General features: G+C 40.5%; 4 protein-coding genes across 13 annotated transcripts in view; 2 read left to right on the top strand and 2 right to left on the bottom strand.

Annotated features, from left to right (window-relative positions):
* Positions 1–13047: 13047 nt before the first annotated feature.
* LOC112559240 (protein cycle-like) lies at positions 13048–83019 on the top strand. 7 transcript variants are annotated; one of them, XM_025230311.1, is made up of 18 exons: positions 13048–13311; positions 48900–49478; positions 64940–65081; positions 65330–65416; positions 65871–66028; positions 66356–66435; positions 67966–68058; positions 73741–73858; positions 74592–74771; positions 75428–75677; positions 76364–76470; positions 77235–77385; positions 78333–78418; positions 78916–79030; positions 79406–79460; positions 79705–79864; positions 80177–81121; positions 81279–83019. In XM_025230311.1, the coding sequence occupies exons 2-17, from the start codon at positions 49361–49363 to the stop codon at positions 80359–80361; spliced, it is 2085 nt and encodes a 694-aa protein (XP_025086096.1). In that variant the 5' UTR covers positions 13048–13311; positions 48900–49360; the 3' UTR covers positions 80362–81121; positions 81279–83019. The 7 variants fall into 7 exon arrangements, with proteins under 7 accessions (XP_025086096.1, XP_025086098.1, XP_025086097.1 ...); XM_025230313.1 differs by lacking the exon at positions 13048–13311 and adding an exon at positions 24314–24443; XM_025230312.1 differs by lacking the exon at positions 13048–13311 and adding an exon at positions 42244–42458.
* Positions 83020–86612: 3593 nt separating this feature from the next.
* LOC112559241 (branched-chain-amino-acid aminotransferase, cytosolic-like) lies at positions 86613–97810 on the bottom strand. Of its 2 annotated transcripts, XM_025230315.1 has the most exons (12): positions 97461–97810; positions 97144–97310; positions 96062–96142; positions 95509–95709; positions 93745–93855; positions 92382–92501; positions 91757–91917; positions 91120–91265; positions 90842–90927; positions 90504–90572; positions 89753–89896; positions 86613–89544 (listed from the first exon to the last, which is right to left on the bottom strand). In XM_025230315.1, the coding sequence occupies exons 2-12, from the start codon at positions 97162–97164 to the stop codon at positions 89458–89460; spliced, it is 1227 nt and encodes a 408-aa protein (XP_025086100.1). In that variant the 5' UTR covers positions 97165–97310; positions 97461–97810; the 3' UTR covers positions 86613–89457. The 2 variants fall into 2 exon arrangements, with proteins under 2 accessions (XP_025086100.1, XP_025086099.1); XM_025230314.1 differs by having other exon boundaries at positions 97144–97810.
* Positions 97811–102372: 4562 nt separating this feature from the next.
* On the bottom strand, positions 102373–108598 carry LOC112558917 (branched-chain-amino-acid aminotransferase, cytosolic-like). Its single transcript, XM_025229677.1, has 10 exons — positions 108578–108598; positions 107184–107261; positions 106136–106336; positions 105892–106002; positions 104399–104559; positions 103964–104109; positions 103567–103652; positions 103401–103464; positions 102694–102836; positions 102373–102435 (listed from the first exon to the last, which is right to left on the bottom strand). The coding sequence occupies exons 1-10, from the start codon at positions 108596–108598 to the stop codon at positions 102373–102375; spliced, it is 1074 nt and encodes a 357-aa protein (XP_025085462.1).
* Positions 108599–115172: 6574 nt separating this feature from the next.
* Positions 115173–130408, top strand: part of LOC112560811 (transcription factor SOX-6-like) — a 245536-nt gene continuing 230300 nt past the window's right edge. For 2 of the 3 annotated variants that reach the window (XM_025232872.1, XM_025232871.1), the window contains exons 1-2: positions 115174–115445; positions 126251–126755. The gene's annotated coding sequence lies outside the window, so the exon portion shown is untranslated. Of the gene's footprint in view, positions 115446–126250; positions 126756–130408 lie in introns of all 3 variants that reach the window. The other variant, XM_025232876.1, reaches the window with a different exon arrangement.

The following is a 130408-nucleotide window of genomic DNA, read 5'->3' as shown; positions in this document are numbered from 1 at the left end:
TGTGCGTGCTTTCTGTCCTTTAAGAATGTATTGATTGTCATTGTCTTCCAAAGAGCTGAACTTCACTACAGACGAAAGAATACGCCGATAACGACCTTAAGCAAAGACAGTTCATTGTCTACTATATAACCCAAGAAAATCTGACTACAGTTATACCCTTTGTATCTTCTTGATAGTGTCTGACTCCATTGCGCCGAGGAAGGTTAGTGCCAGATGTTCCTGAACTAATTCCGTTCATTTTTTTCTGAAATAAATGCTAGCTGTCTGCTAGATGCATGTCATTTCGTGGTTTTGGAGGCAGGCGGGCATTTTGAGCGTCTTTCCCTGATACACAGATACACGGAGCTTGTCAGTGACCCTCCCATTACCAATCGATCATAGAAGGATTGGAATGTAAGAAAAGCGTGTGTTAGGTAACATTTTGAAGTGTAAGAGAAAAGTGTTTTGGCTAACAGTTTAGAATGTAGAAGTGTGTGCTGACTTTGGAATGTAAATGAAGGGTAGATTGGAAAGATTTTAAAATTTAATGATGATGATGAGGAGGAAGAGGAGTAGGAGGAGGAAAAAAAAGATAATTAATCTTTAACATAGCGAATACAGTCTAACAAACCTCCTCAATCGTAAAATTCACGAAAGAATATAATCAGTGTCGTGTGCATGTATAATACAATCCTCTTTCACGCTCTTTACAAGACACCTGACAAACATATATGGCACGATTTCGCTATTCTTATGTTTCCTCTTGATTTATCATGGCAGTAATTGCCTAGGAACAGCCTCTGCACATTTGGGTGTTTTGTTATGAAACGTGAAAGCCTCGCAGCGAATGTTCGCCTTATTGAATGTACAAGAAGTATTTCTGGAGCATGATGGACGATATGATATTAATTTCTGGATCAAAAAGGATCAGAACAGTATTCTCATGTCAGTTTTTTTTTTTTGTTTTTGTTTTTACTTTATCTGCAGCTGATATAGTCAAGAAGCAAACATTGCGAAGTACAGATACAGTCCGTCAATAAGTGAGTTTGGATTCGTGACACGTAGGTAAAACTTGTACTGCAACGGCAAAGGTGCCCCTCGTTGTGAGAAAGAGATTGAGATTTAAAGAAAAACAAGAACACGTTCGTTTTTGAAGACATCAACCCTGAATCATGTTACGTTCCCGTCACTTAAATCTTAATCGCTTTGTCACAACGGGTACCCCTAGAGGGGTGCCTTTGCCGTTGCAGTACAAGTGTCATGTATCTCAAACTCTCTATTGACCAAGTATCAACACAACTTGAGAGTAAAAATAACACCAATGGACTAAGCTTAGTGTTTTCAATGCAAATTCATTAAATGCCAGGAACGAGTCATATAAAAGACTTTTTTTCAAAACGACGAACGTATCATGAAAGCGCACGAACACACGAACAAACACTTGCCATTTATACTACGTCATATCATCTTTATAATGTCCCCACCTCTACAATTATTTTAGGACGTTCAACGACAATCATTCAGTGTTACACTGCTACTTACTCAATTTGTCACACAGAAGATCGATTTTCAACTTCTCCGTCGACCGAAGGTTTAGCCTCGAGGGACTTAACCTTATCTATTGTCTTGCTCGCAACATGCACCAAATTCCCCAACATACAAATACTGATTCCATCTTCCTTATCCTAATTTGGAATCAGAGTTCCATCTGCCGAAGCTCTCCGTCTCTTTCAAGCTATTTTTACTCTGACAGCCATAAGCTGCGCCCGCACGCGCGAGCCCGCCCCTGCAGTAGCTCCGGGCTTAAGAGTTATTATCCGAGGAATATCTCTTAATACTCTTTTTTGTGTTCAGGCGTGACAACGGTATTTGGAATAATGTCGTTACTGTAAGAATCAATGGCAGGAACTTAATTCTCTCTCGGGACCGAACCCCTAACCGTGAAATCGCGTCTGTTACAGTCCCTACAGTAAGCCAGACAGACCAGAATCATCCTTACCTCTCCAAAACGACGTAAAACGACGTAAAAATGCACGTCGTGAGGTTAAATGGCGCCCTGCTTAAACAGACGGTTAACTTTTCTTTCAATGATTGCCCTCTGGTTGCTGTTGTTTAACATTGTATGCCCTCACTCATAAATATAAATTATTTCAGCTTATGAGAATGTATTTGTGGGAAAATACGTTCTTTCTACTTACTGTTCTTTCTGCTTTTGTTTTTCAAGATAGCATTTTTTCCCTCGCAAAGCCTTACCTCTGCAGCGACATGACATTAAAATGTCTGCCGAGTGTGGATTTGAATTTTTATTTTATTTTTGCACATACTTGAGTCTACTCGTTACATGAAAGTGTGTGTGTGAAGGGGGAAGAGTTCTAGATGATGGCCAAGAAATCAATGTAAAGCGTTGAAAAATTGGTTTTTTGTTTGTTTGGTTGGTTGGTTGGCTGGCTGACTGGCTGGCTATTAGGTCGGTTGATAGGTTAGCTGGTTGGGTGGTTGGGTGGTTGGTTTTAAAACTAAAAAGGTTCTGTCAATATTCATTACAAATTGGACTCGAATCTCTTCTCTGAAAAATAATATATGATCTTTCTCTAATTCTTGTTTTGTTCTTGTTTAAAATTTCAAAGAAGAGTGCACGCGTGTGTGTGTGAGAGAGAGAGAAATAGCGAACTTCAAAACAGTGTCAGAATAACCTGTGAAGAATTGAAAATAAAGAGCTTCAAATATATAATCTGCGCAGCCGTAAATTATTTTAATAAATATGATGCGATGATCAGAATACAATTGCCAGTGAAATGTCTTAAAGATTTTATGGCTCAGCGTAAGACACCACTTCTATCTCCCTCTGTCTATTTCGTATCTTACAGTCTGTTTTGTTCTACCTGTGTGCTTGATTGTGTGTTTGGTCAACATATTTAAGTAATGCTGGCGAAGCTGGCTGCTATTTATCGTTTTTTTTACTTCTATTTAATAAAAAAAATTTGTTCTATTACGAAAACTGCATTCATTGACCCCGAGTTTTCAAGAAATAAGCAAACAAATAACACTTAGTTATGTTACTCCTATGTTTCCATAACCTCTTTGTTGTTCGACCTTTGTGAGGGGATCTCACCTGGTAGATGTCACCACGCCTAGCTTCCTCCAATTACTATTCGTGAAGGTCAGTTAGTTTTAGACAAGAGAGGTTGACAAATGGACGAAAAAAGAATCTGAAACTACCATATGGCGAAGTAAACTTTCTGAGTTGCCCATGGTAAAGTGACTCCCAGACACAACAAGACTGAAAAATGTCAACAGACGTGGAAATTCTTTGTGCATAGCATGCCTGCTGTCTGCTGGAAAACCGGATTGCGAAATGGATTGTGTCGGCTGCTGCTATGATGCTTGGAGGCCGTAATCTGGAGTTTTCAATCAGAGCTTGGAGCCCTCAGCTTTGCTAATAGGATTTTAAAGTAAGCCTTGATGTAATCGTCAGCCTCTCCTTTTTTGTGTCATCGTCGTTGTGTAACCATTACCAAAGAAGGCAACTGAAATTGTCAGCTAAGGTTAAATAACAACTGTCATTATGAATCGACCCTTGTCGTGTATATGTTAGAAGGTGTCTAATTGTCGATGCATCTGAAGAAGCAAAGTCTGGATAGACACTGCGATGGTGGTTGTGGCGAAATATTGTTGTTTTGTAGTCCTACCATCGACTTTTTTTTTTTTTTGGGGGGGGGGAGGAATATGGGGGAGACATTTTACTTGTGCATCCTTCAGCGATTAAAATAGTAACAATAGTGGTGAGGAACGCTTCCGACTGGGATTCCGTATTCATGAAGAGAAGTCATTGCAAGGCCTAAAATGGGGAAATTTCACCAAGGCTTTATAAGGGTAAAGCAACACTCAGGGGATCTTGATACCCCTTTATAACATTAGCGATTATACCCTTGCTCTTGCTTCTCTATGACTACAGCTTACCCTAGCTTCCCTAAACACGGCCCCAAATATCATCTTTCCTCTTGTCGCCTTAACGATATTGTGAACATGGGGTTGGAACAAAATTATTTCCTTTTGGGCAGCTAGTGATCAGTTTTAGGTTACAAAGCTTAGTGTTAGAGCAGAAGTGAAAAAATAGTATCAATTACTGATTTCAGCAGAGTCACTTGAGATAAATGTGGCACTGTGCAAGACCCTTCATTCACCGAGAGTTTCAGCTCCGAGAAATCAGAGAACGCCGTGTTCTGGTCGTAATTATGGCTTGGTGAATCGTTTTGTAACGTGATTTAACGACAGGAGTAGAGGATCATCCAGTGTGTGGCCTGTGCTCAAATGTCAGCGCAGCCTACTCGACACACCAACGCTGACAATAGCTCCTCGGTCAGGAGGTAACCACACTTCCCGCAGTTCTTAACGGTTTGTGAGACTGCAGTGACGTACGCCAAACGGGCTCCTGCTGACGTAATGCGTTAATGTCAACCTGTGAACTTGACATTGAAAATAGAATGATGAGGGTAATGAGTTTATTTTTTTATCAAATGTCTATGGCTTTGCGATACTACATCGATAGGTTGCTATTTGAACGTCACAAGCACGCAGTTGCAAAATGCTCCCACTGACATGATCAGAGATAAGATAAGCTAGAACTAAAATGCTTTTATGAGTGGGCGAGGCTGAAACATTAGAGTATTTTCAAGACAGACAGAATCATCTCCATGGCTCGGTAAAAAGTGGCTGCTGTTGGTGATGGCGTAAGACTTGCCGGGGGAGGTGGGTTGGGGCACCTGCCACTGGTGGTGAAACCTTTATGATGTACTTGGATTCCTGAATGCTTGGCGCTGAAAAAGCAGCTGTTCTTTAAAGGGATGTTACGATGGTATTGGTGTGCGTTTATCACTCAGTTGTAGAGGAGAGACACAAAAAGAGAGAGAGAGAGAGAGAGAGAGAGAGAGAGAGAGAGAGAGAGAGAGAGAGAGAGAGAGAGAGAGAGGAGAGAGAGAGAGAGAGAGAGAGAGAGAGAGAGAGAGAGAGAGAGAGTAATAAAAAAAAAGAAAAAAAAACCAACCCAAAAACAAACAAACAAAACTGAGAAGAAGAGAAGAAATGGAAATTGAAGGGGATGAAGGAAATGGTAGAGGAATATGTAAACAGTTTACTAACAGGACTAAGAAAAAGCGTTCATATTTTGAGCAAAGAAATATATAAAATATAGAATATGCAAAATGCATTGTTATCTAACTTTACACAACAAAAAGAAAGGTATATATTTTTAATGTCATTTCCGCCTAATAATGAAACAGAATAGCATGTTTTTTCGCACTTTTTGATGAGAACAGCAAATTTTAAATTATTCCTTATTGCATTGTCTGCAGGCAATTTCGTGAAGCTATATGGGTCTCTATATTTTCAGAGTATGTGAGCTAATAGGATATATAGTACACAAGTTACATTGGGCTGATTTTTAATTGCTGAAGTGCTTTTCAACGAACTGGTCTTCTCTGAGTTGTCGAGTTTCCATAAGTTCCACAACAGGACCAAAGTGGTGTCCTTTTGTAGACAATTTGTTTAAATGTGTTTTGAATTTGCAATAAATGTATACTACTGCAAAGTCATAGAGTGTGCACATGTGCATGTGTGCGTTTGTGTGTAGGCACGTCAGCACGTTTATAATTTAATTTTTTAAGGGAGATTGTGCGCTTTGAATCCTGCTCACAACAATATACATTAATGAACTTTCTTGAATTTATTTCAACAAGTAAAACAAAGAGCAGTTAAGGTATTATTACAAAAAATGAAAGGCTAATTTATTTCTACTTATCTGGAATCAAAGGACGTCATGTCATATTTTTGAAATGTGAGACTGTTTGATATTATAGTTTATTTCGAAAAAACATTAAAAAGACTCGCCTACGTCTGAAAGTCTCATGTCACTAAATAATTGCGTTTAGAAACATGATACATATTAGTATGCATAATCTCTTGGGTACACTTCCTATGTATTACGCATTATAAATTTTTTATCACCCACCTATGCAAATAATTTAGTTCGCAGTTATATGTATTTTATAATCATCAACTACATCTTTCTAAGCACATCTGTTTAAACACTGTCATCGTGAAACTGGAGATCAAGCCATATAATTTCCAACCGGGGTATGAAAGAGGAGAAGACTTTTATGACAGAGGCCGCATTTTTGTCAAGTGGTTCCTCCATCGTCTCGACAAGGAAAGTTTGCTCTTCTTCGAGGAGAAAAAAAAAAAAAAAAAAAAAAAATACAGCGGCTTCCAAGAATCGACGCTCAGCTAACATTTGGATGCAATTAGACGTAAACCGGTCGTTTGAAGCCCGAAAGTTTGAGCGGGGACGATTGAGAAACCTAGTATCTTACTCTAAGCCCAATTTGTCTAGCCTTTCCCTTTAAGAGACAATGTCTGTAAGAAAATGAACAATAACCTCGTGCCAAACATATCGATTCTGAGGCTAACCCAAACATCCTGCTGCCCTCGCCCCCACCTCGCTGCGGGCTGGATACCCCTAAGGGGTATAATACTGTCTTCTCTAAACCTAGCAACGGAAACTACCGGCATGAAAGGTTCATTTGAAAGTCATGTGAGGTACAGTTTTCTTCTTTCTGTTAACTGGGTAAAACTTAGTCAAAGATACTTTTTCATCAAAAATAGGTGAATGCCCTACTTCTGTTCTATCAATACATGAGTCCACACATCACCATATTCAGAAAAAGGTCAACAACATAAAACATAATGACTGACCATGGATAAGTTTACGTTGCCAAGGCTTTAGCAAAGGATAGAACAAGATTCGTATCAGTAAGGTGTAACTGTACAGAAGGGATGTCACAAATTCGACCACTTTATGCGCATAGGGAGGTATGTAGGTGTGTATCTCGAAAACGGAAGGGAAATATCTAACATTTTGGGCAACAGTATCTTGCACTTAGCTTCCTCCGTGATTAGAAAAAGAATTGCAGCCATTAGACATTTAAGATTAGCTATTTCCTAAATGCTTGATTTTTAGTGTTTTATGTTCTCACGAAGAGAGTCTCATATATTTTTTACCTGTTGGATCAATAGGTTCTGTGCTTGGAATGGTATCTCGCAGTCAGCTTTATCTGTTCTCTGGAAAAAAATTGTTACCCTAGACTTTTAAGGAAGCAGGCATAATGACCACATATACCTGCTAACAGGAAGCAGGTTTTCACGATTGCCAGTACGCATGCGCTGTGCGGCTGACTACTGTCTTCACTCGCGTGCCTAAACGAGAGTGATCGACAGGGATTATGGGTGCGGCAGCAATGTTCTTTCTATCCCAGTTTTTCCTCATTTAGAATAAGCTTAGCCTTATTCCTCATATCCGGTAAATGAACTCTCTAAATTGTTTCGGGCCAGATGCTCAGCCTATGGTCACTTGCTGAAAACTCAATTGCCCACTGGCCAACATAGCATTAGGATCATTGCTGAACTTGCATAGGGAAGGACTATCATAAGAGCTTTTAATAACTTTTAATTATTCAGTAACAACCTGGAAAAAATACTAAATCACTGTACAAATTTAACCATTGCATATGTTTTCCACTTCATGTCTAAGGACGCAGATAAAAAAGCATCGTCTGCTGACCTTACGACCCTTGTGAATAAAGAATTACCATTGTAGTTTCTATTTTATCTTTGTTTTTTCTCTTATTAATTTCAAAACATGTCAGTAATATAATTATACAATAAAGATTTCCTTTCCTGTATAACCTGCATGCTGTTGCGTGTTTCTCATTGAGTTCTACGCTGTGTGTTAGACTGTCAGTTATTTTGTAGTCCTGTAAGCTCAGCACATGAAACTCACTTTTACAGGAGGAAATACGCTTTTTAAAATTAATCCTCCTCCTCCTCCTCATCATCATCATCATGTCCATTTTACGTAAATAAAAAGGTGTCCAAACACAGGGGCGCAACGAACTTCCTCCAGTCCACCCAGTCGTCGGGAAAGGGGTATCTGACTCTATGGAATGTTGGGAAGCTGGAGGGAGAGGACAATAGCGCCCCGAGAAAACCGGACCCAAGAAAAGTGAGGTCCTTAACCCAAATGTCAGTGGACAACCTTTACCTTCTACCATATTATATTGCTGTCCACTCATCGAGAATAAAATCTGTATGATACGCTGAAGCACTTAAACACCATATTTGGTTGTTTTGAAGATTAATAGATATTTGTATATTTTTTTCTAGTTATATGAATATTTAAGGTACATTGCAAAAAATGTTATACGTTTCTCAGTTCTTTTGTTCTGGAAAGGTCTACTTCTTGCGCAATGACTTGAAGTGTCTTTCTTTTCCCCCGTCCCTTTCTCTTTGTACTTCCCTCCCTCCCTGATGGCGATTTTACATTACTGCACCAGAAGTAAAGAAATCTTGCATAATTTAGTCTCTGAAATAGATGTTGCGAGTAGGTGGACATTCACTTAAGGTGAATAGTTTTTTGATAACGACGAGGGCGCGGCACTACAGACGATTTAATTCGCAGCACACTCAGTAGCATATGACGAGTGACAATCAATCAAGGGTCAGCAGCTGCCCGTTTACCTTTAACATTCAAAAGCCTTTAAGAAATAGTAGCAATGTTGAACCTCGTTACAGAAGAAAACAGAAGGAAAAAGATAAAAACGCCTTCCGTCGATTGCGAAATTGATGATGGAACAGAAAAAGAGAAATATCAAAGTGTCAAAATATTAGGTGAGATTGCTACTGCTGGAGGAAATCTTATCTAGACAACACTGGCCTCGAAAATGTCGAAGTTGAACTTGAGGGAGGGGGATGCGAAGAAATGTGTGGTTGTTGTTGCTGTCAGGGTCAAATGCTTGTAGCATCATCACCGCTCCTTCACGCCTCTGCCGAGGTTGTTTTTCGTTGGCAGATGTGCGTCGAAGTAAATGCTGGTGATGTTGGTGTTCATGTCTTCATGTATGTAAATGATTGCACAATAATTCGAATGGAATTGGAGTCTTAATGACAGATAACAGCAAGTGTCCCCGTGCACGTTCTCTCTCTCTCTCACACACACACGCGCGCATGCACACAAGAGACAAAAGGAAAAAGAGAAAAGAGAGGGAGGAAATCTGATACTTTGATAGTAAACTCGGATGTGTCTTCTGAGATTTGCTTTTTCTCAAGTAGATGCAATTAAAATAAATTCTACCCGAAGTTGTAACGTTTTTAACGAAAGAGTGTGTTGAATGTGTTTGCGAGCGCGTGTAACATCTGCATGTAAACCACGCTCGCCGCACTCTTTCACCTTTTTCAACAAAAAGGTCCGGCCAACGATTAACACATTTAATGTTTATGAAATTAACTAACGATGAGATGAGGATGAATCAAAATAAAATAACGCTACCCCCTCCAGCGTCAACCTCTTCCAAACGTTTCTCAGACGGTTGGCGCTGACGAAATCACTGACCAGCAGGTTGATCCACTGAATTTCTTCACGCAGTTCGTGAAGTTAACTGTGAAGTTAACTGTGAAGTCCACTGAATTTCTTCACGCAGTTCGTGAAGATAAAAGATAAAATCCGTATCGGCGAAGATATTATATTCCGCTTGGATTGATTACTGTACCACACTGGGTAATACTCCACACGATAATACTCCACTGGACGCACGTCGGCTATCCGTTGCTGGCAGTTAACCATATACTGTACACTCCCCACGGAGCTCTGTACACACCAACTGCTTGGTCTCGTCTGTTGCTAGAAACGTTAGATCCCCTAGGTTAACTCGTTCTTTTTCTCTTCCTGACCAATCAGGCACCCTTAGCGACCAGGTAACTAGGACGACCTCCTAACCGTCTTTCATGGAGACTCTCTCAACCAATCACGAGTACTCCATGGCTCTCCATAGCCTACCGTCGCCCTAGTTACACTGTCTCAGTTCATTTTACGTCATTCACTATATGACACAAAAGAATCGTCACGCAGAGCTACGTCAGCGCTCGCGCGACTGCTCTTCCCTGACCACAGGGAAAGTTAAGAATAAAAATGAATCTAACTAGATTCGACTCAATCGCGAATCGTTACACAAGTGCCGTTGAAAAAACAAACATCTCCTTTCGGAGACAGGGTTGGAGGAACAAATGCCCACACTTTCCTCGTTGATCTGCAGCAACAAGAGGTTTTATAATGCTAAGAATACAGAAAACGACTAACATTTGTGGCCTTGTGAGTATAAGTCATGTGACTGCATCTTACGTGTACAGCAATAGTAACTTGTTCGCTGAAGAACATAAGCAGCACAAACATCTCCATAGGCAAAAAGGAATGCTCTCATGAGGGTAAAGAGAGAATTTGCACCTGCTAAACACCCATATACCGTTAGACAAAAAGAAACATTGTCCCCTGCAACTGTGACATTTGTCAAGGGCTGTGTTGAATCATCTGAAGGCAGGTGAAACCAACGATGATGTGGAATATACCTTGATTTAAGACAAAAGCTAGTGTTAATTGGACGATCCATCTTGGACGATCCAGCTGGCCGTTAACTAAAGTGTCACTAAAAGTAGTGCAACTCGAAGTTATTGATGTCATCATCTAAAAATAGTACAACACATAGTCATTGGTGTCACCATCTAAAGATAGTACAACACATAATCACTGATGTCACCATCTAAAGATAGTACAACACATAATCACTGATGTCACCATTAAAGATAGTAGAACACAGTCATTAGTGTCACCATCTGCCTTGTCCCAAGCACGAATAGCAATACAACAGTACCATTTGACCCCGGTATCCTAAGTATCCTAAGCCCCAATCTCTTTTACCTAAGCAGGAGTCCAACCACCATTGGTAGGTGCTCCAACCCTCTCCCCTGCAAATGTTATGTTCAGCTGCAGTCACCTTTTACATGGCCATGGAGAACATGCTTGTCCTGTCTTCTTACATATCACTGGGTTATACCGAACTTTCATTACCATGTGTCACTGAGTGCTACAGCACTTCCACCTAACCACCAGACTGTGTCACTGAGGTGTGACACAGTCCTTCATTACCAACTCTATCATTGTGTTTAACAAAGTCCTTCATTATTACGAATCCTGCTTCACTGGGGTTATCTCGGTCCTTCATTACCAATTTTGTGTCACCGGATGCGGCCTTGCGCTAGTATATATGGCATAAGCAGTTATGATAAAATTCCTCCAGTGCTTTCGTCACCTATGAAATTATCTCCCTTGCCCACCAAGGAACGAGGTCAATAATGGTAGCCAAGGCGATTATGAAATTGAGCTTTAAGATGTGACAGGGTAATAAATCTGTACACTGCTAATTTTATTTGTTATTTTTCCGTAAAAAGCACATTTACATTTACAGATTTCAATAGCACTCGAGGTGTGACATCTCAAGTTCTCTGAGCGATTGCCACAGCTGAATTCGAGACCGCCGCCATGTCCAATCTCTGGAAACTGGTACTTTTAACCCATTGCCGAAATGCCAACGAAAATATCGATGTTCGTATGCTTTTGTTTAACGAGCAAGTTTGAAACATTGCTTGTGAATTTGATATTTAATATCTAGTAATAATACTCCGCTGTTCACAAGTTTGCACCTGGACTAACCTTTAGCAATCACAGCTACGGCGGTTAGTTATAGACCTGTGAACCTAACCAGCTACAGCTTTAGGCTTTTAGAATTTATATTCTGAAATATTTCAGCAAATGATTCATATGTTCAGAATGCTGGTCACTGAACAAGATATTTGACTGCCAAGTAAACGATTTCGTGAGACGCCTTTATGTGATGCCGGGTACTACAGTCGAACACTCAATGGGTTGTATTTTAACCACACACACACACGCACTAGCACACACACACACACACACACACACACACAGGCGCGCGCGCGCGCACACACACAAACAGACCAGAAATGGCGAGAGTTAATTGCTCCAAACATTAAATGCCTCCCATTCTGCAAACCAATGTGGAGTTATTGTCTGTATCAGTTATAAGATTCAAGACAGAGGCATAATCAACAACTGTTTAGTTTCCAGAGTAATAAGCAGCCATGCAAGGAGTGGTTCCTTCGTTTATTTCTTTCACGCTTCTGTCGTTGCTGTTATTTGTCGAGTGACTATAAATAACTCTTGTCTACACCCATTCAATATATGATTGTTGTTTACATATCGCAAGCCGTCAGCCATGATTTGTTCTTGTCTTGTCTGTCCATCTGGCTTTGACAACCATTATCAGAGAGAGAGAAAGAAGAAAGAGAAATAGGAGTAAGCGAGAATACAACTACAAATACGAGCAACAAATAATTTACTTGTTAACCCTTTGAACTCATTCAAATGGATTGGTACACAACATATTATAAGAAAGTTTATAATACACGCCACGGGATGAAGAATATGTTTTAATGTGGCGCAGACACCTACAAAATCTAAATCTTTATTTCTACCTAATATATAGTTGCATTCCTGCCAGTAACAATAATCATTTTCTTAAAACTTCTAATGAAACTGCGAACTAATCCATCTCCTAGGAGGGAGAGTAAGGGGAAAGGAATGGGAGAGGAGGCAGAAGAAGAAAAAACTTAATCACATGTTCAGTGAACTTTCTACAAGAACTTGATAAATATCAAGCATTAAAAATAACAGTTCGTCCAACTTTCACGGCCAGCCTTCATACCCTGACGTGGGCGTCGAAGTAGGGAGTGTCGGCATCTGCCTCGTCCTGAAGTTCATTAACTTTTTCCTGTTTTCCGCCCCCATAGTTATGCTCATATTGTCTTTCAATCTCTCTTGTCAAATAAATAGAAATAAGAACCCTAAGCGAAAATGTCAGCATACATATATCCATGTTTACGCCTATATTTTTACATATGTATAACGATAACGACTCCCTCTTCACCGTTGTTCTCAAAAACATAATGGTAAATATTACTTTGACCTTCGTTCCCTGCACATTACGTGAGCTCCCACAATAATTGCAGTCTCATATCGATTGTCAATTTTCCTTCTCTAGTATTTCTTGTGTCTGTCTCTTTATGACTTCAAGGTGGGAAGATGTGGGAAGGCGACGAAGACGATCATTAGGTGTCCATGACTCCACGCTCTTCCAGCGAGTGCACTGCCACCTGCGGTCGAGAGACGTACGAAAATAGACCGCAGTTTTTCAAGGGCACGTCTTTCGCAGGCGTCGTAGCCAATCGGCGCGCAGCTCTCGCCGGCAGCCTCGTGCACTGTCATGTGGCGAGTGGGCCATGACTCGGAGTTGCTGTGTGTGACAAGAGATGGGCCATGCCAGGACACATTTCTCGGCATCCAGGTGAAGTCTCATGGAATTAACTGCTTGGGTGAGTATCTTTCTTCCAGTTTACTTTTCCGATTTAGCCGCTAACCATTTTCCCCTTCAAAACTGTCTTACCAGCCGACAGGTTCTAACCTTGAACTTGGAAGGCATGGCACCTCTTATTCACGCCGAACAGTTTCAGCCGAGTAAGCGCGGAGTGCGTCCGTACGTACGAATGGGCGAGAGATTAGGTAACGATGTCCTTATAGGCGAGAGTGACGGATGACTTGCAGGCTTTAAAAAAGAAAAGAGTTTGAGTCCTGAGTTTTGACAGCTTGTGTGTCGTACTCTCTGTCAAGCACAAGTAGGATGTAATGTCGTGACGCGATGGTGTGGGAATTACCCTCGTTTGGTTTTTACCTATCTGGCGAGTGTTATTGACCTCCGAGTCGCACGGGGCGGCTTGCGTTTCGGTCCACCTTGAGTGCACGGCGAAAGTTCACGGTTAAGAACACGCTTTTTACGCCAGGGCGTGGTCGAGTGCTCGAAAAGAATAATAGAAAAACGACAGAACCAAAAGGGGTGGAATTATCAATTTATATGATTTAACATTTGACGCACACGTATTTTCTCTCCTTCTCTCAATTCGCTCTCTTTCTTCCCTCCCCCCTTACCTTCTTTATAATTCAATATAGTGTGTATATATATATATTTTGTCTTGCATAAGTGAATATCTATGCTTTAACCATCGTTCCTCAGGTACATCTTTCTTTCTCGTTGTGTTGTGTCTGTAGATATACAATGACAGTATTAACCATCATTTTTATAATTTTTTTTCTCTCTCTCTATATATATAGTACATATATATAGATACCTCCCCATACACGAATCATCTTTCTTCTAATAAATATCACCCTCTCTTTACCTGACACCATTAACCATCGTTTTCATAATTTTCTCGCCGTCTGTTCATCCCTCCTTACACAGGACAGCCATCGATCTCCGTATAATGTTTTTCGCTCTAATATATATGTATGTAACATACATGACATCATTAACCATTACTCAGGAAGGCGTCACCTTTTTACTTTTTTATGATACCCTTCAGCGACAGTAAATACGAAACCAAGAGGAGACTTTGCCCCGCAGCAACATAGATAAACCAGGGGTAAGATCTTATCTTCGTAGTCATAAAGCAGTTTCCACCCCAAATGGATATTGTTCTACCCATGGAAGCAGTGGCAAAGATGCCTTGGAGCCAAATTCATTAAGCGAGGGTGAGACGCTGCACAGGGGTAAAATGGGAAAATCAAGGGAAGACATCTTGTCTCCGTGGTCAGGATCGCGTTATGCTACTTACTATAAGGAATCTTTACAACAGATTCATAATTTACAGTCCCATGGACAAATCAGCAACCACGAGATCTGGATGTCATTTTATTGAGACAAGACGCTCTTTAACCTTACCTTCGTTTCATGAATACGGCCTCGGGGGTAAAAAAAAAAACCCCAATAACAACAAATACACAAATAAAGCAACTGTTATGGATAAAAAGCGGAAGTGGTTGTCCATATTAGATTGAGCGACGAAACATAAGTCCCATGCGCCTATGTCGTCGTCAATGGCTCGTTTTGTGTCCTAAATCTCCGGTGTCAACCTCTCCAAGGAACTGAGTCTTTGCAGTCCAAAATATTTCAAACAAAGCACTTTATTTACCGTTTATACAACAGTGTCCACTTGTATACACACTGGGAAATCGGCGACACACGCCGAAAACACAATCATCAGCGACACACGCTGAAACTCCTGCTACTGACAGCGACACACAAGAACTCTGACCACAGCGACACTCGCTGACTAAAGGCGACACACACCCGAACACAAGCTAGCGGCGACACACGCACGCAATAGCTTCCGTAATGCTGTACTGTTCACTCTGATTCCGACTTTCACAACACTCCACTCTCATCGCTAATATTTACAATGTACAAAGAGTTCTGGAAACATCCAGGTTTTACTAGTCACGCATGCGTCCTCCCGCACCGAAGATTACAGGTACCAACTACCAGAGCTCACTCACCTGTTAGAATGATCTAGGCAGGCTGGGTCACAGCCGTGCGGCCGATACTGGCAGGTCAGGCGGGGTCAGGATACCTCATCAAAGCGCCGGCAGCGCCGGGCGACACCTTGTACAGACCGCCACAATATTTAATTTGTAACAGCAACACCCGCGGGTACGGTCATCACTTTGCAACCACGGAGACAAGACGCTTCCCTTTGATTTCCCCGTTTTACCCCCGCGGCAACGACATACAATCGTTTCATATCTGCCCAATCTGGTGAGAAGTCAAGGGAGACATTTTTGAGGCACACGCCCGGGGTTGCCTCGAGCATGTACCCATTGTTGTAGGTGGGGTGCACTGTGCAGCATTATTAGCGCGGTTGTATTTTCACCGCACACACACTGTGCGTTGTCACTGCTGCAGCAAGACGTACGGCAAGGGGACGCCGACACATAGAATAACGTAAGCGATGAAGGAGGATGACCGCGAGTAGACCAGGATCGATGCCAGCACTTCCTGTCAGGGACGAGGCACTACTGCAGACTACTCACACTCCGCACCACGGCCACACAACAAATGCCTTCCACCCACCAAGATCAGTTGCTTAACTTTCCTTGATCTCCTGTCTTTCTTTTATTCTGTTCTTATAATCGCCCCGTTTGTTTTGTCTGAACTCCAGAGTAAGATCCGGGATGACTTTCAGTGTGTAGTGTTCAATCATTCTGTTGATATTTCTTTTTATTTGTAAATAGCCTGTCATTCAGCTCATTTTAACAGGGCAATATTCAGAGCGGATAAATGAATTAGTAACAAAAACTCAGGGTTTAAGGAGGCCTTAGCTGCTGAGCACTTGCTTTCTAGCCATTCTTTTGCAAGATGTAAATAGAACTAATATTTACTCCAAACACGCGAATGATGGTCACACACCGTGCGATGTTGTGAAGGCGCCACCTCCCGGTACGAACACTTGTCCCACGTTAGTACCATTATAAACCTACCCGAGACACTTGCCCTTAGTACATGTACCACCATAAGCTAACTCAAGAACACGCCAGTACACTACCCTGCTGATGGGACTATCATCCTTTAGAAGAAATCATCGCTTAACTGTTTTGTTGATAGCGTTGTCTGCCTCCACCGCCGCCGCTGCTGCTGCTGCTGATGATAACATAACGCGTAAGGCGCTAGACCTGAAAGAATGTATACGAATGTTCTTTTAGACACAGATTTTTTTCTCTTTTTGTTTGTTGTAGTCATCTACCCCTAGTTTAGACGAGTATGTTTTTAGTTGTGAAGAGTTCTGCAGTGCCTCCCTGTGCACCGAATAAACTCACGATGCAGCTGTCCAGCTGCCCTATACGCCACCTCACAGCACTGGGTTTGCGACTATTGCAGAACAAGTTCACAATCTCAAGGACAGGACACTAGCGACTTGAAGGTAGTGTGTGTATATATGTATACAAAATGAAACAGAAAGGGCCATATTACTCACTCGATGTCTTCATCGATGTCAGTAACAACAGACTGCGTGTTACTTTTATGGAAATTTAGCAGCAAAGTACTAATACTACTAACACCATTGCCATTTTATTTTTACTATCATTATTATGTTTTCCTGTTGTAAGACACTATCTTATGTTTACTTTCTAGTACGGTCATTCCAGCTCCATATGTAGATGATGATGATAAAAATGCAAAATTTGTAAAGCACATACTCATACTCCTAAGGAGCATGCTCCTAGTGCGAACACGAACGAAACATGGACAGCATACGAGGGACAGGAAAACAAACAAATAACACATGAACTATTAAAGAACTAACAACAGTACTAACGAAGAAAAAAGTCAAATACAGAAAACACAAAGAGGAACAAAATAACAAAAACAAGAACTGATAGTAACAGGATATTGCAAAAGGAAGGATGTGAAAAAGGACTAGCATTATGGGAAAGGTAGTTGGGAGTTGTGTTTGCGGAAGAAGTGCGTTTTCAGTGCACGTGTAAAGGATTCAGTAGTGGGTAGGTGGCGGATATTGACAGGGAGAGAGTTCCATTGTTTCCCTGACGGATGGCACTGATCTTGCATAACTCATAACAGGCAGACTGACAGACAGCTGTAACTTGTTTATCATAACAGGCAGACTGACAGACAGCTGTAACTTGTTTATCATAATAGGCAGACTGACAGACTGCTGTGACAGCAGGAGTCCTGTCTGAAGTGACACTGAATCCCAGGTTCCTGACGGAGGACGCAAAGGTGATGTTGGTGATAAATTATAGAGAGATGTCCCCTCGCCTGACAGGCTGAATAGGGCAGCTCTCTCTGTGTTTTTCTGTTTTGTTTACGATTTGGTTTAATTGCCATAAATTTGTACATCTTCATCTTCCTTTAGTTCCTCTGTGTGCTGGATTGTCTATGCTTTCTGCATTTCTTTTTATAGAATGGACAGATGAGATCGAAGATTTTGTCGACTAAAGGTCTCCGTATCCTGCCTCTTCCTTCACGGTCTGTGATTTGTACCATTCACTTCAACAATTGTGCACCCAAAAGTGCTTTGTAAACACATGTTTAATGATGTAATGGTTCTTCAGCTTTTTTACTTGGATGCCTTGATGAAACGATTGAAAAACAAATATGGACAGGGAAAACATCCATTGTCTTTCGTCGTTGATTCGGTGATCTCCCTTTTGCTACATGGTTGAAGATGACTGGTTTATTTTACAGGGTATTAGTCACGCTGATCTTCACCTGGCTTGATCTTCCTGCATTCTTCCTAAGAGAAACTGGCTATCCTGCTTCTTGTTCTTCTTTCTTTCTTCTAATATGAGCAAATTACACAAATAGCCGTTCACCAAAACAATGTCCTGCTATTTGTGTATAATTTCAGTTTCTTCATACCCCATCAAGATGTGAATGAATAAAATTACTTTCTTATGACACGGGCTTACCCCCAACAAGTTGCTCAGCCTCTCCTAATGGGTAACATAACCACATACCAAACTTTTTCAGTCTTAGCAGAGACACATTAAAATTAAGCTCAAAATTAGCAGAGTATGGATCAAAATAAGTAGTAGGAAAAGATTGACCTCAGTTGGTAGTCGTGACCTCGCACAAAGCTGATGCCAGAGCTTAGAGCATATTCTTATGTGTTGTCCAGTCCAAAATGCGGTCTTGTCTTCATTCCAAAGCCCAGGTCAGAATTGTAATTCTTGTACAAACCAATGTTTCGGTCATATTTTGGCTAGTAGCATCTTTTAATTGTAGCAAACCGATTCATTTTAATAAGAACTCATTTAAAAATAATTTTGTTCAGGAGTAGTCTCCCCTACTACGACCTCATTCTGTAGTGGCGTGCAAGCATTTAACACATACAGGGATGTCTTCGCGAGATAATCAGTCCTTGACTCTGCACCGGAGCTACAGGTCGAGCTCGAGGTAGACAAAAGGTGTGGCGCGAGGTTGGTTAATGACCTCATCGACTTCATTGCCGGATTGCGTTCGCCTGTAATTCTAATGGACTAAGTGAAAGTCACGGAGGTTGTGGAGAAGCTGACTTGACACCTGCACGCACTTCCACTCCTCCCTTCCTCCGGTGAACTGGGCAGCGGAAGTATTTTTTCCCAGGATTATATATGGGGCACTAAAAATCTCAGCCACTGAAAATTCATTTGGAGAAAGTAGGACAAGTAACATGCAGGATTATTTAGTGCAATTTTTTGGGGAGGGATTGGGCTGAGGTGAAGATGCTGTAGTGTAGGGCTAAGAGCTTGGTTTTTGTAGGTTCCGTAATATTTGTTATTTTAGTTATTTTTTAATAGGTATTTTGTTTTACTTGTTCGTTCTTCCATGTGTATGAGTTTGTGGCTACAATATTAAAGCGTTGAAGTTTTAGTTAAGGTTAGGTCTGGAATTAAGGCTTTTGTTAAAAGATCGATAACAAGGGGATGGGTATCACTTGTAGTATTCTTAGCTGCTACTCCTCCTTCTACTACTACTAATAAGTAGAGCGCATTTTTCCGTGTGGAGTCGAGCTCAGTACCCGAAAGACAACAAGAAATACGGTCAGTAGCAAGCGGACAGACACCGCAGACACCGTGGCAAGGACGAAGGAAGGAAGTGCGGAGTGAGCAGAAGAGTTCACAGGGTGAGAAGAGGATCTATCGTCTTTTAGCATGCGTCGTCACCCCAGCTCGAGTACTATGCGATAATTGAGTTCCGGGTGCATCTCCCACCCCCGTGTAATTACGGGGAGAACTCTATCTCTCACACTCAAATGTTGACAAATGAGAGCAATTATGGTCTTGGCCTAAGGACCGAAGTTAAGTGGCAGTCACAAAGACTACAACGAGGTCACACGCAACTCTCTCTCTCTCTCGTTTTCATACAGATGCACGCGAACAGCAGCGATTAGATACGTGTTATTGTATTCAACAAGCCAAATTTTGGAAAAGCATTGACAGCTTTTGTAAACTTTTCGGATACCGTTAAGCCATTGGTACAATCGCCCTAGAGATGGATCGTACGTCTTGCCTCCGTAGTTGTTCTGGAATCAAGTTCAAGTTCATCTTCAGCCTGTTCCGAGTGTAGGAGGCAGCTAGCGATCAAGGTAAGAAGACCTTTGCTGTGAGTGGGTGGATAGGTGGAGCACGCGGGAAGTTTTGTTACCGCCGTGCACGTCCACGTATTGTGTGCGTGGGTGCGTGCGTACACCTACACGCGCGACCTGGACACACTAGGACTTGTGATGATCAATCGATGCGACGCCGAGACTGGACTCCTTAAGGAGCCTGACAGGAACTGGATAGCCTATTGCCGCACAGCTTGTGGCTGGCTTGTAGGTTAATTGTGTTGTGAGACCCGCGCTGCTTGAGTTGAGCCCACACACTCGCACTTCTTGTTTCAGGATCAAATGGCTGCGCGTGTTTATTTATAATTTGTTTTGTTCTTCACGAGTGGCACATCGAGTGCTAAAGGCTGCACTACGAAGTGTTTTACTACCTGGATTATCTTGCAAAATGATGATTAAACAATAAACAGAGACAGGAAACAATGCCACAAACCATAAAAGTAAGCACCAGGTGGCTGTGAAACGGCTGCTCCCCTCCCTCCTTTACCTTAATGATGCTAGGGCTATGATTAACCTTAGATATTAACTAAGCGAAAAGGTAATCAAGTTTATTTCGTTTTCCTTGTACTATAACTACATCTTTTTCTGATATTGAGGTCACTGAATTTACCATGCAAAATACAAAGTTTTTTTCTCATTAATGCAAGATTGGTCTTTTTCAAATGAAGAATAATTGTTTTTATAGATTAAATGTTCACACACTGTGTCATCAGTCTATGTCAAAATCCATTGTAGTTATATGTGTGTGAGTGAGTGAGAGAGAGAGAGTAACCGTTTTCCTTCTGCTGCCACTGGTGCATCGTGGGGTGCTAAATAAGTCTGACATGAAGATCGATGTGTCTAAAAATACACCTGAGTGAGACGATTATGTCAGCCTGCATACGCAAAGAAATCTATTTTTGGAGCCCAGCGCCTGTTGCGCGAGTCGCACAATCGAGAATCGTTGAGCTGTTTATCAAAGTTTTTTTCCCCCTACAGTTGTTTACCAAAAGTGTAATTTTTTTCTGCTGTTGTTTATCAAAGTTGTTATTGTTCTTCGCACACAGATGGTGTTCCAGAAAAATAAGTGTATTTTTTAAAAAAATATTCTATTCGTAAATCACAGACAGCACCAAGATATTGCAGATATTGTCCATAATGATGGCTGAAAACTGTTCAGAGGTTTGTTGTTGCTCCATTCTGTTATTCTGTTTCTTATTTGTTTGCTTGGATTTTTTTAATTATTATTTAACGATATCTCTCAAATAGAAGCCTGATTTTTGCGCTAACGATATAACTGGAGCCTTTCATATGTGATAAATTATTTTGGAGAAACCGTTGTGGCGCCATTTGCAATTTACACTTTTTAATGTTTAAACAGAAACTCATATTCCTCAATGCTGGAATCAAACACACTTTTCGCTCGTGCAAACTCAGGATGGACGCGCGTTCACTGACATTAGAGGACCAGAATAACTCAGCACGACTGTGTGAAAATTTGCAGACCACTGATAGTGTGGACTGACCAACACATTTCATTTAAGGGACGCAAGAGAACTAGGCTTGAAGCAGAACAAGTCGCTGTTTGGTTGAGTCATATAAACGGTTTACTGCCACCTTGCCGGGATTTGAACCATGAAGATTGCCGTTCAGACTGACTTGGTAACAAACTAGCGGCTTACCGCTGCGCTACCAGGGCTCCTGATCTGGTAACTACTCCGCACTCTCTGATGCAAGAAGGTGGAGTTACTTTCAGTGAATTCCCCTTGCTCCTGCAACCACGACGGAACTGCCTTCTCTCTTTTTCTATGTTTACTTTGTCATAGTGAAGAAAACAGCACTGCTTACTACAGGTAAGCCTAGAAGACAAATGGCTTTTATTTCAAACCCGTCGGAAAAGAGGCTGGAGAAAATGAACAACGTGTAATGGCCTTAACATTTTCGGGAGGGCGACGACAAAAAGAGCAATCCCTGAAGGCCATGAGACGCGAGCACTGGCTAAAAGTCTGTTTATGTTTTGCTATTATTGATGGGTCACTGCAACACCACAGCCAAAGCAACAGACATGTATCATGTATCAGTGAGATGCATGTACACAACATTCCGAGGGTTTGACATGCTCAGTCCCTGGAAATTGAGTATGTTTTCTTTTTTTTTCCTTTTTATTTTTTATTGGTTGTCTTTCTTTGTGACGTGAGGTTTGGGATCCCTATCTTCATTTCATCTCACGTAAGATCTGTTTCAGGTGCAAAGAGAGTTGGGGACGCAACACAGCAAGTCATACACCCCTACCTCCATAGCAGTTGTATCAACAGAAAAGAAAGTTTCATGAAAGTACAAAAAACAAAAAAGGCCAGAGAGTTAAGTTTATGTTGCTTAATATAAAGCAGAGCAGCTGCAAGATGACGCAGATGTGGCAGCAGAGAGACTGGTAGTCGATGATCGAAGAAGTCCGTACAAAAAAAAAAAAAAAGCAGCATGGCGCAGGCACAGCAAAACAACTCAGAAGATAGGAAGTGACGTAACAGAAGTACGGGTGAACAGTAGACACGAAGCTTGATCTAGATCTACGAGCCAAGACAAGATGATGAAGAACGATCGCCCTGTATTCAGTTAGGCAAAGGGACATCACTCCAATTTGCGCGCGTGTGTGCACGCTTTTCGTGTGTGTGTGAGCCATTCCAACGCGTTAGTTCTGATACTTCGTGTCTATACAAAGGTCCATTAGCTGCCCTAGGAGACTGTAGATCAGTTAACAGTGCGTGCCTCGGGGCGGGGGACAGCAGCAGACAAGGGGCGGCAACCGCCAGCTGTTTGTAAGCAGGTGGAGGGAGGGAGAGAGGGTGGAGGTTAGGTGTGAGATTCCGGCTGAAACGCGAGAACAAAGGATCGGCTTCTAGCACTGCGCCTACTCTCGTGAACTGTTCTTGTCACGAAGGCGTTGCTTCACACAACACATATCAATAGTCTCACGAGAAGACTTGAAAGACTATGAATGGGCACAGCATAGTACTTCTTCAAATGGTGGATCAGTCATCTTCTTGAGATGCAGATTTCCGAGTACATTGCTGAAAGTGGTCGAAAACATTGACATCAAGATTGTACATGGATGTCAGGGGTACTGCATACAGTGGGGCAGCTGTGCATATCCTACGAATGACGTCACAGATTTACCCTCTTTATTGTGGAGTTGTGTTTCATATCTGCTTATATAGTGAGCACAATAATGCAGTGATTTGGAAAGAAAACCTCGTGCAGTTTTGTTATAAAGTCTGACTGTCTTGGGTCTGCTTCACAAGAACTCCCAGGGGCGGTGGTTATAAAGCAAGGGTAAGTCTTGGCCCTTAGGCGACCTGGGGAACTCGAGGACAAGCGTCTTGTATTTGAAATCGTGAAGCGGTTTCCAGATCCCGCAGATGTTGTTTTACCAATGGAATCGTAGTTATAAAGCGATGGAAAGGTGCCCTTGGGCAATATAATATGAAACAGTGCCCACGGGGTCTGGGCATCGCTTTTGAGTTTTGGTTTGACGCTTTTCCTTGATTTCCCTATTTTACTTTGGATATAGCAAACAGCTTTACCTCCAGAATAACGTGTTGTAGACACTTAATCTGCTGTCATTACAAAAGGTTTTAAGCTACAACAGCTTGTACTTGAAAACTTAGAAAGGGGTAGAAGAAAAGAAAATGGAATATGATTATGCTAGTCCTATACACATTTTAAAGAGCAAAACCCATTCGCTAAACACTTCCCTACTCCCAAGGGAGATCACCTGTTCCTCAATTTTTAGGACCCATTAAAATGTCGCAGGTTTTTTTTTTTTTTTTTTTTTTTTTTTTTGAGGCAGCATATACTGTATAAGTACAGCTGAAAGTCTGGATTTCGTGTCCTCCCTTCAGGCGTGCATTTTAACGTGAGGAGAGGCGATTGAGCGCGAGGTAAGCACGCAGACGTGTTTGATATCCTGCGGGAGCCAGTATCGAACCTCGAATAGTTGCTGGAATGTCCAAAGTAGGAACAAAATTTTCCACATGCCTTGGTGCGTAGACTATAGGTACATCTAGATGCAGCCTTTAGCAAATAGATCTTTCTCGAGAATCATGCATGCAGGTGACGTTCGCCTCAAGCGTTTGACCTCTTCCGGGTGTTATGTCGACTTATAGCTGCGTTTACTAATACCTTATTCCCCAAACAGTAACTAACATTATTTATTGGTGTTTAAATAATGCTGTGTAATGAGCAGGGTAGGTCTCGTATTGTTCCCTGTATGAATGATGTCTTGTGTCTGACGTCTTGTGTACGTCATTTTTTCCACGTCACTTGAAAGCAGAAAAACACGTCATATATCAGAAAAGCAGTTGCTCTCTAATGGCCAAAGCAACAGTCTTCTTCCGCCATGTTACAATGACTTTCCTCTGATCTTGTGCCTCTTCGACCCTATTCACCTACAAATCTCTTCATCCTCATTGTCATCTGCGGGGGCTCGTCGAGCGTTGTGTGTGCGTGATACGTCGTGCGTATGTAAGGTAAGTGTACGTTCGTCTTATTCTTCAACAAGGCTGATATTGGTTACACGACCTGCATGAAATCTCTCATACAAAGGAAGTCTGCACGTATTAGTTTAAGAAGCAGATTAAAGTTAACGTCAGTTCCTTTGCTATTATGAATGAAATGTTCACTGATTTCCGGAAACAAATCCCACGAGGGAATATCAGTAAGCATTCTGGCCACTACAGTTTTCTCTCATTGACTAGACTTCCCTTTTTTTAATGTTCACAGTCGACTGCAAAACAGTTTAAAAGTGTCTTAAGATTTTAAGAACAATAACTGATGGCACAACTACTCCCTTACCCTTGTTTTTTAACTTTAAAAGACCAGATAGACACTCAGATGCAGCATGTCTTCAAAATATAATGAATAAGAATCGTAAAAGAAAGTACTAGCATCAGTCTCATGTCAGCAACTCACTCTCTTTCTCAAGCCCACATATCTGTCCCCAAGAGAATTATAGAACCTTTCATCCATTATTCATTGATAGCAAAATGTCACTCACATTAAGAGTTTCTAATTCCACAAATAAAAAAAACGACTTGTACAGCAATATTTACTTGTGAATCAATAAATATATATAGTCCACTACTAATGGTGTTATAAATGGTGTTAGAAAATACCTTTATAGCTGTCGAGCATTGGTTGAGGTTGTTCAGAAAGCTGTCTGCTTTCTTTCAATTCTTCAAGAATGCTCTCGAAAGTCACCGTTACTTCCCCTCTCCCCTCTTTTTGGTATTATTCATTTGTTGCCTCGCTGCTTCTAAGCTATTCCTGCATTCCTCATACTTTCTTTTCAAATTAATAATTTCAAATAAGTATATATTTATTCAGAGCAGTGAAATCTGTATTATCCTTTTCTCCACACAAAGCTTCTTTTGTTTTCTGTGCTTTCCTACTTATAGTTCTGCCCCTTTTCTGTAAAGTAAATAATATTTATGTAGTACAAAATAAATCTTCACAATAACAAAGCTATAATTTTTTTTTTACTCTATTTTTTGTAATAAAGTATGGATGTCATTCTGAAAGATTTATGCATATTTTTTGAAATCACTTATAATTTTTGCTAGAAATAGTTTTATAACATCAAAACGTCTGCACAATATTTCTGAAACTAAAAAAAAATCCCCTACTTTGATCTTTTAATATAATCATTTAATGGCATTCAGTTACCTTTAACATCATCTGCCACGAAAAAAACTGATGGCGCTGCAGACTCTAAAGCAGCTTCAATGTGCCACTGCGGGATGTTGTGAAGTCTTCAAGTCTGAAGTTTGAAATGATTTAAACAGATTACTTCGGTCTTTGATGGTAAACAAAGTTGATTTTCAGGACCAATCCTTATTATAGCTCTTAGCCACAAATTCCTCCGTGATCGATCTGATGGTAACCTGAAAATGCCGACATAAATTTGCATGTAAAAACAATCACTTTAATTAAATACACATTTTAAGTAGGCTATATTCTTGAAACTACCAGTTATCATTAATTTAGTGCATGCTTACTCATTTAGCGTTTCGCACATAAATCATTCAATGCCTTATGGTGTTGTCAGCTTTTTCAGATCTCAGTGTCTTCATAATACGTTAATATTATATTTTATCATACTATCAATATTGCATCACGTATAGTAACAAAATATATAAATATGTTCCATCATATTTTTACAAATCTTCAAATGTAACTTGCATGTATCCTAAAGTGCTTCACACTGATCGATGGACGATGTTCCAAGAAATGTTTACAATTTCGCCTACAAAGTATCCTCCCCTACCCCCAAAGCGAAATTCATACCAGTAGTGCGTACTTACAAGTAAAAAGACTTGTTAGAATCTTTCGTCTGTCTTTTGGTGCAACCGTCTTCACAGCGTGGCTCACTGTTTCTACACGTGATAAAAAATGTTCGGGTAATGTTTATAAACACACACACACACACATGTTCTGCGCTGTTTTTGCCTGTAGCTGAAGCTCCCCGTGCTTTGCTGCCGAACTCGAGGAAATCTTCAGTTTAAAAATCATGGAAGTCATTGGTTGGGGAGTGAAGTGTTAGAGATCTCATTTTTCAGCCAGCTTTAGGTAAGGGCGGTGCATATCTCCTCTTTCTTGCTGCCTTACCTTCTCCAGCCGTCTATGGAGACAGGTAGGCATTCCGGACAGCTGGATCGACTTGGGGAAGTCCCTAACACAGTTGCGGTCAGAATAACACCATAAATCGCCAGCGATCGTGAGTTAAGGCTGTTAGGCTGATAAGGTTGCAGCTCGCAGTCTTGCTGAGAGCAGATAATGTGACCACCCACGGTCGATTAACGAGGAACTGCTCGTCGAAATCCCACTATGATGTCATCCCACTATTAGAGCCCACAATGATGTCGTCCTGCTGTAAGAGCCCACAACGATGTCCTCCCTCTATGACGACAGCCCACAATGATTCTAGCGCACTATTATGTCATCCCACTATGACATCTCACTATGATATCTCCCCACTATGACAGCCCAATATGATGTCCTATTTTTATATCAACTCACTATGACAGCCCATTACAACATCCCAGTAAGACATCCTACAATGACAGTTCTCTATGATGACATCCCATTATAAAGACAGTTCAATTGATGTCAGCCCACTATTACGTTTTCTGTTCTTTATGATTTTTGTTGGGAAGCTGGAAATAGAGGCTGGGTGGGTTTGCAGATATGGTCTTGCAACATAGCTGGTCAACTAACTCACTGTCAGAAATGTCAGGCACGTAGATAAACTGATAAGGAATTCATAAAACTTGTCTTTGAAGATGCAGATAAACTGGTTCATGGAAGGCAGACAGACAGGCAGAGAAAAGGATCATGTTTATCAGTGTGATTTTTTTTTTTATCTCGTCCATGATGCTAAACTGAAAAGTGGAGGCTCGCATTTTTTGTGATTATTGTTATTTTTTAATTGATGTGATTCCTGGCAAAGATGTACTTCTGTCTCCAGCAGTGCCCGTACGGTAGCGGCGCATACCTGTGGTTACTAGCCTTTTCGAAGACGTCGTGGAGAGACTGCTTGCTTAGGCCATACACAATAACAGAAGACTCATTTATCGACCGCTTTGCAACCAAATCGTAAAAATGTTCAGGTCGCTGATATCACGATGGCATTAGTTACCTAAATCAACACTTTTCGTTATGCTTATTTAAGACATATTTAACCAATAATTCCCATATATGCTAGAAAAATAAGTGTATTGTTAAAAAAAATAGTTCGAAGATGAAGTATGTTAGTGTAGGAATAGGGGGCGGGGGAGAAGAAAATTCCCACGATCTGAACAGAAGTGGTCGAAAAACTAGAAAAACATTCGCAGTTTCCGATTGAAGGGAGGCAATAACTTCTTGTTCATTTTGATTTCGCTGTAGCTTTTGTCTCCCATTGATAGCGGCATTCATATTCGTCGTTTCAAGGGAAGTAATATCTACTGTAGTCTTATAAACAGCTTTTAGATATACATTATCTCCCTTTGTCTTCTGTATACTGCGTGAGTGCGCGCGCATATAGAAGCACGTGGCTGCGGAGAGGAAGAAGAAAGAAATTAAATGTTCGTCTCCCTAAAAATTATCTTTATCAGTGGAGATGCCACCAGCTACTTGACATCTTGAACAAGTGCCCGCGCGGCTGTGTTAGACTCGTCTTATCAGGAGAGCTTTTCTAACTTTACGACTGTTCTGTGGAGTGTGCTCCAGTGGATCTTGAAGACCTCATGAAAGATTTGTTCCCCTTGTGTAACTAAGTGGTGGTTATCTCCCTTTTCTCGCAAATCGAGGAGTGGGCGTGCGAACATAAACGTGTTGATGGGCTCTTTTATTTATGGAGATACGAGTGAGCAGTTGCTGTAATACGGAAGTATTATTGTTGTTCGTGCAACCATTTTTGTGTTGGAGATATTCAGAGACGACCGCTCTAGACTTTTTACACACAGGCAACACTTGCGACCGAGTGCACTTAAGTTGATGCTAAATCTTCCTGCCAAAGCATGGCTGCAGGCTAGAAAGCTGACAGCTAAATGTTAGCCCTGACTGAGGTGCGCATAGCAGCTTCAGCTGAGCTGTAAAGCTGGCAGAAGAAAATGTAGCAGCCGGGCACAGAGACAAAAAAGGGTGTTCCTGCTTATTTGGTTTTAAAAAATGGTGTGTGTGGGGGGTGTCTTGCTAAATGGTTATTTACACGTTGATATTGTGTCACGAGTGTTTTGCTTTATAAACAAATATCTTGATGGGGAAAATATGATTGTGTCCGATAAGAAACAACAACTGTGCAGGTATTTTACCAGGTGACTTCATGCCACCAGGTCAGTGCTTCGAGATGTCATGACATCATTTCCAGATAATTGATCGTCTGCTCCAGCCGGATATTCTATCGATTCTCGCACATCCTTTGTACCATGTACGTCTCTCGTCTATGTTTGTCATCTTTTTGAATTATAGATGGGACGGAAAACTTATGATAAAGCCAAAGAAGTCTTAATCAGCAGCTGATAGTTTATATCATAAGAATTGACTGTCACCACCAAGTAAATCTGAAAAACAGCAACTAATTTTTTTTAGAAACAAAGAGAAAATGGTGAAATTGCCACTCCGAAGAAAGTGAAATGAAATGTGTTACCACAAAAGATCCCACACATGAGCAGTGCAGTAAAAAACAAAAAACAAACAACAACAAAAAAAAAAAACAACCAACCAACCACCACCCCAAGAAAATGCCGAAGTGCTTGATGTAGAGCAGTAGTCACCAGCCTTTTGGACACTGAGAGCTACGTCAAGGGTACTGAGCAATACGACAAACTATTTGATACAAACTTACTGAGTGACGGACAGGCCACATATCAACATACCCCGCGGGCGACACATACGGGCGACCAGGTGTCAGCGGGCACCATGTTGGCTACTTCAGATGTAGAGTAAGAAGAGTTGTATACAGGTATCAGTGAACAGTTTGACATGTTAGGGTACATAGTTCTGGGCAATAGGAAGCTACTGAATGTACTTGCACTTAACGCAAGAAAACTATCTGACTTTTCACTGCACGACACACTGAATTTTTATGCATTTATTTAAGGCTTACCTTATTAACTAAGCTGCCACCTTTTGATACCAAGGTTGTCCTGCTCCCAAAGCGGAGCAACTTATACATATCTGAAGTATGAAACTTGTCAGACAGCCTTTTCAGCGCTTTTTTTTGTACCGCTTTGTACAGGGAACTGTGGTGGCGGGTCAGAAATCATGACGTCATGAAATGGCTAATTAAGATATATATAAATATATATTTCAAGCTCTTCCAGTGGCTGAGGCTTTTACAACGTAAGCATATCCATTCATTATCCTGACGTCTGTGTTGTTGACCTTGACCTGTGTATGATAATGTTTGAAGCCGAGCAACGTTGATTCAGTCCATTTTTTCGCACCAAGGAATGTCGACGTTTTCTAGGGAAGCCACTAGTTACCTACCCTAAACGGCATCTTCCCAAGTACTAGCAAATCAGAATGCTCGTTAGTCCCTTGTAATTGTAAATTATTTTCCCAGTGTAATATGCATCCAATTTGATTGTCATTGTACTCAGTAACGTAACATAGACTGTAAGCATTAGGGCAAGTACATTAGGATCTACATCACTACTTGAACATTTGTTTACACATGAGTGGTAAGTAAATAAGGAAACTGACGTTAAAGGATCAAACGTAGTACCTCGCTCCATAGGAAGCATCGCCAGAGTAAGGAATGTTATGTTGACTTTACTTGAAAAGAAAAAGAAGGAAAAATTCTACAGACCCGAGCCAAGACCCTTTTACAGCCGCGGGTCCTGGTGCACCAGACCCTCCTGTCCCCCTCCTCTTTTCAGGCCGGCGACGGACTATTCAAACATACGTTAACAAAGTCGTCGTGGAAACTTTGACTTTACCCATGTTCTTTTGAAACTTTCTCATCCCTACGATCAATGCCTAGTTTAGCAGTAATACATATTAATTCATTTATTCGTACCTTGACTGGTATCAATCTTTAGGGGGAGCACATGTGATGTGATAACGCCCGCCAACCACACCTGTATTGGTAAAAGTGAGCAGGTCTTGCATAGGACCCGTCCACTCCTTCACGTTTGTAATCCCACAATTCTTACCGCGGCGTCGACCACCCTTCAAGATAGGTCGAAGGGCCGTCTACGACATTGTGTTGTGCCGGGTTACATGAAAAAACATACCACCTAACGCTGCTTAACTGTTGCAAGTAGTGTTTTACGAGTGTTGCAATTGTGCTTCGAACAAAGTCATTAGTTCTGTGTTCTTTGTACGAGATCCGGAGCAGTCTTCTTTCATAGGTTCTCTAATGTCCACATTTTACATCCGCATAGCAGGATCCGTACTACGAGGGACTTGTACAGACTATACTTCGTAGTAAACTTGATATTATGGCGCCAGACCTTCTCTAGCCTAGACATTGACGCTGTTACTTTCGCGATATTGATACAAATATCTGTCGTGGAGATGCCGTCTTTGGAGAGGGCGGCTCCAAAATACTTAAAACTTTTTTTCCTCTTTGAGCCGTACCCGGTTCATGTAAATCTCTGCTTTGCCGTTGTAGTTGACCATGACTTTGCTCTAGTCAGTGCTGGTCTCCATTCTATATGTGTGTCCAGTGTGTTTGTCAATCTGTTGTTACATTCCTTGTCACACACAAGAGGTTTGAAAGTTTAAATGCAGGTGTTTTCCGAACTAGCAAAGTAGACTGTCCCTCCCAAACTTCAACCTTTTTTCACCGCCAAATTTTAATAACTTGGTATGACACACAAAGGGGACAGTCTTTTGTCGAATAGTTCGCTGCTTTAAGAAAACTTACGGAAACTTACCTAACTCATCAAGTACTATTAAACTGGCTGGATATGCTCGTTCTTAGTCTAGAAACTTACTTATAATATCGGAATTGTAATTCTGTGGCAAGTTCTGAAGGGCTGAAGCCCAATATCTGACAACCATATCATATAACAGGGACAACAATCATACCTAACAAATATACATGGATATCAGCCGTAAGTGATTATATATGTATATAAAATTATTAGTAAAAACATCGCCCGATTTGCTAGGCCACATAATTTCTGAGAATGTAATGCTGTAATTGATTTTATGCCTTAACAGACTTTGACAGATCAAACACTACCTCAGCATTTTCTCTAGTAGACTTGAAGGCAGGTAGTTTATGTATTTTATCTTTTGAAAAAAACTCTATAATTTTAGGTTTCTTCAAATTAACAGGCTAGTGTCACGTAATATGCTGACCAAACATTGTGCTTCCTGTAGAGTTTTGAAGATTCCGGACATAATTATCACTGTCACCAGCATACACAAATAATTATATCTCGAATAGGCATTTAACATTATTATTGATATTTTTAAAGCCGGCAGTAACTTCTCTCAGGAAATATTGCAAAACTATCGATGTTCTCGGGTAAAACGATCTTTGAATTATTTAAAAATAAAGCAAAAAAGGCGATAGATTTTTCCCTCGCCGTATTTCTCTTTGGTAACATCGGAATTATTTCACCAATCCACCACTGTGTTGGAACTTCCCCAATATGCTAAATAAATTAACCAACACTTCTAGCATATTGCTGTCAACAGCTTTCATGAATTAATTTATGATGTGGAGGTAGTTCCAGCTAGAGAAATCAGTAACTGGTTTTTATGAATAGCATCATTTTCACAATCTTTATGAAAGCCACTATTTAAAATCAAGTATCTTTGTTTTGGCTATATTACCTGTGAGTCTCCAATTGTTATGAAGCTTTTCTAAACTAAAATTTTTGAGTTCGCGCCCGGGCAATCAGTAACAAAGGCAATGCCACAATATATATATATCCAGAGAGGGGTGGGTGCGTGGCTGGGTAGGGGAGAAGAAGAGAGAGAGGGATATAAAATTCAGTCTGGACAATGAGGGAGATCATTGTCTGACCTTATCAGTGTAATAGAAACCAGAAAGCTATATAAATCTCATGCAACGGAGATAAAAAATATTTAGGCGATGCGCTATAATTACATTTAGCTTACCTTCCCACACTTGTATGTGTTTTTACTTTTAAAAAATGTGCCAGCAGCTTCTTCAAAGGCTACTTAATTTGAACGCCTTTGTCTAGGAACTTTCCCGAAGTCTGCCAACAAAGATAAAAATAGTGACGTCATAACCTGTGGCCACTGATCTGAGCTGTCGTCTTCGATACTAACGCCGATGTAAATGACGAAATACTAAGTGAAAGGCTGGGAGTATCGAAGGGAGGAGAAGCGGCGTGGTCGAAAACTTGGAAGAACTCAGGGTCTTCCACTTCCGGCAATGGAATCTGCGCGCTCAGCAGTTGCTCGAGCCCCGAAACTCCTCTCTACCCCCTCTCCCCCGTTTCTGTACATTAACCCAACCGCGTCACGTGTTTTGCTGAAAAAGCGAAAGTTCATTTCTGTCAGCAACGATAGACCATACGCGAATCTATATCCCACCAAGACTGCTTTTATTTTCTTTTCTCTGGCGGTTAAGGGGTGGTGGTGGTGGTTATTGATAAAATGGATGACATTTACAATCGAACAGGCTTCTGAGATTTAAAAAATTGTGAACGAGGTGATATGAGATAGCAGGTGTCCTCTTTCCTGGTACAGTAAGAACACAGGATAGATGTTATTTCCTGGGGGATTGTTAAGGATACTGGTATTATGAAAGCAACCATCAGTAAAAGAGTGTCATAAACTTATCAGTACAGGAAGGCACATTATTCTCTTTTCTGCGCGCACACCCACAGCTACCTGTTTGCAGTTACTGCAGACAATCCGGAAGCCTCTTCACACCTCACTGGTCACGAATAGTTGCAAAAGACGAAGCGACAGTTGTTGATGAAAGGCCTCCAGGCGGGTAGGAAGTGATCACACGCACCGTTAAGTCTCAGCCTCAAATGCTGCCGTGTCCCAAGAACTGGCATGGTCAAGCTAAACTTACGGGTATGTTTAGTGACAGTCGCAGGTAGGAGATGTATTGAACTGCTCTGCCTTCCACGCTTTGATAACAGTGACGCAGACTGTCGAATAGAATTACTCTTTCTCATGTTCTGCTTTGTTCGATTCAACTTGTGTCACAAAAAAATGATGCATCTCATAATACTGATATGTTAACCTTATTGTATTTTGTCTCCATCATTAAATTTCTTGTCTTCTTATGGTCTTTACAACTCCAACACCCAGTTAAGTATTACTAAATATTCCCTGGGTCTTTTTTTGTAATATTTGGAGCTATGCAGTTACACGAGATATTCAGGGGAACTGGGGAAGACAGACAGAGGATGATTCGGGTGTAAGCAATGATATTTCTAAAAACTATGTTTCTACTAGTTTTCTTAAGGAAAATGAAAGAAATGTGAGTTTCAGAAAATAAATCTGTTTTAAAAGAGCTTTAAAGGGCAGAGAATTCGGGGGGGTGGGGTGGAGTGGAGGGATGAGTTGGCAGCTGGCTCCATAATGAAACAAACTTAACATGCTAGAGAGTGTGTAGAACTTTTTAAACATACTGTGGAGTGTTTGAGGCGTGGGTGGCTTTTTGCTTCCTTCTTATCCCCCTTTTTTTCGCCACCCGCGACCTGGACATATCTTCTTCAAGAAATAAATAGCTGCACGTATCTTCCCGTCAGTGGACCTGTTATTGATTTAAAGACATGATTCCATGCCAGGATGATTAATATGTTTCATCTCACGTTTTCTTTCCAATCGTTACATATCTGATTTCGTTAAAGTTTATCTTAGCATTTGTACAAGTGCACTATCTGGTGAGTGTGTGTGTGTGTGTAAAATATAGGCGAGCAAACGAGCAAGAGGGAGAATAAGAATTAGATCACAGCTGGATTGTGGCTGTTGTTTGTCCGCACAATATTCCCGTTTATTCCGTCTGCGTTTCTAATAGAAAACTGAGCGCCAGCTCTGGCGAGGGTCAATCAGAACTGCACACCCGACTTGCAACACTGATCGTGAGCTCCGCTCTGTCTCTTGTAAATTGTAGTTGATCATTTCTCCGAGTCCGTTTATATGCACCAAAGACACATCAGAAGTGCTCAGCCCCTCAGACAAACTTGTTTGGGTACTGGAATCATGGTGATGTTAAGAGGTGTTACATAAAACATTAGTGTCCTCTTGTCTCGTGAGAATGTGAGTGAGAGAGACACACACACAAGAGAGAGATCCACAGAAACATTCTGTCTGAAACATTCTCCCTTGGCCTATTTTTGTGCATTGCCATGTAAACAGTTCCAATCTGCCGACTGCCAGACCAAAAAAAAAAAAAAAAAAAACAGTCGATGTCGCCGATTTTCTCTGCCATGTGACGCGCGCACGTGCACCGTGTTGCGTCACGTGATCTGGTGACTTTCACAAGGACGAGGTGCTTGCGCGCAGAACAGTACACAGGATAATGAGATCTTGTTTAACTGTTGTCGCTTGAGTCTCTCCCCTCCACTTCGCCCTTCCTCTTGTGGGGACGGGGAAGTTGTCAAAAAAAGATTAACATCAAGGGGACTCCTTTTACAAAATCCTATTTAGGCGTATTTTTGTAGGTTTTTTTGGCGTGATTTGCACCTGAGGGACTTCACACTTCGGCTCAAGACTAGAGAGAAATTTCTGGAACCCACGCTTTATCCGAATGACGTAGTTTTCAAGGAAGCATTGGGTCTTCGGTCCAATTTAACGCAAGCACTTCATTGTAAGGTCGTAGACGGATGGGTGATGTGAACTTGGGTGAGAAGAATACGAGAGACAAGAAGAGACATGACATGACATCTTTCTCATTATGACATGGGAAAGATATAAGCATATTTACAATACAAAATAGCATGTTTAACAGCAGTCTACAGGCAAATATACATTTTTTTTATCATTTGAATCTAAGTATAATGGTCATCAGGCATTTTCTTTTTGGAAAAGGGGCGTGACTAAATATATATATAGGTATTTCATTATACTTCCATCAATATATACATACACATATCTAGAGATAATTGAAACATTACCTGTTGAATAGCACGGTATTTACACATCTAAACATTCACAAGCAAATCACTTATTCTAAAAGATAGGGTTTCTATAACATTCAGATTCAACAAATCAATATGCAAAATTTCAACTAACAGACATATACATGTCTACCCATATCCTTGTGATTTCATATAAATGCTATCTTATATTTACATTCGCCCTTTCCAACAAGAGAGAGAAAGAGGATTAGTCACAATTAAAACAAATGTAATATCGATTTAAAAAAATAAATGTCTTGGTTATCTTCTGACATCTTTTGCTCTTGTCTTAAGGTAAGATCAAGTGTCAGTCGCGGCCTTGAGGTCACGTGATCAGAGTTACCTTCATCAATATCAGCTTGAACAAAACACACACACACACGCTGCTGGCTTCGACTAGCTGACCATGCCATGGGTTTCCAATGCTGTCACTCGAAACCAGGCCGTGCAAATTAGCCAGAGTTTTGTTCTTTCTTGTAATACTGTCAAAATGTCACTGGTATGCAGCTGGGTTTCCTTTATTCCAGCCATTACAACAAAGGAGGATCTCGTAATAATTTACGCTGATGATATTTTTGAGATATGCTTAAAGAATATATTTTTTGTGCTGCGATATTAGGTTTTCATTATCTTTATAGCTTTCCATACCAGCGCTTTAAAATGTCTCTAAGGAGCCCAAAGAAGCTAGCTTCCCATCTTCGAGGATACTGTATCCCAACCTCCTTGCTACCTCCGAGATGACTGCAATGGATTTTCGTACCACGCCCGAGAGTCTTTTTTTTCCCCAGATCCCTGCCTTGTGACCCTGTCTCTTCATCCACAATACCCCTCTCTCACCATCGTTTTGACGTTTCTCCTGTTTATTACTGCACCACCTAGCAGAAGACGACAACACGAGTGCACAGCCCAATGGTGCACGTGAACTTTTAAAGAGGGCATGAACTTTTTAACCTGTGATATCTGGCTTCTCCACCGACCGTATTACCGCGGGATCGTCAGACAGCGAAAGATTTTAGAACAGGTAGTGAACATTGCATGCTGACACTAATGCTTTTACGCTTGTCGCCGAATGACATCAACTGCTGCGAAAAGCAGGAGAGAGCTCGTTCTGTGGGGTAAGCGGGGAGGAAAATGGGGGGGGGGGAGATATCGATTTTTTTTTATTTGCTTAGGTCTATTTTAAGTCGGCTGTTCATTTTTAGGCTCCCCCCATTTAGTCAACACTTGCATTTTATTTATTTTCTGAAAAATCATTTTTTTCGGTTCATGTTAAAGTCGAGATCAAATCCAACACTTTATCTGTCTTCTTTAAGCTCTAAGTAAAATTTATTTAGTCCGAGAAAAGTAAAATTTCTTAGAAATCTGCATCCTCTGGTTAGGACTGCTAGTTCTTGCCAAAATTAGGTAATTTGGTCCTGACTCGGGAGATGAGTAATTGTACTCTCCTTGACGAGAGACGAAGAAACTTTCCGAGAGACTTGTTCTCGTGCATAAAAACCTACTAGTGAAATTCTGTAAACAGCTCCTACTTTCACCTTAATACGCACGGAGATGATGATGACGACGACGACGACGACTATGATGATGATGATGAGAATAAAAAAACATGGGTAAAGATTTTAGATGTAGCTTTTAGCTTGAGTTGTACATATTTCCAGTTAAAGCCGAAAATGAAGTGGCTATTTGTGGGGGTGATTCTGCTCGCACTTCCCAGACACTAATTGAATAGAGTCAATGACGTCAAAGGGCTTTTGATTAAACACCGAAAGAGAGAGAGATGAAGAGAAAAGAATGTCAACACCTTCAAAATCATTACATTGCAGCGTCTGCGGGAATCGGAAAAAAATCAGAACAAGCACGTGTCTGTCTGCAGAATCTGATCTAAGTGTGTTGTACACGTGACTGCACCTTCTGTTTGGTTGTTGTTCACTGTGGAATATATTTGTGTATATGTAGATATTTAGAAAGTGTGTAATAATGACTAGCGGGTATCCTAAAACTAGGGCTACCCTCGCCTGTTACAAACTGAAGGTGGCACACTTTCGTTCCCATTTTGTTCGTCAGTCAGTCATGCGTTGATTTATGGTCCAAGGATTGTGGGTTATGTCCCTGCCCTTCTCGTCCTCATGTCAGAAAAAAAAACGGTTTTCTGTGCAGTCTTGGTTCAGGCTGTTAGCGTGGAAGAACTCATACATCTTACGAATATCGTTTCTAGGTTGTAGCAGACTTTGTACTGTTAAAAAATCTAGCAACTTAAAGTGCTTTTGTGCAAGTGTGGGATGCACCCTCAAGCAGTTCTTACCGTCTACATTGAAATAAATCTTCTGCTTATTTCCATGAAATATTATTGCTTCAAGGGAACCTCGCAAATAAAGTCTTAAAGTCTTTCTGGAAGCGGAAACAATCAAAATTCTTTAGTCCAAGAGTTTTGACAACAGCTGCCTGGCTTTCTCGCCTGAAGAATGATAGTCGGAAAAGGAAGGAGTGAAAGCACCGGAATTTCCGGGGCAGCCAGGCTTCACCCTCCCCGCCCCACACTTTCCCTCTTAATGAATCTCTTTGCTAGAATCCTCTCCCTGCATCACACTGGTTTTCATCCCTTCTCCAGGTCACATCGCACTGGGAGTAAAAACTTGTAAAGGACAAGGCGACAGATGTTGACAGAATGCCTCCAGGCGGATAGGAAGCAATCACACGCGCCATTAACTCAGCCACCCGAGCTACCATGTGTGTCCACATGTGATTGCACTTGTTTGCATGAGCTCGATGTACCGAGAAATGGTGTCGCCAGCCACAACTTCCGTTTGTGTTTAGCCACGCTTTTATATAGTCTCATAGGATGCGTCAGTGTTTCACGGTCATTGACTGTAGGGTGCAGGCATAGTATGAAGTTTATAAACATATATAATATGTCAAGGTTGGATATGGCTTGATGTTTAATGGTGAGTCAGCAACTGAGGCTTTATCACGCAAGTCCAGTACTTAATAAGAGGGAGAGAAATTTCGTTTGTCAGAGGGAGTTCTGAACCAACAACCTCATTAGGGCGATGGAAGAGAGGGAGAGAGCGAGAGAGAGCTCAGCGCCAATAATCGTGATAAAAAAAGCTTCAGCATGATGCATTATTTCCTAAGGCAGACTTTACTGACAAGCCATTTATCAGTTCACGAAACAAAAAGAGGGCACCTTAGAAAGCCATGTTGAAAAAAATCCCAATTAAATAAAAGGTACAGCGCCTAAAGGTTTGTGAAACTTATTGACCAGCTGCGAGACAAGTCGCACGTGGAAAGGCTTACCCTCTCGAAGAGAAAGAAGAATTGAAAAAATGTTTCAAATGCCACCACAGCTTTTGATCTGTCCTTGTTCGTGTGTCACCGTCCTTAATGTCGAAAGTCTTCGCTTCCGCATTGCTGACATGAGGAAACGACTTGCCTGGAGTGCGCCGATCGACAAGGCACCTCCCTTTTCTCTGCCCCTTGTGTTTGTCCCCATACAAGGCATTGGCTTGTTTTCCCCACACAGAGCTCTGCAGCAGATATCGAGTCTTGCTGACTGTTTTGAGAGATCTTTTTTTCTCCCCTCAGTAACGTTACGAGGCCAATCGTCAAGATGCCTAATGTAGGACACTCTCGTGCTGCACGTGCCAGAATGTATGTCATCACGTGCGGCTGGCCTCCTTGTCTTTCCGGCTTCGTATTGAAGAAGTGCTCGCCCCGCGCAGCACAGATGACAAAGAACAAAAGCAACACTTTGCTAATGATGACCACTTCGCTCTATTTTACTCTATTTTGATGATGCAGGGGCAGAAACCGAGGAAGGAAACGCGGTCATGGTGCGGAAAAGCAGCACTGGGGCAGGAGGTCAGACAGTAGGAGACCGTCTTAACCGCGTTTATTTGGCGAAAGTCATCTCCGTAAACCGGACAAATAAGGACTAAAGTTGGACCAAAGTTTGTTAGTGCTTATTTTTTTTACCGTCATGTAAAACCTTTGCCAATCTTGGTCAAACTAAAGAGATTCAACAAACGTTCTCCCGTAAAATCGCGTCCCTGCGCATTTTTAGCGAACGTTAATCTCTGCTTCCGGCGCTCGCTTCGTTGCTTTGAAAAATCAGACAAACTTACACGTGCACTCGCCCGCTCGAGGTCTTCATATGGAATTTTGCATATTATTTAATATAGAGATATAGGGTATAGAGATGCATCTGATTGAAGCTCAGAGGAAAAGACATTGTTTCCTTTTTTATAGACCGAACCGCTTGCATAAAAATGCCCGCAGTCACATGCGCGTGTATGCACACAATTTATCTGGCACCACTATAAATATTTCGAATTCTCTTCTAACGGCTTGTCGGATATATTTTTTTTTAGGCCGGCAGCGCACATAACCCACAATGGCAAGGAACTGTTTTCCCAGAAAACTGTAGAAGATAAGAGCCAATGACCACCAAATGCTGGCAGTCGCATTGAGACGTGGGGGGGGGGGGTTGGGGGGTTGAGGGAGGGGCTCTAGATTATCAGTTGACGCAGTAGACGATAGACGGTCCGGAGAACGCCTATCCGGATCGCTAAGTAGCTAGAATTGCCGTGAACTTAGTGGACAAGCTTTAAGATACTTCTCAGTCAGAGGACGACAGATTCAGTATTATGCATCTTCTTTATTCCTGGCGCAGATACGGATCCGTTGACGCTTACGAGTTACATGTAAATAGCAATAAAACTATGTTAATAAAATAGCTGGGCAGTACCGAAACATTTTTGCATCAAGTGGTAGTTAAACGATTGAAAAAAGTGATATAGTTGAAAAGCAAACATAATTTACAGATTAGCTATACTGTAATCAAACCAGTTCCGCTAAATAGTTACAAAATAGTAATAAGTTGCATAAATAGTAAATTTATTACAGATATGTATATAACAGGATAATAACAAGTTGTACAAATAGTAAATATATTACAGATAGTGCGAAAAGTAACAAAAACCTTTTCATCAAATAGCTGAAGAAAAACAATTACATAAGAATATAACCTAAACGTTAAAAAAGGCATGCTACCCTTCAAGGCGTTCACAAACTTCCTTTTCGCTAACATTTTACGTAATTAAAATTTATGTACTTTTTAATAAAAGTTAATTATTTTCGATTGCACTTCGTCTGTGTGATACAGTGGCCTTTTAAAACCCCTTTCATTAATTTTCTTCTATAATCCTCTTTTTTAAATTGTATTTGCCAGTGCTGCGTCATTGTTATAATGCATACAAGAGATCCGCTGAAAGCGAAAGCTCTATTCCTCGGGCACTAGCACATCTGGCAACTAGCATTCTGAGAGAAGCAGCGTTAACACCAACTGCCCTGATAAAGGAATCGTGCTCATGGGGATGAAAGCTCAGTTTTTCCTCACATTCTCCACAGAACCTTGTCCTCATACATTTATTGTCAGTATTCCTAATTCAAACATTCTATTTTCATTTTGTGTGTGACTTCGTGCTTGTGAGTGCGCGCACATACGCGCGCGTTTTAATCGTGTACATTTTTCATCCCGAGGTAAAGAAAGAGAGGAGAGGCTGTTTATCATCAAAATTTAAGGTCTAACTATAATAAAACCTATACTTATATATTGACGTCAAACACAAGAACAAGAGCATAGGTGTAAAGAAATATTGCTAAAATACCAAACTGATCTTACCATGTGAGAATAGCCTCCTCCGAGTTACCACTCGCTTCCAATCGCGAATCAAGCTGAGAGAAGTTGGGGTGAGCGAGCGGAAAGTACTAAAACATTTGCTTAGTGTCTTAATTTGACACCTGATATGCCAACGAACCATGTAATGACGCACACCTGGTATGAAATTTCATGAATGTCTAACATTTTGTCGAAACTGTCACCATTTAGAAAAAAAGATCTGTTTCTGTCTACATTTGAAACAGAAATGTACATTTGATATAATTACTAGCAATAGCTAACAAGAAAGGCACGCGCGGAGGCTCTCACATAGAACGGACGACCTGTAGCTGCATGCATAATCATGATACGTATGCTTACATACACATAGCCTCCATTCCGACCCCCCCCCCACCTCCTCTATTTTGATGTTTTATAGACAAATACAATACATTTAAATAGTAGTATCATGTCCTAAAACATTGGGTCACCTTACAAGCTTTTCGATGGTCAAGCTTTAATAATAATGATAATAATATTTATTTAATTTTGGGAGGCCATCTGGCCCATATCAACATAACATACTGGTGTTTACATGCATGTCAACAATAGGTGGCTGTACAAGATGAACATATCAGCTATGTTTGAGGTTTCTGCTTAATAGTAAACAATATAATGACATTTGAATGGTCAAGCTTTTTTGGTATTTGACCTTTGCGAACAGTTGGCGAACCGGTTATTCGCGTCTCAAAGGTCGGTTTGCAGTGTTCATGAAACTTCTGTTTAACTGTCATCACATCTCCTTTTTACATGCTTGATACAATCCAGACTAAACTACACGTGTGTAATTAAAAGTGCTTGCATCTGTGTTTACATAATCATGTTGCGTGAATACTTCACCTGATTACAATCCCGCACGGCTGGATTTAAAAAAAAGTTTTTCTATATTAATTTATCTGCTGAATCCGACGGCATCTTCGACTCCACAAACCCTTCGTCAACTCCTATTCCTATCGCTGTGACAAAGCGTCAGTCCGGGGGCACGTGCGAAGGCCGTTAGGACGGCGGTGCAGCAGAGTGCGGTAGCAGACGACCGCCAGCATTCTAGGGCTTTCACGTGTCAAGGTCGCTGGAGGGAAGTAGGTTTGCCGAGCCACTCGCTCGCTGCGCTGTCGTGCGTGCATGGTGCACGTCAACAATCCTGTACACACAGGCAGTCGCTGAGGCAGAGCGGGGCGCACACGGTTCACGTCTTCTGCTGTTCACATGTGGATGTACAGGTATTTTGTCTTCCTCGGACTTGTCGTCTGCTCTGTCACCACCTGTCGCTTGCTACATAGTTTGAAGTAGCTTCACGTGTGTGTGTGTCGTCTGCTAGCTTTTCTTCATTCCTGCTACAGTACAGCTGGGTCAGGTTGCTAGCGGATTATACAGTCGGTGTAACGCTGTCTCGGTTAGGCAATTACAGTCCACAGTTCGTGTATATTGTGAATGCGTTCATAAAGTTTGTTTACTTTGATACCTTTCATATTTCAGGAGCAGATGAAGCATGTAGACGTCTTGTTTTGATTAACATCGAAGTGCTTTACGCTCCTTAAGCAGCTTTTGTTAGAATGTGAAAAAAGAAAAGAAAAACCGCTGGTTTCGGATTAGTTTCGTTGATCAGAATTAAATCATACCTTGCAAAGCTAAGATTACTCATGAAAGGCAAGAATGAGGTACAACTTTGGATTTTGATTTTTTTGGGGTCGAGGGTGCCTGTAAAGAATCTACTAAAAAGCATTGTAGCAAGACAGCAGTATGAGATGATACAAAGTGTTTCCATCAGTTTCTTTTGACTGAACCGTTAGCCAATAATAGCAAAGAGTGAAAGTCCTCAATTGTTAGTTAAGTATCAATTACTGCTTAGTCAACTTTAACAGATGTAATGTTCTCTGTTTTCATAAAGATCTTTTTGAATATTCTTGAGCTTCTTTTTCAACATGTAGAGAGAAGTGATATGCTAGAAACTATTTTTTTGGTATGACTCGTGCATAGACACATTTGAGGGGTCTGTAGAATGAGGAGAGAGAGAGAGCAAACTTAAGAAAATATGCTGGAACAAAGATGAACGCTGAGAAGTTAATTTAAAAAAAATAATATGGTGGCAGCTTCATGAATTGTCATTCCTACCATCTGGTAAACTTGTCATTAATCAGTTTATACATAACTTTTGGTATATGAATTATGCACTGTTTAGATTTAGTTCAGTATTAGAGGCTTAATGGTGATAATGATTATGCTAATGATGGTGATTCACTGTCTCCTGTTATAATTGCAAACACAGTTATACAGAGTATATCAGAAATGTTCCTGGCTGACATTTGGAAATTTTGTGTGGTCTTGCCCAGGAAAGAGAGAAAAAAAAAACTGCACTCCCCTTTGTATCAGCTGTTGATGATTACAGACTTAATAACAAAATTGAGCCTGGATCACAACTGTACTTGTCACACAACCCTTGGTCACTCCACATTAATGCAGTAGGGTTCAAAATTGTGCACTAAATAGCCCAGGTCCAGTGAGTTACTGTATTCAGATGTAATGATGATGAGCTTTTTATGCAAACTTATCTAAAATGTTACAACAAAGGCACACTAAAAATACTCATGTGTTTGTGTATATGCACATGCATATTGCTGGTGATTTTGAAGCTACAACAGCTGCAATCATAACAACACACACAATCTTATACATGTGCAGATATTTTCGTATCTATTTCCTCAGCACAGTATAATCTTATTGCAAATGATGAGTACAAAGGGTAGTTTTGAATGTATTGGAGTAGACATTTTTCAGTCTTGCAAACAGTTTAAACTTATAAAGACAGTTTATTTTAATATTTTGCAATACAGTGCCAAGAACTCTGTGTATGTGAGAGGTGAGAAGGAAATGGGCAAATGATAGGGTAATTTACGAGAAAGTGAAAAGTAAATAATAAAATAGTCATTTAATTAAGACAATAAAACAAAAATTTATGTAACAAGGACAGCATTTATGCATGGTTCCAAATTAAGCAGAGGGAAAGAAGGGACTATATTTGTGTTGGGCTGTTTTGCTTCCTCCCCTTTCTAAAGGTCATACAAACGTCCTAACATGGATGACTCATTAGGATCATTGGGAATATTGTGGATATAATAGCCAGCCTACTTCAAGAAACTATTATTTATGATGTCACGATTTCAGGACCATTTCAAACTGCTCATCATATCTTAGTATCGGTGTTGGTTTTTTCCTGGATGGTCCATTGCATAGGCTGTGCACCTGTTCCAGGATACTTATCAAGCTGTCTCATCAACTTTAATGGCATTCTCTGACAGCAGTCATCTGTATGGCTGTTAGCAGACTGATATCCTAGAACTTGTAAACAAACTCAATGACGTCCACACTAGACTAAAAATATATTCATTTCTGACATTCGGATCAAATGCATGAGCAGAAGAACACTGCGTTTGTTTGACAGGCAGCAACTGCTCTGATGGAAGAAAATCCGAGAAACTGATGTAATCACGTCTGAAGACAATTAGGGATCCGGTTCTTTAACCATCAAGTGAAACTGCAATAAACCCACGCAGTCTATTTTGTTAAGACTTGTAAATTCACTGCATAGGTAAGGTCCTTGTCTGTTTGGTTTGACTGCTCATGCTTGGACTAAAGACGATCGACAATGGTTTTTGATCGTTTTGGGTCATGGTAAGGATATTTTCTCTTCCCGTTTGATTTTAACTTGACGTTTGCTGTTTTCTCACCTCATTAGTGCCTAGTGCTGTGGCTGTGGTTACCAACGGCTTTGAAGCGGATGTATCTAATTTCACCTGCGCTGTCCTCATTTTGCTTTGCTTTGAATTTTTTCTTTGATTTTTTTTTCTTTTTGGTCTTTACTTTCAAATCTGTACAACACATAAAATATATGGTTTCAAAAGTGCTAGATATTCTCATTTTTCCTTTAATGCTCACGAAGTCCAAAGAAGCAGGCAGTCTTGGACTAGTTGGACAAACTCAGGAAAAAATATTTCAGAAACATTGGACGAACAATAGGTATTTAATTTTACAGACATCTAGTATCTAAAAAAATTCGACGCCGTATGACTTGAAAATACCATACTCAGGATGCAAACTTCATTTCATTCAATCAGGAGTATGAACTTGCAGCCTTAGCAGTTCTGAAACCCTGATCCGATCCACTAGACTTTTTGGTGGGCCTGTCGTTTGTTTATGCCAGTCCATCTGTCAGCGGAGAAGCTATTACAGACATTTTATTATCATTGTAGACCTTTTTGATATGGGCTTGCATCCGGCTTTGTCTGACCGATATTTAAGTTCTGTGCTAAAATCTGCGACACGGAAGTATTTGCTCTTCGCGCACCCTTTTATCCGAGAAGCCACAGAAGTTCAGCAGAAATATAGAAGGAAATGTCTTCACATTTTTAAAGATTCTGATTTTTTTAAGTGAAAGGTGGATTAAGAATCAATAGACGTGCAGTGGCTTTTTGATGCATAAACGCATCCTTCGCTTAAGTCGGATATTGTCCTGCAGCCTTCTGGTTTAATGAGATATGTCTTGTCTTGCACGCGCGCACAGATGAAAAGAAAGAGAAGAAGAGGAGAGAAGATAGAAAGGACAGATCTGATGATGTTTTGGCGAGCCATCCTTTATTTCATGGATGTGGCCATTACCACACTTCATGTTCAGTTATGCGTTATATACGTGTGCTTGTGTGTGCACGGTAGAGAAAGAGATTATCGATCCATATTACGGATTAGTCTTATCAATATAAGAGAGAGAGATAGGTGGGTGATTATAGTTTTACGCCGACCCAACTATATGATGGGCAAGCAGACGGATCTGGTGCTACAGGAAAAAAAATGCCCTAGGCGAGATCTGAATGCTGACATGATTCTGACTTAGTATTAGTGACTAGCACTTAACCATTATGGCACCGGACCGCGCAAGAGAAACAGAGAGAACACAGTAGTTTGATCAGTTTAGCAGCTATGAAGAGGCCTTTAGGAAGAAATATTTTACAGTTCTTTGGAACTCTGAATAGGAACACCATAACCCTTCCTTCTGTACCTTCTACGTGATCTAACGTGACAACCCTGGTGACCTTATCATTTTCATGTGCACGTTAATTAGTATTATCCTTACGATAACGTTTGGAAAAGCAATGTTGTGGTTCGTATTTCTGCCTCCTTGTATCACAACTTTCATCCTCCCGTCCTATTTTTTCCCATGACATGTTCCGAAGAATACTAATGAAAGTGCCGCATAGTCCACTGTTTGGAAAAACCACGAAGCGTCTTGTATGTCTCGTTGCGGAGGAAATCTTTATCTTACAATTAATTAAATCCAGTCGTGTAAAAACAAATAAAAATTGCATTTGGGTCGTTCAACCTTTCCGTCTTCAAATCAACCACGTTAATTTTGTAGCGAAGGACTGGTGCTTATGTTCTGACTAAAATAATCTTTGGCTTACAGAAAGTCATAGTTGTGTTCACGCGTTAGTAGCTAATTACTGCAGTGGAATAAAACCACTATCATCTTCGATTTGCTAATCTGCCTTTCATTGCCCAAGATCCTTTCCACCTTTCTTCCTCCGAGAAGAGACCTTGGCAAAAAGCCAAAGTTTTAGTCTGTCCGAAGATTACATAGTAATAGCATCTAGTTCAAGATTCCAGCGGCTTTTGATCAGTGCGTTATTTATTATGTCTGTCATGCAGAAGCACGCGCGGCTGATTTGTTTATTTACTCCGCTGACGCCAAGCGGCGGAAGTCGGGTAATCATTGCTGTCGTCGTCCGTTCTCGTTCTGTTGTCTAGTGAGAAACAGAACGGTCCAACTCCCTGTAGGCATCAATGAGGATAGCCTTAGCTTTAATCAGCTTAGTCTTTCTGACATTGCGTGCTGCTCTTGCAGCGTGTACCACAAGGCAGGGATTGCACTTTACCTTACAGTGATTGTACTGTTCATACACCGCCCAGTGGCCGCTGTCTGATGTGGATGGTTTCATCAAGTGCAATGTGCTGCCTCTCATTCACTTGAGAAAGAGAAAGAGAGTGAGAGGAGGAAGAAAGATGTTCCTTGAAAGCCTTTTCTAAAAGAGAATGTTGAAGGGAGTGTTCCTATACTGGCAGTACCTCTCTACCTCTAGTATGAAATGGTGATTAAGATTAGTCTATAGGAGTGATTCAGGTTTTAGGATTACTCCTTCACATAAGAGAAAGTGATAGAATAGCTATATTTTTCGGAGCATTGGGGTTTCAGAATGATACGCTAACAATGGCTTGTGTTTCATATTTCCTTCGATATTACCTCCAAGCAGTAGCGTCACTCTATCCTTTGCCGTTTTGAAGCCAGGCATTGACTTCTATTTTTACTATTATATGTTCGGTACGGCATCTTTTTCCAATAAAGGCCTGTTTCTTCAACATTAAGTATAAAGGTAAAAACCCGCTTTCTTCGATGGTTTTCTTAAGTGTGGCAGGAAACCTGTGGGCTGCTACCGTATCTGCGCTTTGCCGCCTCTCCAGTCACCTTTACGTGATCGAGGTTATTACTTGCCTTGAAGTGGCTATAAGCCATCCATGGGTTGCAGTAAAGGTCAAGTCCGCTGTTTCTTGCCCATATTTTGTCTTAAAGTTTTCGAAAAGAGTTAAATCCTTCTCTTGAATAAGCATTAGCGGCTTTCTTTTCTGATGGACAATCCTACATCCTAAGGCCCACAAGTTTTTCAAGTTCCTCGATCGCTTTTCTCGCTAATAATGGAACAGTGCATAGGCACTGAGCTTTTCACATATTCCATGATCTTGTCCTTGTTATTGAGAATACGGCCGATGGTAGAACGATTCATCTGGTATGAGCAGCATCAGCCATCTTATCACCTCGCTTTACTCTATAAAAAGGTCCATTTTTATTTCGAAGGTGATAGCCTGGCACTACCAGCCACATCACCACTGCTTTTGCGCTTAACATCTGACATGTTAGAATGCTTATTAAGGACAAAACACCTCTGAAAATAGTCACAAACTCACTAATTTTTTTGAGATTGCACAACTCACGTTGCAATCAGACCCTGTGGGTACAGTGAGAACTATTGTTTAGGACGCGCCTAGCCACGCTCCCTCCTGTTGCCGCCACTCGGCAGACTCGCGAACTATCCTTACGCGATAACTTTAAACTTGAAGACAATCCTTACGAACTACTTTTGAGCTTGAGGACAACTTTGTTCGTATGTACTGAAGTTCGTAACTCGAACTTTCCTAAGAAGACGATTTATGTATTTGTGACGATGCCATAAGGTGTTTTTCATTTCATCAATCTTGCTCGCATTAATTACATTCTTCAATATGCTCTATAACCACACGTGTGTTGAAATCATGACATATAAAAAAATTAAGCTCATCTGGTGGTAATAAAGCTAGTCCCTTTATCTGCTGCCTGTGTGTGCTCGTGCGTGTTTGTATTTCGCGTTCAAGATAGTGCCATACCTCTTTTTTTTTTTTTTTTTTTTTTTTTTTTTTTTTTTTGATGGGATTTCACTTATTCGTTCTGTTAGTCCACTGAAACTGTTCAGCTAACACAACTTTATAAGTCCACAGATCTTTTGAGGTCTACCTACGTGTATGAACATCAAATTATGTCCCTGTAACAATCCTTCTAATTAATCTCTGTTATCTTATTTCAGAGATCGATGTAAACCGAAGCAGGCGAGAGACTAGACGTGAGCGCAGCTCATTCTCTACTTCCAAACGTCTACACCAGCAACGTCCCCTTCACTGCTTCCGACAGCCATTGGTGATGTGATTCGTTGAACGGTAGCAGTCACAGCAGAACACAAGAGCCTGACAAACAAGGACGGTTGCTAGCACTAACTCTATCTACGCCGCAGATATTACCCTAGCAAAGCACGCATAACCAGGGGACATCTACTGGTGCGTTTCTTCCGTTGTGTGGACTTGGCCCTCGTGGGTTACCTGGTCGTATCATGGAACCGTCAGTCAGCAAAGCGTGCCTATAAAAGCCAGCTGGTGGAGCAGGGCATGAGTCACTTCTACTAATGTTTTCTCCTTACAGTGAACGTTTGTCTCTTCATGGCGCACTTCACGCCACAGGACATCACCTGACGGGGGCCGACTCTGCGTTGGTATGGTGATTGACCAGACATGTAACGCGCGCACCCATTGGATAGCCTGTCCAGCGCTGTTGCTTGTGATCCCGCAGGCGTCGAGTCAGTGCTCGGGAGTATCCCTTGGGGCTTCAGAAGGTAGGTCATTGCTTTGAGAGGGTTGGAATGTTTTAAAATTTGTATTATTTATTTATTGATGATGCTTGGAAGGACAGCCGAAGCTCACAAAGATCACAAAAATCAATCTGGAACAAAGGATCTTCGGCGACTAGTTTGCGAATGTGCGGACTTTGCCGCAAAGTTTTTGCTGTAATTCCGGCAAAGATGGGTTATGTGTGAAAAGATTTCTCCTTCAGTTTCATCATAATTTATATTTACACCTTTCACGTCTGTAATTTAAGAAAATTGAGGTGATATGTATTCCCTGTGAGGAATTCAAACGCATATTTGTACTTAAAATCTTGACAAGAGAACGTGCTTGGGCACCCGTGTGTGTGTGTGATTACAGATTGTATTAAACTCGAGACTCAACGCTTTTTAACTTAGTTCTGAGAAAGGTTTATACAGTATTCCGTTATTCCACGTAATCACAAACACTAAATTGTCCCTAAGGGCGATATAGGAATCCTTCTTTTTGTGTTTTGTTGTAATATCAATGATGATCTGTAGCAAGATCCCGTTTTCGTTTTTTTTTCTTATAATTTTTTTTTCAACCGGATTAATGTTTGAGTTACTTCTGCGTAAACTAATTATCGAGCACTGAACTGTTTGATCACAAATAAATGTCAAATATTCCACGGCCACACAGCCTCGCAATGGATCAAACAAACAAGCCAATAAACGAACTAAGAAACAGAATGGCTGTTCCATTAGCATCCATGACATCCTTTGTTGTCATATTAGAAATGTGTGTGACTGTTCAAATTTCTAGCACCGTAGATGGGGAAAATGGCACAGAGTGTTTGCCATTGCATCACCGTTATATACAGAAAAATTCTCGAAAAGAACAATTCTAGACATTTGGAATAGGTGTAGTCTCACTGTGCAAAGCGAGATACCTTTAGTCGAGAATAATAAAAATAGAAGAATTAGATATTTAGAAACATTAAGCTATGATGTTTACCGTTTTACTCAATTCTTAAATTCAGATGAACGTAAATTATATTGAAACGACAAGGAAAGTTTGTGACAGTTTGACTAGAAATTTCCAACAGGCTACACTATCTGTTGCCGCAGAGGGTCACCAGGCTCATAGAGCTTTCCTTTCTTATCTTTCCACTGCACCTGCGGTCACCGGTCGATATCGACCATTTATCGATTTGACTCCGCACGAGTCGATTCGTCCACGCCGCTTGGTAGATTCGACTACTGACCTCAGTCGATTCGACCACAGCCCTCAGTTGATTCAGACACCGCCATAGTAGATTCGACCACCGGCTTCAGTCTATTCGACCACCAAATACACAAGTTACTATTCAGTGTAATAACGCACTCGTTGCTGCTGTATGTAGGCAAAATGAAGATATTTTTATAGTTACGTAATATACGTAGGTCAGCCGCCATTGTTATCAAATAAAAAATAGCCGCTATTAGAAGTGACATTGCCTATTTATGAGCAAAAAAAAATACTTTCTTTGCTTAGTTTACGCAATAGCAGTCAGATTGGCACCGCCATACGACTCACAACCTCTTAAAAAAAACGCTTAAAGCATTTAAAAAAATGAAGATGTTAGACTATGTTGAAAACTCATTTCTATTGACGGATCCTTCCACCCTCTCTCTCTCACACATATATCTATATACACAGAGGGAGAAGAGAGAGGGCAAGATCGACGTGTATCAGCCAAGGACAAGAAAGAAGAGTTCATAAAAAACTGCACTTATTTCGTGACCGAATTATCGATTAAATGAGAATTTGGTCGAATCGATTGTGGGCTGTGGTCGAATCGACCAGCCCCCGCAGTTGCGTCTGATGTACTTTTGCTTCGTCTCACTCTTTCCGTCTGTCTTTCTCATACTCCTTTTTTTCTCGTTTTTGCTGTCTCTTACATGCACACTCTCTTTTTCTGTCTCGCGTGCATGCATGCACAGAATGAGCGAGAGAGAGATGCGGGAAGACTGTATATCGATCCACCCGTCGCATCATTTTCTATTCGTGGGCTTGGCTGGCTTTTAAGGATTATGAAAAATTAAGCAGAACCAGCACTGCTTATCACTGTACTCTTATCATCTGCAGATTCTAAACAGTAATAAATAAAGCACAGGTGGCAAAACTGAAATCGAAAATTTCCTTTAAGCACAGAAAGGCTAGCGTGGCTGCTATCAAACCCCTTTAAGTATTCCGCATGACAATTGTAGATGATGTGCGCAAAACAAAGTAAGGCAACTGTCGTAAAGGGCCATGGATGATACAAGCAGTCCAGGAGAACTGTAGTGAACGTTTTTCTCACGAAGTGTGGACACGCATGACTCGGTTCTATGAGTGGTGAAGGATATTGGATGTTTACTCGGATTGAACTGCACAAAAGTCGTCTACTGTAGTGTCTCAACAGGGAGAAACATAACGATGAGAAGTGGTCCCTAAATAAAAGACTTCCCGCGTCAACGAACTTAAGTGCTGTGTGCTTAGTCTGGTGAGATGTAAGTGGTTTAAACATCATGACAACTATTTTCTTTGTCATTTTTTTTAAAGAGAACTAGAATTGCTAATTTATTGTTATTGTTAGCGAAGTACCTAGCTGGCCGTTGAAGTCGAGCGGTCCGGTGGCGCAACGGTTAGCGCCTGTCACCAATACAGTGAAGGCTGGCTGCCCAGAGTTCATTTCTCGTCTCGGGCACGCTGTTCTTTCTCTGCACGTGGCATCTGTTTACAGGGCTGGCTGCTTGCCGTAATATAGCCTCAGTTGCTGGCACGTCGTAAAAAGCCAATCCCCCCATGGCCGTTGAAGTCTTTGGTTTTCTACGTTTTAATAGTTATTCGATGTGTGAATGTCTGCCTTAATGCTTACAGTTCATTTGGTAGGGTGCTGAGAGCTTTTTATTTTCATTGTTAGGTCCTGACCATATATTTAAGCACACATTTCTGTTGATTTTAAAATTCCCCAGCCCCGTTTTCTTTCACACTTTAGTATTTGGCGGAAGATTTATGTGTACTGCGATCATGGGCTGCTCCTAGTGCGGTCTCCAGGACTAAAGAGCATTCATTAGGTTAATTGCTCCGATCGATTTTTTTGCAATCCTACGACAAAGGGTTAATTTTTCACTGAGGTTTATTTCACTATACTATCTTGCTTACTCAGTGAATGGTACTCAGTCCATTTCTAATCCCATCGTATGGGTGACATAGATGTCTGTTTAGTATTCAATCTTAACAACTTTCGTAACGTTGACAAACAAAACCATAATATTTCACCTGCCTATATGGGGATTGTGTGTGCACGGATTTATTTGTGCGCGTAGACGCATGCAGATATACGCGTCTATGTCTAAATGATTGTTTCGTTTTTCATCATCGAAGGCAAAGGGTATTTCATTGGAAGTAAAGAACATAAAGCACAATTTAGTAATGTCCTTGCCAAATGTAAGAGACGTGAAAGTTACAAATAGAAGTGTAAAACTGTTCCGGAAACAGCTTTTCCATCATCTGCGATGCCGCACGGACGAACTCGTTTTCGGAAAGTTTGCGATACTTGTATTTGATTCGCTGTGCTGTTTCCATGGAGACCCACAGACTTAAAGGGGAATGACAACAGAACTAGCAGGCTGCGTTTAAAGACCAGCCTGAATAATCTGAGTTTTTTTTCAGATATCAGTAGATATAGGCGATGTAAAACTAACCTGCAAATTTCAGCCTCCAAAACCCATCCGTTAATTTTGGATTATCCGTGATTTTTGATTATCCAAATGACGGGCGCCGAAATGACACCGGATAATCGAGGCTGTACTGTGTATAAGCTGGTATATAAGTTGTAGGCGTGCATATCGAGAACGGAAAAGGGGAATGTAAAAATTCGTTTTCTCACAGAAAGCTGTTTCAGTTTGATCAATCTTTCTCCTTTCAGCGATCTTTGGGACTGCAGATTCACGTTCATTTGTATTGGACTGCTCGGTTTTAAGTCATCACTAGGTGGGGCTTTTTTGGTCTAGACGAATTGATTGCCCATGTCACTTTTCTTGATAAACCCACTGCAGTTAGACAGAGAACATCAATTTTTTTTAAAATCTCACCAGGAATTATCAGGATGAAGGTGCACTGAACTTTATTTCCCTTAAAACTGCATTAGCTACATTTCTATTATGCTAACGAAACACGATCAAACATATCCATGCATATGTTATTCAACAACAAAACAGAGCAGCCTCCGTGTATATTGTAAGTATGCATGCATTATCAAGTAGATAATATTGTAAGGTAAACTATAAAAAGAAGAATGAGAGCCATTTAAGTTCACTGATAAAAAAAAGACTATTTTAAAGTGTTTATTTTAGAAAACATGCAGCTTTCAGCAAGGGACAACAGTGTAGCACATGATGTACAAGGAAACATGGCAAGTTTTGGTACGGCTCCTACCTGAGACGAATGCATTCCATTGACATGTACCTAGACTTCCATTTTGCCCTCAGTGCTTCCTCCCAGCTACATCTGCATCGTGAACCTAAACATTGACGTTTCCTGTGGCACAACGACTCACTGCTGACATTTACTGTTGGCAAGGGTTCCATTTTGTACTCAATGACTGGTCAGGCAAGCTTCTGCTACTAAAAAAATCTCCTAACACTACCCTTTTTTCCAAATTAACTGCTCGAAAGTGTGGATCTGTTCAACCATACGATATACGTAGTCTGTGACCAGCGTATCAGCGCTAACCTGACCAGAATACTTTAGAGCCCACGATGTCTCCTGTCGAGAAAATACAACAGACAATCAAGTGCTCAGCAGGCTTGGAAAGCGAGTCTTCGAGTTACTGCCATCCAATGGTGATGACAAACTTTGATCTCTTTAAAAATCCAAGCGCTGAGGATGAGAATAAGCACCTGTGGAAAAGTTCATGCGGTATACGCTACTCCAAAAATAAGATTTGATGTACACGCCTGGTGTCTTGTGGAGACAAAATACAGTTTGATTATTTACTGTGGAGACAAAATGAGGTTTGGTGTACGGAATGCTTTATAGAAACAAAATATAGTTTATACAGTGTCTTTTACAGGTAAAATACGATTTGAAACACTAAATTTCTCATAGCGATAAATTACCTTTCGATGAAGCTAGTGTCTTGTAGATTTAAAATACAGTTTAATGCATCTAATGCGTCGACAAAATACAGTTTGATACATGTGCCCAATGTCTTGTACAGATAAAATGCAGTTGGATGTACGCAATGTCTTAAGGAAACAAAATACAGTTTGATGTATACAATGTCGTGTATAAAGTACAATTAATATACCCAAACATCTAAGAGATAACATAAAATTCGATGTATCCAGTACCTCACAGATACAAAACATAGTTTAATATATGCAGTATTTAGTAGAGGCTTAATACACTCAGTATATACATCTTAACTGCGATCAACCACATAAAACTGACCTTTGCCTGGAGATGTGGAACTCAATAAATGCCTTCAATAACATCCCTAGGCATAGAAAGATGTTTCCTGTGACAGACAGCTATGAATTTACACAAGTATATCAGTTTGCTTTTAAGCCTGAAGGAGTGTATAAGGAAGCCAGTTTCATCAAGACAGGTGCGAAATTAGTTTCATCTCTTCGAAACGCAAAAACATGCTCGTGCCGCGATAAAAATGTTCAACAGCCTGTGGCTGTTTACAGAAACCTCGTGAGGAGAATGAAATGAAAAATTAAAAAATCTCATTTTACTTGTGTGTGTGTGTGTGAGACAGCCGACACGCAGGAGCTGAGGGAGGCATTGTGATCGTTATCTTGCGCATCGTTAATCGCTGGCTGTAGCAAAGAACTGAGCGTCTGTAGCTTGAAGGTGGAGGTTGAATTACAGATCAGAGGTAATCTTGAATTCTGATATTATCACCGGATTATATTTCAGTGTCTGATCCTTGCACTTCCACCTTTCGCCAAGGATGTGTTTTCTTTTTGTCTCCGGTGCATGTGTACAGGGATGCTTTAGCCACTTGCGTACTGCTTGTATGCGTAGGAACCCATTGGTTGTGACAGCTCTGTTTATTTGTTCTAGATTGGCGCAATGCTCTGTATTCGTTAGCCCTATAACCTAACAGCTAATGTAAGAATTTAATGTAGACTTATGATCAATTTTCTTTACCTGGAGCCCTTGGTTAAGTTCTTTGTATCATCAATCTTCCAGTGTCAACAGTTACTGTCTTCCTTACTTAACTGGGTCTAAATAATTCAAAAAGTTAAACCATGCTGAAGCTACCAGCAGAAAGCACTTTCAAGGTGGATTCCAGACAAGAGAATTGCACATTTCTGCGGACACACACATCAAACGTACTTCCCGAGATTTGTCTGCTGATTTTCGTTCGTTTGTCGCTACCTACCTTTTGAGTCTGATCACCTTAGATATCATCGTAGTCTTTCATGCCTTGTCTTCACGCTTTTATTTCTCACTGTAGAAGTTTCATGTTGTTTGTCTTAAATGCTTTTAACCCCTGAGCATGATGCAAGTGCAGCGAGTATGAGAAAAGCAAAAGTGAAAGACGCAGACGAAGAAGAAACAAGTCTTCTCGGCTGTCCAGCGCTGGCTGACAAGGGGCTAAGAATGAAAGTGCGGTGAAAACATCCGTCGTTCTCCGGGCATAACGACTACCGGGCACTCGCGGTATGGAAGGGCGGGGCGAGGCACGAAGCATTCCTTGGTCTTGTTCTAAGAAGGACACGATCAGACTCACCTCCTTCCGTGGTGGTGGTGGTAGTCAGGTGAAAGTAGTTGGGTGGGGAGAAGGGATGGAAGAATGCGTCTTTTTCTTTCTCCCTCTGCCGTCTTCTAAGTTTGTTGGTTAACAGCCATCTCGGCAGAGCAGTCCAGAGGTGCACAGTTATTTGTTCTTTTCGTCGACATTACGGCATTACGCCGTTTATCCGTGAATATTGTGAAACGAGAGCATGCCAAAATTTATACAGAGTCAAGAATAGTAGCAAGCATGAACTTTTATGATCTGATTTAGAAAGAGGTCAACAACACAGGCGTCATGATTTCCCCTGGATAAGTTTGCATTGTGAAGACCTCACCCAGTGGGACAGCTGGATAGCCTTAGTTGCTAGCTTGGCACAGAACGCCGAAAACCGTTAAAATGCGTAATTTTCGTGTGCTCAAGAAGAGTATCAATCTGTAGACGTAAAGATTACTGAGGTAAAATACAAATTTATTAAGTAATAAAAAAAATGCACAGTGAAGCAAAACCTAAAGTTATTGGATGTTACGGTGAAAAAAAAAAACCACAAACAAACCATCATCTTCAGTTTTTAGAGGATAAAGAAACAATGTTGTACGTACATTCGTACAAATGTACATCCGTACAAACGAAGTGCTGCAGACGTCTGTCTCTGTCATTTGCTACAAAATGTGCGTCATACCCAAATTCAAGAAATTTTTGGGTAACACTATCAGATCCCTCACCTAAATTTGATAAAGGCTCAGAATCAGTGAGATTAAACACCAGACACATCAAGATAACTTCAGCTATTCGTGCTATATAACGCTGCACGCTCTATTTCCGAAGTTTGGTGTCTCGATGGTCTTTTGAGGCCATGCTAGTGAGTAACCGTAGTGCTGTCGCCCTCCTGTGTACACAGCAGCACTACTCGCTCCCTTGCACGCTGCTTGACCGTTTGTTTCCCTTGCAAGGCGGCGCTAGCTGTTTCCGAAAAAGGTGGAGGGGGGAGAGGGGCACAAGGGATTTCGATGTTTAACCCTATGGCATCCAGAAATTTGTTCTCCCGGCAAAACAATTGTTGTTTCGGGGGGCATTAGCTGTTTGCAGAGGCCATTTCCGTCTTTGTCGCCGGCAGCTGTAACATTGTTACCGGAAAGAGGGTCTCTCTCAGGTTTAGCCAGGCGGGGAAAGGGAAAAATAGAGCAAGGGAGCTTGTGAACAGTTTTGTTTCACTGGAGACTGGGACGCCTGTCTGTCGGTCCCTGTACGAGGCAGTTCAGTTTCCGCGAGGCAGTCTTGTATGATGGACACTGCGTTGTAGATGGTGCAGAAAGACTGCAACTCGTTGCATCATGTGCCTTATGGAATTTAGCCACAATTTGGTCGTCTGTTTTTTTCAGTTTAAGGCTCATTGTTCACGTGAATGAAAGTAGCATTACAACCGATGCAGGTAGCTGCTATTTCTTATTTACATATCTGGTGTGGTATTCATCTACTTCTTTCTCAGCGACATATTTGGATTAAAAAAAAAGAATGATGTGCAGTTTAAGCTTAACGATGATTACAGAGGGTAACAACGACATTTTACAGTTTTACAGTGGCATTGTTACAAATATATGTCTCACATTCAGACTCTGAGTTCTGTTTATTTATCCTCTAAAAGAAATTATTATAACAAAATACTCATTAGAGAACTGAATGTTATAGGCTTAGTTTATTTTTCCAAGTATACTATGTTTTTCGGTTTTGACAGTTGCTAGTGATGCACAATATTGCGGGGGGAAAAAAGTTGGCAGGTGATAAATTTGTCTCCAAATGAAAAAAAAATAAGAGAGAAAAATAAAAAGGAGTAGAAAGATAAAAGACGTCATAAGGGTATCGTTTTCACTGCTTTGTTTTTGGTTTTGTTTAGACATCCAGTATTTTGATTGTACGTTATGTCAGAAAAATTGAAACACATAGCTTCTCATTCAAGGAATGAAAACACCTTATTCGATGGAACCTGACCAGCTGAAACGTTGACAAACAAGTGCGCGGTGATGATGATGTCCTTCACAGGTCGCCATATCAGTGCCCGTCGGTGCCGTTGTGGAATGGACGTCAAAACATCAGTTGCAGGAGTTCTCTGGCTTCTCAAAACTACCTTAAGTAAACGGGTAAATCAAGTTCAGTCAGTCTAATCAGCAGGACTCAAAAAAAAAAAGGCTAGAGGCAGACGAGGCTAGAGAGTTACACGTGTTTATTTTGACGTTTATTGACCCACGCCGGTGAGCGCTTGTGACAAAATCAAGACCTGTTACATAGTCCTATGGCGACTGAGTTTTGTGATGATTCGGTTATCAGCTTTCTTAGACTGCTGTGTCATAAGCTCGCCAAATCCATTTTTCAAAGGGCAGCGATTCTTTGAAATCTAGTCATAGCTGTGTGAGAAATTTCATTGACTTTGGCTGCTCACGAACTGCACAAATCACTGGCTTTAGTGTGTTCTAAGGTCTGTATACTTGACAGTAGTTTTCCAGCGATTACGAGTGCACACCTGAACGTGCATTCCCAGGTCTACCTGTTAAAATACAAGAATATGAAGATTGGTGGCTTTGAGGCAAACTGCCTAATTATAGTATTTCTTGGTCGGATGCAATGGAGGCTTACAAGAGGCGCGCTGCTAGAAAGACAGAATAATCAAAGATCACCATATTTTTTGAAAATTTGATTCTACTTCTGCTATTCCTTACTTCAGAAAAGTGTGATGAGAACTTTTTAGAGGCAAGACCGAATGCAAGATTTAACATTCTCCCATTCATGAGAGAGAAAAGCCGCTAACGATAGGGAAATATAGCTGAGACACCTTTTATCCAAGAAGAGGTTAGACGCAGCAGCAACAGTCCCCAGATATGGAGAACTCGTATTATCAGTCTGCTGCATTCCACCCGTACGCGCAGGCGTGCTATGTGCCTGGGGTGTGGTACAGCGGCTATCCATGTCCTTCCGTCACCCGACAGTTCGAGGCCGACTTCCACCCGGCACAGCTGACGGCATGCCAGTCCACCCCGTGCTCGCAGTACCACCCGCAGCTAACAGGTCTGTATAGCATTTAACGTATTCTACACGTCAGTGTCAGGGACTACTACTGTTGCGTTAAATTCATGCTATACAACGTTAGTGTTCAGAAATAACAACAATAATAATATTGACCTTGTATAAAATAATCTTGTTCTATCTAGAAACTACTCACTGCGCACCACACACACGCGAACACGCACACGCATGCACAACTAAGAGAGTCAGTTTTTTTTCAACAAGTATTTGTGCGTTGAACGTGCAAGCTTTTCATAAAAACATTAAAACATATTTGCAAAATATTACCCAAGACGTTAAGTATATTCAACTTTGTCTCCAAAGAAATCTACGTTAGTACTTGTTCGAACATTGTTGACATCCGGTGAGCATTTCCCGCAATTCTTCCCCTTCGCTTCTTTGCTTTCTTTCTCCCCTGTCTCCTGTGCCCAAATATTTATCTTAAATAGATGATTGGTATTGTTTCAATTTTCTTGTTTTCACATATTTCTGGATCGAATCCTTGCTAGTGCCCTAAAGCTAGACTACGTCTCAGTCGAGCTCCTCCATCCCATTCGGCTGGTCACTCCCCTCTCCGCCGCCATTCTTTATCTTCCATTACGTTTTCTCGTTCTCCTGCCTTTCGCCGGTTTTCTCTCGTTCTCTCTCGTGTCTGTATTACGCGTTCTAGCTCTCTTCTCTCCTGTCCTCCAGGTCTTCTGGCGGATGACTTGCGATGTTTTTGCAATGTCCAGGCTAAGCATTTCAAATCGTTTTTCACCGAGTGTCAAGATTTATTCTTCAAGATGTAATTATCTCACTGAAATCCATTTATCTCTGCATTTTTCTAAACCGATTTTCTCCAATATTATCATACCAAGGACACAAATCAAGACAATAAAAACTGCTTTCGATGCGCATAAGTCAAATTTGATTAACCAGCCACGCACGCACACGCTTTATCCACCGTCCCCTTTTCTTTACTTATGTTTTCTTTCTTTCCTGCTTTCGAAATCTGCTCACAAGTTCACTCTTTAAAGTAAAATAATTGTTCTATAGAATCCTTTATAAATCACACCCACACACACATATATATTTATATGGAATATATAAATGTATTTATAATCGTTCAAATAGTGTACTTAGACCTTTATACGACAGTTCGACAATATGTATGGAGAAGATCGGTATTTTCATTTGTAAAAAAAATATTTATTTCCAAATACCAGGATTAAATAGGTGATCAATGCACATTTAGTTAATGTACCCCTAAATAATTAAACTGCCATCCCTTTCACAATCGTTATTAACAGAAAACCAAATCATTGAAACTTGCATTCAAAACATATTTATTTTGAAAATATCCCTATTCATAGTGTTCAAGAAAAATTCGTGTCCAGTTCGTTGCATGGTCAGATTTTTTTAGGGTTAATAAATAATCGTTTTATCATTAGAAATTGCAGGATTACTTTTGGTTCTGTTAACTCCATTATATAATTTGATTTATTTAAATTCATTTAATTTCTGGGTGATTATTTCTCAGTTTTATAATGGTCCTATTTAAGCTAATTTCATCCTGGTCATCTACAGCTGGTGTCCACAGTTTTTATTGTTTTCATCCCCAGTAATTTTCTTAGCGTATTCTGTTCGTTATCTCTTTGTCTCTCTTTCTCTCTGTCTATCTGTCTGTCTCCTCTCTCTCTCTCGTATGTATGTAAATTGTCATTTTATGCTTTGTTTAATTTCTACTGTTCTCTTATGTTCTGTAAATGCCTTTAATGCCAATGTTTAATTTTGGTCTAGTTTTTAAGCTTCTTATTTTTTATGTGAATCAGTTCTGTGTCAAGGGCACACTGATTCAAGGCTGTTTAATATTGCCTACAAAAGTATTTTGTCTAAGTAATACTATTTCACTTAAAAATAAATATTTATACAGTGATATATTTTAATATGTTCCCGTTTGGTTACCTCCATATTACAGGCGCTATTATTGTCCGAAAGGCAACCGAACAAAGAAATGGATCAACCTTTGAGTTGATACTAGGGGTCACAACAAAGCTGACAATGCTACAGATCGATGGCGTGTAAATGAGTGCCGTGACAAAATTGGCAGGCACCATATTTATGTACCCTGTACACTTTGTCCCTGCTCCATTCTGTAAACAGGCTTTGTTCACCTTAGAGCAACACAGAAGTACAGGAAATGTCGCCATGGCTTGTCTGATCCCGTTTTACCTGACTACATTAAATCCATTCTTAAACATGGAGTAAAATTTGAGCACGTTTGGCAAAGATTTGATATTGCCGTCATGTAGAATCTTTGCCAAACATGTTCAAACGTTACTCCGTGTTTGTTTGGTTATGAACATCATTCACGATCTTGTAGCTAGAAAGCTAGGAAGGATGATAAGCTTAATGACTGTTGATAATGGCCACATCCATTTTATAGATGCAGAAAAGCAACGCAGACTTGTAAAGCCAGTGAGGGTCCGTGTAATCGATACGTTCATTCTCCTTTTTGATAAATTAATTTTCTGATTGATATATTTCTTTAGTAGTATGCGAATCGTGGTGATAGGATGAACATTCAGATTCAATTTTGACAACAGTTTTCCGGCATACACGTTAGTCAAATGAAAGTTTGTTTTATTAAGTTTGCTATTTTGACGAAAGAACCATGTACTCGAGATACTCGAGATAAGGACTCGAAATGAAAACTTTTTTCATGCTTTGGACGGACATGTAAGAAGAAAAAAACAACATTACGAGTTGATTCTAGATATTTTTTGAAATTTTGTTTCTGCAGTTTTATTTGAGCAAATGAATTTAAAAATTTGCTTTGAGCATTATGGATGTTATGCGCACTGACCAAAAAAAAAAAAAAAAAATAATAAAAATATAGGCTAGGGAGTAGCGTAGACGAAAGTCTTACAAACACCTACCAGCAGCAATCAAGGTTAAATAGAATAATTCCTATTCTTGTACAGCTACCCACATCATCACTAATATCACTTAAGTGGCCATATTTCTCCTGTCTTCAGTTTTCCTGTCTTCTTTGTTGGCATTAAATGAAAATGGGGACTAAGTACCATCTAGTCTAAAATTTTCTTTTTTATGTCTTTCCTCTTAAGAACTAGTGCTTCCCAAAAGCATGCTTTTTGAGTTTTAGCAGACATATAAACAATTGCAGCACGGAGGCAAACAACGTTCATGAAATAGACAGGACGTAACTTTCTAAGAGTCTTTCACAGACCACCTAATTTCATGCAAGCTTTTGTATAGCCTTGTAATGTGTACATTTTAGCTTACAGCCCAAACGTGGCATCCCTTTTAATACACCCTGCTTTCGTCAACACAATGGCATAGAGCTTTTACGGACCTGCATGGCCATTGCCGCCTTGAGAATCATTGTCTCGATGGCTGTAGAGCACCCGCTGTGCGTCCATTACGTAGAAAACTTCATATGTTCTCTTGCGGGAAAGCAAGCCTTAAAAGATATTTTGACTGCTGGTTAGTTTTGAACCATGGAAACCAACAGTGACGCGTGACTTTCTTCTTTCTTCTTCTTTCTTCTTCTTCCTTTTCTTTCTTCTTCCTTTCTCTTCTTCTTTTTTCTTCCTTTCTTCTCTTCCTTTCTTTCTTCCTTCTTTCTTCTTCTCCCTCACCATCTTCTTCTTCATCATCATCTTCATCATATCTGGCGACTTAGAAACTAAGCAAAGTTCTTCAAGTATGAGTCATATCGAAAAGTCCAAATATCTTTTTAAATATTGCACAATTTTTTTTAAAATAAAGGCTTAGCCTTAATATCGTAAACCCAAACAGAGTTTTATTTTTAAGACAAAATGTTGATCAAAATCATACAGGCGACTCAGTTTGCTTACGTCCGCACTTGCATTGGTAGCCCATCTCTCTCTCTCTCTCTCTCTCTCTCACACTCACAATTAAAAAAGCAGTCAAAACCAGTTTATCTCTTCTTAAGTGTCATAGTATTCCAAGAACTTTTCCTATTTCTATACTTCTTTGTATTTTCATTGCCGTTGCTCTTTAACAATGATACCGTTAATGTTTTATATAAGGCTTAGGGGTATCGCAATATAACTGGTGATACTGTAATATAATAATACTTGTCATATATATGTTATACTTGTGTATACCTTATCAGAAAAGGCAAGATACTATTGAATAAAATATTCGCTTTCGTGTTATGTTTTTCTTTTTTCCTGTCTTTAAGGTGGGACTGTGCATGCGTTCGTAAATGTTTCGTTATTATTTGGTGCCATGCTTTGGCCAAATCAGCCAGATATTTGCCTACTTTTGCGTGAATTTTACTTCTTTCCCTTAAAGCAGCTTCTTCTTCAGTTATATCTTCGCTAAACAGGAGTTGCTAAAACAGTTTTCTGTCTGCAAGAAAACTATCTTTTCAATTTCGATCGAGCTTTATATATGTGGAGAAAGCATTGTTCCCGCTTCTGAACTCGTGAGGTTTCTTGCGCAATCTCAGTTGCTGTCATAGCTCCCGACGTTAGATTCTCAAAATTAAAAAAAAACACTTAATACGGATGTCTTGAATCCTGTATGTTGAAGTGTCTACTTCCATTTTGTCTGCTGCAGCTTTTTCTTGTAATCATCCACGTGACAACTGCCTGCAAGTACAGTTGTAATAAGTGCAGCAAAAGATTTTTTCAGTGATGAAGACAACCAGCGCCAAAACATCGATTGTGTAGAACTGTAGGTCATCAGAACACTTTTCTAAGACTTGAGATGAGTTATCTGTGCATGAAGTGATGTGTCGAGCGCTGGATGACCCAGTGTGGTTCAAAGACGTATACGGGTGGCGACACCTCGTGCAGTATTTGGCTGTGATGACGGTTTTACAACAGTTACTTTAATAAATACTTGCTGGTTGTTATTTATGCATGGTGCACACATGTAAGAACTGTAGAGTCTATAGGGCATGCAGTGTGGAGTTGCGCAGCATCCCCCACGTGCATTGCCGCAGAGTGAAGTGTCCACACAATACTGAATGAGGCGAAGGTGTCAGAAACTGTGGGAGGTGAACAATATTTGGCGTGGAGAATGCTTTACGTAATACCGGAGGAGGTGACTAGTACGGAGTAGGGTAGATGCATGACACTGTACATGACATGGTGCATGACATTGTCTATTCAGAAAAGGGGAAAGTTTTACGAAATATTTTAGAAATGTTTAGAAGTCGAAAGAGCTCCGCTGCTCTGAGTAGCAGATTGCACACAGAACACCTCTTAAGACACGAATCTCCACTTTTTAGTTTAATCTTTACGTGATATAAGCACGCCATTGAATTTAATCTTTTCTCTACAACAGTATTTTTGTGATTTGTGAAACATCACACCTTGCTGTTGTTGCTGCGCATTCTAGATGTTTACAAAGCAACATTTCAGCCTCTGGCCGTTGTCATTTGTGATGGCCATGATGTCTGGCTTACAAGGCGCAAGGGAAGAGATTACATACTATTAGATTATCGATAGATACCCGTCATTGAGCTGTAAAGTGCTTATCACAATCAACATAACAGCTTACATTGTGAAAGTTGCTAGATTTTCAGAACCGATGGATAGTGGTATATGGGGTGGAGTTCATAGGATATTTACAAAGGAACTGTTTTCTTTGAAGAGATATCTTGTTGTTTGTCTTTAGAGTTCTCGTACACATACAAAAGCACGGGGGTGCAGTTTCCTCTACCCGGGGTGGTCAAGCCTGTGGTGACCGGCCACCCACTGGCGTACACCAACCCCTCTACCATGGATCGCAAGCGGAAGAGAAGTTCCACTTCAATCGAGTAAGCTGGTTATGATGTTTTTTTGTTGTTGTCGATCTTGAGGACACACACACGCGCTAACACACAGAGTAGATTAGATTGTGACACAGAGCCATGAAGATTTTACCGCTGATGCCAGGGCCTCTATATTAGCACGCGAACACGACGAATAACAAACTTTTGTCGAGTGTTCTGCCTGTCCAGGTCTTCTCAAGTCTGGGCCTGTATCTTGTGCTGGCATTACAGACGTCTTATGTTTTGTGCAACAGTGGCTTCGAGAGCTGTGAGGATGACGATGACCTGCAGGCTTCCACCCCTCAAGATCCCAACGACCCGGAGTGTCGGCGACATCAGAGGTAAGCAAGTGCCTTAGTATCAAGTCGTTAATCTTTTAAATGAAAGGGTGTGTCCGTTTGTACCGGTGTTTTCGAACACTGTTGGTTTTTAAGCTACATATTAACAAGCAAAACACAACTTTAATTAATTTAGTCATTATCTCTCACTTTCATTTTCTTGTATCATACCACACCTTCGTTTCTTTTCTCTTCTCCTCTCCCCTATCTCTCTCCCTCCTTCTCATCATCATCGTCGTCGTCGTCCATCCTGTGCCTCCAACTTTATCTTTTACTATGAAAGAAGTAGACATGCACTGAAAGCAAAGTTTCTGGAGGGCACATAACCTTGAACTACGTGGCCTTACACCAGCTGCTTGGGATACTTGGTTCAGATGTCTGAAAAAAATGCATGTTAATATGTCATTACTTTCTACGTATTTAGTTATTGTTCTCTACTGTATTATGTACATCCCAGACAGAACCACAGTGAGATTGAAAAGAGGCGGCGGGACAAGATGAACTCCTACATCACCGAGCTGTCAGCTATGATCCCGATGTGCAGCGCCATGAACCGGAAGTTGGACAAACTCACCGTCCTACGAATGGCTGTGCAGCACATGAAGTCGGTTCGAGGTCAGTTAATGTAAACCCTAAATCTAAGCTTTATATCTTTTTTTACTTGTGTACAATTTAAGGTGGAAATGTACTGAATCCTGGTGGTTACTGTTAAGGGATAAATATTTTGATGATCTAGTCTTCACACCTTTCAGTAAAAGGGGATGTAGTTGTTCAGTCGACTGTACTGTCTTCATACATATTATGTCACATCAACGGCTTGTATAAGCATCTACTTATCTCTGCAGTACAAATCTTTAAAATCAGTTCGAGTATTTTGTGATGATTTTGGTGTCATCTTGTTTGCTGCATTGCTATCGAATTTATTTTTATTCGCCATTTCAGGCTCAAGTAAGATGTATTCTGAGGTCAGCCACAAACCTTCTTTCATTTCCGATGACGAGCTTAAACATCTCATCCTGAATGTAGGTGAAGATGGTTTGGTGTGCGGTTATTTGGCTGTTTAATCATTGGTCATTAAACCGCATTATAGTAGGCCGGAGCCTTTAAAGACCATACCGAATGCAAAATTATATTGTGATCCATTCGTACTGGGCATTTCGAACTCAATATTGTAAAAAGGAGAAAGGTTTTCAAGAAATTTAATAAAAAGGTTATGGCTTATCTGTTCAGAAACCGCCGCTGCCTAAGTACAGTGTCTGACGACTTGATGAGAGCCAATCCATTGTGTTTTAGGCTAAAGCTGAGCAACTGCGTCCCAACAAACAAGGCGCAGAGAATGTGAGTTGTCGAACAGATTGTGTGCGTCATTAAGATGACAATAATTGAAGTTTACTACACAAAACTCGCTCACGTGCGAACGAGACCGTGCACTCTATGTTAGGTGGAGAAAGAAGCGCTCTCCAGAAGAATGTGGAGGTTTTTGAGTAAAAACCCGAGACTTCAGTAGACATTTGGTTACCACATGACTAAGTTGTTGAACATGACAGGGACCGTAGAAACTGTGGACATGACTTGCTGACCTCTTTGCACCTTCCACCGTTCCGTCGGCACTATCAACAGGCGCACTGGCGTAACCGATTTCCACTAGTGCTCTATCTCTCTCTATATATATATTTATGCGTGCACTTCTTTTGTGTGCTATGCATATCCACATCGCTTGTTCGAATCCTAACTAAAGTTTTGCAGCGTCAGAGGCCATTTCCAAACCTCTAACTCTCGACATTTATTCAAACATCTTTCATATTTGTTGTTACCTCTTACAAGATGAATTACCAGTGATTTAAATTAAATTACTAAAGAAAAATTTTAGAAAAATGTTTTGACTATACACCAGTATCACACTTGCCTTCATTAGATGTTAGAAAATATTGCATTTACTGAAATCCTTTCGTGTTAACAAGCCTATTGATCTCTGGAACCCTTTCAGTCGGCATGCCGTCTAAAAAGTTGATGCTGAATGGACAAACATGCATACACGTGCGTCCAGATTCTAAGAAAGGAATGACGGCAGAGGCGTGGACATCCCTGCTTGGGAGTGTAGTAATATCAGAGGTTAGAGAAGTAACAAGGAACAGAGCCTACAAAGAACTTGAAGCATAGTTGATTACAGGTGCAACGCGCCTACTTAGCAACCGGGTATTTCATTAATTGTTGCGCTACGACGATGCATTTTACGTATTATATATTATATATTTAAAAAATATAGAGAATGCTTATCTCTATCTGTTTTTAAAAAAAAAAAACGCAAACCATTTGGTATGGTCTTTAAGTGAGACGGTCATTGTGTTCACTGGAGCCTGCAGGGGCCATTGCGTGAGTGTGTGGCGGGGATGGAATAAAATGTTTTTAGATATAAAATAGCTTTCATATTATCTAAGTCACTACGTCTGCACTTTCGAAGTACTAAAGTTTGAAAAGGTTTTGTTTGGGGGAACAGCAAAGAAATTAAGAAATATTCCGTAGTCGTGTTTTTTGTTTGTTTGTTTCTCCAGGTCGCTGAAGGCTTCCTTTTTGTTGTGGGATGTGACAGGGGCAGAATACTCTACGTCTCGGAGTCTGTCAAGGACACGTTGCAGTACTCACAGGTGAGTGGTTGGGCAGGAATTTGAGTGACTTGATTTGGACAGTCAACAGATGAAGCACGAATTTACTTGCTGGACATAGTTTGAGTGGTCGGACAGTATTCAGAGTTGGCTTGATTCGAGTCCTAGGAGAGTCCTCGTCGTTGGCTCGCCTTGAGTGTAAGTAGCCCTTTTTTGGTAGATGGGATACAGAAATCGGTGAATTTCAGTACCATTTTCACACGTCACCGAGGTCCTGCATTAAAATATCAAGATTTCTTAAGCTTTTTTGTGGAAAAAAGTTAGTGCGTTCGTAGCATTTTGTTATTATTTCCATGCTAGCCAACCCAGTTTTCAAACATCAAACGGTCAATTTTGTCTTTCCTCTCCTACACAGGTGGCACTAGCACTGCCAAGGGGCCAACACTAGCAATGTACGTCCATCATTCTGTGACCTTAAACTCATCTCACTTAGGTAGTGCACTAGGCCTCAGATTATCTACAGAACAGACTGTTTTGGTATCCTGTTATGGCGACCCTTTGAGCCCAGTAGGACATTTTGCTTTCCATTTGATCTCCTTTTCGCCTCCCTCCTCATAAGGCTTCTTCATTTTGTTTTTCTTTACTTCTTTACGTGTTTCTCGCATGCCTTATTGCTTATCACTGTACTGCGGTAGGAGCTTCTTTGCGAAACCAGAAGCTTGTTTTTCAAATGTTTCTATCAGCGCGCAGACGAACACATCTCCAGGTTCGCAGACATGCTTTTTGCTACTAAGGTTGGCGGCACTCCCGCAGCCAGAGTGAGAATGTTAAACCGCTACCAGATCAACGGAAAGTCGAGGGGGCCAGAATTTATTTTGAAGTAACTCCTTCTGCCGTGACATCCTGACAGGAGTGTTATCCGCAAACCCAGCGACAAACAAGTAAAATTTTACTACCGGTTTCTCATATTTTCTACGTTTGGTGTGAAAAACAGTCGACTCGTTTGACCAGGGCTTGGCCTTCGCCGGCCAGGGGCCACGCGGCGTTCCAGTACTGCTTGCATGGTCCAAACAGCATTTCGGACCTGCCCACGTCTAAGCGCTGGCCCCTTTTGTGGGCGAGGGCCGTCTCCGCAAACAGGAAGATAAATGCTTCAAGAGGAAGCGCCGATCGCTGTTTTGGCTTAGGGCTGGTCCTTCCGTATCGATAGGGCGCTGTGGTTGTGTCGGAGGGTGGAGGATGGAGAGGGAAGGGATGGTGTTTACTTTTGGCTATTGCACGACGCCGGCGCGCTGGTATCTTGTCGACACATCCCACTGATGCGAAGTATGGGATGATCGCAGTTGTCATGCCAAGAGCTTTTCCTTAAGCTATTGTCGACGTTTTAAAACAAAATTAGCTGGTGTGTTTGTGTGCGCGTGCGAACAGAGACATCGCACATTGCACCTCGGGATTATTATTATTATTATTTGACAAATGACGCAATGGGTAATTAAAACTTGGAAAGTGTGCTCAATTACAAAAGTTGCGAAAAACAAGTTATTCAGAAAAAAGAAAAATTGCTGATTATAAGATAAAGATAAGGCTAGTAGGGCGTCATAGCAAAAGACAAAAACAGTCTTACACCTAAAGTGCCTATTTGAATACAGACATAACGTTCACATGAACTTTGAAAACTGTTCTCGTACATGTTCTGGTATAGACAAAGTGCTGGAAGCTTTTCTGAAAGTTTGTTGGTCACAAAAACAAGCCGTCTTTATTAACAGCAAATGTAGTTGGCTTGTTTAATCTGTATGCCTCTGTCAATCCCTTCTCAGCCAATATATTTTGAAGTGATCATGACATAGTACTGGCAGCGTGTTTGACTCTTAGGCTACATAGCTTCACTTAAATGAAGCTCTAGGTCTCAAGATTACCTTCTATATCGCCCAGGTCAGTCTGTGTCATGACCTCCCCGGACTCCGTCATCGAAATCTTTGCGAAAAAAATTTAGACCCTGTCTACAACTGCTTATAAATGTGTGTGTGTGGGGGGGTGCATGTATGTTTCTGTTTGTGCATGCATATGCATGTGTGAGTTTTTAGGTTGCACTTGTCTCAGTGGTTTTTAATTTCTATTTGATGCGATTTCTTTTAGGGAGAGTAGGGGACGCTTTTCTGAGAGGCGAAGCTGAGCGATAGGCTAGAAAGTGTTGGCATCCCTCCGCTCCCCCATCATTTGCCTCCCACATCATGTTGAAATTTGTTGTATTACGTTATGATGAAATTCACCGATGTGTCTCTCTGTCCATCCGTCGCCTCCAGACACGGTCGCAAATCGCATCTATAGTTCAGTGAGCGTTTGCAGCATCTTCGGAAGAACAAGTTGTGTGCGCTATAGATGTCACTTTCATTTGCAGAAGCAAAAAAGAAACATACGAAGAAGAAAAGGAGTAAGTTCACTAGCTGCCTGAGATGACATTTAGTGGGAAAATAAGTGACATTCGTTACTGATGATGTCACTTTTTAAAGAAAGACTGATTGAGGACATGACGTGAAGACCAAGAGACGCGTTTGACATTAGCGGCTGCTAGACTTTTCAATGATGATTGGTGCAGGGAGATAAAGCGGGTAAAGAACATCAAGGAACCAGGTGTATTTCAAGCTAGCGAGTAAGAAAGTGATAAGTGGCAGTTACCAAAACAAAAGCATCGTACATTAAGTGACAGGGATCGCTTGAAGCAAAGAATCGCAGTAGGAGTTAAGTGACCACTCCCTCTCCACTTCCATCTGTCGCTCCCCCGCTCCCCCAATCCTCAGCTATACATTAGAACGACGGCAGACACGACGCAAGCTTGAAACTTGATTAGTCATATCAGCACATCGCACAACACTAAACGCCTAAATCACCTTAAAAAATATAATGTGGAATCAGTCTGGTTAATCAAAAGCTAAACATGCGGCTCCTTTCCATTTCGGCGAGCAGAACCCACATGTAACATTCGTAGAGAAGGCTCGGCACTACCGGGGATTTGTACAGATTGTACTTTGTAGTGAACCTGATCTTATGGGTATTTCAGAACCCATCTAGCTTACCCATCGCCGCTGTTGCTGTTGTGATCCTGATGCGGATCACTGCTGCCGTTCTTGGAGAGGGTGGCTCCCAAGTACTTAAAGCTGTTTACCTTTTCGAGCTGTACCCCGTGCATACAGATATCTGCTTTGCCGCTGATCACTACTTTGTCTTTTTCAGTGCTGGTCTCCATTCCATATGCATTTGAACTGTTTTGTAAGGTCTTGCAGTTCTTTATTAGTGCCTGGTAACAGAAATATATAACCTATAAAGCATAGGTTGCAGATCGGCCTTCCACCAATTGAGATGGAAGTATGAGAGTCTTGGAGGGTTTCGGGCATAACGTACTCCTAGAAGATATTAAACAGCACCGGTGATAGGGAACATCCTTGACGTAGGGCTACTGTGGTAGAAAGTGAGCTCCTGTTTGGTTATCCTGCATTACTGTACCCATTGAGCTATAACACTTCCGTGACTTAAAGCAGTCTTTCTTCGATGTTGAATTTTCGCATCACATGCCATAGCCCCTCGTTTCAGAATTCGTACATGTCTTCCGACCTCTTCCCGTAGGATTGGTAGTTCTGCAGGTTCACTGTTTCTAGCCGGTTGATTTGAAAGATGTTGGCCTCAGTCTTCAGATGGAAGTTGTACAGATCTTTGCATTACTCAGTCCATCGGTTGAGTGCAACATTGCTTTCTGTGAGAAGGTGGCCATTGCTGTCCTCGATGACTGAGGTCTTGTGCTGATCTGTCTTAGTGAAGGTCTTTAGTAATTGGAAGCCTTCTTTGCTGTCACCTCATGCTATTCCATCCTCTATGTCCCGGCATTGATTCTTGATCCATTTCTCCCTAGATAACTTCATCCCTTCTTGATGGCATAGTTCACTTATTTGTATTTGAAACTGCTCGGATTTTCTTCCCTTTTCTCTCTTCAAGGCCCTCCTCTTGTCTCAAAGATCTTGGACGTCATTCATGAAACATGTCTGTTTCTTATTCCCTAGAACAGGCTGTTGAATTAGCACCTCATTGATGTTTCGAGCGAGGGTATCTACGTCACATTCCACCAGCAGGTTCACATCAGCGAACTTTCCTTCAGCTGTGACCATAATTACTTCTGCAACTTTTTTTTTTGCATCATCTGGAGCAGGGAGCGGCCGACACAAACTACCATTTTTCGCATTGCAATCCTCGCCAAGGAAAAATTGTCCAGTTCCGGTAAAAGGACATCCTCATTGTACTCTGTGACTGGAATGCCAAGGTAGACTCATGCGCCTACCAACAAAGGGCAGGAATGGTGGGCAAATTTGTCTATGGCAAAACCAACAGGGGCGTCGGACTCCTAGAGTTTGCGCAGAGACTCACCTTAGCAAACACCTTACACCTCCACAGGAAATCAAGAACGACCACGCAGCATTCACCAAATGATTGGTCTATAACCCAATCGACATTATCACTGTTGCCGAGACGCTTCAAATCCAACATCAACAAGGACAAGATGAGGACGTACCCAGGCGCTGACATAGGTAGCGATCATACCCTTGTTCTAACGAACCTGAAGCTGAAAGCGAAGCGACTATCATACACCCCTCCCCCTTCCCTGCATTGGCTTTGATTTGGAGAAGCTGCAAGACCGAAACTACATTCCAAACTGTAATCGAGCACATCTACGTCAGCAACCAAAACAACATTGAAGTATGTGTACCACTTTACACCTACAGCGACCATCTCTCTGAGTGATAAACATGACTCAACGAAGGCACTAAAATCTCAAGAGTCACACAAACTATTACTTGCTGTTTCTTTAGAAACTATGATTTTCTTGCCGATCTCTATGACTGTCCTCTCAATGTAGCATAAAATAAAAGAGACCCCGAGGAAGCCTTTGCTTACTGGCGCAACCAGTTTTGGACTATATACAAGAAACCCGCATCTTTGTGATACATACTTCAGTAAGCCTGCATGACTCAGCTAAAAACTTCAAATAGCCAGCATCATAAAAGATTCTCTGAAAAAGAATGGCCAAGAATCCGAATACAGAAAACGAAGTAGACAACAATAATAAGAAACAAGATGAAAACCTACTTCTTTAAACTCATAGAATGCAAAGGCAATGCAAAAACATCTAAAAAGCCATTAATCACCTAACACAGTGATGCCCAACCTTTTTCGGCCTGCGGGCCATACATACATTTCTGACATGCGTGTCACGGGCCACTTCGTTTTCCATCCAACCAACTTCTGAATGTCTGGCTGCGTTGCAGTCTTTGCAGAGACACCAAGTCGGAGCACTGAATCGAAATTTTCGTCCATCGAAAAATAAAAAGATTGAGAGGGATAAATACTTCTTCTTCCCTTTTTTCGGTTTTTTTTTTTTTTTTTTTTTTTTTTTAGGTTTTTTTAAATTACTAACATGCCGATTTCCTGCACTGTGGGCAGAAGTTTCGCGGGCCGGATGACATCGCGTCGCGGGATATTGCCCGCGGGCCGTAGGTTGGGCATCCCTGACCTAACACATTAACAAAAACTATTCTGTGTCTTTTTAGTTTGCCTTAACATCCTGAAACAACAAAAGAAGCACATGTGCATTATTTTAAATTGATATCTCCAAAGTATATACTATTTAGTTTTAAAGTTGTGTACCAAAGATGACAGTTGGATCTTTATTTTTTACAGTCAGATTTAATTGGGCAGAGTTTATTTGACATTCTGCATCCCAGAGATATCTCCAAAGTGAAGGAACAGCTGTCATCTTCAGACTTGACACCAAGGGAACGCCTCATTGATGCCAAAAGTAGGCATGCGTTTCTTCTGAAATATTTGTGTGCATTTGGGTATCTTTGTGTGTGTGTGTGCTGACATACATGCATGCATGCTTGTGTATGCAGGGCCGCCGAGAGCCAGCCCGGGCCCCGGGACAGACGACCTCTCCGGGCCCCTTGTACTTGTAAATTCCGCTGACTACACTTCTCACGACAGGCCCCAGTACCCCAAATTGTATTCTACAGACTTGAAACTCAACTTCTGCATGTGTAATGCTTGGGTGTTCTGTCCTTAGACCTTTCTTTAAAACAAAAAGAAAAGGAGAAGAAAAAAAAAAATCCACTGACCAAGGCCGGGCCCCCTTGACAGCCGCGGGCCCGGGTACACCAGACCCCCTTGTCCCCCCCTCTCGTCAGGCCTGTGTGTATGTACAATTTGTCTACAGGTATACATGTGTGTGTGTGTGCACCCAAGCAAGAGTGCACATATGTGTGTGTATATGTATATTTTTATCAAATTGCTTGGAACTTGATAATGCTAGCATACTTATAAAATCTAAGAGCAATAAAAAGAAAAGCCAGAAAGAATTCAGAAGACGCAAAGTTTAATAAGGAATCTTAAACTTTATATGCTCAGGGGATTTTATCTTCATCATCTGAAACAGCAGCTTCTGTTTCCATTAAAGAAATTCCTCTGCTATGCTCTCATGCACTGAGAACTTTGCCAGGTTATTAGTATTTGCAATGTCTGCCTCATCTGTTTAGCCATGATGCCAGTCAAGACTGAGCTGCCTCAGAAACAGACACAACTTTGCTCAGGGGCACGGAGATCATTCTTCTGTAGGATGAAGTGCAGTAGTAAGGTTCCACCTGACATGAACGCTCAGCCAGTCAAGGTCAAGAAGGAGCCAGTGGAAACACATTATCATCGAAAGCGGCGCTCAGGTTATTAAGCTTCTTCACATTAATTTTTCCCTTTCACTTTGTCATCAACTTATTTTTCTGCCTTATTCATCTTTTAGTCCATTTTTTTCCTTCTTTCTCATGTTGCTCCTTCTGCCTTTTTGTTGTTCCTCCCTCTTTTATTTTTCAATCTGTCTTTTTCATTTATGTTCCTTTTTTCCTCCTTCCATTCATCTTTCATTTGCTTTCTTTTGTGTTTGTTTTTTTTCTTTTTAAGATTTTGACAGCTCAGTTTTGTTGGCTGTTTGTAATCATCTCCTTACCCCCCTTTAATTATCTCACCTTTCCTACAGTACAGTGTAACCTTTTAAGTTATTTGCCACAGTAAAGCCTGTAAAAAAAATTACTATTCCCAACACTTAGAAATTCTTTTTCAGATTTTGCTTAGGTAGATGAATGCTTAGGTAATTATGATACTAATGCTGCTCAGATAATATATTTTCAAGTGGAGGTAACTGAATGCAGAGCACACACCTCTCTCTCTCCTTCTCTATCTCTAGGGTGAGGTTTTAAAAAACCCATTGTCCTACTACCATGGTAAATAAAGAAGTGTGTGAGTATGTGTGTACATGTAATCTCATGTTTTTCCAAGGTAACTGAATTACTACCTACAACCATTATGTTGTTTGATGTTGCAGAATCCAAGAACTTCATGGTGATTCATTGTACAGGCTATTTAAAGTCATGGTCAACAGCAAAGATAGGACTGGAAGACGACAGTGAAACTGACAGTGACAGTTGCAGCCTCAGCTGCCTTGTGGCCGTTGGCCGTGTACAGAATGGTGTTAACCCTTTTCCTGCTGAAGAAAGTGGACATATCAAAGTGCGACCAATGGAATACATGTCACGGCATAGTATAGATGGCAAATTCTCTTATATTGATGAACGGTAGGCATTTGTTGTTCACATAGCTGACCTCAGGTTCTTGTGAAAAACGTGATAGTACAGTGTCATGTTGATAAGCTGCATGGCTTGAGCTAGGTTATGTTGAAAGTCTTGAAACAGCTTAATTTGCCCAGTTATTTTGGAGGGGCTTGAAGAAACCTTTTTCTTCATAGTAATTGATGGAAGTGGAGACCTTTGGAGAAGATTATCTTAGAGCTTGCATTCATGTCAAGTCTGTAGTTATCAACCCTATTACCAGATGCACAGGCTGAGATCATTCAGGCTATTGTTTTCCTCTGTTCTATGTAGTACACTGATTGTTTTGTACCTTAGATGTTACAAGATGGGGAAAGGTCTTGCATGTCAAGTGGTGCATTCTTAGTTCCATCTGAGTAACACCATAACTAACCGTAACCCCATAGCCAACCTTAAAGACTTTGCTAAGCTGTTATAGAAGACTTAGATGATAGCCCAATTCTTTAGAATGGAGAGAGTTTGAACCTTTTTAATGTGGGAATTTTACAGTGTATGTGTAGGTATGTACTATGTGTGGATAAATTTGCATGTGAATGAATTTATGGGTCAATATTTGTGTGAATCTGTAAATACATATGTGCAAATGTTTGTGTGTGTATGTGTATGGGTAAGGTTACATGATGCGTATTTGTTTGTTTGTGTGGTCATTGCAGAGCTACTGTGATCCTGGGATACCTACCTCAAGAACTCTTGGGTACATCTGTCTATGAGTATTATCACCAAGATGATATTCCAGCTATGGGTAATGTACACCGAAAAGGTAAGCATACAAGTGATTGTATTTTGACCTTATAGTTCTTGCTGACCTTTACCATAAAGGGTTGGGTTTTTATTTTTTTTTAGTCGTTTATGTATAACAGAGTCAACAATTTTTTTCCTTATGATGCTTATTTGTGATAAGAGTTGCTCCATGAATTATTTTTTGTGTCTATTCCTTCAGTCATATTCTTGGTGGCAGTTCAAAATTACTGCACTAATTTGTAGAGCAGGAAAAGGTCTGATAAATGTTTTTCCAACTGCAACATATCTTTTTGTACCTAATGTACCAATGGAGTTATTAGATGTCATGTTCAGCTCACACCAGGATGAAGTAAATAAAAGTAATGGAAGAACAATGTTTAAAAAATAATACTCTTCTAAGTATGGAAGGTATTTTCAAGAATAATGTTTCTGCTTTTTCCCAGAAGTATAATAAAAAAGGAAAAAGAAAAAGAATTAAATTGAAACAGGATCCCAAAGTATTAAGATGACTCGATTATTTGCCAAAAACAAATTTTCCTTAGAAGACTAAGCCTGTGTTGGATATACAGGGCTTCTGCTTACGCAAAAAATTGCGTACAGTACGCATTAAAAGTTCGGAGGACCCCTTCAATTTTCGTCAATGGGGTCCCCTCCAAAGTTTGGCGAAGAACAGGGACCCCTTAAAAATCTGAAGAAGGGGTCCCTAGGACCCCTAAGAATTTAGCCTTAGCAGAAGCCCTGGATATAGCATATTTATTTTTCCCTTTTCTGTACTTTTTCTAGTGCTGTCTTCAAAAGAAAAAGTGGAAACTGAAGTATACAGATTTAAAGTGAAAGATGGCAAGTTTTTACACCTCAAGTCTAAGTGCTTTGGTTTCCGGAATCCTTGGACAAAAGAAGTTGAATATATTGTCTCCACCAACTCAGTTGTGCAGTGAGTTTTTGCTGATTATTTAGCATGACTGACTGGTTTTGATTTTGTGAGTGCATGCTAGCATTCCTTCTGCCACTTGGTTAGATCATCTCAAAGCATTTTTGACTTAACAGTCTGTAACGGCCTGTTGCTGCTGTTGCTTTTAAAGAAAGAGCATTACAATTTTTTTATGTAATGTTTTACAATTTAGAGTAGTTTTGATTACATGCTTGTGTCTAGTTATGTGCAGAAGGAATGGACCTTGAATTCTGAGAGTATAATTAAACTTTGATATTACATTGTACTTTTCTTCAGAAAATCATTCCAATAACAAATATTTCAACAACAGGAACCATATATTTTAATTATTTTTATTGAATTGTATTTTTATTCCTTATTCTGGCATAGGTTCAGGATGTCAGCACAGATGCTACCTTTTTAATGTTTTCAGATATTCTCACATACCATGCTTAATCAGAATTTGATTTATCAAATCTAATTTTTGTAATCTCACATCTTATATCAGGACATATAGTTGCTCCAGCAGCAGGGTATAGGGTATTACTATGGCAGGAATTACTAGTGTTTCAGACACTGATGTTCAGCTGTGTGAGCATTGCAGTAGGTGCAACACAAAACTCAGAATAAACATATATTTTTTTTATCTCAAAAGACAACAGCTCAGAATATTGAATTTTTTTATGTATATGATTTTGATCAAAGACTACATGGATTTCTATCAGATACTTGCTTTCAGGTATTTCATGGGTAAGGGAACATGGAAAGGAGTCCATCAGTCAAAAAAAAACATGTTAGTTGTTCACTTTCTCTCAGTCCACTCAATGGATTTACAGTTTGAGTGTCAGTGTTGCTATCACTGTTCCTCACCAGATACTTTTAATGGAGCATTGTGATAAACAGGCTTCTGCTTTTAAGTCTGCATCACTGAAACCAACTCATTGCTGCAGGGTTCAAGAGGTCACTAGCTCAGGGCAACTGGAGGCATCAGTAACGATAGCTGATGAGGAAGACTATGCACCAATTGACATAATGGGTAAGACAGACATGACATTTTCTTCCTTATCTCTTTTACTTACATTAAGAAAAATATTAATTGCAGAGCCATTTCAAGCATTGATTGATTATTGATTTTTGTTTTGGTGCTAACGTACACTAGCTATATCCTATTAAGTCAAGTGGATGCTTCAAATGGAGCCAGAGAGAAAACAGCCTCAAAGGTGAACTGCTCCATCTTGCTGATAAGCCCCTACCATTGTCCACACATCAATGCCTGTTCACATATGTTTTTGCAGTGTGCTTGATCTCATTCTAATAATTCACAGTCTAAAGAAATACCACAGTCCCTGTAAGCTATTACATGTCTTACATAAAAATGTTTGGTATAAATTAAATGTTCAAAAGACTTGCTTGGAAATGTACTTATATATAGGTTCTTTATTATCCTCTTCCCTATCTTTGTCATTGTAATTTCTTCCTACAATTTTTTGAAGTTTTGACCACTTTAGAAATGAAACCTGTTGTGTCTGATAGGAGAGAGTTCACAAGGTTCCAAGAGTGTCTTCATTCCAGGCCTGCTAGGAGGAACACGGCCAGGTGCGGGTCGGATTGGCAAGCACATAGCTGAGGAGTGCATGGAGCAGCTTAAGTGAGTAGCCATCGTTGGTAGTAAATACAGCAAGCAATATAATGATAAATGGTTGAAATCATTAATTTGGTCATAGTGTATTGAAATGCTAATTTCAGTTGGAAATACCTCTTGTTTTTGATCAGTAACCCTGGCTTATCTTGATAACTTTTTTAGTTTGTTTTACACAAGAATTGTCAGTCACTCAAAGGAAGGTACTACTGTTTTCAAAAGTGGGGTAAATTCTCCACATAGGACATTTAGTGCTGATGTCAGGATTGAATTTGAATAAGCAGGTCCTTCAAGAGAGTGAAAAGATTTTTGGTATTTTTTAGAATCAATATATGTTATACTCCTTAGGCCTGGCAGATTCAATTATTTTGATTTTCTTTTCAGTAAAACACCGCTAGGCTCAGCCGATAGCAGTGACATTATACCTTCCTCTATTCAGGTAACATAGCATTGTCTATATCCTTCACAAACTATACTTTATGGGTCTTTGTACTTTTCCTATGGTTTTTTTTAATAATTTGACTATGAGATTTGTATGAAAGATTTGTTGATTTTTTTTTTTTAATTTTTAGAGAGAAGTGTCATTATGCATTTTTAGTTGATTGTTTAAAATAGGTGTGACTAGCAGTTTCAGCATGTTACAAAGGAAGAAGTTATGGTTGTGTTTGTCCATGTTTGCTTAGCCCCGGCAAGGCACATCCAAAGCAACAGCAACAGCCACATCATCTTCATTCTCAAACCCGACAGCATCAGGGTCTGGAAGCTCCAGTGCTAATCGCAGGGATTCTTCACGGCAAGTGGCCACCTCCCACAATGGTATCAACGTAAGGTTGTCCTCTCAAGGTGAGGGCCAGAGTCATAGTGTTCTTTTGACATTTACTGGTGGCTATATTCTGACATAGAATGGTAAGCCTAAAGGAACAAAGGAACAGTGAGGACAGAGAAGAAAATTTAAATTTGTGTGTTGTTTGAGTGAACTGGGCAGGCTCTTCTGTTTTTGATGATGGGTAAAAGGTTTCCATTGGATACTTTTTTGCAAATATGAAGGTTACTTGAATTGATTTTTGTTGATTTACAAGTATAAATCAAGAATTAATGTAGAAAGTATGTTAAAAATGTTAGCATGCTTATATATATATGTATTTCCTCTAAAAGCAGATTCAAATGAGGGGACATCACTGTTGGAGCACGTGATGCAAGAGCAGACAATGGATAGCCTTCAGAATCCAGGGAATGATAGCAATGACGAGGCAGCACTGGCCTTCCTTATGAGTTTGTTGGAGGCCGATGCTGGACTAGGTGGACCTGTGGACTTTAATGACCTGCCATGGCCATTATGATACCATGCCAACAGGACTAGGTCATGTTGGGTATTTTTATGTGTCAGTGTTGCTCAGGTGTCATTCCACTTGTACAGCATTTCTGTGGAAAGCTTGATGATGGATGGGCTATGCTGTTTGCTCACAAGTGAAATAGAAACTGAACAATCTCACAGTAAAGGTTAATTGGCAGCCTGGATTTGAATATAGAACCATTGAGTGAGAATATTGTTGGCTTGGGCCATATGTGAGCAGCCAAGGAGTTTCTCAGTGGTTAACTCTGTGATGAAATGCCTGCTTGAAGACAGTTGCTGTGATGCCTTGACTGCAATGAAAATGAGTGCAGCTGATGTCTATTTTTTTTAAAATGGAAAAAAGATTGAATTGGGTTTCTGGCAGATTGAGCATATTGGGGTCACATTAAAATTTAGAAGAGAGAATTGCATATTGAAATGATGCTGTCATGCTACAAAAATGAGGAACATTTATTGGAGTGATACATTGGCATGCAACAATCTCACTGAAGAAAACTAGATGAATGGTATTTTTTCTAATTCCCTCCATAGGCGAGTTTTGTTATGAAAATTTACAGAATTAAGCATGTGTTTGACATTTCCTTTGCATTTGTGCAAGAAAAAGATAGCTGCACTTTGCTTTATCTGGTGCAAGCATTTGTGAGTGGCTTGTTCAGGCAGTACCATGACAACATAACATGAATCCAGTGTGTGCCACATTGTAGCTGAGCATGCGGTGAAAGAAGAGAATTGTGACTGTCAGAGAGGTGAGTAAATAAACCATGTTATTATTTTTTGTAAAAAATTGTACCTGTTGAGACTTGCCCGATGAGCTTCTGAAAGCAAACAGTTTTGGTTAAAAGCAGTAGCACAGATTTTTACTGCTGTCATTTGTTGAAATGAAAGTCTTTATGTTGTCTGCAGAGACAAGCACAGTTGGGGGGAAATGATGGAATAAAAGTTCCATTCCATAGTGCTGTGCCTTCAGCGTAAAACCTCTTCACTCATAGTCCTCTACAGGTTAGCAGCACTGCATGACAGCACACCATGACTGCTCACCTCTTCGCTGAACAGACAGGATGCTTGTCCTCCCTCCACCTGCTTATTGTTCTGATGCCTCTTGTCATGGCTGCTTTGTGTAAGCGTGCCTTTATGTGTTATACCTAAGCCAGCATTCTCCTGCGCCACTGTAATATAAATAACATTTGCCTGCCTTGTTTTACGCTAGGGTCCACTGGGCAGCAACAGCTGCAGCACCTGGGCTTTAGTTCTTCTTGTGGGAGAAATGGAGAGAGAGTTAACTGTCTGCCTTAGGCACAAACATGACTGTTGCTATGCTGAATAAAAATAATCATGGAATTAAATGTTTTCAAGGCTAGAGTAAACAATGTAATGGCAAATTGCGGGAGGGATAGTTACAATTCCACAGCTATATATCTGTTATTTATTCCAGTTGTGTTAACTACTTGTTATCACAGTCTTTCGCCCCGGTAACTTGAACATGTATAACCAAGGTCTGACTGGTTTTAAAATATTCGGTTTTGATTGTTTCTGTACAGGAATATATACATCTGAATTTTTTATATTATTTAGGTGTTAATCACCGTTCGTAGTGTTGGAGATGAAATAAAACTGTTTAAACCATGAAACCATAGGAAAAATGCCCATTGTTCTGCAAAAAAAAAGTTTTATGTATGTATACATTTGATGTACTTGGTGACTTAAACCATCTTTAGCATTTCCTAGTGTAGCGGATAGCAAAGAGCACATCAGAAATGTTTGCAGACTAGAAAAGCTGAACCATGCATGATGAAAAGCAAACTAGACACGAAAGAAAAAAAAACTTTTAAGAGCCAGTAACAGTTCCTCTATCATGGTAACATTTTCTTCCAACACTTTCCCTCAGCAAAATCACCATTAATAAGAACTGCACATCCTGTGTGTTTCTTAGCACTCTCCTGATAACTCTTGAATGCCTGTCTTTGTGTTACTTTTGTTTAGGGCTGAAGTCACATTTCTCCTTTGTATTTTACCAGTCTCAGCTTTCTCACATTCCTTCTGAGATATTTTATTTTTATTACTCTTTCATCTGCTCGTTTTTATGATGTCTTCATGCTTCAGCAATATTCTACTTGCACCATGCAGCCTTGTTTGTCGACTTGGTCTGTTTTATTTCTTTCATTCCTTCTCTGAAGTCTCCCTGGAGCTTTTTGCATCATAGCAGCAGATGCGGTTTTCAATTGTCTGATTTCTTTTTAAGCTTTTGTAATCTTGTTCAGTTGTAGAGTATGTTAGAGAATGAAGAGAAAAGAAAATACAGAATGCAATCAGATGAACATGTTGGACTTTTTCTATTCTTTCATGGTAAAATAAATGATATTCCATAGGCTTTTCTTTTAGTTCTTTTTTGTCAGTTTGATTTCATAGGTGTTGTTTCCCTCTAGTAGAGAATGTCAGCTGTACATCATCAAGATAGTGTTCCTTCCATCATTTCTTCCTCCACCCAGTGATTTCCCCTTGCACTTCAGATGCTGTGCGTAGCAGTGCATAGCACAGTGAAAGAAAAGACTGTTGTGGGGGATCTGTGCTTGAAAGCATTACAGGTGCAGTAGTTAAATAAAGTGAGGTTTACATCTGTTTCCAAAAAAAGAAATCTTTGTAACTGGAGCTGTGTTCTTCAGGTAAATACACTGGAGAGTTTGTCTGGGAGGTCACTTATGCTCTCCTTAGTTATCATGTTTCATATGACATTAGGACATCTAAGTTTACTTGTGAGCTTTTCTGCAAGGCCTTATTGTAGACCTTTTTATTTTGTGTCTTCATAATGGAACACAAAATGCCAACAGATGGGAAAAAACTTTAGAGATTCATATTTATTTCAGAGCATAACAAGTCCTTTTTGGCTTGACTTCAAATATGCTGGTCCTGGTTGTCCATGTGTAAGATTCTATAAGCAGTCTGTGCAGTTTTATAGCATGTCATCAATGTGTGGTGTTTTTACCAGGGGTGCATTTGCTACTGAGCCATTTGAGGATGTGGAGAAAGGCAATATATCCTGAGAATTTGTCACTGGCATATTTTATGCCACTGCAGATACAAGTGATGCCTTTATGTTGTTGCTTTAAAATGCCATGCTCAATTTCTGCTTCAGGCCTGTGGATACTTATTTTTTTCTTCACCCGTTTAAAACAAATGCCAATTTATTAATAACAGATCAAATCAACCAACGATTTATGTGAGTAGTGATTGTGAATTTCCTACAATCAGTTAGTTTGTAGATAAATCTCTAATTGAAGATTACTGACACATTCCAGTTTATTGCCTTGAAAGTGTCTGTGCCTTGCCACTCTGCAGCAGCTGTTACACGCTAGACTAAACATTACATAATTTAGCTCACCTTTTATTTTTCAGGCAATGGTTACAGTAAGCATTTGTAATTTGGAGCAATAGATAGTTCAGCCTTTTAAAGAAAACACCAAAAGACTGGCAACAAGTGTCTCACTTTGTATGTTGACTCGGTGATCTGAAGCTTCGACTGCCTAAAATGTGGTACCCATGATTCCATTCCTGTCTTTGAGATGTTGAGGTGACCGTTGTTTATCATGTTCATAAGCAGCTTTATACAATTGGTACATGAAATATTGCTAGTAAATGAATAATTATACTTCACTTTTAAGGAAAAGGATTTCTTACGTATTAAGTAACATTCCAGATGAAATTTGTGTATGTATGTATGAAGGGAGTATGGTCCAGAAATTTAAATGACTTTATATTCAGGTTTCTTTTGTATTCTTGCTGAAGTTTATAGAGGAAAAAGTGCCTCAGATCTGTGAATACCCTTTCCTCCCAGACAGTTGTTCTCATAAAACCATTCCATTTTACTGATAAATACAAACATTTTGATGTTATAACTGTTACTAAGACCTTTTAGATGCTGCTTCTGTGAAGGTGAACAATTCTGTGCAATCAGCAAAGGTGTCTGAGATTTTTTTGGTAACAGTTCAGGCAGAGGTGATGTCACAAGTTTAATCATTGTCTTTGTTTCTTACAGTTTTATTACTGTTGTGTGTGTTTGAGGGAGAGAGAAAGAGAGAGAGAGAAATGAGCATGAGAGATGGTGTGCACTTATTAATGTGCGTATTTGTGTTGAGCGCCATGTATACAGATGCACGAGTGTGTGTGTGTGTGAATCTAATGTTACGTTGTGAAGGGCAAGTTTTTATTATCATGTTGAAGCTTGAGAAATCTACAGGAAAGATTTGAACAGCATATGTTTTACAATTGAACAGAATTACACAAAGGCCTGATATATCTGACATTCTGTTCCATGTTTAATATCTAAGGAATGCTTGCTGTTGGATTGAGATGCTGGTGTTACAGCAAGATGAAAGATGAGATTAGGGGGTGCTTTTATTGGTGTAGGGTGGGAGGTGGTTCTAGCATACTAATGTTCTTTGTTAATGCGTAATTATCAGGTCTTCATCCTTGGCTAAGGGGGCTGAACTTAAGAAACAACACTTGCAAATTGACAAGAGGATTTTACATTTGGCCTTAGGGGTTTGTCTGGTCTTTGGAGAAAAGGCAAAGGGGAAAAGTAACAGTGAGTTGCCTCCATGTAGGGAAATAAGCTCTACATATTCACATAAAGTTGACCAATAAAGGCCAGTACATTCAAAAAAAAATTTGCACAATACACAAAAAATGGCATGTGTTTTACCAACATTGCTTCTTATTAAATACATGAGAATATTTATTTATAGCAGGTTAGTTGTTAAAGATTTAACAACAAAAAAAAAACTGAATTGTGTACCAAATGAATGTTTGTTTTGCTTTTTTATTTTCTGCTGGTAAAAACTTTTTAACTACATTTACTAGATTATTTTCCCCTGTTGTCTTTCAAGCCATCTTTGTAACTTTCTTTGAGCAGGAACCAAGGTTTTCAATTGTCTTTGTGAAGTTGATAGATGAAAAAAATAAGAACTACTTACATTTTAAAAGGGGAGTTGCACGTGTGACAGTGAGTGAAAAGTGAAAAATGTATTGAAGCTTACTTCCAAAGCCAAATTTTTCCCTTGTTTTTCTCTGTGTCCTCTTGTAATTATAGCATTTTCCTCTCAGGATTTCTATTCCAATCAAATACTACATCATGGACATTTTGGTCAGTGTGTTGTACTTGGCAAAAATGCTTCGCAGAACTTTTTATGTCTCTTTTAATAAGGTTAATGATTTCAAATAATTAAAAAATCTATGAACTTTGCATTTCTAAATAACCACACCAGAGAGTTGATTAATAGATGTACACGGTAATGACACTTGTAGACCGCGCTGATTCATTACAACCCACTGAAGACAGTGACTGTCTTACCAAACAGAAGACATGCTATAGATCAAACTACTTTCTAATCATGCTTTCCTAGTGTTTTCTTTCACTTAGCAGAAATATGGCAGATAATTTGCCTCAGTATCTAGCTGTTGGAAGCCTGGAGTTTAGTGGATTAAGTTTTTTATAAACAAAAAAACCAAAAACCCACAAACAAACAAACAAAAAAAACCACAAAACAAAACAACCCAACTCATTTGAACTTTCATTCTAGTTATTTTTAAGTGGTTTGAATTTTCCCCAGAAGCTACTTAGACCAGTTTGTTTAAAAAAACAACCCTTTTTTATCTTGAACATCTATTGCAGCCTTGAAGCTGAAGTTTGGTTTTGTGATGCTGTGCTAAGAAATGAAATAAGAGTATGGAAGGGGTTGATGGTACCAATTTTCACACCTTTCTTTTCACACGTTGAATTTTGTTTACCCTAAGACATCACAAGCTATTTATAAGAATACCACCTAAACATTACAGGTTACATTTGCCCCACAATCAAGATCACTTATAAGAAGCAGTAATTTATCAAAGAAAGCTTGTATATTTTGTTAATGTGCATAAACTATAAATATTATTGCTGTACATAATAAATGGCACATTTAACAATCTTTCCCTTGTTTGTTGAAATAATATATTTATATACTGTAAGTGTATGGTACAATCAACCATTCACAAAAGATAAACAATGTTGCCAAAGATGCATTTTACAGTCTTATTTTTTATAACTATTTGTGTTGCCAGCTTTTCAAGATTGTGTGAATGCAAGTGAATTAATTGCAGCTTTTCAAGAATAAACTCCAAATGTAGTACTTCAAGACTTTCCATACTGATATTGAGAACTCTCCCCAGCATAGTAAGGAGATGCAGCATAAAGAACATGGAGGAAACTCCTTAATAGAAATTTTTATTTCAAAAGACTGAGAATAGAATTAGCACATACCATAGTGTACACCGGCCAAACCAGCAATTGTGCTAGGAGAAAGACAAACAGCTAGTACTCATGTTATCTAGTCTATCTACTTATAATCTTCATATCATATTGTGTGAAGCTGGTGAGAACAAATTCTTAAAAATGTTTACTCATCCACCAATAAGTGTATTTCATCAATTTTTAAATTGTTTACTTCAGATCTTATAATAATTGTTTGATCATTTTGGTCATTTCACATCTCTATAAAATGACATGGCAATAGTTCAGAACAAGCATGTGTTCAGAAATAGTCTCCCCATTAACTGCTTATGCTAGATTGTTACTCAACAGATCTTGATGTCATAAGTGTATAGCATTCTGATTGCATAATTATGCCAACATATTCAATGTATCATTTAGTACACTTAGTAACATCTTCAGTTATATCAAATGCATTTCTTTTATGCTGTCAGATTTTAAGTCTAACAAGTTATTTCAAGAAATGCAACTAATGTCAGCAAATGATAAATATGAGATTTACAGCCACATTTTACAAGACTGACGTTTTCTACTTAAATTATCAGAGCAATTTTCAGATCTTTCAGTATTGAAACAATGCTTACAAAATGAAAAAAAGGAAACTTCCAGCAAATGTCAGTCTGCTGCAAAATCATTAAATGCAATCAAATGGAACTCAAACATGAACAAAAACAGTGTCTAAGGTCATTACTATTTTCAAGCTTGCAAATGAACAAGAATAAATTGTAAGGGTCTAGAAATGTATACATACATTTTCTATCCATCAAAATATGTAAATCCAATACTTTAATGAACCAATGAATGCTTAGTGTCAGCAAAAAACAGTTCTGACATACATGGGCTTTCTTGAGGTTTCTGATGCATCACAATTCATCGAGTATGTGTGAGACACCTATTAAGCACATTACAAAACCATGACAATTTGGAAATCTGGCAGCAGTCCTTTCTCACAAGGTGTTTTCACCTTGGATATATTGTCAGATGCCTTACAGCTGCCCTAAAAGTCATAGAAGGAAGACTGTTTCACAATGTCTCTAAAAATGTTCAATGGTTATACAGCAATGACACTCACTACAAATACAGGTTTTGTGCTCTTGTTTGCAGTGTGCAACAGCAAAAATAATCACCTATGGAATTTAAAACAACTGCAATGGTGACCATTAGTTCCTTAAGCAGTTATTATAAGTGCAGACTTTCCATCACTAATAAAATCTGCCTGACAAAGAGTCTTGAGGGAAAAGAATCAGATTTTGAGTCATATGGAGTGCACCAGCAAGATGTAAAACATTATCCTGTATAATATCACAGAAGAAAATCCTGAACAACTTGTACATTATACATGAAAAATAAAATGATACATATGGTACTTCATCTTGTTCATAGTACAAAAACTCTTCAGAAAAAAAAGGATGTGCCCCAAAATGTATCTGAGACGCTAACCCGACTTCAATGAGTTAGCATAGTGAAGGACCAGCAGAAACGGATATGCAATGTGAATATGTTTTGATGGGATTAAAAGGTAATACTAATCAAACCAAGTCAACTGATCTGAAATAGAATCTTAAAAAAATAAAAACTACGACATTTTATTGTATGCTATTTATGAGTTCTGAATCCTGGAGGAAAATATTTTCAGTTCAATATAAATGCTCACCACAATTTGGACAGGTTTCACAAATTAATCTCATATATTGAGATTCTTCAAAACCCATTGAAACAGCTGAAACTGCATTTAAAACAGGACAAAAAAAAAAAATTGACAAAAATGAACTCACCAAAATCACGCTGTGAATAACAGTTGCAGATAAAACAAGGCAACCAAAAATATCACGTTTGTTACCCAAACAAGCGAGTGACATCAATGCAAACATAACACAAGACTATGCCAAGCTTTTAATTTTAATTACTAACCGTTTCTAACAGAAAAAAATTAGAAGCCTTTCTTTCATGTCTGTAAAGAACACAAAGAGATCAGTACATTATGAAATTCATTACTTGCTAGCTGAACACAAGTTAGTCATTTTGGAGGTGATGATTATAAACAAATTAGTTTATGTTTGTGTAAGTAATTTAAAGGGAAAAGCAAATCAAATGTTAAGCTGGGCTTATAATGACATTCCAAATTAAGTCCAAGCAATGATAATTTACTTAAAATCACAACTAAGACCTCACAGGTCTATAGTATACACATATATAGTCTATAGTATACACATCTATACATAGACCACCATGCTGTCAAATGTCACTAAACCGCCACACGGGATTATCAAAACTCTGGCATTCTTAATTTGGAGAGTATGTCATGATGAAAAGTTAAATAAATTGGATAATAAAGGTGTAGCCAAGGAAACTGTTACACACAGTAACTGAGTTTCAATATAGTTACTACATGCTTTGATATGGAAAATGTCTGTGTGTTAAAAAAACAAACAAAAAAAACTGTAATAATGCCATTGCAAAACTGAAATAACCTCCTTCAGCATGACTTGTGTTGTACTAGAAGTAAAATTTGTACAGTGTATTTTACTTCAATCATAAAACTAATTAAATAGCCTTTGGAAATATCACCAAAATTACCACTAAATTGTTTTGTGCAAAATTCAGTTGGTTTAAAATTTTCACAGTGTAAAACCCACAGCTGAGACATTTTGGAAAAATAAAGCTCCTTACGAGACCTCAATATCAGAGTCCGATCCCTCTATTTCAGGTAACATGCACAGTAGAACTGAAACCTGCATTTTTGTGCAAAGTCCTTTACAAACTAAAGAGAAGATCCCTGGTTTAATACATACGTGAAGCTGTGACATTAGCAACAACCTCTGTATCTTCACTCACTAGCTCCATCCATGAATGGGGTATGCGACCATACTGGAAAAAAAGCAAATGATCAGGTAAGTACACAAGAACTGGTATATGCTAAATTATATATAAAAAGCATAATTAATGTATATTACGTAGAGCAACATTTTATGTTTGTTACTATAAATCAGGCACTTTCAAAACTACAGCATGATTCAATGTAAAAGAAAGGCTGGCCAAAAACTACAAAATGTCATTAACATTAAAAAGGCCAAACCTGGATGTCTGTGAGGTGGTTGAAGAATCGGTTTGTAAGTTTTGCCTTTGTCATTGTTGGAATCTCAAGTATCTGACCCTGGTAAAGAATCTTCTCTATTGGGCAAACAACACAGGCTGTGCCTGCTCCAAACATTTCCATCACCTATGTTACAAACATCAATTTGATGCAGTATATATTTATACATGAATAGTCTGTAAGAGTACACAAGAACATATAAATATATATGCAAACAAACGACAAATTCATACCAAAACTTAACAACTCAGCAAATGTATTATTTGGGTCACTATAATATATACTATGAAAACTATAAATCAGCTATAATAAAGGTTTAATATGATGGCATCCCCTCTGACTTCTGTAAAACTACAAGTGCACTTGATTTTAAACTGGAAATAAAAAGGTGGTCACAAAATAAATTAGGCTAACTTGTTGAATTATACAGAAACATTATGATACACACACTATAAAAAACATTTTTTTATTTTATTTTTTTGCATTTAGAAATTAAATAAAATAATTTATTGTAGCGACTGGTTGTATATGGGATGATTTTATTGAATTCACAGACATCCGAGAGAAAAATAAACTGCTACTCATCAACATTGCATGCAGCTCAGCTTTTGTCTTCTTTTTAAACTCTTTTTTCAAGTCTTAAAGTAAAAAAGAAAAGAAAATACTGACAAAATCACATTCCACAATAAATCTTGTTTCTGACTTTATTAGGATCTGTCTCTACAGCACTCACCCTGTTTTCTTTCAGGCCTCTGATTACTTCCTTCATTGTGATGTCTCTCTCTGCCACTTTGAATTCATTCTGATAACAAGAAAATAGAACACTGAATCCAATGAATAATTTTACAGTACACTCACACCAAAGCTAAATAAAAAGATGGGTACACTTGCAGTACATTTCTGTGCAGCAAAAAATTATGTAAGTCTTAAAAACAAGAATGTTTAAGAAAATGGTTTTTGAGAAAGAAAACTATTTAAATTTTACAACTAAAAGTGATTCAACAGGCCAAATATATTTTCCTTCGAAAATTTTACACATTGTTTGCAACATATAAAATTTGGATAACTCACCCACTGATGAGAAAGTTCCAGAAGAGATTTGCGTGTTACTCCAGGCAGAATCAACCCATGGAGTGGTGGTGTTACCAATTCTTCTTCTATTGATGAAAAGATTGAAATGGTAATCTTAGATGAAGCATATGAATAAATGGACAGTTACTACTTCATTTGTGTTGCAGTGTTGTTTTAAAAAAATAAACAGCCATTTTAAGGATTTCTGAGGTTTTAACGAATTACAATTTTACTGTACTCATTATAGTACCTCTCACTGATATATTTTCAAAACTGACCTCCTTGATCGTTGATCCAGTACATAAACAGGTTCATTGTTCCCACTTCAGTCAGCTTATGGTCATCACCAAAGAGCCACAAAACCTGCTGGCAGCCCATTTCACGCATGGCATGGTCCTGAACCTGAATGGTGGGGGCATAGTTCCTAAAGCAAAATGTTGGTCACCATCTTAGAAAGTTTGTTTTACTAGATAGCTCAACCTCTCAAACTTTTATGTCCAGCTTATGTGATCATGCATGTACAAGTACACACACACACAAAACTTCTCTTCCTTCAACTTCATTTCCTCTTAATTTCTACTTCCTCCAAAAGTGTGCTGTGAGTCTTTCAATTCAACTAAGCCTAAAACAAAGCACTGACATCCTATTAGAATATGAATTGTGGCTAGTAAAAATACTTCTAACTGTACATAACTGCTGCTAGAAGAATCACTCTTCTCCTCACTATTACTCTTTTCTTGATGAGCTCAAATTCACATAAATGGTAGTAAAAAAGTTTTCTTGCTGCATATAACTGCTACTTGATGAGTCTCTCCCACAATTCTACTCTCTTCTTGCTTTTTTCTCCACTTGCATTTCTCAAACTATTTTTGACATCGTCCCACCAAGGACAAGAGAGTTACTAGATGGACTTACGCCCCCATCTTGAATGGCCCACAGCTACCAGGCCAAGCACGCACAAATCTGGGGTCAGCCAGCAAGGTGACTGGTTTGAATCCTGTGTGGAAGTAAGGGCCAACCGGCGACAGCAAAACAAACAATTTGGCCTCTGTTGACTTGCTCACACCAAGGGCTGGCTATTTTTTTTTTCAAAAAAAAAAAAAAAAAAGAAAAAAAAGGTAAAATGAAGATCCTGATAAACAGCTATGAAATAGTTTGGAAAATTTAACTGTCCCAGAATCAAATCAGGTGACTGTCACTCTACTGCAGAGAAGAAGGTGACATTGAATACTTAAACTACCATAACATGATAAGACAATGTGCCAAAAATATCTACCGAATAAATCATCACACTATTTTCCTACATAGGATGTGACCAGTAAGGCACACAAAAAGAAAAACAAAAAAACATATTGGAAGCACTGAAAATAACCACAATAAACACAGCGAGAAGATATTTATAACATACCCTTTAAGAAGCACAACATTCTTAAATTAATTCATCTGAGGAAGTGTTCTCACATTGTTAGAAAAGATTTATGACCCTATCAAACAACTATAAAAAGTACTGCCTTCATATATAGAGTCAAAGGTATGTCACCTCCGTGGCAATGTAGGTGGGTCGTATGTAGAGAGAGCATTTCTCTGACCTTGGCACCCAGTCACTGTCAACAGTGATCAGTTTCTTTATGAGCCGTAACAGTTCTCCTCCATCAAAATCCTGTTAACAAAATTGGTATCTTCTTCAGTAAATAGAATGGAATTCAGCATTTAGATTTCATGGGAATAAAATGCATAATAACAAGATTTTATAAAAAGTATTGTAATTTTGATCATGCTCTTAACAGTCAGTAGTGATGGGTGTATGAATCTTCATTGTAGCAAAACAAATGTTTTGCACTTTACCCAATTATGTATGTAACATGACTGTTAGCATGGAGGGAAAGGAGAAGTTGGGTAAAAAGTGCACTGAGCTGCAGATGATTCTTCTTAATTGACATGCACAGTTTCTTGAATTTCCTAAATTAAAAATAAACGACAGATGTGACTTTTGAATGCAGGGCAGCCTTGAAGTTAGTATATAGTTATTGCCAGGCATCTAAAATATAATTCTGACTATAACCATGAAGTGCACCATGTAAAGAAAACAGAAAAGTCGAGGGGTCACCTCAGTCCACAGCATGCATGTTTCAAGTAATCTTGTCAAAATGGTTTTCCCAACAGTAAAAACCAAAAGAAAAAAAAGATAATAGTAGTAAATTATAATGAAAAAGTGGATGTTTGAAAAACAAGTAGCATTGATCAATGTGGACATGCTCAATTGTTTCCCCACAGAGGAGTTTTTTAAGAAAAATACCAGAAAGTGAACTAATCTGCACATAAAAAAGATTGTTCAACATGCTGCTTTTAGTTTCCATATAACAACTGCAATGTGTGAATAAAAAGATTTTGCAAAGACTTGAAACAGGTCCATACAATTAGCTGCAGTAAAGCATCCTTCTGGCTGACAAGCAAGAGCACTTTTGAGTTAAAGTTTCATTTGACAACCACTATAATTTCACCAATAATTTATATCATGTCAAAACTTTTTAAAAGACGTTTCTTTTTAAACATTATCTATATCAGGGGTGGGCAATTAATTTTCCCAAGGGGCCGGATGAGAAACTGGGATGCGTCTAGAGGGCCGGATGAGAAACTGGAATGGTTCTAGAGGGCCGGACTAATATAGTTAACTCAGTTTTACCCAATACTGTATATATAGTATATTTACTGGTGGGCGGGCCAGCGGGCGGGCCGTTCAGAGACAGGAGGCGGGCTGGATCCGGCCCGCGGGCCGGCGTTTGCCCAGGTCTGATCTATATGATCTGTAAGCAACAATCAGAGTCAAAACAAAGAAGAACTAAGAGGTTAGAAAATGAGATCATAAGACTAAAATGCTCTTTGCAAAAAAATTAAAAACTCACAGGGAGAGCTGCTCGCTCTGCAGTTCTGCGCATGCGTTTCATGTTCTCCATTGGCCGGAACAGTCGGATTTTGCCATCTACACACCTATAGCCTTTCATCCCTTCAAATAACTGTAAAATCAACAGCACACAGATATTCTATATATACATTTTACATGAAATGTTATAATTTAGTTCACAGGCTATGTGACTTTAACATTCATGGAATATATGCACGAATTTCAAGTATTTTTAAATCATAAAAATATTGTCCAAAATATAGTTCCAAAATTTTAATCATAGCTCTCAGGAAGCATTTGGAACAAAATGTATAATACATTAATGAAGAATATTTTAACAAATACACAATAATAAAAAATACACAGAATATCAGTAATATGCATACAAAAACTACAGAATGTAAATGCTGATAAGCAATGATATATTCCCTACATAAATATTAATATTAATTCTTATTCTCCCTATTTTAGAGGACAATGTTACAAATGGTAACACAGAGTTCCACAGTAAGCACAGTGTAGGGCCATTAAGCCGCAGTCCAGTAATCCGTGAATTCACTGCTGTTCAAAATGCTTGGATCCCAATTTTCGGACACTGTGGATTGTATGGAACTGGACATTGCAATTCAAACACTTGAGACAGGTGTTGACAGCTGTCACTTTGGCATTTCGAATGTCCATGATTGATGTGCTATGCACAATCTCGGATTAAATATTTAAATCCTGGCTTATAACTTCAAAGAGATATTTATAGAAGATTAGTCTTTTATTTATTGAAATTCAAATATTAATCTGTTTTATCCATGCTGAGCGTCAGCATTATGGAGGCCACCATTGTAACTGATTCACACCTTACAGTGCTATAAAATTAACAGAAGGGATTGTGATCAAAAATCATTTTTTATTATTTATGGTAATTTATGCATTATCAAAAATTATTTAAGCCGTGAACCACCTAAGCCACGGTTAGGACCACAATCACCGCGGCTTAATGGTCCTACACTGTACTGCATGCTTCAATATGGCAATTGCTGTGGAAGACTTCAGACCAACAATCTCTATGTGTGAAAAATAGAAAAATGCCATTGCAAAACTCCATGAACATTGTTCAAAAAGAATTGAGACAGATTGTCATGGTAATAAAATTTGTATAAATCACCGCACATAGAATAAGCCAGTGTTCTGCTTACAACCTGCTTGTTCAAAAGTGGGACGCAACAAAGAGAAGTCTTTACACTCTTGCAAGCTGTTCCTTTCAGCAGAAATTCCATGCTTCGACAGGTTGCAAGCTATAAATAAGTTCATGATGGCCCAACAGCAAAACTGCATCACAACATCACTTAACACTTTTCTTGTTAAATGGAACTGCCTACATCACTGATTAAAGTCAGCAGGTTTTCTTTTTCAAAAATATATGCAAATATGGTGGCCTTCGTGAATTGATCCAAAACTATTTTAGAGATGACTAAGTAAATGATCATTTCATAACCCATAATTTTGCCTGGACAAGATTCAGAACATCAGTATCTATCATTTAAGCCTAACTTATCACTTGACTTGCATTTCCCTTTAATCCATTCAAAAATGATTCACCTAGTTAAATAATCCTTTCTTGTTTATACAGTTTTGGAATTAAAAAATTATTGAATATGGTGCACATGCACTTGTGACCTGCTGAGTTTAGTTGCTGGAAAAAAACCATAATTATGCATTATACTGTACACACACACATCTTTATACCTCAAAATGCTTAAGCAGGAAATACCTCAGTTGCATAGTGTAGGACTTTAGCTGCAGGGTGAATACGTAGCTCTTGTACAGGATGTATACATGGCTTGTCCCATCCTCTTTTGGCTGACCAGTCTATGGTCAACATATGGTCAGTGAAAGCATGGCCAAACAAAAGTTCATTATCTTTTGGCTTGGGCTGTGGTGTTTTAGTTAGGATCACTTCCAAGTCTTGAAACTATACAAAAATGGGGAATAAAGGATTTTAAATACAATTCATATTCTATATTCATTTTATTTTTATTTTCTTACTTTTAACAGTGTGTGTTTTCAGTGTATGATTGAAAGTGACTATATCCAAAATTATGCTTTAATGTTTCATGTTGGTTGATGAGGCTGGCTACAGAGATAAATGGAAGAATGTATTTATACACGGATAGCTGAGTGCAGACATTATAAATTATAAACCATAATTTTACAAACATTACTGGATAACAATGCATAACAAGTACAGTATGCTATTGAATGTGTGGTCTAAGACTGTACACCTAAAATGGAGGGTAAAGTAAGTCACACAGAGCATGAATTACATTTAAAGTTGAAGCAGCTGCACAGGACTGGTGTTGACCACAATGAAATGCCTTGTGCCTTAACAATGCCAGTCCCATCCCCTGAAAAAAAATAAAACATTAAAAATTCTATTTTGTTTTAATAAGCTTTTTACTTCATAAATCTTTGCTAAAATGGTTAAACAGGTAAATGGTGTGTTAAATAAAAAACAGCATGTGACACACCAATGTCATGTAAATGAGAATGTGAACGTGATACTGCATTGCTTTTTGGTCTTAATATAAAAAAAAAAACCATTTCAACATATGCTGAAAGTTAATTGAAAAAAAACCCACTGTGCAATAACTGCTTTACTGAGTGACTGTGTTGTATGACTCCACAAAGGCCAATATGCTCCATGGAAACAAGGCGGCATTGATGAGAGGCATATAAAGTAGTAATTATAAAGCCATGCAGATTTAGAGCTAGCAATGTGCACGTGTCAGAAACTTGGAAAGATGAGTAACAACCCCAGATCACTAGCAAGTTTATTTGAGCCAGTTTGAGAAGACATAGAATGGGCTGTGACACATTTCATTTATGCACTAGTCACATCTAATGCAACCCATACATACCATGGGTCAATCAATATGACTGCAAGTTCTAACTATATATATATACGTTTGCCCATTTACAAGTTGTTGTGTGGCAATCTAGACAATCATTTGTCAGTAAAAGATTTATTTGAAAGGTACTGAAATCGGGCCACGTTACAGATTCTAATCTTAAGTAACAAAACACCATTACTGAATGTGAAATCAACGTATAAAATGTATCAGCAGCTGCTTATTCATGAACATGCGTAGCACACTTCGACTGTTAATAATTATTTTCTTATTACGATACCACTATGTTGTAGATGAATTTTTTTTTTTAGCTTGCGTTCATTCTCAAATGATGACACGCTTTATCAGTCGTTATCTTCCAGCAGGCCTTATCTCAAACTTTTGAGTCGGATAAGCAAAATAATTCCTAACCATCCTGTATCCATTTCGAGACAATCGTAACGATTAACGCTGAATATTGTTGCTAAAACGCTTATTTTAAAAACAAGAAAACTTACCGTTCTCTGCAAAACCGCCATTGTCGGAGTCAAGGGCAGTAACTAAAAGGTTTTCAAACAGACGCCGAAGCTGAGGGACGGTCGGCTGACTCCTTCAATTTGTTGGGGGAGGAACTCTCCGGATAGCTCCTGCCTCGCTTGAATGAACACGGAAACTTCAAGGGTACCTGGAGATTTTAAAACTTTCAGTTTTTTTTAGCAGTTTTGTAACAAAGTAAGATTCCAGTATTGTTTGCGTTCGAATTGCAACACCTGTCCGGGTGTTTCTGTCATACAAATGTTGCACAAAAATAGAAATTAAATGTTTGAGGGCGAACCTATAGTCGGGTTGATCAGAGACAAGAAATAGTTGACTCTGTTCGAAGTATGTTCCGTCGCTAGCTTGTAGCAAGCGCGTCTTTGCAAAGGTTCGAACCCGACTGTGTGGAAGGATCGTGCGGCACGCAGTGTCACGCACAGTGTTTCGTCAGCGTGTGACGCGGTGCGCGCGACGGCCTTGAGGGCGCTGTCCGTCCTCTCCCCACTGATTGGCCGAGACAAGCAGACTTTTGTCTGGCAGTGGCAGTGGCAGTGGCGTGCTAGCTGTCGGACGCCGGTTTATTTGTGACAGCGGATTTGGCCGACCTCCAGTTCAGGCACAAGTCGTGTACTAATCGTACGAGTAACGCTGAAAGCGCAAGGTCACATGACGTCAAGTGTTTACTACGCTACGATTGGTTCGCAATGCCAACGCCTCCAACGCACCTAAACACTGACTTGAAGTCGAACGTGATTCGATAATATCTCGGGCAATTGTCGACGCAATAATGAAAACAACAACTACAGAGAGGCTGTTAGGCAGCGGAAAAATGTCATTCATTTTTTTTAATGAGGGCAATAAAAGTCGAGATTTTTGTGTTTTTATTTATCGCAAGACAATATACTCAAAGTGTACATACTTCACACGTATTCAAAAAGGTCATAACAGTCTATAGTGAAATGAAAACCGGACGTTCGGCGAATTTCAGGTGTGCAAACAAAGGCTTGAAGTGGGTTACTTAACAAGCAGAACGGTGTTTGGAGCCATTGCTAATATTTTTCAATTAATAGTTGCTGTTAATACCTTCAAGAGGTCATGTATATCTGATCACAGGACAGCACGCGAGAAAACATTTCCTGAGTGCATGTCAGTGTGACCTAGTAATTGCGTACATGTCTGTCAGTACAAAGTGATTTTGTAAAGACACAGATTCCGTGACCCGAGACCTTATATATATATACATTTTTTTTTCCAGTAATTTTTGTTACATGACCATCGCACTCCAAATTAACATACGGTCCAGTTCTCCTATATATATTGCCTGAGATGTATCCATACAACGCGGATATATCCATGTACACTTCAATATCTGTATGCATGTGAATTGTTGGTGTGTACATGGTAGTGCATATATACGTGTGTAAACTTGGATCTCGAAGTGGGAAGTAGGAGAAGTGGAGGATAGCCACTTTGATATAGAGAAATATATAGTATCTTGCCTAATCTTTACCCATGCATTAGTGTACTCTGCTATACTCCTTTAAAACAAATTTAAACAAGACCTTTCAGTGGGTTCGCGGTAGTTCATTGATTAAGATAACGCAGAGACTCGTATTCACTTTTTTTAATTGTCAAACACACACGTACAGTACTTTCATTTTTCCTGTTCTATGCTTTTTTAAAATATTTATTTTGCCTCCCCCCCCCCCTCTCATACACACACAACCCTTTTACACTAACAATGGCGGAACGACAGCAAACTGCATTTTCTTCTTCTGCTGCTTTGGATATGTCTGCTGATAGCAAAATCACTTGTTTTTGCTGATGTGAACTATAAAGGACCACTGCACCTTTGTCTTTTCTGTCCAGATCGTGATCGAACCTTATCAGTTATTATCTGTAGCTGTTTCATGCTTGGTTCAGACGTCTGATTTCTTACACTCTGTAACATGAAAACTCTGAGACTTGCAAGCAGATTGATCAAATGTATGAGAATGAAAATCCTAATAACAACAATTTTTTTCGACTCATAATCCCCTCCCTCCAGCTATTGAAAGCGATAGGCTCATTGCCAGGTCAACAACAGGACATAACGCTGTACCGAGCTTTGCTCGACAAAACCCGACATGCAGTGACTATATAAAACCAAACAAACGTTTGAGCGGTGTGTGAGAGGGTAAACCGACCCCAGCCAGACTTCGTCGAAACACATTAATTGAAAAAGAGTCTCGGTGGTTGACTCGTATGAAACTGTCGTGACGCGTTTATAGCATCAAAATCATCCACTTCAGGTACACCTACCCTACCAATCCCACCATGCACATGTGGCTTCCTCTCATTTAATAAAAATGTAGCAATAATTTCCATGATTTAATGGAGTTTTTGTTGTTGGTATTGTGCCATTATCCAGCTAGAGTGTCGTGGAGAATACGGGTACAAAACATCGGGGTGTCTTGTAAATCATGTCTTTCGCTGAAGGGCGGGTTTATTGCGTCATTGTGGAGGCACGAGGTCGCTAGTTCGGGACGTTATGTATAGGTCCTTTATCTCCTCTAGCCACACTTGATCCCAACAGTCAGAGTGAATGCGCATGCCACAGCCCCGAGGTCTCCCACCCGCACGTATCACATCGTCCTTACAACACCTGCTCAGGTACATGTAGCAAGACGTCTCATAACCTGATCTCCTTGCCTTTGAATAACGGCTGTTCAGGGTCTTAGTGTCGTGTAAGATATCTGTCTGCATAACCAGCCCCTCGTCTCATATCTCACTTTATTCACACACACGTAGTTATGTATCACACCTATACATTTCACATATACCGCTATACTCTTTCCAGTTCACTAAATATAGGATACACGAGTGTTTCATCATCTCGCTATATTGTATTGTGCTTGTTGTCATCAATAAACAGATGACAAGAGTTAATATGACTACTTTTAGCCAGATTCAAGCCATGTGGAGTTTTCACGGTGAAACCAGATACATTGTCAGAAGTTAAAATGATAGCGATGAAAGTTTTCTAAATTCTAATTGATGAAAAAGGCGAACCGAAAACAGAAAGGGTTGAAAAGGATTTTAAAATCGCCCCCTCCCCACTTTCCTTTTCCTCCTAAACGTGGCACATTGCCAAGTCCCACATACTCGCAATTCTTTCGCTGCAAACATACACACATACACAATGCAAAAAGAAAATTAAAATTTACAAAAAATTTCAAGCCCGTTGCATGTTACTCTTTCGTGTTGTTTTCTACTAAATTCTTTCAAACGTTTCAAACTCCCACCTACTCTCTAATTAGTCCACCCACATTCCAGCTTTTGTTTTTCTTTCATTTAATTAAAAAAACGGTTCCAAAAATCTTTCTATCATTGCGCTCCTTTTTTTATTATTTTCGCCTCGAGAGAGAGAATTCTAATTAAATTTGTCTGAAGTCATTGTCTACATACGCCAACGCGGTGAAAGGGAAAGAGCTTTTGTAGGTACATTCCAAAACGTCTGGGTGGTGGGAAAAAAATCATTCTGTGGAGAGGTGACGATGAACAAGTTCTAGTTTATTTCGGTGACAGGCTTTTTTTTTGTTTAATGATAGAGTCTTTTGAACATGACGAAAATAACTTTCTGAATTAGGCTGGTGGTTGTAATTTTTTTTGACATTGAGAAGTTTTGCTTAAATGATAAATACCCGGAGTTTCATGAACACACCTGTTAAAAAATTATGCTGAGGTAGCTGTTTCTTAATCCGTGGCTCGAGTTTATTTCTCGCATCACGTACTTTGTAAGAAACGCGACGGGAAGCATCTAAAGGACCCGGATGTAGACGGCAAGTGTTTACGACTTCTTTGTACATAAATGGGGCATGACATGCAGAATGTGCGGCATACTTTCATGTGCGAAAACACACACACACCGGGGGCAGGGGCGGCTGTAGGTTCGTGGCGGCCCTGGGCAGAGAAAGAATCGGTGGCCCCCTTCGCCCGCCATTGTTAATAAAAACCCATGCAGTGGCGGCCCATGATATGCTCATTACGGTAGAACGTGATAATACAACATACAGCTTCCTGCTCCGTCTCTAGCAACATTAGTAAACACACTGAACAAGAAACACAATGTTTTCCGGCCACGATATCGCGGTCAGCTCTGTCGTTATTTTCTCTTTCTGTTTTGTATTCAGTATACATTGGCGTGGCGGCCCTGTGCAGATGCACAGTTTGCACATCCCTAAGACGCTCCCCCCACCTTTACACACACCACAGTTTGCGCATACCTAAGACACTCCCCGCCCCCCACACTCACCTTTACACACAATAGGAAAGGAAGAGTGATTATATGCTTCATATAGATGTATACTATTTGTTTCATGTAGTCTTCGAATGACATATTGACATATTTTATAAAATAAGTATATGTCAGCACACATATCAGAATATGTTAGTAAAAATTTTAGTTTGGATATTCACCTTGAGATTATAAAAAATGTATACTGACGGCCAGGTGTTCGCTCCTCAGCGTAATCAGAAAAACAGAACGGTGGCCAAATCAGCTTATCTCTGTCATTGTTCTGTTTTTATGCTGACAGCAGAGAAAGCGTTGAATAAGAAAAGGAAAGTGGAAGAACAATTGAGTTCTTTACTTCTTTGTGGAAGAGAAATGGTGCTAACCCTGAACGTTTTAGCCGTTCGCATCGACACAAAGCGAGAAATAACACTAGCTTCTACAGCAAATATTAGTGAAGAAGGGAAGTAAATACAAATTCAGTAAGCTGAGAGGAGTAGCTCCCCCTTTTTAGGTGGTCCTTCGTGAGAGTGTGATTTTGTGATTATGTGTTCGTGTGAGCAAAAGCTCCATCAACTCAATCAAAACTTCAATCAACGTTTCGACTGATACGTTGACTGTAATACTAATCTTGACTATTTTAAGGGAAAGTGAAGAATAACTATAAGAGATGCAGTCTAGAATAATAATATCAGGCAAGAAGTCAAATACTCAGGTTAAAATTTATTTATGATTCGGATGTTCACGAAAGAGATTTATCTACAACTAATCCTTAGTCTGATGACCGTCCGCTGTTCCTCTCACCAGAGCAACTACATGTGGTTACATGGCTTTCAGTGAGTGTGCTGAAAAAGAGTGCAACTCTCTTCTCTTCCATTTCCGCTATGTAGGAGTCTATCACCGACCAAAGAGAAATTTACATGAGAGAAATGCTGAATTAAGCCACAACCTCTGTATCGTCATCCACTCCCTCCATCCATGAATGAGGTATGCGGCCATACTGAAAAAATACGTTGAGGTAAATACTGGTATACGTTTTTACACATATGAAAATCATAAAAAATGTAAATCATTACTCACTACTTTTTGCTTGTTCATATGTCTGTAGCTTTCAGAAGTACAGTACATATAAAACAAACTAAAATTATCCAAGGTAAAGAAAAGGCTGACCAAGCAATAAAATTTCAAAAAAGCTGATATAACCAATTTCCGTTCTAAAGCAGTATTTAGCCTATCAACATTAAACAATAGACCAAACCTGAATGTCCGTGAGGTGGTTGAAGAATCGGTTTGTAAGTTTTGCTTTCGTCATTGTTGGAATCTCCAGTATCTGGCCCTGATAAAGAATCTTCTCTATTGGGCAAACAACACAGGCTGTGCCTGCCCAAACATTTCCTTCACCTGTATTAGAGACATCAATTTGATATTATGTATTTATAAATAAATGGTATATCAAATGTATGTATGTATGCAAACTATTTGCAAGACATACGAAACACACTCACAGCAAAACAATAGCAAGATGCAAGGTTTGCCATTGTCAGGGAGGCATGTCAAGTTAAAATAAGTAACTTTCTTAAACTAGCTTTAAACTAAGAATAAAAGCAGGTTAAGTGAAACTTGCATTCCACAGTAAAACTTATTCCTTCCCATATTATGAACTGTCTCTACAGCACTTACTCTGTTTTCTTTCAGGCCTCTGATTACTTCTTTCATTGTGATGTCTCTCTCTGCCACTTTGAATTCATTCTGATGCAAGAAAATAGAACACTGTATCCAACGATCAGCTCTACTGTACACTGTTACACCAAAGATTACTAAAGAGATAGTTCCACCTGCATTACAAGGAATTACAAGGAATTACATATATAGATCTCAAGAAAAAAACTTTTTTAAGAACATGGATTTTAAGTTCCCATCCCCCCAAACAAATACACACTGGGCCAAATAACAACCGGTAGTTACCCCGTAGCCCAGGGTCTATTTTAATTCCACTTCCACGGAGACGGTGGGTTTTACGTGGTCCACCCTGTATAAAAACGTGGCAAGAAAAAAGACCTAACCGATCAAATATGTTTTCCTTTGAAAATTTTGCACATTGTTTGCATCTTATAAAATGTGGGCAACTTACCCACTGCTGAGAAAGTTCCAGAAGAGATTTGCGTGTAATTCCAGGTAGAATCAATCCATGCAGTGGTGGTGTAACCAGCTCTTCTTCTACAAATGCAAAGACATCGAAATGGGAAATTTAATGCACAATATGAATAAACATTGCAGCTTGCAGCTCGCATAGTTCCGCTAGTATCTTAATTGTATATGTTAGAACTTTCAATTTAAGCGTTTGGTTTTATGTGATCTTCATTGACATTAATAAATGCGAAGCAGAGGATGGATTCAGTAACGTTTCTGTACTTGATTTTATTTTAAAATAGAGTTTTTATAAAAAACGATTCTTGCTAATAAATACTTGACTGCTAACATATAAACCTCAAATAATTTGAATTATTTTACTAAATATTTTGACTGGCCTCCTTGCTCGTTGATCCAGTACATAAACAGGTTCATTGTTCCCACTTCAGTCAGCTTATGGTCATCACCAAAGAGCCACAGGACCTGCTGGCAGTCCATTTCACGCATGGCATGGTCCTGAACCTGAATGGTGGGGGCGTAGTTCCTGAAGCAAAATGTTGGTCACTGTGTTGATAATTTCTCTTACCAGGCGTCCAGCACACACACATACACACTTTCGAATTTCTATTTTCTGGTTTTCTGTGAAATTTTCAACTTTAAATAAAACTCAAACATAGCCCTGACATTTCATTAGAATTGACATTAATCCCAGTAAAAATAGTTCTGACTGTACACAGCTGCTGCCTGATGAATCTTTCTCACATTTATTTCATTTTACATGTCGTTCTTTGACATTTTGCGATGAAGGACAGCACAGCAGTAGATGGACTTACGCCCCCATTTTGAATGACCCACAGCTACCCGGCCAAGCACGAACGAATCTAGGGTCAGCCAGTAAGGTGACTGGCTTGAACCCTGTGTGGAAGTAAGGGCCAACAGGAGACAGCAAAACAAACAATTTGGCCGCCGATGACTTGCTCATGATCAGAGAAGGCTGAGAAACAAAGTAAATATGCAGATTGTGATGAACAGTTTTGGAAGTGATCAACTTCTAACATTTGGTAACAACGCATTCAAGGCAGGGGAAAAAAACCCCAAGCAAACAAACAAGCAAACAAACACGCACACACACAGAAATAAAACACTAACAAAAGAAACGCATAGTAGTATGTTTCATAAAGCTTGAGAAAACCACACAGAAGGCACACACCGTATCACTACACAAATGTCACTTAATCAAATCAGACCACCGTCTGCAGAGATTGCGTGAATACGTGTCTCCCCTCAACATGATAAGACACATTCGCCAAAAATAACAATGACTGGATAAATCATCTATTTCCTGACCTAGCATGTGACCTTGCAGCAAGGCAGTTTAGATATGCACAAACAATTTGCTTCATCATCGTCACCGACCTTTCACATAGAAAACACACACACACACACACACGCCAACGACTTCGTACATACAAAACGGCTTTTGCCATATTAATTACAATCAACATGGGGACAAGATATTTATAAAGTTTCCTTAAAGCAGTGTAAGATTCTAAGATAAAGTCCTCTAAGATTTATGAAAGATTTATGACCCTATCATGCAACCATAAAAAAGCATGGCCTTGATATCTGAAGGGTCAAAGGTATGTCACCTCTGTGCAATGTAGGTGGTCGTATGTACAGGGAGCATTTCTCTGACCTCGGCACCCAGTCCCTGTCAATGGTGATCAACTTCTTTATGAGTCTCAACAATTCTCCTCCATCAAAATCCTGTAAACAACATTGGTATCTTCTCTAGTAAATGGAAGGTTTGAGGGAACTGCAGAGAAAACACTAGTTTCTAAGTTAAACATCTCCAGACATCTTGAAATAATCGTAACACCAGATTCCTTAAGCAACACCACTCTCATAATTATATTAACAAGCTCATGCTCACACATGCACAGCTAATTTGTCCATGCTCATTTAACATGTTAATGCTTCCACGGAGATGACTACAGGATTCTCTGGGTTTTAATGAGAACAATGAGATATGAATTTCTATAAGTACAAGTCTACCTTCTAGTGTATCGTGTATGTCGGCCACTAAGGAGCGATGATTAACTCAAGGCTATGACCTCCTTTTGAAAGGATGTCCGCAAATACCGCCACTGTTTCTTCATTTTCAAACAAACAAGAAGCTTTCTATTATTTCTATAATTTTGAAGTCTTGAAGTCGCCATTGTGACAGAGGTGTCAGAGTCAACAAATATAAGAGTAAACATGGTGTGTATTAGGGTAGGATGCTAAGACTAAAATACTTTTCTCCAGAAGATACAAGACAGCTCACGGGTAGGGAGGCTCGCTCTGCAGTTCTGCGCATGCGCTTCATGTTCTCCATTGCGCGGAACAGTCGGATCTTGCCGTCAACACACCTGTAGCCCTTCATCCCTTCAAACAACTGCAACGTGAGCAGCAGACAGACATTGTAATCGTTCAATCTCATTTTCTCTCTCCCTTCCTCTCTCTCTCTCTCCCTCTCTCTCTCCCTTCTCCCTCCCTCTCTCTCTCTCCATCACACACGGAGGAAATACCTCTATTGCAATGTGGAGGACTTTAGCTGCAGGGTGAATGAGTAGTTCTCGTACGGGGTGTATACACGGTTTGTCCCATCCTCTTTGCTCTGACCACTCTATCGACAGCATATGGTCGGTAAAATTATGGCCGAATATAAGTTCATCATCTTTTGGCTTGGGCTGTGGTGTTTCGGTTAGTGTCACTTCCAGATCTTTAAACTGCACAAAAACAAATGGAGAAGAACAGTTTTTGAAAAGATTTATCTCTTTTATTTCTATTCTTTTTAATTTTACCCTTTTTTTTAAAGAGTATGATTTAAAAAATTGATGGTTGTAGTTTTCTGTTATGACAAGTTTACATTTATAAAAACTAAAGAAATAAATTGCTTTCAGCTTACTTTTAGTGACTGTATCAGCTATTACCAAACAACACTTTTTAAAAAATTGTGTGGGTCTGTTGCTCAGGCTGCTGGACAATAAAATCACAAAAAGCTTCAAATACAAGGCAAGAACTTAATGCTGGATGCTACTGTACTCGCACAACAGCGATCTGTAGAGCGATTACAAATAAACAGCTTGAATACCATATTTTAAATATATGACTTATTATACTCCTTGAGAATGTCCTTGTAGCTTTGTGCAAGCATTCAGTTAGGTACAACTCTCATTTGATCGTCTGCTCATTAAAATTATTTTTCTTTCTCAAAGTACAGTTCAGAAATATTTAGCTCAATGTATCGAGACTTATCTTCTGTCTTTAAAACCATTGTATATATATATATATTCTGAATGGCGAGAAGGAATGACTGAGGAAGTCTTAATGCACGCTACCAGGATTCTTCGCCAGACGTTGATTACAGGTGCAAAACTCCTACCTTGTAATCGGATATTTCATTTAAAGAGTAGATACGTGTTATATATATATCTATCGATATCTATTCAAGCCAACTGCAGCCCATGAGGACTTTAATCGCACAATATTGTTATTGGATTAGCAGCAATATCTAAACTCAGATGGTGCACCTAAAAATGAAGTGCGAAGTGAATCACACCAGGTAAGTATTACATTAAAAGTTGAAATAGTGGCGAGGGACTGACGGCCACAGTCAAATGCCTTGTGCATGAGAGATGCCAGCTCCATCCCCTGGAAAAGTAACACAGGCTTTGCATTACTACATACAAGAAATTAACTTTTTTATTCCATTTTCTTCACCTGGTAGGATGCTTTAATTGCATACAAAAAGCTCTCATAAAATGTTTAACAAAGACAAATGATGTATTGAACATGAAAAAAGAACAGCGCATGACACAATGGTGCCATGTAAATGAAAATGAAAACGAGGTACTCTTTATCTTATTGAATAAATAAATAAACCAATAAATAAATAAATAATTAATAAAAGAAGCGTTTCTAAGTATGTTAAAATGTGTGTTGATCAAATCAATGGGTCTGGTTAAGAGATATGAATCCTCCCAAAATACAGCAAATAATTCTTTGACAAAAACGTTTTCCAGGACACCCCACAGGTACGCTCCATGTTTTGACATGGGTCAGGGTTAGTAGTTCCTATATTTTATTGTGCACTTCTTCCCTGCACTGTTCATTTTTATAATAAACTTACACAGTGTAGACAGCTTTTTATCTCAATGTGCAAAGTTGTAATGATAATGTCAACAAAAATAGACAGATTGGATTTTTTCTTTGCCAAACAAAAGCGCCAGCCCTCTCCCCGAAACAGAATACATATCCGCCGGGCACCTCCTCCCTCCTCCGCACCTCGACCCCCCCCCCCCTGCAGCAAGCGACACGTGACAACAATCATGGAGCAAGATGGTGGAGGGCACAAAACACACCAGTAGACACCGACAACACGCATATATCCGTGTATAATCTGCAGAAAATGTAGCAAAAAAAAAAAAAAAAAACAACAGGGAAAGACTGCGTGCTCTGTGCACTGACATGTATAGTTCGTGGTCTGAGGAGCCGCAAAAAGTGTTAATTTGTATTAAAGAGAGACAATTAATCTCGTTAAACGAAAACTTTTAAACAAAAACTAAACGAAGAATAGACTACAGAAACCGTTAGATGTAAAAATGCAGAAACGACTTGGCACAGGCAAAGAAGAATAATCCAAAACAGAGATAAAGGGCATAATAACAAGTACAGATCAACAGGAAAACCCAAAGTTGACGTAGCTGGTCAGGCTAACGGACATCACTCTTATATATAGATATGATATGAAATCACAAATACGATGTCGAGGGTGGAACGTTTTAAACTTACTATGACACTATTTTCGATCACTGGCTAACCAAAAAGTCTCTCAACATTCGGGTAAGAAAAATAATGTTTAATAATAATTTTTCTTACATTACTTTTCCTACCCCCGTTTTATTTCGATGCAAACATTTAAAACGGTGTATACTAGAGAGACACCAAAATGTTTATCTGAAACTTACCGTCCTGTGCAAAATAGCCATGGTAGGAGTCCAGGGAAGTAAAGGTTTTCAAAACAGTCGCAGAACCTGAGGGACTAGTTGTTGGTAGTTACTTCCGTTAACAGGCCAGTTCAGGGGGTAGAAATATTAGACTATTTGGTGTTCGCAGATTGTGTTCCTATCAACTGTCCGTAACTTGTAGCCACTGATCAGAAACGTCTTCCAAACATTGAAAATCAAAGAAGTGTTCTGTGGAATTGTCAGAGCAGCCAAGCGGCGTCGTTGTTTGGGTGTTTGGTGGGTGTGTGGGTGTCTACAGGAAGCCCCACGGCGCTGTATGTCCTTCTTCTCGACACTGGTTGGCTGAAACAAGATGACTTCACAACAAGCAGTAGCGATGGTGTCCTACCTAACCATCAAACACATTATTTATTGCAAGGGATCTCCAAACTCAAGCACTAATCGTAGGTAAAAAGTGTAATGAGGGGTAGAGATGCAAGGTCACAAGACATCCACAGAGAAGTGTGTGTGTGTGTGTGCATGTGTGTGTGTGTGTGTTTGACCTGGTAACAGCATCTAGTCAGTACATAGCGACATTATGTGTCTTGTGTCACGTGTCATGGTACCTGTCTCATTGTTTATCCACTACCGCTGTACTATCATTGTAACATTATACTGTCAACATGAATGAAGTTATCGTCATCAGAGGTGGTCATCGTGAAGTTTGACAGTGTGGCCTGTGTCGATCAGCTATATACAGGTCACAGAGATAAGACCACAGTGCATGTAGCTCAGCACTCGTCAAGAGGACTGAAGACTGTACTGCAGGGCCAAGCACCTGATGATCTAACCCTTCATTTTTCCTACAATGCCCATGCGAACACCTGTTCTTCCTTCTCCTGATTTGTGGACCTGTGTTTGTGAGTAGTGGTCATGCGCTTTGCAGCAGCAGATCGTTCGCTCACAGCTGTGGTCCTTTTTAGCCGTCGATCGTTTGATTTTAACTTTCCTTTTGGTTTTCTGCAGCTGCTAATGTGGATTTTATTGGTGTACTTTTATGTAACATTTCGGCGCATTGAGCGTTTCTCAAGGATTCGGATTTTGCGCGTTACAAAACTCCTTCATCATCATCATTATAGAGAACTTGAAGGTATACAAAAACTGCCTTATCTATCTCCGGTAATTTTGCTCACTCTCCACATCAAACCAAACAGGCAAAATTTATTTTTTAAGAATCGTTGTGCACCGCGAAAGACCTTTCAATGGAGTTTCCCAGACATTCTCTGAGTTAAAATAAAGCAGTGTCTTCAGTTTTATTCGCAGAAACGATCGACGCACTGTTTTTCCTCCCTCTGTTTTATTTGTGTATTTAAGTATTTTGCCTCCCACGATGTTTTTACAATAAGGACTGTGGGAAACTGCCTGTGTATGGGTTTTGTATCTCGGCTTGTGCTGCTGGTGAAAAGCTGGCTGAGATGAGCTGTACTCGTGTTGATTTGAACCAGGACCACTGCCCCTTCTGCAGATCTCTGGCCTCCCCAATCTTCGTGGCCGAACTTTATCAGTTCTTATCTCCAGCCGCGTAATTCTCGGAGACATTTAGTTTCTTTACACTCGGTGACAGCCGCGGTCACGTGATAAGACGGTCTGTCGTGAGGCTGCAACAACTTCGGTCGTGCGGTGCATGCAATGTTCGTAAATGTGGGTTTTGTTTTTCAAAGTCTGCAGAGAAAGAGAGAGAGAAAGGTTCAAGATGTTGAACAGTGCAGACGACAAGGAAGCATCCTTGAACTGAAGATTCAGTTGGCTGTTGAACACCGTTGCACTCGTTGAGCTTGGTGTAGCTCTTCAGTGCCGAGTTTTTATCACAGGCTACAAGCCTTCTTGTCTGTCTCTTAAATTATATGAAACTCAACGGAGTTGTGAACGAGATTAAGCTGATGTTTTTCTATCATTTTTCTATGTGTCAGTTTATTGTTTCGCCTCATGTCTTTTGTAAAGAATCGCGACGGGAAGCACCCAAAGAACCGGGGTGCATTTGACATTTCTTCACGAGGGTTTTTCTGGGGCTTTGTTGCTTTTTTTTTTTTAAAAAAGAAAAGAAGTAATAGAATGTGACATTATTGGTGCAAACATTGAAAAGCTTTCGTAGATACATCGACGCACACACACGCACTCAGGCAAACAATCACACTCACAAAAACACACGTACACACACATGCGCCGGTACACGTTTACTAACATATATATATATGTCTACACACATATGACTCATCAAATAGTTTAATGTTTTAATGATATATTAATTATACTTATGTAAAATATTAAGCAAATTAATAAAATTTACGCTAACACACATACACACGATAAATAGACCATTTTTACCAGTTTTCGGGGTGTACGTGCCTGTGTGTGTTAAAGAAGGGGAAATAAACGCTTAGGTCAATTGACAGCTAGCAGCAGAGTAGCTTCCCTTTAGTCGCCGTCGTCCCACAAACTTAGCTGTCTGTTATTTCCCTTGGACCGCTCGCTCCATAGTTCGACTGTTTAGCTATGTTAAGTCGGCAAACGCAAGAGAGAGAAAACAACAAACAAAACATAATACCACAAATTCACGAAAACACACATGCATACAATTTAGAATAAAATAATGTAAAAATCTTATTAACAACAACTATAATAATCTTAGTCTCCTCCTTGACAACTTTAATTGTATTCCCTCAAGTTTCATTCGCACGTTCACCCACACGTAGTTCTGCAAGCAGACATTGTGTGTGTTTGTTTGAGTACACTTTTCAGTGCCAATCAATTTGTTTGTGTGTGTGTTAGTACTCATGTAAGTACAGCGATAGCTACTCATGAAATACTTGAACACCTTGCCCATCTACACACATACAACGATAGCTCATGTAATGCTTATACAAACACCTACCGTATAAATATTTGTGTAATACTTGCGCAAACACAGACACCGATAGCTACCCATGTATGTAATACTTGCACAAACACACGTGTACACAATACATACTTCAAAGAATCTACACTAATCACGTCACAACTGTTTATCAGCGAGTGACAACAGCGACTGGAGGGACCTCCCCAGGTTACCTGTCCCCGACAATGACATGGCGGGTGTTTTACCTTCATGAAAACGCGCTGCCAGCTCTTCTACAGCTGAGTCACTGTTTTGTACGAAGACACAAACACAAAATGTAAACATCACTGGACTGGGACAACAACATTGTTGTTGTAAAGCCACGCATGCATGTCCGCAGTGTGTGTGTTATAGTCTTGCACGTGTGTGTTCCTGGGAAATTTCAATTTCTCTCAACCGGGTATGTGCTTCGATATTTGAATAGCAGCGCAGGTCGAACAAAACATTAGGGTGTGAGGTAGACGGGTGGGTGAGATAAGAGCGCAGTGCCATTGTTCCCTTGCACACACAGAGAGCATGTGACTGCTCACATCTCACTACCTTTGTGGTCCTGCCATGGAATCGTCAAGTTCCGTCAGCTTACCTAAACTGTCACGTGACCCCATCCCTCTCCCTCCCCCTTCTTCTATCGCTGCTCATCTTCCATTTCGCTTGATGTCAACAGCGATGACCAAGCTGATGATGATACAGGTGTTCTCAATTTGACTGTTTTCAATATAATATTTTTAAGGCAAAACAAATTAATCTTATATATTTTTTTAGATTGAGATTAACTCCCAGCATCTGCGATATTTACATAGAGTGGTGACAGTCGACTCAGTGCTTTGCCGATATCCTGCTCCCCTCCCAGACTGGACAACTGATCCTTCATCACCCGCTCCATCTGTGTGCTGTAGTCCTCTGTGTTCTGTATGCTGGGTGTCTTTTCTTTTATGCGTTCACGCCTGAGCAAGAGAGAGAGAGAAGAGATGATGACGATGATGATGATGACGATGATGATGATGATGATGATGATCTCGAAAGAAATATACATACAAGATGGCGCGATAGTTTCTCAGAAGAAATGAATATAGAGGTAGTTTCTATGCGTGTATAAACACACACATATACGTGCTCATCGCACATCGTTCAGTGGAAGTGCAAATGAACTCTGCTTGACAGAAGTTTAGAAACTTTAAGCCAAAGAAATTCAGCGTGAACACGATCCGCAAATTTTGTTGACGTGTAGAAACTATGGTTCACTGTAAGATCCCTCCTCTGATGAGTGGAAGACAGACAGCTGGACGCCATGTTGACAATCTGCCCTTTCATCGCAGGCTAAAGAGGAGCATCAAGTTCTCAGTCAAATGGACCGCAGGGACGGACGAAAAGGAGGAATACCCGAGCATAAACGTCACCACAGAGAGACATTTTGAGTCAAAATTATTACACGCACCTGCCTCTTGACAACCGCCACGCTCTGATGGTGTTAAAAAGCGGGCTATTTCTTGCGGAAGGATTAGAAAGAAATCTAGTGAACAAGATTTTTTTTGGGGGAGGGGTAGGGAAAGAGAGAAAAAAAAAAAAGAAAAGATGAAGAAGAAAATGAGGACCAAGAGACTCAGGAGATGTCGGGCGTGAGGAGGCTGCAGGAGAGGGATGAGGGAGTCAATATTTTAGAATGTTGGGACAAAAACGGAAACAGGTGAGGAAGCCGCCATAATGTAAAATTCGAGCGTAAGTGCAAAGCTATTCTGCAGCCTCATATGCGTGGAAAGGAAATATACGACTGGGTCACCGCGCATGACCTCCTCCTCCATCAACAGCCAACAGCTCCAAGATTTGTTGTTTGCCGACACCAAAAACAAAGATGGCGTCACGCTCGTGTCCGTCGTCGCACGCCAGCGATGTAAACAGCAACGTGGTAAAACTTTAATGGACATTAAAAAAAAAAGTAGTTATCCGAAAAACCGTGAATCCCCAAAACGCTTTAGAGAACACAGTCGATGCCGGGCCTCCTCTCGCCACTACAAAGAGGCTTTCCGCCACCTGTGGCCATTAATTAGCCATACAAAGTTTCAAAGCACAGGTAGACGACAGTAAATGGGAAATCAGGAAGCCTCTCGGGTACGGCATGTCCCTCTCCGGCGTTTTCCTCCCCTCCCCTACCTCTCGATGCAACAGTGTACATCATCAGGTGCACCACGGGGGCGAACCCTGGCTCGGCGCACATGCGCAGAGATGACTTCCTCCATCACCAAGTTCACCAGAATTTGCGCTGGATGCAGTCAGGAACATCATGAAACTTTTTGACGAAAGTTCAGAATAAAATTCCAGTGCCAACATTCTCCGACTCATCTTTCTCTAAAAATTGTTTCTGACATTTTTTTCTGTGAGTTTTAGTGAATGAGGTGGCGACACGTGCATGAGGCCGTTGTCAGTTCGAGTTGCAGGATTAAGATGTAAATCAAAGAACGAACTATGCACGAATGGAAAAGGCAGACATGTTTGGAATGTTTTGATAATTTATTCAGGTTTTGTTTACTCATTTTTTGTTTATTTCTTCGATTATTTATTTGTTTGTTTGCTTGATAGTTTTCTCCTTTTTTTTTCTTTCTTCTTCTTTTGCTATTTTCTCGATCACTCATCTATTCACACCCACGCATCTACTCTCTCCATCTCTCTCTCTCTCACACACATATATATATACAAACAAATAAACACTCTGGTATCAATTATTCGTACAGCATGTATATTTTATCGAGTGCGTGCGTCAGGGATGTGGGATGGAAGTTTTTTTGGAAAAAGATGTTATTATATGATATTAAATTTTCTGTTTATTGCCATATGATAGAAGATATCTCTATTTGTATAAGTTACAACTATAAGGTTAGGGACAAACCACTGCAGCCTTTGTTTCTATGGTCAGCTTCCTGTATAGGGTGGGCTATGATGACAGGTTGATGAAAAACTTTGCGTACAGTTCCAGGGATGTTTTTTTTCTGTGTAGTTTTTTCATTTAAATTGTTTTATTTCTTAGTATTGTATGCTTTGTGTATATATTGTGTAATAACCAAAAAAAAAAAATGCTCTTAATCGCAGAGGACCTTAATTGTAGTCACGTGACAAAACTGTCCCCTTCCCCAAACCCCTATGGGCTACATTTCCGACAGCTCGTGTCCGTGAACTTTTAATTGTGGATTGTTGAAATCTTTCAGAGAATTAAGAGATCGGAATAAATCAGGTCGAAATTTGAATAGCTCCTACTAGTTCATACGTTCTCAGATATGCACTCGCGCACACATAGACACACACTCACTCACGCAGGCGCACACGCTGGCCTCTCGAAGAAATCCGTGTAGTCTGCACCGCTTCTGGCTGTCCACACGAGGTACAGGCAAATATCTTTGATCAGCACGAGGGCTGTGTCAAGCCACACAATAGGTCCACCCGCCACCCGCCACCCGCCACCCGACACATGAATTGTATCAGAGAGCGGCCTGGAGATAGCGGCTTGATAAACCCCACTGTTGTTCCCTGCCCACTTTTCTCCGGGGTTTGATCAACCACCGCTGTTGGAATAGAATGGAAGGGTGGGCACCCATTTGTTTGGAGAACGAAATTGTGGTAGATGGGGGGCACCGAGATGGTGGTGGGGTGGGTGTGAGGCAATGTCTTTACTCGCGGGAGGGTGGTCGGAGCACTTTCTAATAAGAACAGGTAGTGGTGATGAAAGAATTAAGTGAAATGTCATATCTGGGGTGAGGTAGAATTGGTCATGTTGAAGGGGCGTGTAGAATGAGTGTGGATAGACTTGGGGAGGTGAAGGAACTTGGCAGAAAACAACCGCGTGCTGGGCCATGGGGACTGAACTCGCTTTACCTCAGGTTGTGCTGTGCAGGGAAAATATTCCTCCTCTTTGAAGTCTAGGCAGAGTGGAGGAGTAAAATACAGTTGTACACACTTACATCAGGGGTAAGTAATCGACTAAATGTTGGAAGTCTTGCTTTTCACTGCTTTCTCTTTGATGGTAGCTATCGTTCTACGCTCGTGCACCCTTCTGCCAGTCTGTCTTTCTTTAATCATCACATTGCAGCATCCTGAAACTTAGTCTGCCAGCCTCCGGTCGGTCGAACAGCAACATTAAAATTCAAAGAACAGCAAGCTTATATTGACCTTGAAACGATGATAAAAAATTCCTTGGAAAAGTAATAGAAACAATAAAACAGTTTTATTAAAAAAAACCCACGAAGGCCATGGCAGAATGTCAGGTAGATGTCGTTGTGCAAGTCACCAAGTCAGTCTAGGCCAGAAATATTACTTTCTATGTCATCCAGTGTTGAGTCCGTGCATCGCATTGACTTTGGTCACTTGCTCGGCGGTTCTTTTTGCGTCGAAGATGAACTCGCTAACGAGCGAAAGATTCTCAGACAATCGCTGAAATCTTGGATAAACCCGCAAGTCCGAGAACAAAAACTTTTTAAAAAAGTAAGAAAGAAGAGACCTTGGCAAGCATCAAGTGAGATCATCACTCGTCTTAATCGGCTTATCCTCGGATTATCCCCATCTATGCTACAGACCCACGATTTCAAGTTTGTGGGGTTCAGAGGATTCATTCAAAGCGGTTTGACTGTGGATTTGTGGAGCACTGAAGCCTGGAAGAGACGAGCATCTGATGTACAGTGAGTGACTGCGCAGTTGACCAGGATGTAATTGTTACAGATGCTGAACAATACATCTCTGGCCGTGTGTGGGAGGGAAGTGAATGAGGGAGTGAGAGAGAGAGAATAGGTTTGGACCTGCTTCCTGTGGATTTCGCCGGAAGAAGGGTCCAAGGACTTTTGTCCAACATTTGCCTTGTGATGATTTTTCGCACGGTACGAGGCTCTTAACTCCTTCAAGTGTCGACTGACTGTATTCAGAACCAGTAGACAAAGGACAGCAGACCATGACAAACTCTCCGAGTACAATGGGCGGGGGCGGGGTAAGGGTACAACAAAGTTTTGATTGTCAGTTCCATCATCTTCTGTGGTGTTGTAGTCGTTTTGTTTCTCGTGATCATAGTATAAATGACATATTCTTGTATAAATCTGAGGTAATTACAACATGATATGGTGGTATAAAGCTCGAGATGTGGCTGTATACTACTGTAAAGCAACTCCCACCCGTATAAACAACAAAATTACAGCTTGAAGCTGTTATTTTTAACTTTCTAAATACCGAAATAAAAAAAAAAACTGTTTGGTATTAAAAAGCAGTTCGAAAAGTAACACCTTGAAATGTGTATATTGTTCTTATTACTGAATAATCGCTTTTGACATAATTTTCCTCCTATAGCAGTATACTTTCCTCATCCCAAGTCTCGAGCGACTGTGACATTTTTACAAATTCTAGATTTTCAAGTTTGTGCAACTGTCCACACAATGATGATCACAGAGAAACCCGCTTCGAGTGTCAAATATATGTTTGCCTGCCTTTGTGGGCGCCCCTCTGTCATTCACTTAACGGCACCTTGTCTTCGGTCTCTATATAAATTTCGGATTCAAATTTCCTCCAGCAGGAGTGCACTTGATTCGGTTAGGCCCAATAATCTCCTTGAAAAGAAAAAAACTGTCCCGAGAGTAAAAAAATCTTGCCATGCCAGTTTAAGGCGTCCACAAATAACATATGAAAGAGCCTACCCTTTGTGATTCAGAAGCATATCTCACGGGAAAAACCAATCCCCTTTTTTTCCCCCTTTGTATCCGCTTTCGTTGGGCGAGGAGGGGAGGGGATCATTGTCCACGTCTTCACAAAGGGCCATGGCCCAGTAAACTGTGTTGTCGGTGGGCAAGGGGTGAGAGCCACCCCCGGCCTAATATCACGGACTGTTCCTCCACAATCGCTGCACCGCACAGGTGACTCTTGAGATATCAACGTTTGCACAACGGCTGGCCTTATAGTCGCGCGGTGTGCGTGCCGCTCGCCGCCTGACTTTGTCCGCCGCGACAGGAGAGGTGATGATGGAGAGGAAGGGAGGGGATGGGAGTAGGGGAAAGAAGAATCAGGACTAGTTCTTGTTTATGTAGTAAAAGGTATGCGACAAGCGACAAACTGAAGCGGCAAGCGGCGGCGGCGAAGCGGCAAGCGGCACGTGTCGTAGACTTAAAGAAAGGTTGCTCGATTAGCTTTTGCGATCGGAGCAACTGCGACTACTGCCCACGCAAGCCTCGAGGGTTCCGAGAGGTTTAAATCTCGCCCAGTCATCCAGGACTGTCGGCGATAGAAAGACAAGGAACACTGTGTCATCATGGGGCTAGGCAGGGCGGAGAGGGGACTGTCAGGTCTGCGAGCCACGCCCTCTTTGTTCTGCATTGTTCTCGCTTCCTTTTAAAACATCAAGTGCTGTGTAAACTGTAGGAGGACATCATTACTGTAGCGACAACCCGGGTGCAAAGTTTGACTTTTTTTTTTTTTTTTTGTGGTTCGTGCGGGGTACGTTACTCAACTGCACGGAGGTTGATTGGGTGGACTGACATGGCACTGGAAGCTTAAACTCTCGTCACATGTTGAACCGCGGTGCGGTTGCCCTTGATTCTATGGGGTTTGAGGTTGAAGGGGTGGGTGTGAGCTAGTGGATGAGTGTATAGGTTGTGGTTTTTTTTTAAGATTTTTTGCCACATTATTATTATAATGAATGTGATGTTTGCTGCAAGTAGCAAGCTAATTACAAACTGGTGCAACTGGGTCGACCTGTTAGGTTACTTTGTTTGCTACCTGTAAGGCTGTAGACGATAGTTTCTGCTTGAATGATTACATTTTAATAAAGGATTATGTTGAGGACAGGGTGATATGCTTCACGGGTGGTGGCTTCTCTTTTCCAACTCCCTTGACAGGCTCTATATTACTACTACAACCGCTTCTACAATCATGCCGTTCATCAATCCATCCGTTCATTCATATGTTCGTAGGTCCGTCCGTACTATACTTTACTCCTAGTTAGAATAGGGTATAAATTTCAATCCATCAGGGGCGGCCTTAGGCATGTGCAAACTGTTCACCTGCACAGGGACCGCCACCCCGATATATATTGTTCTTCTACCTAAGTAAACAGTCAGCCAGTCTGTGACGTCACATCCGTCTATAACAGTCCGATGTCGTCACAGTCAAGTCGCCCAACCGATTGTTTTACTTTACAATACTAGAAGTAAATTACTGAAAACGGTTATGAAATCGATTTTATTTTTTAATTTGAAATAGCGAGGAGCAGTTTACGATGAAAACAGAGACTGCAGATGTCAGAGTGTCGGAGAGTATAAAGTCAGTTTGGTTTGGTTTCCTGCAGCACATCTTACTCGCTTGGAATTCTTTTTTTCCATTGAAGAACCCGAGGTGACATCACTTCCTCATTCCAGCTGATAAAGATGAACTTTTATTTATGTCATCCATGATCTATATACCTGATTCAAACCAAATAGAGAAGACATTTGCACCCGATTGCAGCCACTGGGGAGGCTGTAGGCTCGTGGTGACCCCTTCGCCCGCCATTGTTAATAAAACCAAGAGGCGGTCCATTTTATTTTCATTACTGAAAAACGTGATAATACTACATACAGCTCACTGTTCCCACTCTAGCAATATTTGTAAACACAGCGGACTAATTAAAAACAAACAATTTTTTTCGGCCACATTGCCGTCAGCTGTGTCCCTACTTTCTCTTTGTGTCTGGCGGCCCTGTCCAGGTGAACAGCTTGCACTTACCAAGTCCGCCACTGATGGTTGAACTTTACACCCTATTCTAACTAGGAGTTAAATTTGCTCCACCTTCTCTTCTTCTTCTGGACACTGGTCGTCCACACTTTCTTTGGCAGCCATCTGCTCAACACGATCTCGTTTGACCCCCGTGCTTTCTAATGTTTATTGTTTTCTTGTATTTACAGTTTATCATTTCTTGGCTGCCTGCTGATTCACGTCTGTCAATCTGCTTCTTTTCTAGTTTAATAGCTGGATTATTGGAGAGAAAAATATTGTAAGAACAGTTTTGTCCTTCCAAATTTTTTTCGTCTTTCTGTTAATAAAAAAAGCATCATAATGCTTATTCGTGTTGTCTTTCTTCTGTTTTATCTGTCCATCTATCTGTCAGTCCATCTGTATGGCTTTTACCAAACACTTCCCCTCGTCAGTTATCTTCCCTGCTACCAAACCCACGTTTTTTCTTCGTTATCTTCTGCTCTGTGTGTCTCCCAGTGGAACCTTTTGTTACCTTCTGTAAAGTATGTACGACTGCCAGGTAAGTGCGCGGCGGCTACCTGAGTCTACAAACTGTTGACAGCCCGACCATGGTGTGTCCCCACCTTGTACTACACTTGGAGACACGGGTACCCGCGGGTACCTTAGACTCAAGTATCCTTCCGTGCTTTCCCACCCGGCACGAACACCCCAACCCCACTCTTCCCCCGACCACCACCTCACGGCAAAGTAAACAGTCGAGGAGAAGAGAATATAAATGGCCATCTCCTGTTATTACTTCATACTCAAGGTGCAGACAATGCCCATATCTTTTTGCTTTGTGTGCTCAAATCGGGTGGGCCCCTTGTCGCTGGAGTGGAGCGTGGGGTGGGAGGAAGCGGAGGGCAGGGGGAGAGCTGTGTGGGTTGCATGACGAACATCGTAAGTGTTAGGACTGCGTCTTGGCGATAATAGAAAACTTGTTACATCAACAAACTGGCAAGAATTTATGGACGAAATAATTTTTTTAAACAAATTTTTATTAGTTTTAGATGCATTTGTTACTTATGTAAAATACTTTCGCTACAAATGTTTGATTCTTGAGTGGGAGGAGTACCTCATGCACACCTTACATCTCTCCACTTAAATTTTTTTGTAGGTCGTTGTTAAAACGCGTGTCATGACGAGAGGAATTTTTTTTATCACATGACATGTCTGTATCGTAAAAAAAACAAAACAAAACAACAAAAACTAGGAGACTACGTGTATGTTGTGCGAGAGAAAAAAATCTCACTTCAAATATTCATTGTGTCGGGCGATGTGAGAAATAAAGTCGTTAGTTACATTTTCCTCACACTCAGGGAGACTGTACCCGTCATTATTCTACTTCCTATACCCGTTACCTGGTCGGAAACCTGTTGGTGGTGAATTTGATGTTTTCAATCAGGGAGCTGATTCCGTTGACGATGTGGGGTAAGGTGAATTTTGTTTCCTTCTTTACAATGTTAATGTTGACGAGTCGCTGATGTGTTTTGTTTCATCAGCTCTAATTTTTCCATTTTGATTATAAATAGTTGTCGATAACAGGTTTTGCTTCACAGTCATCAACAGTTTGCTTCAGGAGCAAAGAATTCAGACCAACCAGTAATATATTATGGGATATTTCTCTCTGTTTTTTTTTTTTTTATCTCGTAAGCCGTTGTGGTGGTTATTTACCAGTAACATCGCTGATAACGTTTTGACGGTGTCTTTGATGTCAGGAGGTGAGGTAAATTTACCTCTGGACTGAGGCACTGACTTAAGCAGGTAGCAACGGTGCTCAGGTGTGAAAGATGTTTAGTACTGTGATTGCACACCTTCAGTCCTTTCATTGGAACTCTGCGTGAGGTATTGCAGGTAATCTGCTCGATCCCATCTCTCTCTCTCTCCCTTCCTCGGTCAGCTCTTCCTCAGCAAATCTTCTCTTTCCTCTCTATGTGTGTTTTACACTCTCTTTATTCGTTCGTTCATTGTATTTGTGCCCGCACGCTTCTCTGTTTGTCTGTATATGTCCGTGTGTGTGTGTGTGTGTGATTATTAATCTCCCCCTCAGTGCACACGTGCAGACACACATACACAGCATCTACCTTTGTTCATTACTGATCCTGCAACAACTCACCTGAACATGCAGGATGGTGAGTCAGAAATAAAAGTTTTGAAAGTAGCAGCACGCCGCTGACCCTAGTTTAATGACCTTGTTAATGGACATCGCAGGCTCGGGGCCACTGGCACTCTCACACCTGCTCGAGCTCCATCATAATATTTGTCAGGTCTTTGAGCGCACAGGGTGTTCATAAAATTAACCTGTCGCAGCACTCGCTTCTGTAGGCAGAAAAATTAATAAGTTGCGTGCAATACTTGTAAATTCCTAAGATCCACCGAGCTCCTGAGGATGTAACGCGGAAGCCACAGTGAGCGACTGCTCACGATGTGATGATGAAAAGCGAGGGATGAAGGGTAGATGATGAGGGTCGGGTGGGGTGGGGTGGGTGAGTGTAGGAGTGGTGTGAGGTGATTGGCTGAATGGTGATGATGAGAGGTGAAGGAGTGCAGTGCGCTTGTACTCACACGCACGCACGTGCCCGCTGTCGCTCTCTACATACAATTAGTCTGACTAGTTTAAAACAAACAGCTGGTGAGAGAGAGGACTTACAATATGATGTTCATCAAACAATGTCGATCAGCCATCTGTCAAGGATACGTCACTTCCTGTCATGCGCAGGCCAGCGGTACCAGCTGCGAGATCGTGGTCTTGGGTATAACGCAGCCTGGGCATTGGTGTGAAACATATTTACACACATGTCACAAACAACATTATAGGTTCCGACAAAACATAATATGCATGGACATAAATATATTACTGACAATGCATTAAATATTTATATATTATCTACTACACAGATTCTGTTTACATACCACTAACAGATATATAATACTATAATGTCTAAATACAATGCTCGTACTATACTTGACTCACACAATACATACATACACTACATACAAATCATGCGATACGAAAGATATTTATGCATGAAATACCTATAAACATACAATGTAAATATAATACAATGCACACTGTGTCCTTCTCAAGCAAGCATCTCATTCGTGTGAAAGATTTCCTGTGTGTGAATGTGCGTGACCCGGAAACAATATTGGTGTTGAGTGTGGGGAGAATGGAGAGAAGTGGAGAGAAAGAGAAAAGGTAGAGATGGAGAGAGTGAGAAATAAACTGAGACAGACAGAGATAAGGAAAGGGATGAAGAGAGAAAGAGGGAAAGACTGTGAAATGGAAGAAGTCCAGCCAATGTTCAAATATACTTTTTATCTGACGTTGGTTTTTGTTTGTCATTGGTCATTTTCGCTTCCTTCCTTTCACTTTATTTTATTTCTAATTTTATTATCTTCGATTGATCCATAATATATATTACATGGAGATTCCTGACTTTCATATAAGATTTTCCTTATCGATAGCTTTTGTTTTTATGTCCCTCCAAAACAACGAGAGGTAGCCTCCTTTACAGCCCAGTGAGTGTAGAAATATTTATATAAGTATTTTACACAATCGACTTTCCCTGTGTGTTTTATAGATATGTTTTGAGTGGCTATCTTATGTCACCTGTATAGTTCTCCCCGCTATGTCTTCTGGCCTCAATGTCTCCCACATCACAGGCTACATTGTGGACAGGGAGGAGATAAATCAGTTGATTTCTTTGCTTTCACATTCTTGGATCCCTGTCCACTTCAAATGTTGCACAGAGAGGATTTCAAGACGATATACATACATGTAAACAAAAATGCACACCTGATACATGTACTTTAGAGGACTTCACTCTTTATTCCATCTTTTTTTTCTTTCTTTTCTTAGAGATTAAAAAAAAAAATTCTCTTTCTGTTTTTGCGCGCTTTTATTGGACAAGTAACATTCTTTGCTCGCGTTTGTCTTCTCCCGAGGATTCAGTTTGCTCTTTCCTTAACTCCTTCATTAAAAAGCCTTCGTTGGACTTGACTAAAATCTGCGTGTAGACTTTATAAGTCGTCGCTAACACAGACCTCCCGTCCTTTCTTTGAGCAGGCGGGTGGGTCTGTGTGCTTGTCCCGATAATTAGCATTGTCTAATGGTGTCCGCTTGTCACTTAGCACATTTCTGCCCACAGAGTGGGCGTCCTTTTAGGCCGGTGTCAGCAGCTGTGAGCACACTCGGGCTGCCGTAATGAGGCCGTACGGACCTACTTCGCACGACCATGCTTATTCCCCCTTGGCGAGGGGAGTGAACTCTCGTCTCTCGCAGGTCGTCGTCGCCTTTATCTGTTTGAAATGCAAGTTGTTCAGTTCCTGTGGTTGAGAAAGACCTGACTGACCGACAGACCAGACACTCGAGTAAGTTAAGTGAGGGACTCGTTCTGTAGAATATTTGAAGAAGGTGGTATCTACTTTGTTTATCATGGGTAGACTGTTATTTACCTTTGACTGAGACTAGAAGTAACTGAAAGCTACATGAAGAGAAGGAAGCAACTTTTATTAGCTGCGATAGTATATTAATATACTTAATTATAATGTAATCATCTCAAGCTTGTAATCATTGATCTACAACATGACATCAAAATTTTTCTGGGTTATTTTTTAATTTACAGCCACGTTGATGTCTTCTCTTAGTCACAAGATTAAATGTTTTAATTGGACGAAATCTGAACAAACAAAAAAAGACAACGCAAAAATAAAACAAACAAACATTCAGGCTCTCTCTCTCTCACAAACAAACACCAACACACACACAACCGCAATATTAGTCTGAGCATATTGAAACAAACAGGTGGCGAGAAGACGTACATCACAATATTCATCAAATAATGTTTGTGGAGGAGGAGGGCGATGGATCGATTCCAACATTTGTAGAAGGCGCAAAAAACTGTTGTGAACCACTGTGAGTAAGCTTAGCACAGAACATCAAACAGGAAATGACGTCAAGCACCTGACGCTGGTGTGTAGAATATGAAAAAAACTTTTCTTCATCTCCGTTTTCATCACAGACGCGCGATGATCAGCATCTTCATCATTAATAAAGGAGAAAGAGAGTGCACTACAGTGCTACATGTGTGTGTCGGCCACACTGGAGGACAACTCTCCAGTGATGCCCAGTGACCCCTGGCTGGAGGTGAACCCCGACATCCTTTGCAGCTCTCAGCCAATAGCACAACAAGACAGAGGCTTGACTCAGAATAAAGCAAAGCGAGGAAAAGACGAGCTCAGTGGAGCAGCCACGCACACATCTAGAAAGTTCGACAATAGCCTGGTAACAGGTGGGACGGGAGGGAGTGTAGAGGGGAGGTAACTGCAGTCATCTATTATTCAATCAGCTCGTATCAAAACAATTGTCGCGACAAAAATGTCATTGTAGTGTCAAGAAATGTGTAATGCCTATCCTGCAAGAAAAAAGTGGATTTGTACATTATAAAAAAAACCCACAAAAACCCTGACAACAACAGCGACAGCAAGAGTGCAGCAGACGGCGAAGTGTGGAGGCACGGCCATGACGCATGCACAGAAAAGCTGTTATTTGTCAGACACCTGAGCTGCAACTCGATCGGCTACTGATTCCATACCATCAATTGTCTCCCGTCTGTTTTTTTCCCCCCACTTTTTTTTTTATTTTTCCTTAGTGCTCTCCCTCGTCTCGCTGGCCGGGTATCGCTTACTGATTTGCAACATAAAAGGGGAGAGCACCGTGTTTTGCTGTTGGCCGTACAGCAAGGTATGACAACTACGTCTTCACACTCGACAGAACTGTTGTCCTCCACCCCACTCCTTCCTTCCATCCCGCCCTGAACTTTCCCCTGTGATTAGTCTGAGACTATGATACCACGATGTGATACCCCGCTCCCTACCCTGCATGTACCCGGGGGGTGGTGGTGTACCCGTGTTGGTGTTTATTTAAAAACCGCTTGTTCAAACGTCCTCGTTCTTTCAGGGAGGTAAGGGAGGTACGCGTTCTTTTGTTTTCTTTTCTCTGCCTCGGGACATGAAAATAAAAACAGCATGGCACTTACGTCGCTGTTAACCCTAACGATCTGAGCCGGGTAGCTCTTTTCCTGGGTAACAAAGACAGTTTACAGGTGCGTCAAGGAGAGCCATGCTTTTGTCACAGCTACCTGTGGAGGAGTGCAGCTGACGGAGGGAGACAGAGAGACATAAAGTTAACAACTTCAGTCTCACTGGCTGTGCAATGTGTTTTTTCATTGGGTTTTAAACTTCGCCTTGGGGAACAGCGCCGGGAGACAATAACTGACCTTTGCAGACCTTAAGACAGGTAGACGATCAGTCATTGTGTGAATAACTTAGTGATGAAGACTTCATCTACGATGCTAACTTTGTCGATTCAGGATAACCAATTAAATCAGCAGAATTCATAGAACTCAGCCTTCACCATCGCCATCGCATTCTCATTGGGACAGGACCATCACCATCAGCGTGTTTGTCGTTGGCGTCGTTGTGGTAGTTGTCGAGTGATGCACCTTACTGGACTTCTCGTGCATGGATAGCAGACTGTCTTTTGATAATCGTTCCAAGACACCGAGACAGATTTTACTGAGATGATGGGACCGAGAGATGAAAGTCGGCTACCCAGGTTGATCCAGGTATGCGTCTTTGGAATTCAAAGGGATTGATGAAGATGATGAAAGTTATTATGGTAACATCGATGACGACGACGACCATGATGATGATTGTCATCCTTGATGTCCTAACAGTTTCATTTGTTTAACAATGCTGATCTTTTGATGTACTTGGTTATTGTGACGAATGTCGTCCTCTAAGTGTTTGACATCTCTGTGTTCAGTTTCTAACTCTCTGATGCCAGTCTACATCTCTTTCTGACTTACTGATGCCTATGTGGGTTTCTTCTTTTGACTGTTGATGCCTGTATGTGTTCCTTTCTAACTTTCTGACTCCTGTATGTCCACTGCTTCTTTTGTGCCTGGTAGTCTCTTACTTTCTGCTGACGTTTGTCATTGAGATTGTTTTCCTCGTTTTCTCTCCAGACGCCTCGGCCAGAGACATCGCCTGACACCTCCAACAACTTTTTTGCTAAGAGCAGCCTTGTGAAGACAGATGGTGTCATCAACTTTGCCAAAGGAGTTTTTCATCAACGAAAACCTTCAGCCACGATCATCGGAAAGAGAACAGCATCCTCTACACATCGCCGGGAGATGATCTGTTGAAAGAAAGGGGGCGTGTAGTACAAGAGGACACAAGGACTGGCCAAGACCTACTGGCATCACACTGAAGTAGGTGCACTTGACCAAAAAAAAAAAAAAAAAAAGTGGCGTCCTCTGAGCTCAGGTGTAATTTTCACAAGACTTACAACAACCCAGACTGCTCTCCCCTTTGTCGTCTGGGGTGTCGTGTATCCTGTTTGTGGAACAACAATGACTCACATATCTGCTGCCTCGCGTCAGTGATCACAGCCGTACTTCAGGTAGATGGAGGAGGTGGATGCTTCAAACCCTCCAGTACTGACTCCAGCAGCACTTTGTCTCTCATCAGGTAACTTTACCCTGTTCCTTTTTGCACTGACAAATCTTTTTCTTCTTTTTCTTTATTTTTCTCCCTCCCACCCTCATCCTCCATCAAACCTTTAATTGCAGCGACGACTGCAGCAGGTACGACTCCCACCCCACCACGGCGGTTCCGAGGCCTGGCAGTTATAATTAGGATGTGAATACGAGACAGTGGACAGCTCCTGAATGTCTTTAAAAAAAACTTGGGAAGTTTTGTTGTCGCAAGTTCAAAGCCGCCAAAGTCTATGATTATCTTCTACCTTTTCCAGGCTGTGTTGTCGCTACATAACATGGGTGTGGCCACCACACCGAGGGCTGTAGGGATGGTCCGACGGGGAGGTTGAAGGTTCGCATGCGGCAGGTGAATGGACAAGATGGACACCCACAAACACACGCAAGCGCACGCAGTCAGGCTCGCATGCACGAACAAAAGTACGGTTGAAAGTCATCAACTCAGTCGGATATCAGTTTCAACATGTTCATTATCGTCCCCGGACAAATATTGTCGCCGGTTACGCCAGAGTGACGAGCTGTTATTACTCCACCGTTGCGGACGGTTGGCAGCGCATCTCGGACAAGTGACGAGTCCCGGTCTCGCACGGGTGGGAAGCGGGTGGCGAGTTGAAAGCAAAAAAAGAGAGAAGAAGGGGTGGAAGGACGGGGTGTGGAGGTGGTAGATTATTAATAGCCGGGCTTTTGGCGCCGCCTTGCCAACACATTTCGACGGGCGTCACAAGGCGAGATTCGGATCTCTTTGTCGAGTAAGCGTCCCATTGTGATTCGGCGGGGGCCAGTGATGTCGAAGGCTAATGTGAGTTGCATGAACAGTCATACGCTGGAGAGATTTACCCACCCACCCCTCCACACACACGTATCCCACCCCAGTCCACCCCTTGCCACCCTGCTGCTTGGTGTCTTCAAATATCTGCACTGGTTGCCCCCACCCCTTCGTGGAACGCTCTTCTCGAACCTGTTCAAATGACAGGCACCTTTGCGGTGGGGTTTCTTTTTTAGGCCCGGCTAAAAGCTTTTTTCTGCGCCTCCACCCGCAAATCGGTGCAAGACACGCCAAACAATGGGTACACCGTGCTCGCGTCCTTCTGTCCTACCACAGCTAATACCTACTGAGCCAACATGACCCTGACTTAGGACGGCGGATTCTGAATGCGAAGACACGAACAGTGCCTGGTTCGATACCCGTGTAACTCAGGGTAATTCCCTAGTTGACCCAGCTGTGGAATGGGTGCCTCTATGAGGAGGGAAAAAAAGCGTTGGGAAAGTAAAACAGGAAGGAAGGAGAGGAGCACCGCCGTCACAAAAGCTAACCCTGGTGGTAAGTAGGGTCAAACACCCACAAACTATAATGTCATCAGACTGTATTTATATATAGGTATCCATCATCGGACTATATTTGTTATATTCTGACAAACACCAGATCGGATTCCCACGTCAGCACGCGCCCTTGCAACTGCAGGGAGGATCTGTGGCTTCACACGGTGGCTGTAGCAGGTTCACAATTCACATGTCACACCCAACACATTTCCAGGGGTGGGTTTTGTAAAGCAGCCGCCATTGGAGCATTTATCAGCGTTCACCCCGCATTTTGTGTGCATTGTGCTGCAAGGGGAACAATACCCCGGGTAGAAGTGGTGGGAGAGTGGAGACTCGGGTGGGGAAGAGCGGGGTAGCCAGCTCGTTGCACAATTCAAGCGCCTGAAGAAATCTGTGGCGCGTGAAGACGGAATGTTCCGTCTCCTCTCTTGTTCTCTTTCACAGGCTTGTTGACGCACCTGGCCGGTGATGTGGAAAGAAGTTTTCGGCAGTTTTACGTAGGTGGCGCCCCGCGAGTGTGGAGAACGCAGACCTGCGCCTTTTGTTCGCAAACAGGCGACGATGACAATGCACTCCGACCTCTACCCAGTGGGCCTCGCGCCGTGACCTCCCGAGACAGGGTCACGAAAAGCTGGGCGTGGCGGCTTGCTTCGTGTTCTAGTCTTGCATCGTTTGGATTCTTGTAAGCTCTACGGTCTAGCTTCGACTGATTTTCGTGGGGTGGATAGCTGCCTACCCACACCAGCTCTCTGAAGCCATGTTCAGAAATCTCAAGCTGATATTTGGGAAGAATCAGAACATATTTCAACACAAACTCATGTCGGAATGATAGTAGGTATGGTTCTGGTAAAAGAGTTTACAAATGGAAGGCTTGGGTTTAAAATGTAGAACTCGATCAACTGAGCAGATCAACTGTAACGCACGAGCATTTAAACATCACGTGACGTGATTCAGCAGACTATTAGTCACGAGAGAGAGAGAGGTCCTCAAAGCGCGAGGCGTGGTTGTGTTCAGTTCCGTGTGCAGTCGACATTCTTTTCTGTTCAGACCTCATGCGGACCAGTTTTACACTATTTAAAATTTGTTTCACCGACTTTAGTGTTTGTAGACTTTAAAAATTAAAAAAAAAAAAAAAAATTGAAGTATGGGTGGCTCGGTAGCGCAGTGGTATAAACCCTCGCATGTCTTCACTGCAGTGAGGATCGGTCGGTCTTGGGTTCGGATTTCGTCTCGCACTTTGTTTTCTTTCAGCTCACCCAATAGCGCATCAACGCAGTTTTATCTTAAATTACATCGAAAAGACTTTTTTCTTTATTCTTCAGTCTGGAAGTTTAATTCAAATATTTTGGCAGATGTTTGGTTAAAATATTAAAATGGCGCATAAACGCTATTTTCTCTTAAATCCTTTTTTTGAAACTTTAGTCATAATTCTTTAGTTTGGAGATTTTGATGAATTAATTTTGTTTAATTATATTTAAAATTACAACGGTCAGGATAACATGAAGCAGGTGTCACTGCTCGGGTATTATTTACCCTGAGGTTTGACTTTCGCTGTCGGTACGAAATGGTCTTAAATTGGAGATTAATTAATGGTCATAGTGGGGTCGATTTCGACTGAATTCCACATCGCCCCAGCTATATTGACCTTAGACTTAGTAGCAATGACCAGTCGCCGTTCATTGTCGTCTCTTTACCAGCGCACATCAATCGATGATACTTCATTAATGACATTTTGCAGGTCCCGTTAAAAATAATACTTTACCAAATTTATTTATTTTCTTTTTTGCACTAATGTCGGGGTTGTTAGTGTTCACCAGAATGTCTTCTGATGAGAAAAGTGTAGTCGCCTTTATTCTCTCTTGTCATTTTTATTTCCAACTGTAGATGAAGTCAGGGTTGGACTACTCGCTTGTGGGCCGTTGGCTTTTCACATTTATTGCGTATCACGTGTCAGACACAAGTCCTCGAACTAAGCTGGCTTGACTTCACATACAAGCGACTACATCAGCAGGAAATGTGAGATGAAGAGAACGGTGTGAGGGGGGCAGAGGGAGGAGGACCTGACCTGCTCTGCTACCTGTTGGTCGGGCTCGTCAAGTCAGCCGTTCACCGCCGACTTTTTGAAGAAGGGAGGTGCAACCTGTGGTTTATTGTCGCCCTGGTGGGGCGAGTGGGCGGAGAGGTGTCCCTCGCAGTTTGTTGTTGTTTGTTTTTTCTTTTTGTTGTTTTAATTTCGTACACAAAAGCCGCGCTGTCAACAAAAGTAACTAGTGGAACTGCGACAGAAATATCCCTCCCCATCTCCCC

This window comes from Pomacea canaliculata, linkage group LG3, assembly GCF_003073045.1.
Source record: "Pomacea canaliculata isolate SZHN2017 linkage group LG3, ASM307304v1, whole genome shotgun sequence".
Classification (NCBI taxonomy): domain Eukaryota; kingdom Metazoa; phylum Mollusca; class Gastropoda; order Architaenioglossa; family Ampullariidae; genus Pomacea; species Pomacea canaliculata.
The sequence above is the reverse complement of the archived record's forward strand: the minus strand, read 5'-3'. Positions and strand labels throughout refer to the sequence as shown.

What these genes read in the sequence shown, in the direction of transcription:
- LOC112559240 (XM_025230308.1), top strand. Translation starts at nt 59,098, where the DNA reads ATGGAGAACTCGTATTATCAGTCTGCTGCATTCCACCCGTACGCGCAG. An exon ending in ACACGTTGCAGTACTCACAG is followed by an intron (nt 68,059 to 73,740) that starts GTGAGTGGTTGG and finishes TATTTTTTACAG; the next exon opens with TCAGATTTAATTGGGCAGAG. An exon ending in TCATCGAAAGCGGCGCTCAG is followed by an intron (nt 74,772 to 75,427) that starts GTTATTAAGCTT and finishes TTGATGTTGCAG; the next exon opens with AATCCAAGAACTTCATGGTG.
- LOC112559241 (XM_025230314.1), bottom strand. Translation starts at nt 97,164, where the DNA reads ATGGCGGTTTTGCAGAGAACG. An exon ending in TGGCGGTTTTGCAGAGAACG is followed by an intron (nt 96,143 to 97,143) that starts GTAAGTTTTCTT and finishes ATTTTTTTTCAG; the next exon opens with GGGATGGGACTGGCATTGTT. An exon ending in CAGCTGCTTCAACTTTAAAT is followed by an intron (nt 95,710 to 96,061) that starts GTAATTCATGCT and finishes ATTTTTGTATAG; the next exon opens with TTTCAAGACTTGGAAGTGAT.
- LOC112558917 (XM_025229677.1), bottom strand. Translation starts at nt 108,598, where the DNA reads ATGGCTATTTTGCACAGGACG. An exon ending in TCCTCCACATTGCAATAGAG is followed by an intron (nt 106,003 to 106,135) that starts GTATTTCCTCCG and finishes CTCACGTTGCAG; the next exon opens with TTGTTTGAAGGGATGAAGGG. An exon ending in CTGGATCAACGAGCAAGGAG is followed by an intron (nt 103,653 to 103,963) that starts GCCAGTCAAAAT and finishes TTGCATTTGTAG; the next exon opens with AAGAAGAGCTGGTTACACCA.